The 119,039-nt window shown below is 51.1% G+C and overlaps 8 protein-coding genes across 17 annotated transcripts; 4 read left to right on the forward strand and 4 right to left on the reverse strand.

Annotated features, from left to right (window-relative positions):
- Positions 1 to 883: 883 nt before the first annotated feature.
- LCAT (lecithin-cholesterol acyltransferase) lies at positions 884 to 8,318 on the forward strand. Its single transcript, XM_065664072.1, has 6 exons — positions 884 to 1,116; positions 3,934 to 4,090; positions 4,922 to 5,037; positions 5,321 to 5,416; positions 5,657 to 5,881; positions 7,155 to 8,318. Exons 1-6 carry the CDS (start codon positions 969 to 971, stop codon positions 7,775 to 7,777), a joined length of 1,365 nt encoding a protein of 454 aa, XP_065520144.1. The 5' UTR covers positions 884 to 968; the 3' UTR covers positions 7,778 to 8,318.
- A 538-nt stretch (positions 8,319 to 8,856) lies between these two features.
- On the forward strand, positions 8,857 to 22,912 carry MATCAP1 (microtubule associated tyrosine carboxypeptidase 1). 3 transcript variants are annotated; one of them, XR_010608960.1, is made up of 6 exons: positions 8,857 to 9,322; positions 13,565 to 13,708; positions 19,819 to 19,951; positions 20,332 to 20,637; positions 20,832 to 20,953; positions 21,479 to 21,562. XR_010608960.1 is itself a non-coding variant. In XM_065664073.1 (6 exons), the coding sequence occupies exons 1-6, from the start codon at positions 8,891 to 8,893 to the stop codon at positions 22,156 to 22,158; spliced, it is 1,278 nt and encodes a 425-aa protein (XP_065520145.1). In that variant the 5' UTR covers positions 8,857 to 8,890; the 3' UTR covers positions 22,159 to 22,912. The 3 variants fall into 3 exon arrangements, 2 of the variants coding, with proteins under 2 accessions (XP_065520145.1, XP_065520146.1); XM_065664073.1 differs by lacking the exon at positions 20,832 to 20,953 and adding an exon at positions 21,994 to 22,912 and having other exon boundaries at positions 21,479 to 21,576; XM_065664074.1 differs by having other exon boundaries at positions 20,832 to 21,565.
- A 465-nt stretch (positions 22,913 to 23,377) lies between these two features.
- TMEM208 (transmembrane protein 208) lies at positions 23,378 to 29,354 on the reverse strand. Of its 3 annotated transcripts, XM_065664076.1 has the most exons (6): positions 29,257 to 29,353; positions 29,077 to 29,172; positions 28,939 to 28,998; positions 28,715 to 28,851; positions 25,077 to 25,161; positions 23,378 to 23,945 (listed from the first exon to the last, which is right to left on the reverse strand). In XM_065664076.1, the coding sequence occupies exons 1-6, from the start codon at positions 29,260 to 29,262 to the stop codon at positions 23,808 to 23,810; spliced, it is 522 nt and encodes a 173-aa protein (XP_065520148.1). In that variant the 5' UTR covers positions 29,263 to 29,353; the 3' UTR covers positions 23,378 to 23,807. The 3 variants fall into 3 exon arrangements, with proteins under 3 accessions (XP_065520148.1, XP_065520150.1, XP_065520147.1); XM_065664075.1 differs by lacking the exon at positions 23,378 to 23,945 and having other exon boundaries at positions 24,766 to 25,161; positions 29,257 to 29,354; XM_065664078.1 differs by lacking the exons at positions 29,077 to 29,172; positions 29,257 to 29,353 and having other exon boundaries at positions 28,715 to 28,847.
- Positions 29,355 to 30,599: 1,245 nt separating this feature from the next.
- Positions 30,600 to 39,141, reverse strand: ELMO3 (engulfment and cell motility 3). 5 transcript variants are annotated; one of them, XM_065663895.1, is made up of 21 exons: positions 38,930 to 39,141; positions 38,818 to 38,858; positions 38,661 to 38,733; positions 38,536 to 38,586; positions 37,987 to 38,156; positions 37,026 to 37,125; positions 36,770 to 36,921; positions 35,951 to 36,029; positions 35,469 to 35,519; positions 35,077 to 35,199; positions 34,767 to 34,898; positions 34,420 to 34,524; positions 33,830 to 33,938; positions 33,481 to 33,617; positions 33,219 to 33,382; positions 32,992 to 33,104; positions 32,652 to 32,756; positions 32,279 to 32,361; positions 31,950 to 32,030; positions 31,587 to 31,795; positions 30,600 to 30,777 (listed from the first exon to the last, which is right to left on the reverse strand). In XM_065663895.1, exons 1-21 carry the CDS (start codon positions 39,005 to 39,007, stop codon positions 30,618 to 30,620), a joined length of 2,316 nt encoding a protein of 771 aa, XP_065519967.1. In that variant the 5' UTR covers positions 39,008 to 39,141; the 3' UTR covers positions 30,600 to 30,617. The 5 variants fall into 5 exon arrangements, with proteins under 5 accessions (XP_065519967.1, XP_065519965.1, XP_065519968.1 ...); XM_065663893.1 differs by having other exon boundaries at positions 30,600 to 31,795; positions 38,930 to 39,109; XM_065663894.1 differs by lacking the exons at positions 30,600 to 30,777; positions 31,587 to 31,795; positions 31,950 to 32,030 and having other exon boundaries at positions 32,279 to 32,564; positions 38,930 to 39,110.
- A 330-nt stretch (positions 39,142 to 39,471) lies between these two features.
- On the reverse strand, positions 39,472 to 54,116 carry E2F4 (E2F transcription factor 4). 2 transcript variants are annotated; one of them, XM_065663898.1, is made up of 10 exons: positions 53,735 to 54,114; positions 52,275 to 52,384; positions 51,634 to 51,797; positions 51,070 to 51,111; positions 48,322 to 48,383; positions 47,376 to 47,661; positions 46,144 to 46,335; positions 44,557 to 44,604; positions 41,795 to 41,839; positions 39,472 to 41,486 (listed from the first exon to the last, which is right to left on the reverse strand). In XM_065663898.1, exons 1-10 carry the CDS (start codon positions 53,903 to 53,905, stop codon positions 41,371 to 41,373), a joined length of 1,236 nt encoding a protein of 411 aa, XP_065519970.1. In that variant the 5' UTR covers positions 53,906 to 54,114; the 3' UTR covers positions 39,472 to 41,370. The 2 variants fall into 2 exon arrangements, with proteins under 2 accessions (XP_065519970.1, XP_065519971.1); XM_065663899.1 differs by lacking the exon at positions 44,557 to 44,604 and having other exon boundaries at positions 53,735 to 54,116.
- Positions 53,964 to 62,368, forward strand: EXOC3L1 (exocyst complex component 3 like 1). The gene is made up of 13 exons (XM_065663892.1): positions 53,964 to 54,785; positions 55,653 to 55,813; positions 56,836 to 57,055; positions 57,360 to 58,020; positions 58,191 to 58,308; positions 58,500 to 58,625; positions 58,729 to 58,829; positions 59,262 to 59,372; positions 59,459 to 59,588; positions 60,572 to 60,694; positions 61,036 to 61,191; positions 61,561 to 61,685; positions 62,182 to 62,368. The coding sequence occupies exons 1-13, from the start codon at positions 54,743 to 54,745 to the stop codon at positions 62,366 to 62,368; spliced, it is 2,262 nt and encodes a 753-aa protein (XP_065519964.1). The 5' UTR covers positions 53,964 to 54,742.
- A 1,718-nt stretch (positions 62,369 to 64,086) lies between these two features.
- On the forward strand, positions 64,087 to 66,723 carry CTRL (chymotrypsin like). The gene is made up of 7 exons (XM_065662235.1): positions 64,087 to 64,202; positions 64,362 to 64,465; positions 64,587 to 64,666; positions 64,912 to 64,993; positions 65,382 to 65,562; positions 66,134 to 66,267; positions 66,453 to 66,723. Exons 1-7 carry the CDS (start codon positions 64,151 to 64,153, stop codon positions 66,609 to 66,611), a joined length of 792 nt encoding a protein of 263 aa, XP_065518307.1. The 5' UTR covers positions 64,087 to 64,150; the 3' UTR covers positions 66,612 to 66,723.
- A 1,845-nt stretch (positions 66,724 to 68,568) lies between these two features.
- PSKH1 (protein serine kinase H1) lies at positions 68,569 to 111,413 on the reverse strand. The gene is made up of 4 exons (XM_065662224.1): positions 111,363 to 111,413; positions 109,622 to 109,780; positions 107,632 to 108,654; positions 68,569 to 75,161 (listed from the first exon to the last, which is right to left on the reverse strand). Exons 3-4 carry the CDS (start codon positions 108,568 to 108,570, stop codon positions 74,844 to 74,846), a joined length of 1,257 nt encoding a protein of 418 aa, XP_065518296.1. The 5' UTR covers positions 108,571 to 108,654; positions 109,622 to 109,780; positions 111,363 to 111,413; the 3' UTR covers positions 68,569 to 74,843.
- Between the last annotated feature and the right edge of the window lie 7,626 nt (positions 111,414 to 119,039).

Here is a 119,039-nt window from a genome sequence, read left to right on the forward strand (position 1 = left end):
CCAAGGGTGATGCTGAGCCCTGAGATGGGATGAGGAGCCCCCATACCCTCTATATAACCTTCTCATCTCCACGGCCAGTTTGTTCAGCTTCATCTGTGAGATTAGTAAGGCTTTCCTTGGGCACACCAAGGCTTGGGAGCACCAGGAGACTGGCTGAGTGGGGGCGATGAAGTCTGCCAGTGGAGTAGGTGAGGGTTGTGTGGTCACATGGAGAACATTCCTGCATCCTCCCATGGATTCGTAACGCTTCCCGACGAAACATAGCACAGAGACACTTTCAGAGGAGGCACCATGGCTGCGAATTGCAGAAAAAACTGAAGCCGGGGTGTCACCCTCTTCTTCCTCCCCATGGGGCTGGACTGTGCTCCAGGGTCGCTAGGAACCTGCCAGCAGCTCCCATCAGTGCCCTAGTGGCAGCATCAGCCCCACATGCCAAGGGCAAGAGGAGCAGGAGGGAGCAGGCAGGGAGCGCTTAGGGAGCAGGAGGGTCAGGCAGGGAACAGGAGGAGCAGGCAGGAGAGCAGCAGCAGCAGAAGCAGGCAGAGAGCAGGCAGGGAGCAGGCAGGGAGCAGGCAGGGAGCAGGAGAAGCAGGAGGAGGGGGCAGGGAGCAGGAGGAGCAGGCAAGGAGCCGGCAGCCCCGTGGGGTCACCCGGGGAGCACCGTGCATGGGGAAGTGCACAACGCCAGCACACAGCAGAGGGACACCAAGGCACCAGGAAACTCCTAAATCCACATGCCCGCTCTGCCGGTACCCCCGAGCAGCACCCTCGGGTCACGAAGAGCCCCATGGCACCTCTGGACTTCATGGCATGTCCCCAAGGCCAGTCCTTCGTCCCTCCCCGTTCCTCCTCCCCTGTCTGCAAGGGCCAGCCTCCTGCAGTTCTCCCCTCCCCTGAAGCCCTTGACTGGACCTGCGTAAAAAATATCAAAGGCTGTTTTTCTTGGAGGCGTCCGGAGGATCCTGGCCATGGGGAGCAGCAGCACCAGGCTTGTGCTGCTGACGCTGTCGCTGCTCCTGCAGCCTGCGTCCCAGTTCTGGCTCTTCAACGTTCTCTTTCCACCCACCACCACCCCAGAAGCTCCCCCGACCAACAGCACGCCACCCGTGGTACTTGGTAAGGTCACACCGGCATGGGCACTATATGGGGTACGGGTGGGCATCCCCAGACCCAGCAGTGACACTGGTATGCCAGCGGCTCGGTGGCTCTTGGGTGAGGGGGCCCTTTGCAACGTGGAGCAGGAGCCATCAGGGAGAGGTGACACATGGCTCCCATGTCCCCTCCAGTCCACCGTGATGGGGATGCAGGGCTGGCTATGCTTGCTGAGAAGTAGGAGGACAAGCTGAGCACCTCAGAAAGCCAATGGGGCTCTAATATCTCAAAGCTGGCCCAGAATGTGTTTTAGGGCTTGCTTGGTTCTGGGGGGGGGCTCTGCTATCAGCGGGACGGGGGCTGCAGCACACCCGCATCTGCTGCCTCACTTGGCTGCTGCTGCCAGTGCATCCACCACCCCTTGCTCCCCAAATCTCACCACAGCCAGTGTTACCCACCACCCCTGGCAATGGTTAACTGAAGGGCATCCATCTTTCATCCCATCCACTGTCCACCCTGCCCAGGGGATGGTGTAGAGGAGGTTGAGCCAGGAGGTGAAAGGAGAGGCTGGGGCATCACCTCAAGGAGGTGGAAGCAGCAGCACCAGCTGGTCCCTCTGTCTTGCACAGCTCTGCCTTCGTTTGCCCTTTGTGCCATCAATAGAGACAGGAGCTGGGGTTTTGCCATGAAACCTCTGCTGAGCAGAGTAGGGTTTTTACTCTTTTTTTCTTTGAATCGAGCTGAGTTTCCCCTTTAAAAGGAGAAGAGAAAAAGCAGAACAGCCCTGCTGCAATGCTGAGGGCTGACCCTTCCGACTGCCCTCCAAGAGGCACCAGAGAGCCGGGGACAGGGTCTGGAGCCCTCATGTCCTGAGGCGGGTCCTGTTCAGCCACGGAGACCTGCGTGGCTGTCACCAGGGGCCTCTTCTCAGGGTGATCTGTGATGGTCGGAGCATCACCCCATGCACCCACTGCCTCCTTGAGCCGCTGTCCCTTGATCAGCTGTGTCTGGCTGCCCCACGTGCTGCTCAGCATCTGTACGTAGCCCATCCCCCTGGAGCGGGTGTCCCAGAAGCCCCCAGTGCCCTTGGGATCACCGATAACCCCTCTGCCCACACAGGAACTCCCTTAATAATTACCTAATGTCCTCTGGAAGGGGAGGCAGAGCTCAGGCTGTGTGCCAGGGCTGGGGGTGCTGGCTGTGCACCCTTGGGAGCCATCAGACCAGTTTGTCATCCCACTCTTCTCTCTGGCCAGGGAGATGCCCTCTTCCCACTCCCGGCCTGGGCTCTCCTATGCCAGGGTCCACTGGTCAGCCTGATCCCCAGCCACATGCTTTGAAGGCAGGATTAGACCCTCCCTGTATCCCTGAGGAGATGACACAGAGGTGAGGAAGCTGTGAAGCAGGTTGAGGGAAGCAACCTCTACATCTCCTTCCCCTCTCGCTTGGGACAAGGCTTTCAGAGCCTGCAGCCATGCCCCTGTACCCCTTGGCCATGAATGTGCCACACTGTGAGTGCCAGGGTGAGACTGGAGAAAAGCTCCAGGATGCCCTTGCACCCCAAAACACCAGCACCCATAGACCTCTGGGTGTAGGGACACTCAGAGCTGTTGGGGACCATCCTGCTCAGGTGAGGGATGCCGCTCACCTGCATCCTTCAGCCCCCAACACCAGGCAGCATTGCTCCCACCCCACCATGCTTCTGGGGTTTCAAAGCCACAGTAAAGCCTGAGTGTGGGTCCAAGAGCAGCACAGGGCAGGCATCTACAGGGATTTTAGGCCATGAAGCGGCTCATGGTGTCCTTGGGAGACGCATCTTACATGGGTCATCTGTCAGACAGTGCCTGCAGCAGCAATGAAGGTCCACAGCATTCCCAGCTATGTATTGCTGGCCAGTCCTCAGACCTGCTGGGGCCATGGGAGTCACCAAAGAGTGCTCCCAGCCCACCAGTCTCTTGCAGTCCTTTCACCTCATGTCCTTATCGTCAGGGTCAGCACTGGCATCAGGAGCCAGCTCTTGGTTCCTGCACATCAGCTGGGAATGCTTTCCATGGTGTCTGCCCCCGGCACAGGCACATATATCAGGGTGGCACTGGGATGCATGTTGCATCCCTGCTGGGAACCACACTGAAGCTCCCTGAGGCAGACCAAATACCCAGGTGATAGTCACCCTCCATTGAGAGAGCACAGGTTACACACATCAGGCTGTGAACTTGCTTGAAGCCACACTGTGTTTACCACACACTATTTGCACTAATTCCCACTGGATACGGTTCCACTCAGCACCAAACCATTTCAGAGACCTTGTGCAGCCTACATGGAGGGTTTAAAGTTCAGAAAAACAGTGCGTGGGCCTCAGGAGCCAGCACCAGGGTGACTTTCACCTCCCTGGGGACTCTGTTCACCTCGAGCTGTGCTGCCACCCCAGGACACAGTGCTGGAGGTGTGGTAGAGCTGGGCAACCCCACACAGCACTGACTCGTTCCCCAGGCTACAGCTGCGAGAGGAGATGGAAATCCAGCCAGGCAGGGGCAATAATCCACGATGCTCTGTGCTGGTGGCTATTGGCACATTTGGACCAAGCGTAGCAGCTGTGGGGGTCACACTGTGGGAAAGGCAGCTCAAGGGGTCCCTGAGGATGTGTTTTAGTGTCCATTCCATGCTCAGCTGCATCTTGGATCTGAACACCCTCACTCCTGCGCAGAGCAGGATGTTCTCTAGGGATGCTGTTCCAGCCCAGGTATCCCCAGGCAGGCATTCCCATGGAAGTCCTTCCTGGGGGCAGGGAGAAGTGGGATGGGGTCTGTAGCTGTCTCTGCTCTCCCCCTGTGGTGCCTCCAGTGCCCGGGTGTCTTGGGAACCAGCTGGAAGCGAAGCTGGACAAGCCGGATGTGGTGAACTGGATGTGCTACCGCAAAACTGAGGACTATTTCACCATCTGGCTCAACCTCAACACCTTCCTGCCAGTGGGAGTTGATTGCTGGATCGATAACACCAGGTAATGCTCACCCCCGTCCCAGGAGCTCCCAGGGAAATGACCTACCAGGGATCTCCCTTCCCTCTCCTCCCCTGCTGGCCATGACCTAGCACACATAGAAACCCATGGGAACACCAGGATTGTTTGGGAACAAGCTGGCTGGCTCCTGCTCCAAGTGCCCAGACCTTTCCCATGACATGTGCTCATGCCCAGTACAATGGAGATGCTGCCACCCTGCCTGGACACAGAGTGTGAGGTCTGCTGCAGTCTGCTCCGTCAGAGCCTCCTGTCCTGAGATGCCAGGCCATCAGCATGGATGCTGGTTTAGAAACAGTTGCCCAGGTCCAAGCTGCCACCAGTGATGTCCATCCCAGCCCCATGTCATAGAATCATAGAATGGTTGGGGTTGGAAACAACCCAAAACTCATCCAGTTCCAACCCCCTGCCATGGGCAGGGACACCTTCCACTAGAGCAGGTTGCTCCAAGCCCCGTCCAACCTGGCCTTGAACACTGCCAGGGATGGGGCAGCCACAGCTTCTCTGGGCAACCTGTGCCAGGGCCTCAGCACCCTCACAGGGAAGAACTTCTGCCTTGTATCTAACCTGAACTTCCCCTGTTCCTGTTTAAACCCATCACCCCTTGTCTTATCACTACAGTCCCTGATGGAAGAGTCTTTCCCCAGCATTCTAATAGGCCCCCGTCAGATGCTGGAAGGCTGCTATGAAGTCTCCACGCAGTTTCTCTTCTCCAGGCTGAACAGCCCCAGTGTTCTCAGTCTGTCTTCATATGGGAGGTGCTTTAGCCCCCCTGAGGATGTGACTCTTATACTACTTTCTGCCCTGTCCCCTCAGGGTGGTGTACAACCGAACCTCTCGGAAAATGTCCAATGCCCCGGGGGTGCACATCCGCGTGCCTGGCTTTGGCAAGACCTATTCCGTGGAATACTTGGATCAGAGCAAGCTGGCAGGTGAGAGGAGTGTCCTGTGGTGTCCAGGGATCTCACATGCTCCCTGCTGGTGTAGAGAGCCCAGTACACATGCAAGTGAGGGACACTTGCCTTGGGGACACACTCCCCTTGAGTGCTGGTGGGGACCATGTATCATTGACCCCAGTGCTTGTGGGGCCACCACCTCTGGCTGGAGCCACCAAGCTATAGGTCTTACCAGAGAACACTGTGGCCATGACCACAGCCAGAGTGGAGAAAATCAACAGAACACAGACCTCATTCCCACCTTTCTCTCTGCCCATAGGTTACCTGCACACCCTGGTGCAGAACCTGGTGAACAATGGCTATGTGAGGGACCAGACAGTTCGAGCAGCTCCTTATGACTGGAGGGTTGGGCCCCGTGAGTCTGGGTTTTGGGGAGGGGAGGAGGGTGGTTGTCATGGGCTGGGGGAGCCGCTGGTAGGGGAAACCCCTGGGCAGTGGTTGATGCCTATGATGGTGGGTGCTCTCATGTGAATGCATGGTGGCACGTATGGCCACTGCACCCACACCTCTGTCTGGTCAGGGTTCCTAGGGCCAGCCCTAGAACCCTGTGGCCATAAATGAGGTAGCCAAGAACTGGTGTCTCTCTTGTCCACAGAGGAGCAGCCTGAATACTTCCAGAACCTGAAAGCACTAATCGAGGAGATGCATGATGAGTACCAGCGCCGTGTCTTCCTCATCGCACACAGCATGGGCAACCTGAACATCCTCTACTTCCTGCTGCAGCAGACGCAAGCCTGGAAAGACCAGTACATTGGGGGCTTCATCTCCCTTGGTGCCCCATGGGGAGGGTCTGTCAAGCCCCTCCGTGTCCTGGCATCTGGTGGGTGACTGTTTGCAGCCACTTCTGGGTTTTCTTTCCCTCCTGCACAAACGGAAGGGTGGTGGTGGGGAGGGAAAGGACACAGGGGTGGAAAAGGTGAGGGATACATGGCTGAAGGGTCTGTGGAGGCAGTACTTGTGCTCTGGTACTGATGCTGCTGCATCCTGCAGTGAAGAAGGCACCATGGAGGTTCCTACCACAGCCCCAGCAGCAGGAGAGTGGCCCAGGGCACACTCTAGAGCTTGCTCTGGTTTCCATGGTTGGAGTTGGTGGGTTTGTGTATATGGAAAAATGCTGGGTCCACCTGCAGCCTGACCATATCCTTCCTTCTGCACAGTTCTAGCCAGACATCCTGCAGCACAGCCTCCACTATGCAGCATGGGCTAGGGGTGCCAAAGCACCTATCCACAAACCTTGGGGCTAGAGCAGCAGTGCAGGTCATGCTTGTCCCCATCCCACCCCACCCCTAGGCATCTGCACCATCTCCATCCATGCAGGACAGCAAGGTTGCTGGACTTTTGCTGCAAACCCTGCATCTCTTCTGTATTAGAGGACATGGAGGCCGTCCCCCATAGACTTTGCTATCTTCAGGCTTCAATCTCCCTTTGCCCAGTTCCTCTTTAGCCTGTTTGCAGCCCAGAAAGCCACAGCCACTTGCCTAGTGCTGACAACCCAGAATATCTCCAGGTCACAAGCTGACCCTCCAAAAATACATGGGGTTAAAAATCATGTGCTTGAAGACTTATCATCTGGCCCATTGCATCACCCTTAAGTTACCTCCTCATATTTTTCTCTGTTGGCACAAAATCCAGAGGTAACCTGGGATTGTTGTGTAGTTTTAGGACTCCAGACATACCAACAATGCCAAGGCTTGCAGGAGACATGCACATTGGCCACCTACTATTAGCACCCTCCTCGAGCTCAGCTCTCTCCTGTCCCTGCAGGCAGGTGTGGAGGTGCCGGGGTTGCAGGGAATGTCCAGGGCTGGGTTGGTCAGGGCCATCGCAAGTCCAGGTTTGTCCAAACTCAGCCCCACCAACAGCTACAGATGTGATGCCAGATAAGAGTTTGGAAGGTTGCTCTGGATATCTGCAGCCAGAGGGGTGAGGAGAGTGCTCAGTAGGGAAAGGCCTGAGATGGAGTCATACTCCAGACCAGGAGACAGATGTGAGACACAGCTGGATGGGCTAATCCCAGCACAAACCCACAAGGAGCCCCATTTGTGAGGGTACCTTTCAGTGCTATTGCTGACAAGCCCCTGTGTGTCCTGCAGGTGACAATCAGGGCATCCCACTCATGTCCAACATCAAGCTGCGTGAAGAGCAGCGCATGACCACCACCAGCCCCTGGATGTTCCCAACAAATTTGGCCTGGCCTGAGACCCATGTTTTCATCTCCACGCCCTCCTACAATTACACTTACCAAGACTACAAACGCTTCTTCACTGATGTCAACTTGGAGGATGGCTGGTACATGTGGGAGGACATGAAGGACTTGCTGAAGGACTTGCCCCCTCCTGGCGTGGACACATACTGCCTCTATGGCACAGGCTACCCCACTGTGGAGACTTACATATATGATGAGCATTTCCCTTATGAGGACCCTGTGGACATGATCTATGGTGATGGGGATGACACTGTCAACACACGCAGTTCAGAGTTGTGCAAGCGATGGCGTGACCAGCAAAAGCAGAAGGTGCACGTCAAGGAGCTGCAAGGTGTTGACCACCTCAACATGGTCTTCAGCAACTTGACGCTCAGCTCCATCAACGAAATCCTGCTGGGGAAAGCACAGAAGCAGGGGGAGCCAGTGCAGGTGAGATCCAGTCCAGAGGCCAGGAAGGTGGGGAAGATCCTACCTGGGCACAAGGTCCTTAAGGAACCAAAAAAAAACTGAAAGGAATGAGGGCCAGCTTCTCTCCATGCTGGTAGCCACCACAAGCTGTCATGCAGGGGGACAAAGGACTTGGAGCTGAATTTGGAAGGACAAGGAGCAAGACCTACAGCTCAGGTGGATGGGCTGGCACCCACTTCCACACTGAGTGGGTTTTTTTTGAGGGGGAATGACAATTAATTATACTACAGAGGCTTGTCACTTCCCACTAGTGGGTGGATAATTAACCGCACTGCCAGCTCATTAACATCCCACTTGTGAATTGCACCGTATGCAAAAGCCTTCATCGCTAGCAAGCCATGTTTAGGCATTTTGGAGGCTGTGGAGTGCACGGGGCTGTAGCCTCTGCTCACCTGGGACAGATCATCTTGCATAAGAGCAGGCTCTGCCTTACCAGGGTGGTCACGGAAGTGGCATGAGGGTGTTACAGCAGGTATGGCCTTCAAGAGCAGCTCTGCCAGCCACGGCATGCAGTCAGGCATCCTGGGCAAGACCGGCTCAGAATCAGCATATTGCCAAAATAATAAATATACTTTGCTTCTGAGCCTGCCTGGTCCTTGCCTGTTGGGTGGGTGATGCCAGCCAGCACCCAACACTGAGCACGCACTGTCACCCCAGGAGCCGGGGCTTTGGGAAAAGCCATGTGTTTGGCAATGAAGCTGGGATCGGTGGTGTGAGAGGACTGGCAGCATGTCTGGGGCGACAAATGATTGGGGTTGGTGACATGACCAGGGTGACGATGTGACTTGGGCTGGTGACACAAAGAGGGCTGGTGACACAGCAGAGTTTGGTGACACAACCAAGGCAGGGGACGCAGGCTGGGCTGGGGATGCAGCTAGGATTGGGATGCAGCTGGGATACACCCCGAGGCCCCCGTTACGGAGCGCAGCGCCCCATGTGGCTCGTGTCGCTCCTTGCCGTGCTCGGCTCTCCCCTGCTCCGTTCCGCTGCGCCCGGGGCGGGGCCGGGCGGGCCGCAGCGCGGCGCGAAGGGCGGGGCTCTCCGCAAACGCTGTGCTGCTATTGGCTCTTCCTCTCCGGGCGCGGCGCCGATTGGCGGGCGGTGGCGCTTGCCCGGGGCGGTGGCGCGGGTTGTGGCGGGGCCGCGCTGGAGGCCATGGTGCCGGACCCGGCGGCGACGGTGGGGCTGGGTGACAGTGCGGCACCCGTGCTGGCCGCCCGGCATGGCCCGCCGCTCTGCTCCTGCCAGTCCCCGCCGACACCGCCACCTGCGCTCCGTTGCCCGCGGGGAACCCGGCGTCTGTCGGAAACCGGGGCCGTGATGCGGCAGAGAGAGGGCGTGGGGATGCGCGGGGGTCTGCGCGCCGCCGCGTCCCTGCCCCATATTGCGCGGGGTCGCGGGGAGGAGGGCGGCGGGCGGCGGAGCCCCTGCCTGCTCGTAGCGCTGCGGCCGTGCAATGTGGAGGCGGAGCGGGAGCGGTTCTTCCGCGCCAGCTTCGCCTATGACCCGCAGTTCGAGTACGCCGAGCCCGTGCCCGCCGCTGTACTGGATAAGTACGCGTCCGCTTCCGATCGCTTCGTGGCTCAGGTAAGGCAGGGACGTCGCGGGGAGCTGCCCGCACCCGGTGCCCGCGAGGGACGAGGGACACGCTGCAGGGCGGGAGGGGAAGGAGGAGGAGAAGAGACCGGCCCCTGTTCCCCGCCTTCCTCCCGCCACGTGCTGTGAAGGTGTGGATACCCTTCTTGTTGGGTGATGTCATGGGGAAGGGTCACGTTGGGACCGCTCATGGCTGGTCCGTAACCCATGTGGAACCCGGCTGCCCGCCTTCCCTCTCGGCTCTCAACGCCTCTGACATCCTGCCTGCAGCGCCCTCACTCCGTGATTTATTAAACTCCAAATGACAAACCTGTCTGCAGGAACCGTGGTGAGCCTACATGGTGCCAGCACCAGCCTGGCTGGTGCTAATAGATGCACGGCGGTGGTTAGGAGCTGGTACTCCGTCAGGGGCTCCTCGCTGGTGTTTGATTTGTGTTTTTATTCAACACTTGTTGCTGTAGGCATAACAGCTGAGAAGCTGGAGCACGTGGGTGACCACGTGGGAAACAGTCCTTATACTGAAGGTTAAGTCTGGCTTGTTCTCTGGAAGTCCTCGAAGTTGATTTGTGGGGTGGCATCCTTCCAGGGTCATAGAATCATAGAATAGTTAGGGTTGGAAAGGGCCTCAAGATCATCTAGTTCCAACCCCCCTGCCATGGGCAGGCACACCTCACGCTAAACCATCCCACCCAAGGCTTCATCCAACCTGGCCCTGAATCACCAGATGTTGTCAGTAATGGTAACTAACAGTTGATGTAGACTCCACTTAAGGAGACTGTGTTATTTTGCTTAACTGTACCTGTTGCTTGTACACTACTGAAACAGTCCTGACAGGCTCTCTGCTACAGGTAGGTGGTAATGTGTGGATGTAGGGCACAAACAGCACTGGGAACGCACAGGCAGGAGCAATCTTGATGCTCTGCCTGCACACAAGCCTTTCATAGGTGCAGGCAGGGAATGGAACTGCTCCATCCCTTCACTCTGTGCTTGGAGTATACCCCAGAACCAATTTGCTCCTCGGACACAGCATCCCACCTCTGCAAGAGCATCCTTTCCACCACACATTTTAGCTGCATATTTGGGAGCAGGTATAAAACCTCTTACCCTGAGTTAATTTTTGCACCCCAGAAGTGTTTGTTTCCACCTTCAAGTTGGAGCTTACATCTGGTTTCAAATAACAACTGCTTCACCAATTTATTTATTGTGTTTTTTTTGAGTGTTTACTTATTTTTCCATTACTTCCCACATATCTGCTTGAATTATTATGCAGATGATTGAGGCTCTTCCTATAGCCAGGTTTCTAAGCACTTAGTATTTCCAGTGCATCTTCCCTGGGTAAACTGGTGCCAGTGGTGCTGTGGCAGGGGAGATGCTCTCACCCCCATCAAGACCTTGGTGGCTTTTCAGTGTTTTCTTCCTGTATTTAAGGGCTTTTCACTCTCTGAGTAATACAGTAAAATGAGTTGTTTAGAGCTATTTCCGCACTTGCTTTATCTTTTTGACTTACAATGTAGTAAAAGATGAAGTTAAATGTTCCTAACCAGTATGAACGGTCTTATCCTGGATCCTGAAACCCTTTGCAAGAGATGTAAAGTGTTGAATTTCTACCAGTGTTTTTCCAAGTTCCCCACTGACAGTGCAATGGGACAGTTCTCATGTCGCTTGTACCCTGCAGTGACCTCCTTCCAGTCTCTTTTATTTTGGGAAACCTTTTGCCTTGCCAGCTATTATCTATAAACTGCTTTTATTTTAAAAAAACTGCATTGATTATGGAGCTTAAATAAATGAGACATTTTGCTAAGCCAGCATCCTTGGACAAGAGCCGTGGGGACAACACAAGAGGGACGTGGAGTTGTTGAGCGAATCCAGAGGAGGCCACAGAGATGCTGCAAGGGCTGGAGCAGCTCTTCCTGGAGCCAGGCTGAGAGAGCTGGGCTGGTTCAGGCTGGAGAAGAGAAGGCTCCGTAAGGGGAGACCTTAGAGCAGCTCCAGTGCCTAAAGGGGCTACAAGAAACCCGGAGAGGGGCTTTGGACAAGGGCCTGTAGGGACAGGACAAGGGGGAATGGCTTTAACCTGACAGAGGGGAGATTGAGATGAGCTCTTAGGCAGAAGTTCTTCCCTGTGAGGGTGCTGAGGCCCTGGCACAGGGTGCCCAGAGAAGCTGTGGCTGCCCCATCCCTGGCAGTGCTCAAGGCCAGGTTGGACGGGGCTTGCAATAACCTGGTCTAGTGGAAGGTGTCCCTGCCCACAGCAGGGATTGGAACTGGGTGAGCTTTAAGGGCCCTTCCAACCCAAACCATTCTATGATTCTATGAAACCAACACCCTCTCCCCACTTCCAGCTTACTGCTCCACCACCTCCTTTACACATGCCTCGTGGCGGGGGGGGGAGGAATAAACCAGGAGGATTTTTCTAGCCCCATGGTGGGGGCTCATCACCCTAGAGATCACATCCCTGGTTTGTCATGGGATCATGAGCAGCATCAGCACAAAACTGGAGCTGGAGGATTTATGCCACTGCATATGGTGGGTGCATGATTTCAGGCTGCCCAGGGGGATGCTCTGTGCCTCTCAGAATGCTAAACTTGAGATCTTAGGAATTTTGCTTGTCAGGACAAGCTGGAGTTCTTTGGTCATCCTACTCCTGGGCACCAGCTGTACTGGGTTTCTCTTGGCTCGGTGCTTTAGGTCCCCCGGGAGGACAGAGCAACTGTCTGAGCAGAGGTGGGAGGAAAAAATTATCCTTTTTCTGCAGCTGTCAGCAGCAGGTACCTTGTGATGCTGCAAAAACCATCCTGAATATTCAGTGAATGAAAGAAAACACCCAGATCAACGCCCCCCCCCCCCCCCCCAACAAAACCAACCATAAAAACCTCAGTAACTCAAGAACCTGCACAACTTCTCACACAGTAAGTGACTGGAGAATAAAAACCAGCTGTGCAGAGAAGACTGTTCAGGGAAGGAAAATCAGGACCTTCTGGGGCGGAGGAGGCTGTTCACCAGGTGCAGACCATGAAGCGCCTCTAACAAGGCGCTGGATGGTTTGAGTGCTGGAGGTGGTGCTGAGCACCCATCTTCTGATCCTGGGTGATCTTAGAGATGAAGGAGGGGATGGGACCTCTTTTGCAGGGCTCCAGGTGCTGCCTGAAGCCCATATGAGAGCAAAGGGGGATCACAAACCATGTAGATGAGGCCCTTAGTGACATGGTTTAATAGTGGCTTTGGCAGTGCTGGGGAACGGTTGGACTTGATGATTTTAAAGATCTTTTCAAATCTGTTTGATTCTATGGCTTGATGATTCTATGCTCAGCAGGAGGAAGGTAAATAGGCACCATTCAGTAGCAGCAGCCTTGGCCTGGGAAGCTCAGCAGCAGCTCAGCCAGGTTTACAGATGCAATAAAACTGCTGGAAAAACTCCAGGAGTGGTTCAAAACCATCGTTGTTTGCTTTGGAATATGTATGAGTAGGATGGAGAAAGTCATTGCTTAAAAATGTCTACAATGAAAACTCCCTTTGGGGGAAGGAAATGTGCTGTTAAATGCTCTTATTTTATAGACGCTCCATAAATGTTAATGCTAATAAAATAGCACGTGCAGCTTCTAACCAAGGTGAGAAAGCTGTTGGTGTGCAGCAGGCTGGTTGTGCCCAGAACCCTGTCTGAAGAGGCAGAAGCAGTATTGCTGCTGGGCTTGCAGTCCAGCCCTGCAGTGAGAAATTATCTAATTGATTAACCTGATCTAGTTGAAGGTATCCCTCTTCATTGCATGAGATTGGACTAGATGAACTTTGAAGGTCTTTTCCAACCCAAACTGTTCTATGACTATGAAACTCTTAGAGTAAAAAGCAAGCTGATAAACTGGACCTCTTTGTGCAAGCACTAGGATTGGAAAGGAGAACTGAAAGCAGAAAAGTTGTAAATAATCCTGGCTTTAACCTCCCAAGGCAGCGTGCTGTGGCAATGCTCTTTCACGTCTGCTTTGCCCTGTTCCTACACCAGATGCATGCAAGGGTGATAAAAAGCAGCAAGCATATCCTGTGGGTCTTGCCGATTGCACTGAGTGTCCGTCTGTCCTGGTGGCCACCTACAACTGGCTCAGTCTCCTTGGGTCTTTAGATACTGCAGAACCACTTCACAGTGGGATTATGTCTGCTGGGTTTTATGGCATGTGGGATTCTAACGTGTTTATAAACAGGAGGGTGTTTGCACTGATGTTTCCTTTCTCTGTGCAACAGGCAATCAGGATCATTCGTGCTGTCCTGGAGAAGTATGGGACCTATGAGAGTTTTGAAGTCGCCACAGGCGGGAGGCTGTTGAGCAAGTGCCAGATCTGGTCTGTGATCCGGAAGTACATGCAGAAGGAAGGCTGTGTGGGAGAGGTAATCTGTGTCCCTGTTTCATTGCTTGTAAAATACAAATACTTAGTTTCTGGTGAAAAGGACTCATTAAGAAGAAATGTTTTGGGTACAAAGAGGAAATCTTTCTTCTGTCACGGTGGCCTTTCCATATGTGGTATCCTTTCCATGTTGGCTGTGTTTGTTCTGCCCTGGTGCTAGGACATGGGTGCTGGCTCCCCATCTATTTCCCATGATTTTTTCACTTTATCTCCCTTTTATGCTTGAGAGGTAGAGAGAGGAGCTGCTGTTTATCTGCGTGGCCATGCAAGGAGCCTTTTGCTGCTTGCATGAGATATCAATTGCCATCAGGAAGTCTTCTCCTGCTGTTAGCAGTGGTATGGCAAACAGCTGCCTTCATTGACATAGTCAAAAGCAAAGCCAGGGAATTTCCTGTGGGCTGTGCTGGATAGTGGCACTTTGAAACTCCACGCTTTAGTTTTAAGGCTGGGAAATACATGGGCTCGTTTGACAGCAGCAATGTGGGATGGAGCAAGGGGAGAAGTTCAGCATCTCTTCATCCGGTTTCTCAGTGACCCCAGCAGCATTCAGTATGGGATGTTCTGCAGCTTTGGTTAAGGGGCTTTTTTTCCCCCTTCTGCCAGCAAGGTGTGGGCAAAACGCTTCCACCATCTTGGATTCAAGTGCTGAGGCTTTCTGAGCCTGGCTTTGCTTTCTTTGGCTCCTGGCGCTCCCTTCAGCTGTTGGCCACAGGGCAGGAGGCCACACAGTGCTGGCTGGCATGGGGGTTTCCTCACCACTGCCTCGTGGCCAGGCTGTTCTTCCTAGCTCTGATTTTTCACCTCCATCTCCAAACAGGGTCATTCACAAGCATTTCCCTAAAGAACCAACTTGCTTGGTGCTACCCCGCATATTTCATGCAGTAGGGAACAGTTCCTGAGGTCCACCTGGCCAGGGGACATTCCTCTGCCAGCCTCCTTGGTTTGCCCTGATACCTCCTGGGGGTGGCCCTAGGATGTTGATTGGACACCTTGGTCCTCCTAAGCCTTTGCTTAGGACAGAAGGATTTCTGCAAATCTCTCCCTATAATGCCCCATCCCTGGCAATGCTCAAGGCCAGGTTGGATGGGGCTTGGAGCAACCTGCTCTAGTGGAAGGTGTCCCTGCCCATGGCAGGGGATGGAACTGGATGAGCTTTAAGGTCCCTTCCAACCCAAACCATTCTGTGATTCTGTGATTCTAATTCAGCTGCCTTTTAGTACCTGGAACCAGTTCCAGTACCCAGCCTAGCAGCGGGCCAGTCTTACAGATCTGCACTTATGACTTGCTTGTTGTGGTCTATCTCTTGATTTTATTGATTAAATTCAGCTATTCCTCTCTTCTCCATTAGTCTAACCCAAATTATGCTCTGGCTGGGCAGAAAGACAACTTTTTCCTTACATGTTGGTGTACAACTGGCTTCCAGCCCTGTGTAACTTTCCCTTTGCTCAAAGGAACGCAGTGTTCAGTAATTACATTTGCCCATCAACATGTGAGATCCATGGCTATTTTATCCAGAACTTTTGATAAGTGCTTTTAAAAACTTTAAAGCATTGATTTTATTTATTGTTACCCATTAGGAATTTTGCTGAGTTGCTTGGGGGCAGGGAATAGGGAAGGGTTTTATGTGCTTTTGGTACAGCAATGTTGGCCAAGCTCGTTTCTCGCACTGGACAAAAACTTGCTGCAATTTCTGCATCACTGATGACTTAACACCCTGCTGCGGAGCAGGGTGGTTTCAGATGTGTATTCCCCACTCCACACCTCTTTCTATGATTCTTGACTTCCACCTGCTGTGCCCCAGACTGTTCGCTTCCCTGATGTGTACTAATTGTGATGGCTTTCTTGAGATGAAGGAGAAACTCTAGCAGTGGTGGTTCTCTTAGTCCCAGACTGACCCACTGATGTGCCAGCCACCTGCAGGCAGTGTGGCTGCACCTATGACACTCACTCATTGCAGGCAGCTTGGCCACAATGGAGACACTCACAGCAGGCAGCATGGCCGTATTGGTGACATTCACTCAGTATAGGCGGCATGGTTTGTCTGATGACACTCTCTGGTGAACACACTCACTGCAGGCAGAGTGTACATACTGGTGACACTCACTGCAGGCATAGTGGAAGCAGTGTGACACTAAATCACTGCAGGCGGCATGGCTGCACTGGTAGCAGTCACTCACTGCATGCAGCCTGGCTCCACTGGTGACACTCACTGCAGGCAGTATGGCCACATTGGTGACACTCATTCAGTACAGGCAGCGTGGCCGTGCTGGTGACATTCATTAAGTTCAGGAAGCATGGCTGCACTGGTGACACTCACTCACTGCAGGCACTGTGGCTGCACTGATGACACTCATTGCAGGCAGCGTGGCCGCACTGGTGAGACTCACTCACTGCAGGCAGTGAGGCTGCAGTGTTGATACTCACTCAATGCAGGCAGTGTGGCTGCGCTGGTGACACTCACTGCAGGCAGTGTGGTTGTGCTGGTGACTACTGCAGGCAGAGTGGCTGCGCTCATGAGATTCACTCCTGGCAATTTAGCTGCACTGGTGACACACACTGCAGGTGGCGTGGCTGCACTAGTGACGCTCACTCATTGTGGGCAGCGTGGCTGCTCTGGTGACACTCTCTTACTGGAGGCAGTATGGTCAGGCTGGTGACACTTACTATAGGCAGTGTGCCTGCACTTGTGACATTCACTCACTTCGGCCACTGTGGCTGCACTGGTGATGCACACTCACTGCAGGCAACATGGCTACACTGGTGACAGTCACTGCATGCAGCAAGGCCGCACTGGTGATGCTCGCTCCCTGCAGGAAGCGTGGCTGCACTTGTGACATTCACTCACTTCTGGCACTGTGGCTGCAGTGGTGACAATCACTCAGTGCAGGCATTCTGGCTGCAGTGCTGACACTCAATGCAGGAAGTCTGGCTGCAGTGCTGACAGTCAGTCACTGTAGGCAAGTGTGGCTGCACTGGTTACACTCGTTTGCTGCCGGCATCATGGCAGGGCTGCTGGCACTCACTCACTGCAGGCAACAGGTCCGCACTGGTGACACTCACTCAGTGCGGGCAGTGTTCCCACACCGGGACATTCACTAAGTTCAGGCAGCGTGGCTGCACTGTTGACACTCACTGCAGGCAGCATGGTTGGGCTGGTGACACTCATTTCGGGCAGCTGCCTTTTGTCCCCAGCGTCCATCAGTGAAGGCAGGATCCCACTTACTAGCACTGCAGGCAGTGTGCTCCTGGGTAACTATTTGCACAACTATTAACTTGGCGCCTTCAAAAGCTTCTTTTTTGGGTCCAAGGTGCAGATCCTGAAGCTCTTCTGCTTTTCTCTGGCTCAGAACTGTTCTGGCGCTGCTGGAGCTCAGATGTCTCCATATGGATTTTGGGGAGCAAGCTCCCAGCTTGCAGCAGAGAAACCCCTGGCCCCATTGGTAAGTGCTGTGTGGCAATCTCTGGGGTTGTGAAGTGTTGATAGTTCCATAGTGGTAGCTGGCATCATCTTGGATCCCATCATGGGTGCCTCTCCGCCTCCAAGCTGCTCAGTGCTGGAGCTTTCCTGGCGTGCGAGTTCCTGAGCAGTTCCAGGGAGCTGGGGCGAGGCAGGAGCCTGTGCCCTGGTGCCATCAGCAGTCTTCCATCTGGGAACAAGCTCTTTCTCCACTGCATCCCCAAAACCTGAGCAGAAGCTTCGTGGACCATGAGGATGTCCTGGGGAACCTGCACAGCTCACAAGAGGTGACAAACACGGAGAGCTGCCATTTCTGCTCCAGGAACAGGACTTTGGCTGAAGTCACAGACCCTGTTGTAACAGCATCTGCAAATCTGGGGGGGGTCCCAAGATAAGGCAAGTGTTGTTGCTCAGTGAGCGGATGGGTGGCTGCAGCTGGAGAAGGGCTGTGGGATGTGTCATGGGAGTGTGCAAAGCTGTGGAGAGTCCCTTCCCATCACTTCTGATGGCTGGCTCTGCATGGGAGGACTGTTGGCACCTCTGTTTAGTGAGGAAAATGTATCACTTAATTGCCAAAAAAGGGGAAAAGATAAAAGAACACAAGCCAGTACCTCAAAATGTCACCGCAGAATCACAGAATGGTTTGGGTTGGAAAGGACCTTAAGATCATCCAATGCCATGGGCAGGGACACCTTCCACTAGACAAGGTTGCCCAAGGCCCCATCCAGCCTGGCCTTGAACATTGCCAGGGATGGGGCATTATAGAAAGAGATTTGCAGAAATCCCTTCTGTCCTAAGCAAAGGCTCAAGAGGACCAAAATGCCCAATCCACATTCAAGGCCAGGTTGGACAGGCCTTGGAGCACCCTGGTCTAATGGCAGGGGGTTGGAGCTGGATGATCCTTGAGGTTCCTTCCAACCCAAACCAGGCTGGGATTCCATGATTCTTTGTTTAAAGGTTTAAAGTCTGTCCCCTGGCTCTCCCCTCCTGCATCCCAGGATTTCAGCCTCCACTAGTTGGCAGTTGGGATGGCCATGTCAGATATCCAGGATTATACTACCGTCACATGGAGCTGACCTACGAGATGGGAATTGGTTAAAATCATACCAAAACCTGGCTCATTCCTGCCTCCTTAATTCTGCTTGTGGTGAAGCTATAACCTTTCCTGCCTGTCATTGCTGACAACAGAAGCTGCTGCTGCTTCCAGAAGTCTTCTCCCCACCAAAAACCCCCGTGAGAACTCATGAGGCTGGTCGTGATGATCTTGCTGGAAATGAACCTAGAGCATAAAACCAGTTTTACTCTGCATCAGTTCCCTGCCTCAGTTTATCTCAGGTCACCAAGGTCCATGGCGAAACATGGGAGAGGGCAGCAAAATTGCATCTTTACGTGTTTTGTCCTGCTTACTGGAGTAGAAACAGAGCTCAAGAGTGCACACAACTCAGAAGTGAACTGGCAAGTCTTTTCTCAGAGATGGAGGGATTCTACTTCATGCTGGTGTATTTTAATACAGCTAAGAAACTGCACTGTAAGCATCTGACACCAGTGTGTCTGCCTGGTGGTATGCTCTGTTCTGCTGCACTTCAGTTTTCATGAGCAGCTTGGCATAATAATAAATACGAGTTAAAGCAATCAATTCAGTCTCCTCGTTTTTGTTTTAAAATGCAAAGAATTGTTCTGTAGCAGTATGTGTGCAAGTTTTCATTTTGAAAGATGTCGGCTGTGCAATAATAGATGGCATTTAGAGTTAATGTGTATGTGGGGGATGAATTTTGAGATGAAATTGTTATGTCCTGAGCAAACCTTGAATGCGGGAGCTCCCAGGGCTGCTTCCTCTGCCGATGCTGGGGCTTTCAGTTGCTGCAGGTCTGAAGCTGGATGATGAGAAAGTGCTGCTTGGCTGCCACATTACCTCCTGTTAACACAGAGCAGCTGTCTTGGCTTCATCACTTTCCAAAATAGTTGGTATTTTCTTTATAAAGATACCAGTCTTTTGCATGCATTGCCTGTCCCTGCAGTGGGGACATGCGGATCCTTCTGCAAGGCTGGGCTGGTATGAATCTGTCCTCAGTGCTCCTGTCATGGAGCCTTGAAAGGGAGAATCCACAGGAGAGTCCATGAAAATGGAGCTGGAGCCTTGGTTCCCTCATGGGGTATTTATTGGGTGTCTAGAGGTTGGACCCACAACAAAGCAGGTGCTGTTGGTTGTTTTGGTGGCTGATTTTAATGCACCATCCCACAGCTAGTGGGAATGGAGGAGTGGGACCAGGCAGGTCTCAAGGATGGCCATCAATCTGGACATATAAAACTTTAGGGAGCCCGTAGGAATGAGCTTGGAGCGGGAGGGGGAATACTGGAGGCAGAGTTGCTGGAGGAGGCTGTAAAGAGATAAAGGGGTTATTTCATCCGTGTGTGGGATCATCTTTTTCCTCTCAGTGCCCTCCCTGCCTGCTCCTGCTGCCTGTGGTTTCTTTGAGGAGCTGCAGCACAAGCTGGTGATGATGTGGCAGTACTGGACACATTGACAGTGACTTTTTCTTATCATCTACCCCCATGAGCTTCTGCTTAAAGCCAAGACCCCACTGAGCATCTCCTCCTACAGCAGTGCTGATGGAGGTTGCCTCTTTCTTCTGCAGGTGGTGGTGCAGCTCACTGATGACCTCCTGTCCCAGGCAGTGATGATGGTGGAGGACAGCCGGCCGACGCTGGCCATCAACCTGGCTGGGGCCCGGCAGCACTGGCTGGAGGGGATGCTGCGCCACGAAATCGGTCAGCAGTACAGTGGCTGTGGGTGATGGGCAGAGCAGGGGCAATGTTGGTAGCATTCTCTGGCTGGTAACGGCCTGGGGGCTGTGGGGACTACGGACGTGGTGGTACCCCCTGGGTCCTTGCAGGAGGCATCCTGGAGGCAGGTTTCGGAAGGGTATGAGGCCACTGGGTCCTTCTCTACATGCGGGGCCAGTGGGTGTCAAGCACCCACCCGTGCACCCATGTGCCTGCCCAGGCTGCAGAGCAAGCAGATGTTCCATGGCAGCATCTCCAGCCAGGACTGGAGCCAGTACCCATGGATATGACTTGGCAAAGGGTGTTGGGAGTTGAGATTTTTGGAGGCTATGGCCATTGGTGCTCACTCCCACCCTCCTCCCCAGGAACCCACTACATCCGGGGGGTGAACAACACCCGCCAGCCTTGGCACAGCTCTGAGGGCCGCAAGCAGTACAGTCTGAAGCCTGCCAACCCCACGGAAGAAGGCTTGGCCAGCTTGCACAGTGTCCTCTTCCGCAAGCAGCCCTTCCTGTGGCGGGCAGCCCTACTCTACTACACCATTGAGCGCGCCAGCCGCCTCTCCTTCTCCGCCCTCTTCCAGGACCTGGAGCAGTATGTCCAGGATGCTGGCATCCGGTGGGAATACTGTGTGCGGGCAAAGCGGGGCCAGACCGACACCTCGCAGCCAGGTAATGCTCGGGGGGGCATTGGGGGTGGTGCAAAGCTTTTGGGTTTTGGAAGGGACTTTATATTCTTTTTAGAAGAAAAAACAGTGGTGGGTTTGTTTTGCACCTGGGTGGGTTGGGCATCGCTGGTCCTGTGGCCATGGCACCATTGGAAGGGGTGGCTCTGCCCAACCCACATCACTCCCCATTCCCATCAGGTGGTTCCAGTCTGATGGGAGCGACTCACACAAGGAGGCAGCAGCCAAAAGAGAGATAAAATGAGCATTTCTGGACACAATTTAGATTCTTCCAGTGGCTTACCATGAAAAAAATAGTAAAGGTAAAAAACTAGTGAAAATTGGAATGGTAAAAAATGGAAAAATATGGTAAGGAGGAAGATGTAATGACAGCTTTTAGCATTTAAAGTTATGACGTGCTTAAGATTATTAAGCTTTCTTGTTGATGTTTTGTTTTGATGGTGGGGGGGGGGGCAGAGCTTTAATGGCTGCTTTCTAGGGAATACAGATTGGATGTGACACAAAGCTGACCGGGGGTAAAGCAATAGGGCAGGCGGGCTGCAAAGAAAAATGACAAATAATTGGGAGGAAAGGTGAAAACATCCCAGGGAGAGGTCTGGGACCCTCACTGCTTCTGGCTGCCTCCATGGTCACCGGTGCTGCTCCCCAGTGCTCAGCCTTTACGACCAGCGGTCCTGGCCATGGACCAGCAACACCTGAGCTCTGGTGCACTCGTATCACCCCAGCCCAGTGTCACTGCTCTGGTTACAGTGGTCAGCAGGTACTGGGGGGAGTGGAAGGTGGTGGGAACCCAGGCTCCTGCTCCCTGGCCTCTCCCGCTTTTCCAGGCTGTTTCAGTAAGGACCAGGTCTACCTGGACGGGATTCTCCGCATCCTGCGCCATCGGCAGACCATTGACTTCCCGCTGCTGGCTGCACTTGGAAAGGTAACAGCCAGGGGGAAAGTGGGAAACACCAATCACAGAGCCCTGTCCCAGCCTATGGAGCCAGGCTGAGAGAGATGGGTGTGCTCAGCCTGGAGAAGAGAAGGCTCCTCAAGGGGAGACCTTAGAGCAGCTCCAGTGCCTAAAGAGGCTGCAAGAAACCTGGAGAGGGGCTTTGGACAAGGGCCTGTAGGGATAGGATGAGGGGGAAAACGCTTTAACCTGGCAGAGGGGAGACTGAGATGAGCTCTTAGGCTGAAGTTCTTCCCTGTGAGGATGCTGAGGCCCTGGCACAGGCTGCCCAGAGAAGCGGTGGCTGCCCCATCCCTAGTGGGCTGCGGGGCTGGGACAGACACCTTCCTTGGCATGGTTTGGGATGAGTTGTGGGAGGGCTGACCCTGCCTCCCTGCTTCCCATCAGGTCTCCTATGAAGATGTGAATCGGCTGAAGAAATATGGGGTCCTGGAGAAGGCCCGCATCCCTCATTTCATGCAGGACCTGGAGCGGTACATGAAGCAGCTGGACCACATTGTCACCACCAACTGCCTAAATGAGGAGGAGCTGGAGCAGCTTCTGCCTGACTGAGGAGCAGCAAACCCCCAAAGCCGGCACCCCAAGGGTGTAACTGCTGGGATTTATGTGATATGTATTGGGACTGGAGCCTGGAGGAGTGGGCAGAGCCTGGGCCTCCCCGTGTGCCCAGACAGCCACTGTGCATGTTCTGCTGTGTAGGGTAGCGCTGGTGTGGTTCATGTTGATGTGTCGTGTCCCCCACACTGTCCCCTCTGCACTTGCGGGGATGGCTGTGTGGTTCCACATGGCTCTGGGGATCTGCAGAAGAGGGTTCAGAGGGAGCAAGGGCAAAGCTGCAACATGTGCTGGCACCCCAGAGGAGGCTACGTGGGGCAATTGTAGTGGTGGGGGATGTCCTTAAGGTACATGGGGTGCTCCCAATAGAGTGGGGGGCACCTACTAAGAGCTTGGGTCTCTGGGCTGTGCTGGCAGGGAATAAGGGCTGGCCCACACCAACTGACCACCCTGTGCATGTGTTTCCCCTCCCTATTCCTTCCCTCATGCAGCAGGAAGGACTTTAACCTCTCCAAATCCCTGCTCTCCACCACAGGTATTTGCCCATCATTAACCATCGTCCTGCAGCCACTGCCTGGCTCTGAGGACTCGGGGTGGGCACTGGACTTGTTAGGAAAAAGCATGTAATAAAACTGATGTCATGAAAACACTGTGTGGACAAAAGGTCGTGGCAAAGCTGCATGGCCCCAAACTGCTGCGTCAGGAGCTGGATGGGTTCACCAGAGTGCATAAAACAAGTGGGCAGAGACATGAATAAACCACAGCAGGCAAAAGCAGAAGCTGCCCCTGCACTGCTCCTGATCTCTAACATATGATCTCTACTGCAGTTGTGCCACCCATAAGAGGGCCCTTTTTTTAGAAAACAAAAAAAACCCCACAGATTTGGTTTTAGCTTCTTGTCACCTTTCACCCCACTGAGCTCCTGCAAAGGGAGCCCAGGCTACTCTGTGGCTCCAGGAAGCCCAGGCTCAATCGCAAAAGCTCCAGGTTTGACTACAAGCCCAGCTCACAGCACCCCCAGTTGCCTTACACTTCAGGTCTGTCAGGGGAGCTGCAGCCCCTCTGCAAGGTGCAGATGCTGTGTCAGCACACAGCAAGCTTGGGAAGGGATAAGATCACTTGTACTGGAGGGGATTTTGCTTCCCTCTGGTCAGGTCTCCAGTATCACACTGGTGTTTCTAACAGCTCCCTCCTGTTTGAACACACTGCCAGCACGGTCAGTTAGACTCTGCTCTTTAATGTGCTATTTCTTTCAACGTTGCCATCCCCAACCTCAAACTCGACGCAGTGCTGCTTTAAGAAGGTCCTGCCACACAGCCCAGCACCACCCCCCTCGTTATCCTGAGGAGTAAGGCCTCAACTGGCAATAAGAACCAACCAAGGGAAGACTCTTGTGGCACTAAGAACCAACCAAGGGAAGACTCGTGGTGCTAAGAACCAACCAAGGGAAGACTTGTGGTGCTAAGAACCAACCAAGGGAAGACTCTTGCAGTGCTAAGAACCAAGGGAAGACTCTTGCGGCCTTCCTAGTGGAAATGGCAGCAATGACAGAGGGCAGCGTAGCTACTGCGGTGGTTTGGGTTGCATCCCTGATGAAATAACAGCATGGAGATGAGAGAAAGGGTTAATCTTTCTCCCCAGCAGGGCTAGAAGCGCTTCATCTGGCGGCGTTCTTGGCGGCGTTGCTTCTTCTCATTTTGTTCCTGACCGGCAGGTGAAGACTCAGCTGTAAACCAGGGCCCCAGGATGTTCACCCACAGCAGGTAGAGAGCACGCCCCGGAGCCTGCAACACACACGTGGCACAAACCTGGTCACACTGGGGCTGCTCCCACTGAGGAAGACAAAGGAGTTGGAGTATCTCTCCAGGGTGGATCACAGGATGCACGGAAATCAAAGGCAGGCATCCAGTATACATGGCCTGACTTCATATGGTTTAAGAACTTGCACACGTATCCGGGACTTAAGTTTCATATAGGGAAAGCCCAGCATCAGATCTGAATTAGCTCCATCTGCTCAAACATTCTGCCTCTCCGTCTTTCAGAAAACACACATTTCTCTGAATTAAACAAATGTTACCCAGATGGTCTCCAGGGGATAGTCAGGGTCTAGGCTGCCCTCTGCCAGACCAGTTAGAAAGAAACATGTGAGTATGGACTGAAAAGAGATGAGCTTTCTAAGATTCACTGGCACAGGTTGCCCAGAGAAGCTGTGGCTGCTCCATCCCTGGCGGTGTTCAAGGCCAAGCTGGACAGGGCTTGGAGTAACCTGCTCTAGTGGAAGGTGTTCCTGCCCATGGCAGGGGTTGGAACTGGATGAGCTTTAAGGTCACTTCCAACCCAAACCATCCTATGATTCTATGATAAGATTGCCTTATGTACTGTTGTGGGATATAGTCAAAGCAAATCTGGGATTTTTTAACTAACTGGAGATTTTCTGATCTTCCGCAAAAGCAGTTTTAGCTACAGGAACATGGCAAATGTGTCAGGAGTAGAAAGAGTCTGGTGTGTTAAGAGGAAATCAAAGCCTAGAGTGTTTTATCTACCAAGCAACCCGGTGTCCAGCAGTTCCCAGCCTCAGACTGTGCTGGTGAATGACTGAGAAAATCAAAGAAGAAACACAGTCTGTTAGTCACAGTCACAAGAAGGCTCTACACACAAAGATATCTTTGATCTGCCTGTTTCTTGTTGCCCTTTCACAGGACCAAAGAGGAAGGCCAGGGCCAGCAATATCCAGAAGGATCAGGACTTCTTTCCCTTGTATGGCCTCGTTTTTAACAAGATTTGACAGGGAGATTAAGACACTTATCAGAAAACAGTTTTGGCCTGAAACAGGACACTGAAATGAAATGGATAAATGTCCCCAGTCTTGAACGCACGGACAATGTAGAGTGAGAAGGACAACCACAGGGGCTTACCAAGAGCCAGAAGTACCAGAGGTAGAGAGAGAAGCAGCTCAGCACTTGGACTATGGCTGTCAGCAGGATCACATCCTTGAGGTGCCTAAGGGAAGAAAAGCAAAACATGAACCTTCCATTCCAGGCCCTGCTGCACACACAAGCTCCTCTGGCACCAGAGCCTGTCTGTGCTGTCTCCAGGGAGCAGCTCTGCCTGCCCACTGTGGCTCTGCTTGGCCGCACAGGGTAATCCAGAAGAATCAGAGCAGTAAACAACAAAAATAAATGGATCTGATGAGTTAAAGAGCCAGGCTTCCTATGAAAAGGGACATGGAGAAAGCTGAGGAATGCAGGGGGGTGGAAATCAGCAACAAAACCACTTCCCCCACAGTATGCAGCAGCAGACAGTGCCTGCTGATTTGACACTTATCATGGCATGAAGCTGAGCTGCTCACAGCTGGCTGCACTGAAGGGAAATATGCATCTTCCCCATGCCATTTCACAGACACTTGGAGTCACCAAAGGGCTAGGTGCTGCATGGACAAGCACACCATGGCCTGCGTGGGGAGCTACAGCAAGATGGCTCCCTCTCCCCTCCTGCTTATCTGACCCTGGGATCTTCCACACCAGCCTGAGGCAGAGCCAAGAGCAGATACGGAGGGGAACAAGCTGCCCACACTTAAACTACTGCTCTCAGGACACCTGACAGCCAGCAGAAGTGAGCAGGTATTAGTTTTTTCAACAGGAGTCATGGGACATATCATGGAGGGTTAGAAAACACCAACTCTTTCACTCCCATTAAATCATTATCTGCCAGAGCAAGGAACACTTGAGCCAAATCCAAGAATGGGGTCAAGAAGACAAAGGCAAAGTAATCAAATAGCTTGTCTCATTCTGGGCAGCACAGCAAAGTGACCACAAACAGCTGGTTAAGGCTGCGACACCATCATCAGCTCAAGACACTGCAGAATCCACCATCAACAGCTCCATGACCAGACACTGAGGTGCGGAAATCTTGCGCATCACCAGAGGACACAGGGGTGATGGCAGAGCTCCCACAGAAACAGCTCTCTCAGGGACCAGCAAGGTCTCCTTCCTTAATTCCAGAGGAACACAAAAATCTGCTTCAATTACAGACAGCAAGAGGCAACCACCACCAAATCCACAGCATTCCAGAAGCAGCTCCAAAAGAGGACAAGTTCATCTGCTACAGCACACTCAGCCGAGGGGCAGGAAAACATCCCCTGCATTTTGGAAGTAACCACTAGCCTGGAGTAGTTCCACCATCCCCAAAGTGGCAATTTAGAGCTGACAAACGGACACAGCCAACAGGAGGAGCACAGAGTGTTTGTTAACACTTTGTGCTGATGTACCAGCAGGGTTAAACTCTCAAGGCTAAGGGTTCTGCAGAGGTACAAAGGCACAGGGTAAGGATGGGAACTTGGGCTGTACAACTTTTGAGAGCTCAGCCTCCCCTGTGCTTTGCACAGCCTGTGCCTTGGACAAGCATCAATTCATTTTAATGTATTATAAAACTCACCCCAACAGTGTGTTGCTCAGGCAGAAAAACCTCAGCACTGCAGTACTTGTCACCTTTTTACAGCAGGTAACGGGATCCATTGTCAACTCCTGTCAGTCATTTCCCTTGGCACTACCATCACACATCTGCGTGGGGCAAGTATCATGGCATCCACCCTGCCTTGATGCCTTACACACCTCCCAAAGGCACCTCCCTCAACCAGGATACCCCAGATGACACCAAACTTCTGTATTTTCCTTATTCGACTGTCCCATGGTGCCATTCACAAAAAAGGTACCCAAAACACAGAATCCCAGACAGACAGTGTTGGAAGGGATCTTAAAGCTCATCCAGTTTCAACCCCCTGCCATGCGCAACAACACCTTCCACTAGACCAGGTTGAGCCAGAACAGTGTAAAATGGGAGAAAAATGCTCAGATGACCATCAGGAAAGAGAAATCACTATAGGATGCAGAGGGCATAAAGCACCCAGTTTACAAGTCACACTAGAAATAACTCCTTCTTCCTGGCCACCTCGTTCCTTGGCTCTTACACCAGGCATCCAAGTCTCTCTGGCTCCCTCTCCTGGCCACCTCGTTCCTTGGCGCTTACACCAGGCATCCAAGTCTCTCTGGCTCTCTCTCCTGGCCACCTCGTTCCTTGGCTTACACCAGGCATCCAAGTCTCTCTGGCTGCCAGGTAGCAGATCTACTATTCCACTAACAAAACCAGAGATGAGCTCATTCTGTGCAGACAGCAAATTCTGTGCTGCACAAGCTCTGCCTGCTGGTAACACCTGCTAGCTGCAGGAACAAGGCTCATGTTAAAAAAAAACCAGAAGTGTATTACTCAATAGATGGCCCTTCCAGCACTTGATGTGATGTACCAGGCTCAGCTGGAAGCACCCTCAAAAAAGCCTGCCAGCAACAAGATGGAGATAAACCTGAAATCATAAACCAGAGATGTGGGAGGGAAGGGGACAAGGACTCCAGGTACCTCGCTCAGCACACACTTAAGAACCCCAGCAGAAGATGGGCCAGCAGATGGAGGCTGAGGGCAAGGAGACAGAGAGCAAAGCCATGTGTCCACAACCGCTTGGCAGTTTCCTGTAACTAGTGTGAGGGTGGCTGTTAGGAAACACGTAAATCTAGAAGCTGTTTCTCCTGCTTCAGTACTGTTGTCTCCTTATTTTATGTAACAGAGCTCTTCAGGAATTGCCATTGTGTGTTGTTTGACCAAGCATTAGAGCACTGCGAAGAACACCGGACATGCAAACACTTGGTGCTGTCTGCAGACAGGCATGAAGCATTCACAAGCACAGGGAGAAGAAAAGGCTGAGGAGATGAGAGAAGCTGGTAAAGGCCATGTTGGATAGGGCTTGGAGCAACCTGCTCTAGTGGAGGGTGTCTCTGCCTGTGGCAGGGGGTTGAAACTGGGTGAGCTTTAAAGTCCCTTCCAAGCCAAACCACTCTGGTTCTATGATTCTAAGACACGGAGGAGGTCTGCTAGTGCGTAGAACAGTTCTAGGTGCAGCCAGGATGGGGTAACTAGCAGCCTTTCTGCTCTGTCGAGCACTACCTTCAGTGCTGGTTTAAAAAGGAATGTACGCACCTCTGTGTTGCAGAAACATGGACAGCATCAGCATTGTTTCTGCACTGAAAGATGGCTGTAAGCTGCTTCAGCTGAACCATTTGGGATCTCTTACCTGTGTGCCTCAGCCCTTCAGAGAGTGGCTGTTCTAGGCTGACATACCCACACAGCAGCTGGTGACTAGCGCAAGCCAGGCAAAGCATACAGATAATGAGGGAGAAGTTCTTTACTGTGAGGGTGGAGAGGCACTGGAACTGGCTGCCCAGAGAAGTGGTAAATGCTCCATCCCTGGCCGTGTTTAAGGCCAGGTTGGAGCAACCTGGTCTAGTGGAAGGTGTCTCTGTCTGTGGCAGGGGGCTAGAACTGGGTGATCTTTAGGGCCTTTCCAACACAAACCAGTCCCTGATTCTATGATTCGCAGATGAAACAACCTCAGCTCCCCTCACACCTGTGGGCAAGCTGAGGTAGGAGCAGAGGCCTGGGCTCTCCCGGCTCTGTGAACACGCTCAGGCAGCAGGTCCTGCTCACCTGGGCTCGGGTGGACACTCACTCTGCCATCCCCTGCTCCATATTCAGGTCAATTCCCCCGTCGGCAAGGCTGCCATCATCTGTGAAAGACGGCTTTGCCATGGAGCTCATGGACCGGTAGCTTGTGCCGTACACCACGCAGCTGAAGATGAAGGCTACCTGCAGCAAGGCAACAGCCGTCAGCCGCCAGACCCGCCACCCTCCCGCGGCACAGCCGGGAAAGGCAGCGGAGCCGCCGCAGCTCACCCATGTCCAAGCGGAGGCGGAGGGGTAGAAGATGACCAAGTTCACCACGGCGTAGAGAGCCTGCGAACAGAGTACGGCCCGCGTCAGCACGGCCCGGCCCGGCACGGCCCGGCCCTTCCCGCCCGCCCGGGCACTCACGGAGGCCGCCAGGATGATGCGGAGGTAGAAGCGCAGCGTCTCCCGGTTCTCCTCGAAGATCTGCTTCTTGCCTTTGGTGCCCGCCTTCCCCTTGGGCTGCGGAGCCAAGAGAGGCCAAGGTCAGCGGCTTCCCGGGGCCCCCGCGTCCCCGGAACCCCGCGCCCCGGCCCCGCCACTCACCGCCATTGCCGCACCGGCTCCGCGCTCCGCTTCCGGACCCGCCGGAAGGGACCCGCAAATGGCGGCCGGGGCTTCCGGCGGGACTCGCGTCAGGCGCTTTTGCAGCTGCCCCCCCCGGGGCGGGCGGTCTCCGCCTGCCAGCCCAGCGCATACCGCGGCTGCGCAGGCGCGGGGTAGGTGCCCCTCTTCCGTCCCCGCTCCGTGCCCGGCGCTGGCTCTCGGGAGCCGCAGCACCCACCCGCGTCAGGGCCCTGCTCCCTCCGGAGCTCCGCTGACTCCCAGAGGTGGTGGGGTGCATGGAGGGGCTGCAGGGCCCTGCGGGGCAGCGGCCTTCCGCACACTGCCCTCACCAGCCTCGGCTCCCCCGTAGCAGCCTCTGTATAGCAGGGATGCTGCTCTCCAAGCTTCAAACCTAGCACTGGCCTGTTCGCAGGAGCTGAGACTGGCCCAAGTTGATCCCTGCAGCACACCTAAGCCTTCTGTGATGGAACTGGCCTTACCAGCCGCCCCACTGCCACCTTCCTGGTAACAGTCCTTCCTTGGCAGGGCTGGGGTAAAAGTTGGCCTTGGCCTTAAAGGTCTTTTCCAACCTGGTTGATTCTATGATTCCTCAGGTGAGGAATGGTGACAGGACTCCATGCCTGCACCTCAGCACCAGGAACCTGCCAGCCCTCCAGCCTTCATGGCCAGTGCTGCAGCTCCCACCCCACCATCCTGTTCTTGCCTGCTTTGACCCTTTTCATAGGATCCCAGGTGGGATCCTGGTTTGGGCAGGAAGGGACCTTAAAGCTCACGCAGTTCCAACCGCCTGCCATGGGCAGGGACACCTTCCACTAGAGCAGGTTACTCCAAGCCCCGTCCAGCCTGGCCTTGAGCACTGCCAGGGATGGGGCAGCCACAGCTTCTCTGGGCAACCTGTGCCAGGGCCTCAGCACCCTCACAGGGAAGAACTTCTGCCTTGTATCTAACCTGAACTTCCCCTGTTTCTGTTTAAACCCATCACCCCTTGTCTTATCACTACAGTCCCTCCCCAGCATCCCTATAGGCCCCCTTCAGGTACTGGAAGGCTGCTATGAGGTCCCCACGCAGCCTTCTCTTCTCCAGGCTGAACAGCCCCAACTTTTTCAGCCTGTCTTCGTACAGGAGGTGCTCCAGTCCCCTGATCATCCTCGTGGACCTCCTCTGGACTTGCTCCAGCAGCTCCATGTCCTTCTTATGTGGGGACACCAGAACTGCACACCGTGCTCCAAGTGGAGTCTCACAAGGGTAGAGCAGAGAGGCAAGATCACCAAGATCACTTTTTGCGCAAGCCCTACCGCAAACCTTTGGCAAGAACACAGCTGTGAGTTCTCCACAAGTATTTATTGTCCCAGTACATGGGGAGCAGAGGCACGGCCAAGCCCTGGTGCCCGGCAGCAGCCACTGTAACCGCAGCACCCCTGGAGAAGCTGTAGGCACGAGAAGGTGTGGGGCACCATAGGGGGAGGTAGCTCATCATGGTGCAGTAGTGCAGCAGCATGCCTAAAGTGTGCAAGTATCTGCTCAGGGCAGGCAAAGGCACTAGGACTGGCACAACGCCACAGCACCGAGCAGCGAGTACAGACCAGAGTCTCCTCCTTGCACCAGGTATGGTGGCAGTGGGCCCCTGCCCAGCTGATGAGGTGCTGGGGAGAGGGAGATTGTACCCTAAAGACACCCCTTCCAGGACAGGGAACACACAGGGCTCAGTGAAAAACCATTTCAGTGCAGGAGGGGCCTAGCTGGGCAGGCACATGATGCTCTGGAGATGACATCTGCTCACCAAACCAAGGGGAAAGGGGCTTTTATCATTTTTCTAACCATGTTTTTTGTCAAGAGAGGATCCCCTGCACTCATGAGGAGAGTCAGGCAACATGGATTCGTACCTTTGTAGTGCTGACCCCCCTCCAGCTGTCCCAGAGCTGCCAGCACCTTTATTTCAGCCCTATCTTTGCCCTCTCTGCTCAAAGCCTGGCAGTGGTGGGGGGTCAGCACCGCCCCAGAGGTGTTCAGCTGCCTGCAAAGTATATAGTCTTGCCTGTGGCATGGGGGCAAAGCAGACGGGTCACCCCACCTTAAACAAGAGTCTGATGCTCGGTGGCTCATCCCTGTGCTTCCACAGGAGGGCAAGACACAGGTAGGGAAGGGCAGGCCGTTCACCCCGGGATGGGCAAGGTGCAGGCAGCATGTGCCCAAACCCCTAGCCAGTACCTGGGCATGTCCCTTTGGACTGGAGATGAGGGACAAAGAATAGGGGAATGGGGTTGATTTGGGGGGGCGTAAGAGAGAACTGGGCACAAGGAGGAACTCACTGCTCTGTGTGGCTGAAGTCATAGCAGAAATTTAAGTTGCTGGGGGCCTTTGGGATGGGAGGAGGGGAGTCGGGGATGCTGATGTTTTCCAGGTCCAGGAGCCGCAGCTTGAGCTCCATGGACAGCAGGACATCAAGGTCCGTCTGCGTTCGTTCACTCGTCATCTCCTTGCCGAGGAGCACGTTCAGCCCATCCGTCCAAAGGCAGAACTGGGGAAACAGCACAGCCACCTCTGCTAGCAGCTCAAGAAGCCACCTCTCCTCTCCTGTGGCTCCCATCCCAGGGCCACACATGTGCAAATCCCTTCCTTCCTTGCTGTCCCCTGGCAGGGACAACTGGCTGCAGTGGGCCCATGGAGCTCACCTCGTACCGGGTTGGGGCAATGAAGTTGAGGCAGTATTCCTCCATATCATACACAATGGAGAAGGCCAGCTCCAGTACATCCTGTACAGGGGTTACATAGCTTCTCAGCTGTGCTCTTTCCAACCGTGGTGGGGTTCAGGGCAGGAGCTGCCTCCCAGCCTCCTCCTCTGTGCCCCAGGAGACCCAAGAGGTCTCCAGTCTCAAGCCACTTCCTCCAGGAAACCACCCAACCTGACACCATCCACCCACCACCAAAACCCATCACCAGATGTGGAGGGCAGTGTGCCAAGTCCGCTGTGCAGAGCCAGGGTGTAGTGGGAGGTGCTGACCTTGTTCTGCTTCCCGGAGCTCTTCTCCTTTGTGTGCGGACACTCCTTCCCCACGAGCAGCATCTTCATGTCCGCAATAGGAACTGGGGCAAGCAGAGGAGCTGTCAGCACCCGCTCTCCTCTCCTTTTCTCCAGGTCCCCAGAGCCCAGCAGAGCCCAGGTATGGGGGCTCACAGCCATTCACAGCTCGGGGAAGGGAAGGAGGCTCCATAAAGCCCCACTGGAGAGCCAGCACACACCAGCGGGCACTGGGCCAGGAGGCAGCAGCCATGCAGAGGGACAATTCCTACGTTAAGGCATCCCCAGCATGTCACAACTGGGGTGGGCAGAGGGCTCCCTCCCTCCTTCCCACCCTCTCCTCTTCATCACCTACTTTTCTCCAGCAGGCTCTCAATGGGGGGAGAGTGCACCCCCTCCTCCACGTCCCCATAGTGCAGCACCTTGTGGTTGGGTGATAGGCGGCAGTACCAGAGCTTGTCTGCAGCAGAAAGGACGTCAGAAAGTGCTCAGCCTCTCCCACTGAGGGCCCCTTCCTGGGTGGACACCCCACTTGGTCCTACTCCGTAGGTTAGCCCACATCAGCCATCCAGGGAGCCAGGCACACTACTCCCCACAGATTAACTGTGCAGATTCATCCCCAGTGGCAGCGGACATGGGGACAAGCCTCTGTCCCCTCCCAGGACCCCCATCCAGGAGCAGAGTGCTGCACTCACCCTGCCTGCGGCGGCTGCTGATCTTGCGGAAGAGGGTGCCCTCGCAGAGGTGCAGCAGGCGCTGCTGTCGGACCAGCTCCAGCAGCTCCGGCTTCAGCCTCTCACGCAGCTCCCTGGGGTGAGAACCAGAGAAGAGGAGCATGGCAGCTTCACCAGGCGTTCACTGACCTCCTCAAACCCCCAGCATCTGTCCCTACAGTCCCCAGCCCCGCCTACAGCTCACTCACAGCACGGGCACAGCCAGCGTCTCCTCCTGGTGCAGTCGCTCTGTCTGCCGCAGCTTCAGGATCTCGCTGTAGTTCAGTGCATTCACTCGGGTCTTGAACAGCTCCAGGGAGGTGGGCTTGAGGGACAGGGTCCTGGTGATCTGCTCCCGCACAACCTGCAGCACCTACAGGGCCCAGGATGTCACCCCCAGTCTGGTGATGCTCCCCAGAGACCCTGAATTTGTGCACAGTTCCCATTCAGGACCCCAGTGTTCCCTCACACCTTATCAAAGTCCTCCTGGGTAGCACGCATCTCCTTCCAGGTCTTGTTCACCAGTTGGATGCAGATGCAGAAGAGCTCTTCAAAGAAATGATCCTGCCCGAAGAACATAGGGTAAAAGGCCTGAGCAGTCTCCGAGCCTGTGGTGAAAAGGACAGATGACGCCAGACTCCCCAGTTTATCCAGGGGACTTCAATGTCCAGGAGACCCTGGACATTTCCCAGACCCTTTCCCTGCTGTAGGCCACACCAGTGGCCTACTGGCCCTGTGCTCACAGTCCCCTGCCCTGGCAGCTTGTCCCCATTCCTGCCAGGCAGCAGGGCAGGGAAGAAAAGCCAGGGTGCACACATACATGGCTCTCCAATGTGCAGGATCTCGCAAAGGATCAGGGTGAGCTGGATGCTGCTTCGAGCAAAGGGGCACTCATGTTTGTCTTCCCGGCTGCTGTTTTCAAGGACAAACTGAAGGAGAAGGCAGTGGACTCAGAGGGCAGCCCCAACAGTGGGGCTCCTCCTGAACTTCCTAGTCAAGCTCTCCCCGCAGGTTAAGCCATTCCTAAGAGAAGTAGTTAGCTCTTCCCAAACACCAGCCCCAGCCTCCTCCTTTCCCTGCTGCTGTGCAGGAGCTGATGACAGGTAAAGTGGGTGGCAGCATGGCTAATGGCTAGTTTCATCCAAATCGTCCTAGACTGCTCAGGTATGAACAAGGCCTGGAAACCAAAATAACTTATGGTTATACAAAATAACTCAGTGCCACCAGCCTCAAATAGCTGCTCCTACTCACAAGGAGGACTCAGCTCAATCTGAAACAGGGCAGCAGTAGGACACTTGCCCAAAAGGTACATCCTTGCCTGGCTTTGGCCAGGGACAGGTCACAGGGAAAGGAAAAGAAGGAGATCCACCAGCATGTCTACACCAGAGTTCTTTAGGAGAGAGTACGCACCCTGCTATAGGCATTAGGGGTGTGCTTGGAGAAATACACCATGTTGTCAAGGGCAAGGAGACCTGGTGGGGCACGGCGGAGGTCCTCTGCTGGGTTGCTGTTGTTCTAGGAGGACATAGAAGGATGCAATTTAGCAGCTGCTTTGTTAGAGCAGCAGAGTCCTCCCAGCACAGCCATGGAGTTTGCCTTTGAGTCCTGGCAGCTAAACTTGCTGTTTAGGAGTATCACGGGAGCTGAGGGAGGTACCACATGGAGGCCCATCAGATCAGCAGGAACATGAGGCTTAGGGGAGCCATCAGAAGGTGCTCCAGAGCACAAGGCTGGGGAAGGGATGCAGGGGAACACACCACAAAGCCCAGTTTGCGGAACTCCTTGGCACACAGGGATCGTCGGCGCTCAGTGCTGAAGCTGCTGGCAGGCACCTCACTCTCTGACTCAAAGGCAGTTTGACGCAGCGACTGGAGAAGGTCCCGCTGTTCCTGGTGGGAGAGCGGAGAGGAGGGAATGCTGGGGAGCATCATGGGACCAGGTTCTCTCAGGACAAACCGACAATGAAATCACATGTGCTGGGTTCGCCAAAAGGCAAACCTTCACCCGCCTCTACTTGCACAGGTGGAGGAGCCCAAGGCCACACTCAAAAGGAGAACACTCCCAGACCTGGGAGTAGGGATCCATGGAGGTCCTCATACGGCGCTCACACAGGTTGAGGCTGACAGACTGCAGCACATACAGGTAATGGGCCATCTCGTCCCCCAGCGGCTCGGAGCTGTGTATGATGTTCTACAGGAGACCGTGAGTGAGAAGGGTCCCCCAGGCTGCTTCTCCCAGTTCTTCCAAGCCCAGGGCCCAACAGCCAAAGCCTGGCAGGTTCTGACAAGGGTGCAACTCTGGGCACACGGGTGCAAATGCAGCAGAACCCATCAAGGAAGGCATCAAGGAAGGGGTGTGAGGCACATAAGCAACCCAACCAGGCACTGTCACCAAAGGCTGGGGAGGAAGGATAGAGGATGAAGCACAGAGCAGACCCTTGCAGAACCCCAGCTCCTCACCTTGTGGATAAACTGCCTGATGTTCTTCCCCCTCAGGTACTCCATCATGTCCTACGAAGGGATGAGGCTGTGAGATGCTCCCCAGCTCAGCACACCATCATTTCCCCCCAGAAAAGCCACTGTTCCCTCTGCAGACTCACTTCCCTGCTATGCCTGGCTTTGGGCCACAGCCATGGTGATGACAGAAAGGAACCAGCATTCTCTGGAATGGCACTGGTGAGCAGGAGACCTGTCCCCAGCTCCCACTGCCCTGGAAGACAGGACTAGCCCACTTCAGTGGGGCTCAAAGAGATCCTGCCCCACCCAGCTGCCAGGGCAGGTTGTGTTGGTCAAGGACAAGAGGCAGAGCTGACTTTTAAACCTCTCACCATCCCAGACAGCACAAACACTGCTCCAGAGGACCCAGCTGCCTAAGAGCCCATCATGGGGCACTGTCACCAGCCCTGTCACCATCCGGTCCTGTCTCCTGCCTCATCCCTTACCCGCCGCTCGGCATTAGTCGCAGCCAGCAGTAGCGCAATGAGCAGGGCCATCGCCTTCAGCTGCAACTGGACGTTTGTCCTGCAGGAGGAGGAGGAGAGTCACCAGCTCTGAGCACGGTCTTTCCCTCCCCAAGGCAGAGTCCTCTCCCCACCTCACTGCCAGACCCCACTGCATGGAGCTGGGAGACCCAGAGAGGCCAGAGCCATGAGTGAGCAGCTGCTGACAACAGGGCCAAGGGTGAGATGGTGCCCACAGCTGATGCTGCAGAGCACCCATGGATGGGGCAGATACTGCTCTGCTTACACCCATGGGTGCAGCATTTTGGAGCAGCAGGAAAACCCAGGGTGAGCAGCAGACTCCTGCCTGGCAGGAGCTCTGGGCACAAGCCTCTCCATTTTCTAGCAGCAAACCAAACAACTCCATACTGAAGAGATGCAGAGATGCGAGGAGCATGAGGGAACAAAGGACCTGCCATAGCTGAGGGATTTAACAAACAGTACAGCACCACCACCCGAGTCACAGGGTGTTCACTCCTGCTCCTAAATACACCAGGGAAAGGGAAGGAAGAGCCAGCACCAGTACAACAGCAGGTCAGCTAAAGAACTGAAATATCTGAATGGAACAGGCCATGAATGAAGGAATCTACCCTGGAAAAAGGATGGTGTTAGGACAGTACATCCCTTCCCCACAAGTTGTTTGAGGAAGGGACAGTACAACATTGTGCCAGAGACAATCAGTGAGACCTGGAGAAAGCCCCTCTAGCTCCTCCCCACCAGCTTTGTGATGGGGACAAATGATGCTGCAGCCTCTCCACTTACACCTGCAGGTGGGTGAGAAGGCGATCCAACGTCACTTCTTTTTTGACTAGCTCAAAGAGAAGGCGACTGGTAGGCACCATGTTCTCCAAGATAGACAAGGAGAGCTGCTGGATGGATGCATCCACCACACTCATATTGACGTAACTCACTATCTATGAGATACAAAACCATTTGCCGACAGCAGGCCGAGCCTGGGTGATGAGGGTAACAAGGAATCCGAAGGGCATGGGCTGCGGAGACTGCAAAAGACACTTACCTTCTTGATGAAGGCTGCACTAAGAGTCTCCCAGGAAACAAAATCATGCTCCATCAGCTCCATGAAGGCCTTCAGGGTGTGAGCCAGCATCTCCCCTGTACTGGAGTGACAGGTGAGCAAATGCAGTGAGGACAGCTCCAGACAACCCACAGTCACCACCATAAGATGGGAGTGCAGTTTCACATTGGTGGGTATGTTAGAAACAGCTGGAGAAGCAGTGAGCAGGAGAAAAAAGCTAAGAGCCACTGTCGGGTAAGAAATGGAGCTCTCACTTAACCATGTCATGAAGGTGACCCAGGGGAAGTTCAACAGTTTCTGGAAAGCTGTGTTACCACCATACCGTAGACAAACCCTCGGGAAAACCAAACCACCCAAATCCCTCTCCCTGCTTCCACGAAACACGTGCTGCGCTGCCTGAGTTCAGAGGCCACATCTTCTGTGAGGCAGGAGCTCAGAGGAGATGCACTATCACTTCCTGGAAGAGTCAAGCAGACACCAGTATTTGGCAGCCAGGCGTTTCTTGAGCTGCCTGCAGATCTCTCACAGCTCAGACAGAGCCTCAGGACAGAGGAATTATTTGGTGTGGCAGGAATAACAGCAGTGGAACCTAGGATCATCACAAGAGGCTTCCTGGTAGAACAACCCATGAGGATGCAGATGACCCAGCCAGGGAATGGATAGGAGGTTCAAATTTGGTCACATTCACAAGGAGTGAGGACCACAGACTCGTGGGGATGTTCCACCAGCTGCCAGCGTGAAAGGACAGAGTCACATACCTGCAGGCAAGGAGCATGCAGAGCCAAGTGCCCTGCAACCACCCCTGCCTTTTATGCCAGAGCACCAGCAACAAGCCAGGAACATGAACAGAGTCCAGTCCAACACCCAGGTTAAAGCTCACTCGGCATTACCGAGGGAGAAAAAAAGTCAAGAACTGCAAGGGAAGTCCTCTCCTGATACTCACTCATTCCCTTCTTCCACTATATAGAAGATTTGTTTCAAGCCATTCCTGTTGATAAACTCCTGAGCAAAGGTCACGTCCTGGGAGAGGCTTGCAAGCTTCTTCAGTGAGTCAGTCTTCACATCTGAGTTGTTGCTCTGGATCCCACTGTACAAATGCTCTGCTTCTTGGTCCTACCAGGAAGGAAAGAATCAAGACAGCAAGGAGCTTGGAGAAGGCTGGAAGAGCTTAAGCACAAGTTTTAGAAAGAGGCTTAGGCTACAGCACCCTGGTGAGAATCTGGACCGAGAGAGAGCCACCAGAGCTGAGGAAGAGCTGAGGAAGGAGCTAATGCTAGGAACACTTGATGAGTTGTCCCACATGTCCAAAGCATCTCAAAATGATTTAGTTCCCCTTCAAACTCCCCCAAGCCCTGCTGAGGGAGAATGAAGGTTGAGAGAGGTCTTCTTCCCATGTTACTTCAGCTGGGTCTGGGGCACCATGAGAAGCCAGAAGTCACAGCAGAGAAGGAGACGGGGGTGGGGGGGAATATGGGGGAGCAGAGGGATGTACCGGGGAGGTGGTCAGCCGTAAAATGCTCCCGTTCTTGATGTCGCCTCGGTTCTGTGAGGAGAAAGGCAGCGGTGAGGCAGCGAGTGCCACGGCGGCGGCGCTGGGGCGGGCGGAGGGCGTCTCACCGACTCGGTGATGTAGGTCTGCCGCCCGTCCACGTACTGCAGCGCGTAGTGCTCGGCGTTGGGCAGGCTCCACCTGTGGCAACGGGCACCTAGTCACCGCACCGTGCAGGCAGGGCCGGTCCCCGCCGCGGTGGTGAGCGGCGGGTGCGATACTCACGCATCGCAGACGTCCTTGAGCACCGAGGCGAGGGGCTTGGTCTGCAAGCGACAGGGTTGCTGTGAGGCGGCGCTGGGGGCAGGGGGAGGGATCCGGGGGTGCCGGGTGGTACCTGGTGGAGCTCGATGAGCTGCGGGATGGCTCCCACCATTTGGATGGCTATCTTTACCACGTCCTTGGGCGGCGGCATGGCTCCTGTCTGCTCCCGACTCTCGCTGCGCCGCAGTTCCGGGTCACTGCAGCCGCCGCCACCGCCTCCCGTTGGGCCCTGAGGCCCTGCTGCCGCCACTTCCCAGCCCTGTTCCGTGCCCCGTTCCCCGCAGGCCCACCCCTCTCACCTGAGCTGACGCGGCCCGGTGAGACACACCTCCCAGGAGAATGCCCGGCCCCGCGGAAGGGCCGGCACCGCCTTGAGGGAGCAGAGAGAAAGGCAGGCCAGCACAGGAGTCTGGAAAGTGTTTTTGTTTATTCACCTCAGAGAAGAACACTGTACAAATATTACAGGCAACTTTCTTGCAAAAAGAAAAAAAAAAGTATAAAAATAATCTTTATATATGAAAAGTTCAGTACATTTTTTTCCCTAGGTATCCTTTTTCCAAGGGTCGTCTTAACACAAATGCTTGGAAAGGAGGGCAAGGGCCAAGCCAAGAGCTCGAGCTACACCAAAGCCACTGAGCCTAGCTAATGCGCACAGGACCAGGGCATCCCAGCCGGCTTCCATACGAAGGAGGGAAGGTTCAGCGACTGGCTACATGCTGGAATTTTACTGCCCGGGTCCCACACCACGGCCGCCTCACTGGCAGCTGCTGCCTGCTTCAAACTGGAGCATCCCCTTGTTCCTCCTGGATTCTTTATGCCTTTCCCAAATGGGATGGGGCTGCAGAGATGGTCCTGGAACACATCCTGTTCCCAGCTCTTCTGGCACAGACCCACATGGGTGGCCCAAGGAGCCACCTTAGGGATGCAGGTCCCAGGCATATATTCTTGTCACCTCTGTGGGCTCCAAGAATTGAAGACTTGACATCCCTTACTGGTGGTGCTCCAGCTGGCTGTGGTTCTGTTTAACAGGAGAAGTTAAACATCAGCGGGTTACATGGTCGGCTGCAAGCACCCTCTCTGCAAGGCCCATGCTCCTGGCCTGGAACTCTCTTCACAGTTTGTGGATGAGGAAAGGCAGGAAAGCTGCTACCACTGTGTTGGCAGGAAGATGTGCAAAACTGAATACACTCAAATGCAGAACCTGAACGAAACCCAGAAACTGGAGCTTTCAAAATACAGCTCAAATCCATCAGGGCATTTTACTCCAACTAAACTGCCCATGGTCCAAGACTAGTACCACCCAATCACCACAACAAACCCAACAGCAGACCTTCCATTACAAAACAAGGAAGAACATCTTGAGGAAAAATGATGCAGAGAAAGCATCATGCTAGGTAAAGATCCTGCCACAGGATCAGGAACTGGAAGTGTCGGTATGAACAGTAGAGGAGGAAATCAAATTTTGAGAAAGCTTGACCCTGAACAGATTCTGAGAGAGAAAAAGTGGGGAGGGGAAAGCACTATTATGACAACACCTATATAACTTGTCACAGCAAAGTACTACTGAACGGTTACTGCTTGGTCGTCTTTTAGACAGTTGAAGGCTCAAGTGCAATGGCTGGAGAAGACAACTATTTGGAAATATGAGCAGGCTCTGATGTACCTGGAGTACCTCACAGGCACCAGCTGGAACAGTCTTATCCTTTCCAACATCTCTTCAGTCATGCAAAACCAAATAAAATCTAAAATGAACCATACTGGCACTTCTTCTTTAGCCCTGTAAGAACAGCCCAGCTGTGTACAGGGAGCTGGAACCCTAGGCTCACGCCTCAGCAGACTGGGGAATGCAAAAGCAGCGTTCTTGCTGATGCACAAGCAGGGAAGGACTCAGCTCCTGGGTCTTCCCAGGAGTGCTCAACTCCCGAGTCCCACTAGGAGGCACAGCTGGCTAAAAAAAGTGCTTTTTCTTGTAAAACGTACTAGTTGGTCTGGAGTCACTGAAAGAAATGGACACTTTGGTGCCATTTTTTTTCCCCTCGTCATTCAGAAATGCAACCACGCCAATCTGACCTGCTCACATTGAGAAATGTAGCTAACTACCTCTGGGTTTGTTAACTGACCACGCTATTAGGGCTCCTTGTGGTACCCAGGAGGTGCAAAGTGCCTCTGGGAGTGCAGGAAAAAAAGGCATGCAGATCTGAGGAAGCTCGGAGAGGCAGGTGGGCAATCTCTACAGATGAACTAGGAACACTCAAAACACAGACCCCTTGAAGGGAGGCCCAGAATCCAATGGAGAGGGAGATGCGCAGGGCAAGTTGCACATGCAACAGAGGAAGAAGCTACAGGGAGGCTCCCAGCCTGCAAGTCCACATCTCTTGGTTCTGAGTCCATAAGAGAGCATATCTGAATCGCTCACTTATCGAGCTCTAGCACAAAAGGAATCCAAAAATAGACACTTTCCAAAAGAGTTACAAAAGGGTCTGTGTTTGTGAGGCTCACAGCTGCACTGAGGAGTCAGAGGTTCAGGACAGGCACATCAAAGAGGTCACAGACGCCTTCGCTCTCATCCAGGTTGTAGATGTAGTCGTGATCTCCAGGTGGAGGGGAGAGGCGGAGCAAGGGAGCAAACACTGGGGAAAGAGAAGCTCACAGTTGGTTACAAAGCCCAGCACTCCCACACCTAGCCAAAAGCTGCCAGTGGTCATGGAGCTGTGGAGCCACGAGGCCACCTCACTCTAAGTCGTTGAGGTTGCTTCAAATCAGCCTTGTGATATGGAAGAGACAGGCTTTCCTGGTTCTCACACTTCTGTCAGGGACTGGCAGGACAGTGAGAACAGAGGCTGTGTCCAGAGCCCAGAAAAGATGAGGGTAAGTCTGCAGCCACGAGTCTTCCTCCCCTGGAGAGGCCACACCATAAAGGCGAGGCCCAAAGACTCACCTTCAGATGACATCAGCTCTTCCAGCAGGTCAGAGTTCATACATTCTGGGAAAGAAACAAGCATGGTTAAGCCACACACTCTGCTATCATACTGTGCTGCTGTATAGTTCTCCCCACCCTTCCCAGTGTGCTCCTCACCCTTGTTGTCCCTTCCCTAAGGCACAGAGTGTGCAGCAGGCAGTAGTAAAGGCCATGGGCAAAGGTAAATTGGTGACAGTTCAACCTACATCAAAAAAAAAATCTGCAGGAGGTTTCTGCCTGTTTTAGCTCAACCATACATCAGTGTCCTTCAGGTGACAGGCTGTGCCCTGCCCCTGCACTGGCATGCTAGCTGGTGCCCCAAACTCCCCCATAGGCAACTTTTCAACAGGCATCTGAAATGGAGCTGATAGAGCCCATATTCACAGTCCTCAATTACACCCACCAACTTTGCTAAGCATGAGAAAAAAAAAATAACCATGAGATGAGATGAGATGAGATGAGATGAGATGAGATGAGATGAGATGAGATGAGATGAGATGAGATGAGATGAGATGAGATGAGATGAGATGTTCCAGGAGCAGGAAAACTAATAAGCCTCCTGTCTCCTCCACATTTTTGTTCTTTGGCCCCCTGATTTGCTCCCCTTGGCCCATGGCCTAATCCAGCCATATGCCCTGGCAGATTCACTGGCTGCCTGCTGCCAAACAGACTGCACAGCTGAACTCTGCATGGCCTTCCTGGATCACCAAGCTCTGGAGGCCCAACATGGGAGGGATGTGGAGCTGTTGGAGCAAGTCCAGAGGAGGCCACAGAGATGCTGCGAGGGCTGGAGCAGCTCTGCTCTGGAGCCAGGCTGAGAGAGCTGGGCTGGTTCAGCCTGGAGAAGAGAAGGCTCCTTAAGGGGAGACCTTAGAGCAGCTCCAGTGCCTAAAGGGGCTACAAGAAACCTGGAGAGGGGCTTTGGGCAAGAACCTGTAGGGACAGGACAAGGGGGAATGGCTTTAACCTGACAGAGGGGAGACTGAGATGAGCTCTTAGGCAGAAGTTCTTCTCTGTGAGGGTGGTGAGGTCCTGGTACAGGTTGCCCAGAGAACTTCCAGTTAAATCTAACTGAGTTGTTACCACCTGCACTTGAAATAAGCTTTCAAAAAAGAAACTCAGATGAGCCCGTTTTCAAGACACTAATCCACAGGAGCCCACTTACTAGAAGACAAGAACCCACTTGTCTAATTCTGTGCCATGCGATGAGAGAATTCCAACACCAAGTGACTAGACAGGACTAAACCCAGCTTCAATAAATAACAATTAAATGCAGAACCTACCTTCTTAGATTAGGTATGATAATACAGGAGGGTGTGTACCTGTGTGTGTTGCAATTCAGTTTTTTTCCAGGATATGAGTTTCAAACAAGCAGTTTTTAAGCACCCATTTAAAAGACAGAGAAAAGCATGCTAAAAAAGTAACTCCAATACAAAACACTAAAGAAGAACTCCAGGCTTTTGCAGCTTAAATTGCCTTAAAGCAGCCATCACTGCCTGGGTGACATTACTAGGATTACTGGGAGGAAAGAGGCTGCATGGAGCTTCCTGCAAGGCCCATTTCTCTGACCTCTGTAGTTTGGGTTTTTTTCCAGTCCTGAGCTTTGCCTCTGCAGCTACTGACTCTGTTCTGTCCTTTACTCCTGGATCTCTATCTTCCCCCTCCAAACTGGGAGGAGTACTCTATAAAACAACACAAATTACCATAGAGAGCAAGCAACTTTTTAGTAGTGTCAGCTGGAGTTAAGCTACATCTTCTACATCATGTGCGGCCTTGCAGCAGTTTATGTCTCACATTGCAAAGTCACACTCACTCTTCAGATGTACTCAGGCATTAGGAACCAAGAGTTCATCCACTCTGGGTGCTGGGCAAGGAGGAAAGGAGCCCTCCAGGCTGACTGTAGAACCCAGGGCTCCTCACACACGGGCTGCAGCCTTGCATTTGGGACTGAGGAGTTTTTACACAAAGGCAGCACTTTCACAAAGCACATGCTAGAGCACTGAATTAGGGTCTGTTGTACATATCCTGGGACCACCACTGAAGTGCTGGTATGTGCTTAGCATGGTATGCTTGCTTAGCAGCAAGGCTAGAAAGTATTCCACCAGCACTGAAAGGAAATAAATGTGCAGACAAAAAGAGTTTCACACTTTAGGCTTATGTCAGACCAAATTCCTTCACCTCTCCTGCCCTTAGCCATAAGTCCATCCCGCCATTAGGAAGAAACACCCAGGCATTCCTTGGGCAGAGGAAGAACTCCTAACACAAGCAGCAGTATCCCCTCCCCTACTGCTCCAAAACTACCACCACCACCAAAACCAGGGGTTTAGATGAGAGGCAGCTATCTCCCTAGAGTATCTGCTTGGATTAGCCTTGGGCAGGCTACAGCTGAAATGGGACTAACAGGGATTTTTAATTTTACGTGGTGCAGATGAGTTGGAGAAGGAGCATGAGCAGCCAGAGCCCAGATCAGTGTTGGCATGGCGACAGGAAAGCCCTCGTGTGCACACTGTTGGGCAAACTCTAGGAAAGGTTGCTGGCAACACAAAGACAGAAAAATACATACAGAAAACAGCAATTTTAAGAGTGCCTAACTACGAGTAGAGCCAGCAGCCACCAAAGGCCAGAAGCACCCTACAAAAAACACATCCCAAATAATCCAAAAGCAAGTGAATAAAACAAACTGTCCCACTTCTGCAGGTAGATGGGTGCAGAACAAAGCTGAGGTCAGGGAGTGAACATACCTCTTGTTGGATCAAACATCTCTAACAGCTCTTTGGGAAGTTCCAAGACTGCAAATACAATCAACCAAATTGTTTGCATCATTACATGAACAGTCTGAAGCTTTAAGGCATAATCACCTACTATCCTACTGCATCTTTACACATCCACATCATCCTATGCCATCCAGAGCTCTGCTCCCACACCCAGTGTTACATATTTCTGCTGCAATGATAAGCAATATAATACTAAAGCTTGACCACTTTAAAATAAACCTATAGCAGCCCCAGGACATGAGCATGTTATCACAGTCAGCATCTCCAGAGTAACTGCCTGGACATAAGCCTCACATGGTGTCAGCTTGTGTGCACGCTCTTGATTTATCTTGTGTAGGATGAGGACATGCCTTTAGAGAGGCAGCACAGGCCTGCTGGAATATGGTAAACTATATGCACATCAAAGGCCTAATTTCACAATTAAGATTACTCCAAGATAAAGACAGACAGTTCATGCTTCCTGGACATGCTAGCAGCAGAAGTGTGAAAAAAGCACCGGTAAGATTTCCTCTTCTAACCATAACCCTCAAACCTAGAGTGTTTCTGCAGTGAAGGTAGGCTTCAAAACATTACAGCAGTGCGTCTTAGCTAGAGAATCCTTTTCTCTCCTTGGGCCAGCCTGCCATTTCCTGGCATAAAGCAATAATGTTCCTTTTTTAAAGCCCATTTCACCTCACCAACCACACCAAGAAGCTCCCCAAATCTACACTGCAAGATCATTAAAACTGCAAGATTACTAAAGACAGAGGAAATATTCCCAAATAAAGGAGGAAAACAGAGATGAGAGCTCTACTACCGAAAATTGCCCAAGTGTTACAAAGGTGCTCTCAGTGATGCCTGCATGTTCTATAGCTTCACACAATCACAAAAATTGGAAATTGTGCACAGAAGGGACTGAAAAGGAATAATCCTACATGTAACAGCAGAGATGTGTATCATGTGAATGTCCCTTTCATATTTTCTAGTACTGACAGCCTGGAGAAGGTTCAGGAGAGATCTCAGAGCAGCTTCTAGTGCCTAAAGGGGCTACAGGAAACCTGGAGAGGGGCTTTGGACAAGGGCCTGTAGGGACAGGATGAGGGGGAAACGCATTAACCTGGCAGAGGGGAGATTGAGATGAGCTCTTAGGCAGAAGTTCTTCCCTGTAAGGGTGGTGAGGGCCTGGCACAGGGTGCCCAGAGAAGCTGTGGCTGCCCCATCCCTGGCAGTGTTCAAGGCCGGGTTGGATGGGGCTTGGAGCAACCTGCTCTAGTGGAAGGTGTCCTTGCCCGTGGCAGGCGGTTGGAACTGGATGAGCTTTAAGGTCCCTTCCAACACAAACCAGGCTGTGATTCTATGATCACAGAAAGTGGCTGAACAGTAGACACAATACAATCCCATTCTCACCAGGTTCCCCTGCGACTTCACAGGGAAGTGCCTACTCATCCCCTGCAGAGTGTGGCTGACAGCAAACGCAGAATGGAGTCCAGCTCCTTCCTCCAGGCCCAGCTGCCCTTCCCTCACTCCAAACAGGATGCTTTTGGAGCAACACATGAAACAAAGGTGCATACTCACTCTCTGTGGGGTCAGGCTTGATGGGCTCAAACACAGTGGAGGGGCTGGGTAGGATGGAGCTGCTGTCCAGTGAGGCAGAGGACTCGAGCGGCTGGGTGTCCAATCCAGCCGGCTGGCTGGGTGATACAGAGACATTCCCAATGGGATCAAAGTCGTCGCTGCTCTTGGACTCTGCTACTGAGACGCTGCATTCTGGGAAAAGCCACAGACACACACAGGAAGGTCATCTCCCACCAGCTCCAAAGCAAGCTGCAGCAGACTCAATCCTCACTGCAATGCTGGCCAAGCTACATAGGAAGAAGTCTTCTTGCTTTCACCCAGCAAAACCTCCCTGTTCCAGTTCTGCTGGAGAGCAGTCATGGTGATGTCAGGCTGCACATAAGCCAAAAGCATGCTCTCAGAGCAGTTAATACAAGCCAAACAGTAAGCTACACCAGGAGAAGTGTGGCCAACACACTGAGGGAAGTTACTATCCTGCTCAGTGCCGAGACTGCACTTGGGATCCAGCTTTGGCCATCCTCCGGTTCAAGAAAGATGTGGAGAAGATCCAGCTGAGGGCTACCAAGTTGGCCAGGGGTATAGGGCACATGGCCTACAAGGACGGGGTGGGAGCTGGGCTTGTTAAGTCAGGCAAAGAGAAGTCTAAGGGCAATGTAACAGAATCTTGCAGCTACCTGAAAGATAGGTACAAAAATTAAGAACTTCTCAGTGGTGCCGAATAACATTAACATGCACAACAGGCACAAGATGCAGCCCAAAGCATCCAGGTATCTGTAAAAAGGAATTTGCTGAGAGAGTGCTGCAGCTCTGGAAGAGCTCACCAAGGAAGTTGGGGATTTCCACTGCTGGAAGCTTTCAAAATTTAGCTGGACAAAGCCACAACAAACCTAACATAGTATTTTTGACAAAGTGTTTTTTCAAACTGAAAGGTGAACTTGAGACTCAAAAAGACCCTTTTACAAACTTCCGCCAATCTGTATGACCAGTCTCTCTCTACCACTGTTCCTTCAGCTTGGCACCAGCCCCATGAAGCCAAGTGTCTTTCTTCCATTACCACAGCCAGTTCCACTAATGAAGACAGAAGAGGCTCACTGCAGCAAATGCAGAGATGCCCCCTTTGCCAGGAGCTGACAGAGCTGCATGACCAGCAGTGCCAGCCCCAGCCAGGCTGAGGAATGTACTCTCCTTGTCAGCCCCCATCCTGTTTCTGCCTCTTGCAGCCTTCCTCTCACCTGTGCTTGTGGAATTCTGTGCAGGAGGGCTGTGCTCCTGACTGCTGGCAGATGCTGGTGTAGAGGGCTTGGTGCTGCTGGGAACAGATGTCTCCTGGAAGTGGGCAACTGGTGAGATCGGTGGTTTTGAGGCTGCAACTGCCTGGCACTGAATGAGATCTTCAGGTGGAGGGACGGGCAGTACAACGGGAGGAGAGCTCCAAGTATCTTTGTTTACTAAGAGAACATCAATGGGACCATTTGTGCTCTTCAGATGGATCTGGTATTTCTTCTGCCCATTTAGGCCCTGAGAAAAGTCAAAAGCAAAACAAAACCATACATGAAATGCCCTTCCCAAACAGAACAGGAATTTCACAGAGGCAAGGCATCTGAGAGGGACTTTTTACAAGGACATGTAGTGACAGGACAAGGGGAAATGGTTTTAAATTATAAGAGAGGGAGATTGAGATGAGCTCTTAGGCAGAATTTCTTCCCTGTGAGGGTGCTGAGGCCCTGGCACAGGGTGCCCAGAGAAGCTGTGGCTGCCCCATCCCTGGCAGTGCTCAAGGCCAGCTTGGATGGGGCTTGGAGCAACCTGCTCTAGTGGAAGGTGTCCCTGCCCATGGCAGGCGGTTGGAACTGGATGAGCTTTAAGGTCCCTTTCAACCCAAACCAGGCTGTGATTCCAAGACATGCTGTCCAGACAGTTTGGCACTGTTCCACACACAACTCCCCTAACTCTCAGGACTATCCTCTCCCGTGCTGCTTCTGCAAATACTCAGATACTTCCAAATAACAGTTTCCTGGCAATTATTTAGTATCTGGAGCTTTCTTTGGGTTGACGGTTTCTCTGACTCCATCAACATCCCTGACTTATGACTCTCAGCCTGGTCAATCCACCAACAATCCCTGCCCCAACACACACACAAGCACACTCCTGCACTTTGCCCATGCATTTCTTGCTCACCTCAGGGATGGGCACCTCCAAACGTGTGCCTGATGGGGCTCGAATCGCAAGGAGTGTGTCTCCTGTGGAAACAGACTGATGATCATTAAGCACTGACAAAGAGCTCCTCCTCAAAGCCCCCCATCTCGAGAGGATTGCCATTTACACCCACCTGACCTGATAAGCGTATCAAACAGCTCCCAACATGCCCAACTGCTCAGGGCCCAAAGAACATGCAAAACTTCTCCTAAAGCAATCCTAGTGTTTTAGTGGCATCCTTAACAGGACTAACCTTTCTTTTCCTCAGAAAGGCTGGCTTAAAGTCACTTCTGAGAAGACCTTAATATTGGAGGAAGGATCTTTCCTCCTACAGTCACAAGCTTTTAGATGTGAATTAGAACCAAAAGAGCACACAACTCCAAGAGCTGCACAGCCAGCAGAGAGATGGTGTTGAACTAGGCTGAGGAGCCAGGCTGCCAACAGCATAGCAACCTCATACTAGAGACCCAGTACCCAAAACCAATACTCTAGTCTCTACTGGCGAGACAGCTGCCTGGTGCTAGTTGTATTGGACCTTGCAGAGCCCAGCACATGCAGGACTGGTTCCCAGCTGACAACATCTTTTCTTTTCAAGTTCTGCAGCTCCTTAAGATCTGTCTCCCTAATAACACAATCACAGGTGAGCAGCTTCCAGTCTATATTCGGGTCTAGAGAAATGTGAACAGAGAAATACCAGCGCTGTGAACACTAGACACACTCAGACTAAGCAGTTAGCAGCTTTCACTTTGAATGTTTCAGCTTTAGTGTGGTTAGTATTTGCACTTCACTGGTAGTCTGCATTAAGCTTCACTTGTAATATGGAAGATCCTCAGAGCAATGGGAGAGAATGGAGAGCAGAGGAGCAATGCCTGTAATTTCAGGCAGGCAATCAAAGGTCAGATCCTCTAAGATTACAGGGATACAAAATAACACAGGACTTATCAGTAACATGGGATTCCTTTAACAAATATGCACTTAAGAAAAATGTTGTAAAGAAACATCAATGCATATTAAAGCTCAAAGACACAAGCTCAAGCTTTAAGACCTGTTAGCTTCAAATACAGGTGCTGTGTTTGTACCTCCCCTGATAGCTACATCCCAAATACTTTTACAAAACAGTGTACAGTGTGTTTCCATTTCCTCTTTGAGTCTGCAATAACAGTAACAGATGGGAAAACAACATTTCAATGTCACTATAAACTAATATATTCTTAATTATTTTCCTTTTAGTTAATCCAAGTAACAAACTCATTGACAAGAGTCCAAGCATGGAAATTCTCAAGCCCTAACTCACTTTGTGAGAGACAGTTCAATAGCAATTAATCAGAAAAAACAAGAGCTGAAATTCAAACTTGACCAAAGTTCAAGAACACAACTGGTCCGATAAGGAACCTCTGCAACGCTCATATGCTCAGGAGAGAAAACAAAAGTCACGTAAGGCACATTCCTACAAGAAAACTGAACAGACAATAGAAAAACCATGAACCAAACCTCCCTTCTGGAGGGAATTCAGATCTGCCTTCTAATCTCTGTGTGTTTTGGTGACGTCTAACTTCAAACACAAGCTGCTTTACAAAAACCAGGTGCAATAAAATGCAAAACACTCAATCAACCAAGCAACAAGCTGTCTGCTGGTCTCCAGCAAACTCAGAACAATCTGGAAGAATTATCTGGCCCCAAGCACTGTGAAACTGAAAACACAATCCCTGCCCCCAAAAGCACTAGCTTCAGTCAGAAGAAACAGTAAAGCAAAGAGGGTGGTTGCATATAGTACCAGCAGGAACTTGAGCAGTACAAAGCCCACTGGTGAACAAGGAAAGCACACAAAGGCAAAGAATGAAAACAGAAGAGCTGATGAAGTGTAGGGTGAGAAGACTGCCTGGAAAAGACAAGGATGAGATTACATGTGGGAGGTCAGGGTAAGCAGCTTCAATCCCTCCTTCAAGCAGATGCAGGCTGCCTGTGGTCAGGAAAGGCAAGGAGTCCACTGAAGCAGAAAGGTGACTCCACACTACTGTAGCAAGAACAGCTCGTGTCCTGCAGGCTGCTGAGCTGCACGCTGGCCACCAGGGAATTTTTTAATTAGTTTTGGTCCTATAGCTGTCATTAAAATTGGCAATAGAGAAGAGACACTCTTGTGGGTCTTCTTCACTTCTGCCCCATAGAGACACATACAGGGACCTCACAGCTTTATGAAGGCAGTACAGAAGGGAGTGAGGTCACAGCAGTGTATTCCCTTCCATCCCGCTCTTCACTACCTCCCTCTTGCATTCCTGTTGGCAGAGGTCACGATGCAGCTGGGGGACCATGTTTTATGCTGTCTTCCTGCTTACACCCAGATCTCTACCACGCAATAAAATCTGCTTTATTAGAAAACTGTCCACCCAAGCCCCTAAAACTTAGGGCCTTGGGTGGATAGTGTTCTAAAAAAACAGGCTTCTAACTCAACTCATGCACATCCACATAGTGACACCCAGCAAAAAGACTTCCTTAGGAATAGCAGCCATGTTCCAGTAACAGAAACCACCTGCCTGCTCTGATAGTGACAAGAAAGCTACAACTCAGTGCTACATAAACCCAGGATGGCAACAGAGCTCACACTACATTTAACCTGATACTGTTGGGCAGCCTGTGGTTCCCTGCCTCCTCTTCCCTGGAGAGAGGAAGCAGCTGGGACAGACTGCTAGGACTGCAGCATTACATCTTTGCGATGGAATGTCACTTCCTCACCTGTGAAGCACCTGCAGATATCTTCATGTGTTACATATGCTAATGTTTCCAATGTTAAGGAGAAAGCCTGCAACTTCCTGTGCAGTCAGAGAACTCAAACGGCACCTGGTGCTTCCTTCCTGAGCACAAAAAACACCATTCCCAGAAGGCTCCCTGTGCCACACTCTGAAATGGTCTGCAGGTGAGGTCTGCAAGCTACATGCTCGTCAGAGCTGACATCCTAATACAGGCAAGCCACAGGAGCAGCTCTGCACTCCAGGAAGTGGTAACTGCGACTCGGAGAGAAGCACTTTTCTCACTATGGTAAACATTACAGTGGTTTTTACTTTAAAAAGCCAGGCAAGGAGCCGTGCACCCCAAAGAAAGTTGGCTCCCAGGCTGGACAGATACCCCAATTCCAAAGCCAGGCACTGCCTTTTGACTCTTTCAGTGCAGATCCTCCAGCAGCAACAGGTCACCACCACTCCTCTGCTGTGAGCAAGGTAGCACCAACCCAGCCCTCAGGTCTCTGCTTTCCAGCCCCACAAGCAAAGGCAGAGACAGTAATAGGTTCACAGAAAGGATATTGACTGTTCTTCATGTCTTCTGTAACATTTTTGATGCTCTGCTGCACCCACATCTTCTGCTGCTCCAGCTCCTGCTCCCGCTGCTCCAGGTCCTCTATGTCTGCCTTCAGCTCGATCAGTTTGTGAGCTATTTCACGAGTATTGCAACCAGGACCCACCCCTCTGGGCAAGATAAAAAGAAGTGACATGCATCAGGCCCTGCAGGCATCCAGACCAGCCCCAACTTCTCAGACGCTGCCACCTCCCTTACTGTCACACGCCAAAGGCCAGATCACCCAGAAAGCCTCATCTGTACCTGCTCTAGATCCCCACCTCCCAGCACTGCAATGTCTGGTACATCTTCCTACATCCTGCAGACTGGCAGGACTCTTGCCCATCTCCAGTCCCATGACAGGCATCTTTTCTAGCCCAAAGTGCTTCAAACAGTTTCTGTCAAAATAACAGCTCTGCTATAAAAAAAAGACATAAGTACTTCAGCTTTCCTCATTACCACCATCACCATAGCCCAGCTGGGTGAAGTACCAGAACACACAGACCACTGAGAAACCCTGGTCTGAGCAGCACATTTTAACCCCAGTGTCACTCAGACCTGGCCTAGAAGGAACCTGCGAACAATTTAAAACTTCTCTTGTCACTCACTTCCACTGGATACTGTTCTTGGATTTCTTCTCGATCAACCCAATGCCTTCCAGGACATTCGTGATATCGTAGATCCGTCGTTTCTGTCGCACAGCCAAGGTATCTGCAGCCTGCAAAAAGGTTAGGCACTTAACTCCAAACTCTCAGTCACATTTCGCTCCTTTCTGCCTGTCAGGTTTATTCCTGGCCAAGCACTCTGCTCACCATCTTGTTCCTGTCTTGTTCCAGCACCTCAAATTACACAGCCATGTTCTCAATGTCATTATGACCATGAGAAAAGAAGCTGCTGACCCTTTGTCCCTTTTCTTACCTCGCAATCTCCTCACTAAACACAAACCAAATTCAGCCATCCAGCTCATGGTGGATCCACAAATTATCATTCCACAGCAGCAAAGCAGTGCTAGAATATACTAATTTGGCAGCCTGAAAATTCAGTGCTCCTTCAGGATGGAAGAGATGGGGATGGGAAGAAGAATGCAGAGCTGTCTCTGTAACTGACAGTGGTTTAGCAAAGTCAACACTCAAAGGCCTTTTCTAAATTGGAACTGATGCAGTTGACAGAACTTCCAACACCATTCAAGAGTCGGATTTCTCTGTTTGAAAGACAGAATGCCAGAAGGAGCATAAGCACGGCTGCAAGGCAGGAGCTCCAGAGCAGGCCTGCAACTTTCTGCCTTGCTCATGCAATATTACTCCCCTCAGGCTTCGGGACATGCCAGACTGCACCAATATGCCTTGTTTCCACTACCACATAGCAACCCAGCACCACAAGAGAGAATGTGTGCTGCACCAGCACAGTCAGGACCAATAGCAGCAGTGGCACCACACACAGAGCACAGGAATGATGTTCCCTCTCACCTGGCAGTAACAGACTAGGATTTTGGCAACCCTACACCCACACAACTGATCATAGAATGGTTTGGATTGGAAGGGACCTTAAAGCTCATGCAGTTCCAACCCCTGCCACGGGCAAGGACACCTTCCACTAGAGCAGGTTGCTCCTAGCCCTGTCCAACTTGGCCTTGAGCACTGCCAGGGCTGGAGCAGCCACAGCTTCTCTGGGCAACCTGTGCCAGGGCCTCAGCACCCTCACAGGGAAGAACTTCTGCCTAAGAGCTCATCTCAGTCTCCCCTCCGTCAGGTTAAAGCCATTCCCCCTTGTCCTGTCCCTACAGGCCCTTGTCCAAAGCCCCTCTCCAGGTTTCCTTCAGGCACTGGAGCTGCTCTAAGGTCTCCCCTTAAGGAGCCTTCTCCTCTCCAGGCTGAACCAGCCCAGCTCTCTCAGCCTGTCAGAGCAGAGGCGCTCCAGCCTTCACAGCATCACCTACCCAATCACACTCTAACCAACACCGACCCACTTAACGGACATTTTAACCACGAAAACACTGCCCGACACTGCCCCGAGTGCCGACCCCCCTCCAGCCAGGCCCGTCCCAAGTCCCCCCCGTGCAGCCCCGCACCAGCTTGAGGTCGAGCACGCCGTCCTTGGCCTCCTGCAGCAACGACACGAACTTGGTGGTGAGCAGCCCCAGGCTCTTCTCGTGCCGGCTCGGCGCCGCGCCGCTCCCGGACCCGCTCCCGGACCCGGACCCGCTCCCACCGCCGGAGGGCTGCGGCCCGCACTCCGCCATCTGCCCGCCGTCCGCCGGCTCCGGCACCGCCGCGCTTCCGCTTCCGGGCCGCGGGGCAATGGGGCAGCTTCCGGGACGGGAGAGGGGTCTGGGCTGCTTTTTGGAGGGTACCCTGCGGGGCCGCGGTGCTGGCCGCGGGCGCCGCCTGCCCCGGGCGCGTCGGGGAACAGTCCAGGGTAAAACTGGGGCGTCCTTCCCCTCGCTCCCAGTGGCACCGAGGCCACAGTCAGACCCTGCAGCACTCGGCTTGCTGCTGTGCCCATCATCGGTCCCAGCGCGGGGGCAAACGCTTTGTCCCGCTCCCCGGGAGGGCTGTGTCTGGCAGAGGGACGCCAGTGGGTTCATCCCCGGCCGGGAGGGCTCCGTCTCCAATCGGGAATGGTCCGTTCCCAGTGGGAATGGTCCGTTCCCAGTGAGAAAAGTCCGTCCCCGGTGGGGATGGTCCATCGCCGCTTCCCCCCGCTCTCTCTCCCCATCACCACTCCCCCCCCGCTCGGTTGGCTGTGCCAGGCGGAAATTTCCTGGCTGTGCTCCCGGAACGGACGCACAAGGTGCGCTGGAGGGGGCTGGCGCCCCTCGCTCCGTGCTCCCCGGGCAGAGCTGCGGGGCACAGCGAGGGGCTGCGGGGCCGCCCGGGGCACACGGGGAGTGATTTCGAGACCTGAGCCCTGCGGCAGCCGCGACGCCTTTTCCCTTGTGCCTCCCCTCCCCTCCGCCCCCCGTGCCTGACGTCCTGAGCTGCGGGAACACAATGGGGCTCCGAGGCTGAGGAAACGGCCGCCGCTTCCTCTGCGCAGCCCTGCCCTGGCTCTGCTAGCTCCGCACAGCCGGGACACCATGGGCTTGTCTGCGGAGGACGAGCGCGCTGCGAGCCCCAGAGGTAACGTGACGATGCGGCCAGCCCCGGGGCGGCGGTGGGCAGGGAGGGACGGCTTGCAGTACAATTTGGGGTCTCCCCTGCCCTCTGCCTCACCACCCCATGGACCTTTTCCCTGTGCTAGGGCTGGTCCTTGTGCTCTTGGTGAGGGTGAAGCCTGGCTCTGTTTCCTGATGGTGATAACTGTGCCCAAAGCAGCGCTGCTCATCACATGGCTCGTCCTCAAAGCCACCGGCCTCCTCTGAAGCCTCTAGTGCCGGTGCAGGCAGGCTCACAGCAGAGCAGAGCCTGATGGTGACATCCCCACAGGCTGCAGGGAGGTGCTGGGGATAGGGCAAGATGAAACAATGAAATCTGCTGCTGGGGCTGGCGTGTGATAACTGCACTGGTTCTCAGCTCTGCACTGCTCTGGCCAGGGGTCCTTGGCATGGCTTTGGACCCTGTGCCAAGGGGATACTGTGGCTGCCCACCTCACCTCGGCTTGGCTCTCCCTCATGCAAGAGCTGCCATCGCACCACCCCTCTTGCTGACTCACTGCTAAAGCCTCAGCCCTGCCGAGGGCTTCCTGGTGGCATCAGCCCCTCCTCAGACAGTCCAGCACTGTGCTGGAGGGTGGTGGGGTCGTGTGCTGGGCCTGCAGGGCAGCCCAAGCTGTGGGGCTGGGTGGCAGCCCCTCAGCACAGCCACTGTGACAACCCCAGCCCATGGTGGTGGTGTCTTGGGGCTCTCGCAGGTGAACCCACTTACAGTCTTTGTTTCACACATCTGGGTGCACTTGGAAGTCTGATGGCAGCTTCTTGCCACAGGGGCCCTTCCTGCCCTGCCAGGAGAGGCTTTGTTGTGCTTCTTAACCCCTGGCTTCATCCCTAGATGAGGAGTGGCCAGAAGCAGAGAAAGCCGAGAAGTTGGCGAGAGGAGCTGCTCTGAAATGGGCTTCTGGGGTGTTCTACCGCCCCGAGAAACTGGAGGGGCTGGGGCAGTACCGGAGCCGAGAGACACAGAGGAACAGCTCCATCCAGTCCAGGCTGAAGGTGGGTGTTCAGCACAGCTCACCCCAGGGACACCCACAGCTTCCCCAAGCAGAGACCCCAGCCAGCATTCCCTCTTGTGCATTGAATCATCTCTGTGTCCGCTTCTGTCAAAATCTTGTCCTAAAACAAGTCTCCCATGTCTCTACCCCTCCTTAAAGCAAACCACCAAGGGTGTTCAGCACATCGCACCATTCCATCCCAGCACCAAAGGCTCCTGTTCACCCTGGCCAGGAGGAGGCAAATAGCTCCAGCTTGCCCCTACCTGCAGATTCGCACAGGAGAAGCAACATTTCCACACATCCATAAGGGCTCCCCATACTCGCTGCTCAGGTCAACTCTTTTTGCATAACCCAAGGAATAATTAACCTCAGACCCTAAGAAGGTCTGAGCACCTCGAGCTTCTCCTGATAATTTTGGAGACTGTCCTACCTGGAATGTGGGTGCATTGTCCAGGAGGTGACACATTTTAAGCAATATGGCCTCAGAAAGCAACTTGCTTCTGGTGATGCTTGGTTAAAGCACTTATTGGCACCAGGAGCTGGGAGTTAAATGAGTAGACAGGGCATGAAGATGTGCCAGCACTGCTGCAGGGCTGGAAAAGATGGAAATCCATTTGGGAGGAGGGTTTGTATTGCCATTGAGGTGCTTCATGCCATTAATATGCCCCCTTTACGGGGGCACATGGGGATCCTGTGGCCTGTTACTGTTCTGCAGAAGCAAAGTAGTCTTTTAAAACAAAAATATCTGGTTACAGCTCACCTGCTGCCTTGGTCACTCAAAGTGATGCCCATCCCCCAACTGTGCATGCGCCATTCCTCCTGCTGGAGCTAGGTGTGATGGGGTCATCGCAGAAGGGTTCGGGATGTAATGGTATGATGGTGTGATGGCAGAAGCAGGTGTGGCCCTGTGAGGCTGTGAAACTGGATGCAAAAGGGACCTTGTAGGGATGGGGCACATGGTGTGTGAGTCCTCCAGCCTTTGGGAGCTGCTCCACTGCCACTTTGTCCTCTTCTGCTCCCCAGTCCACTGTCCAGTCCTACCTGGAGGGGGTAAGTGCAGGGCTGGAGCAGCTGCGGTCAGCAGCCCAAGAGGTGCAGAGCTTGTGCCAGGACCTGGGGGCTGCGCGATGGGCCCTACTCAACACTGCAGACCGCTTCCAGGGCCTCCAGCAGATGCGGGCGCTGATGGCAGAGCACGTGCAGTTGGCCTCAGTGGTCCAGGTGCTGCCCCAGCTCTTCTCAGGTAAGACACTGGCCTGGTCCTCGTAGCTTTGGACTGAAAGGCACTGGGGAGAGCTTCAGTCCAGCCCTGGGCTGGTGGCAAAGCTGGAGCAGGTTGCTTGGGCTTTGCTGGTTGGGTTTGGAAGGTCTCCGTGGATGGAGATGCCACTGCATCCCCAGGGCTTGATCCAGCATGGTGTTCCCAAAGTCCTGGATTTCAGGCCCTTCCCCTGACCATCTCCCTGCTACCCTGCACCCATGACCCTGGTGGCCACCCCTTGCACTCTCTGCACTCATTCCTGGCATTTCTCCTCCCTTTCCCACAGTCCAAGAGGTTTTCTCCCATACACTCCAGCTGCTCCATGGGCAGCAGCTTCTGGAGGCCCACGCAGAGCTCATGATGATGGAAAACCTCCGGGATGACATCCTCTCCCAGCTGCACCTCCGCGGATTCTCCAGTGCGCAGACAACTGTGCTATCCTACTTCAGTGGCCTCCAGGAGCTCAATGAGACCCTGGCCAAGCAGCTGTGGGACATCGTGGGCAGCAGCCTGCATCTGGTGCATGAGGACCCAGTTCTCTTTGTCAGCGCCATAAGGATCATTGAGCGGGAGGAGAAAATAGATGATACTCTGCTCCTGGAGGCCACCTTCCTGCCCCCCGGCCGTCCAAAGGGTTGGAGGCAGAAGTTCTACCACATTCTCCAGGAGACCATCACAGGATCTCGTTTTCAAGCCCCCCGCATGGACATGGAGGGGTCAGGGCTGGCCAGGCACTTGGCAGCGCTGCAGAAAGGCATCGTGTCCGAGCTGCGTGTGGTGAAGGACCTGATGGTCCAGTGTGTCCCAGCTCACTACAAGATCCTCAGTGTCTGCACTGCCACCTTCCACCAGGCCCTCAGCAGCCACCTCCAGGACATCCTCCGAGAGGACCTGGACAAACAGGCGCTCTTCCTCCTCCTGGAGTGGGCACTTTGTGTGTACCACAGGTCAGCACCTACCCAGCAGGGGAGGTTGTGGAGAGCCAGGCTGTCCACCAGCACATGGGTGGGTTGGGAGAGTGGCTCTGGTTGCCTGGGGATCATAGTGGGTAGAGGGAGAGGTGGGAACTCCTGTAAAACACAGGTCTTCCCAGCCCTGTCCCACCTCTGCCCTCCAGCCCAGAGATGATGGGTCACCCCGACCTTCTCCCAGAAGTGGATGTTTCTGCTCTGGGTCCCTTGATGTCCCCTGAGCTCATGGATCAGACAGAGAGGAAATACGTGATGAAAGTCAAGGTGAGTGAGCTGGACGGTCAATGGGTATGAGGACCCAGTGGCCACCACTGAGCTGGCATCTGCTCTAACAGCAGCAGAAAACTGTGAGCCTGTGGGACGAGGCCCAGAACTTGCTGCTGAGCTGTGTTGGGTCTCAAAGGGAGTCAGTACCTGACTTCTTGGGCAGACAGTGGTGGGCACCCATCCCACAGGCCAGTGTGCTCGAGTGGATGCAGAGGACCCTGGAGGTGGAGTTCAAGGAATGGTTCAGGGAAGAGGAACCTGAGACAGACCATCAGGGCTTCTTCCAGTCAGCCCTGCCCATCATTGTCATGCAGGTGGGTCTGCAGCACCGTGGGTGCAGGACCATGATGAGAACCCCCAGGACGGGGGTCATGGCCTGCAGCCTCTCACTGACTCCACTTGCCTCTCCCTCTGCAGATGCTGAAAGAGAATATCCAGGTAGCCTCCTTGATTACTGAGTCTCTGCAGCAGAAGGTCTACAACATGGCCTTAGAGGAGCTTGAGGCATTTCTGGGCCGGTCAGTGGAGCCACTCGCACCCCTGCTCGTCCTCACAAACCCGGGGTGCCATGGCCAAGCATCATAGGCTGATGGAGGAGATCTGCTGCAGAGCACCCAGTGCTCATCCAGGGCACAGAAGGCTCAGCAGCCTGTTTACCCATGGAACTACTGTCCCAGCCCTTACGGGGCATTAGCTCTCTGGGCGTGCTGCCCTAGGGGCTTCTGTGGTAGCACCAGGCTCTGCTCTTTCAAGGGGGTCCAGAATGGGTACAATTTCCCACCCTGCCCAATAACCCGTCACTTTCCAACCTGTTGGCTGGAGCTGGAAAGAGCCATGTGAGCTGGGAGGGTTGTGGAGGTCCACATGCCCCCAGGAGCACCCCAACTCCAGGTCTTTGTGGCGAGACATCCAGAGCTCTGCCCATCCATGTTTGACTCACTGTGTTGCAGGCTGCGGGAAGCCATAGTGCAGTGCGGGAAGGAGCACCAGAAGGACCGTTCCGTACCCAAGTACTATATGTCCTACCTACTGGCCACACTCAACAACAACCTGGCTCTCAGGTAACGTGCCCCAGCACTTTGTAGCTCTTATAGTGATCCCACCACCCAAAAGGAAGCTGTATCCTCCCTTTTGCTCTCTCTTCCAGCTCCTCTGTCTCCTCCCTGCACCCTGACACTGCCTGCAGAGAAGTCCCCTTGTCTCTCCGTGCTGCTTTTGACAGGACACAGAAGAAGGCCTGCCAGCTGCTGCTGGAGGAGCTGCTCCTGGACCTGCAGGTACATTTGTCCACAGCCACTGAGGCTGGCAGGGCTGCAACAAACCTGTCCCCAGCAAGAACAGCCCTACAGCTACAACCCCAGGTGGGGTTCATACCTGCCAAGCATCACCACCACTACCCCCTGCCCTGCTATCATCCTGCGGACATCTCCACCAGCCTGGCTCTCAGACCTTGATAACCACACACAGCTCACCCCATGTGTCACCAGACATCACTGCATCACTGGGGCAAATGTCTCGTGATCCCCACATCACATTCCAACAAAGACTAGGAGCTACAACCCCCCTGGCTGCCCAGTGCTCCTTTTGATGTCTATTCCATGGCAGAGAACCAGCAGGAGAGAGGCGATGCCCTGTGGAGGATATGAGCCCATGTACTGCCCGAGTCATTTCCTGCCACCATAGTCACATTTAGCTTTCCTGGACTGAAAATCTGGAATGATGAATGGCATTGCTATTTAGGGCTAGAATGCCATGAAAACAAAGAAGCAGCTAAAGGGTGAAACGCTCACAGGCAGTGTGGACTGCTCTGGCCCCAGCAGACACAGAGGAAATGTCTGCCTGCAGGCAGGAAGAGAGGCAAGGACAGCGGGGCAGGAGTAGGAGATCAAAGACCATAAACATGTTACATACACACAAGGGAAGTGGAGTGGGGATTAAGAAGAAAATTGCAGCAGGTCAGGCCTAAAGCTCCCAAAGGAGTAACTTGCAGCCCAGATATTGGGTGCTGCTCACGATGGGGCATTGGGACCTAGATAAACCCCTAACCAGTGGCTCTCTGGGTGTGAGAGAGGGGAAGACCCTGTATGTTTTCATCATTTCCTAATCTGGAGCACTCCTCTGGTTTGATGGTGACTTTTGGATGGCAGCAGGGGGGACACTGCAGACAGAGCAGGCAGCAATGGTAGGATGTCAAGGTGCCCCGTGGCTGCGAGGGTGAGTGGACACAGGGCACCACAGGCTGCTCCTCTGCTCCTTCCAGCCCCTCTGCGTGCAGCTGCATTCCCGCAAGTGGCTCTTGGGGTCCCAGCTTGTCAGCAGCATGTGTGAAGTGATTGACAAGTACGCAAAGGACTTCTCCCACGTCAGGAGACCCGTCTTCATGGTACGGTTGCTGCGGGGTGTCTTTCAAATGGCTCTTGTCTGTAGGGTGAGGAGGGTGGTTGGGTGCCACACTGGGGTGCAGGATCCCCAGAGGATGCAGTCGCTGCTGGGTTTGCTGGAGAGCCTGTATCCTCTGGAGCAGCCCGGAGGACACTACCATACAGAGGTCTTCAGGGTTTCCTCCAAATTCAGCTCCTTTCTCTGTCCCTCCAGCCAGGGGTCTTCCCAGCAGGTTGTCCTCACGACTTGGTGTTGTATGCAATCCCTTTTCCTCTGCCTTTCCCTGGGCCATTGGGATTGACACCCAGTCAGTGCCCAGTGCTAACAGCTCTCCCTGCCCAGCTCCTGCTGATGGAGACTGAGCTGCTGGTGGCCAGCCAGTACCTGCGGGCGCTCATGCAGAAGAAGGTGGTGTGCAAGAGTGAGGAGGAGCGGGGCCAGCTCTGTGCCCGCCTGCTGCTGGATGCTACGCAGCTCCGTGAGCTCTTCTGTGGGCTGGTGAGAGGTGCTGTGGTGTGCTGGGGAGCTGGGGCTGGCCACACAGTGAGGTCGGTGCAGGGAGCTTACAGCTCCACTCCATCACCCTCCTGCTGCCCTCTAGGATGGAGCTGGGTACATCAGCCAATGAACAAGATATGTCTGTTACACTTGGGCCGTTGGGAGGCCAGGAAGGGAGGAACTGGCTGGATCAGGGACTCAGGGAACCATCGACCTTGTCCAGTGGTGGTCACTGAGGCTGCACAGTGGGACATGCTGAATGGGGAGGTGGAAGGGGCAGGTCCTCATGTGGGTACTGAGGACTGGGCTGCATCTCACCAGCCACTGTGGTGGCCTCGTGGTCCCACATGTGGCTGCTCTCCCTCCCAGGGTCTGGACCAGAGTCAGCAGAGCCTGGAGGCTGTCTTTGCCCTGCAGGAGCTGATCTGCCTCAAAGACCCAGCACTGCTCAGCCTGGAGGTGCTGGGCTTCATCACCAAGTACCCTGACGTCAGGTAAAAGCCCGGCTCTGGCCTCCTGTGAGAAGGGGAAGGTGTGAGTCTGCCCAGGGCAGGTGCTTGGGATGGACCCTGGGAGGTTACGCTGCAGAGCAGGCACCAACCTGAGCTTTTTCCCCTTGTCCCTGAGGTTTCCCTTTCACATGCTCCAGATTTGAGGGGTTCTTGCAAAATCTGATGGGCAAAGATGTAAAGGAAAAAGCAGTTCTGCTTGTGGCACTCACCCACCTGTATTTGGTGGCCAAACCAAGTGTGAGCAATCACAAACCACCAAATTGGAAATGTCAGAATCAGCTGAAACCCATGAAATGGCAAAACCAAATCTATAAGGTTTGTGGGGTTATTTTCAAGTAAACTTTAAAGTTTGGCTGGTGCAGGGCCTCAGCTCTCCACTGGGCTCAGCTCAGCTTCTCTGGATCATGGGAGGTTTTTGGGATACTGTGGACAGTGCCACGAGACGGCAGCACCCAACTCACCTTTTGCTCTCTACCAGCGACGAGCACATCTCCACCTTGCTGGATATCCGGGGTGATGTCTCCAAGGAGGTGCGGCACATGGTGCTGGACATGATGGCTCAGCATCCCCAGGTCGTGCCGGAGAGCTACCGGCCCATCTTCAGCACCATCCTGGTCCCCATGCCGGAGTTGCCCTTCTGCCTTCGCAAGGGCAAGTGTGCCTGACGCTGTGCCCACAGCCTGCTCCCACTACCCCGCGGACATATGGACCATGCAGGCCACTGCTAAGACTGCATGAGGGGAGAGTGGAGATGGCATACGGCATCCCCTATGCAGCACCTTGTCCTGTGTTGGAGACAGTCTGGATATGTGCCATCCTCCTCTGCTCTTGCCTTGCTGGGCTGATTGTTCCCTGCTGCAAGCACCAGTCCCAGGAGATCCAGGTCAGGAGAAAACCAGCCTGTAGCTGCCATGCTGAACTGCTGGGGCAGTAGTTCAGGGTTGGCCTGTTGCCTGCAGAAAAGAGAGGAGACACAGAGCACAGGACAGGAGTCTGCAGCTGGGGTTAGTCCATGTCTCTGTGGGGCTAGAGATATTTGGGTTTCCCCAAGTCTCTGAGCCAGCACATCCCACCATGGAGTCTGTTACCACCTCAGCTCTGAGGCAGGCTGGAGCCTTGCTAGATCCAAGCTTGCAGGAGGGTTTTAGCCATTGGATGACTTGCTCTGTTTTGGCTCAACCCAGAAGTCTGCTGTTGCTGCTCCACCAGGCTGTGCCCTGCATGGACAGTGGAGAGCAGCTTAGCCGGCTCATCGTGGCTCATGGACACAGAGGAGAAGGGCACAAGTGGGGTCCCAGCACCTGGGGTAGTGCCGTCAACCCTGTCCCTGCTGGTGTGAAGGTACAGCTCTGAGTTCCTCTGACCTGCCCAGCTCCTGGCCCGGCTCTTTTGCCAACATCCAGGACAGGACTCGAGTCCAAGACTGTTGTGTTGGTGTTCAGCATCCACCTGTCACAAGCTTCCTCCGTGACAGGCAGCACTGCCCTGGGCACTGGCTCTTCTGTCTTCCACTGCTGTCCAGCCATCAGTTATGTCCTCCCCAGGTGCCATGTGGAGAGCAGGAGTGAAGCCTTGTCTCTCTTCCTGCATCCTGCCTCTGCAGCACCCTGTAGGATCTCCATGTTTCCTGCCTTGTGGCGGGCCAGATCCTGCTCTCCTTGCATGGCACCACTGCCAGAAATAAAGGCCTGAGCTCAGCAATCACTCACCAGCATCCAGGCTCTGCTCCCCAGTGCGCTAGGGCAGGGGACAGGGCATATGGGTGGCACAGAGGGGAGAGGAGGATTCATCCCTGTGCTCAGCATCACCCCGGGGACGGTTCCCTGCTCCGGGTACCACGACAGGAGCATCACCCAGGGGTGATGAGACACTGTGTACCCCAGTGACCAGCGTAGGTGCCCCTATCCTCCCTGGGGGTTGCAGTGTCTTTACAGCTCTGGCCACATCTCCTGCCTGCCTGGGAAGGTGTCTGCACACCCCACCTGCCCCACTGGCTCTGGGACATGCTCACCTGCATCCAGCCATGGCTCATGGTCTGTCCTTGTGCCCTGGGAACATCCAGCTGGGACTGGCGCTATCCCAGGCCAGGGCTTGCATGGAAAAGAGCTCTAGTGCCAGCAGACGTGAACAGGGCAGGGGATGGGGTGACCTCCCCCAGCCTGGGCACTAGCATCTGTCCCAGCACACCCAGCCTCACTGCCCCCCCAGCTGTGTGCCCCCGGCACTGCCCTGCAGTCCTCTACAGAACAAACACAGCTATCACAGCCCAAGCTCCCCAGAGTGTTTTTGACAGCTTGTTCCCACATCCGCACTTGCACGGGACAGGATAGGTGCCAGGTCTGGCCAGGTCCCCACAGCAGGGACTTTACCCTGCCCAGTTACAAGCCACGCAGCTCCTGGCTGCTATAAAGCTGGTGGCCTCAGTGGCACAGCCAAGTCCTCCCAGGATGGCGTTTCTGTGGGTAGTTGCCTGCCTGGCCCTTGCCAACACCGTCTCAGGTAAGTGCTTTGACAGGTGTGGGGAGGTCCTTGGGGTGCAGCAGGACTGAGGCACCCCGGGGACGGTGACACAGAGCCACTTGCACCTGCACAGGCGGCCCCTAGGTGTGAGCCCTGAGCTTTTGGGGTAACCCCTGTGCCCGTCTGCCTCTCCCACAGGCTGTGGGGAGCCCAGCATCAGCCCCTTGCTCCACCACACTGAGAGGATCATCAACGGGCAGAATGCAGTGCCTGGATCATGGCCCTGGCAGGTCTCCCTGCAGGTACTGCACTGACTCCTTCTCCAGGCACCAAGGGGACCTGTGACACCCTCTGCCTGTCCCCCACTTCAGGAGGGAACTCAGCCTGCCCAGTCCCAGCTCTTCCTCCTTCTTTCCTCCCCAGAGCCGCTTCGGATCCCACTTCTGTGGTGGCTCCTTAATCAATGAGAACTGGGTTGTCACCGCTGCCCACTGTGAATTCAAGTGAGGAGCAATGTCCAGCCAGCCCATGCTGGTGCCACCGGGGGCTTGGGGTGTGCTGGGCATGACCTAGCTGCACTTGGGACAGCCCTTAAGGCCAGCACCCAAGGAACTGAGCAGTCAGGGGCTTCCCCCTAGGCTGTCCCCACAATGGCTTCCCTTGGGCACTCAGTACGGCAGGTTCCCAGCTCTGCTCCCACCCCAGGTGCTGCTGCCATGTGTCCCACTGACCCTCTTACCTCTCGCAGGCCGCTCTTCGATGTCGTCGTCCTCGGGGGATATGACCGCACCTCCAGGGCTGACCCTGTTCAAGTGAAGAATGTGGTCAGGGTGAGCTGGGCGGCTCTGGTGCTGGGATGGGGCTGCAGTTCTGCAAAATAGCTGCTCTTGGAGGGCAGGGATGACTCAGAATCCCAGACTGGTCTGGGTTGGAAGGGACCTCAAAGCTCACCCAGTTCCAGCCCCTGCCACAGGCAGGGACACCTTCCACTAGACCAGGTTGCTCCAAGCCCCGTCCAACCTGGCCTTGAACACTGCCAGGGATGGGGCAGCCACAGCTCCTCTGGGCACCCTGTGCCAGGGCCTCAGCACCCTCACAGGAAAACTTCCTAAGATCTCATCTCAGTCTCCCCTCTGCCAGGTTAAAGCCATTCCTCCTTGTCCTGTCCCTACAGACCCTTGTCCAAAGCCCCTCTCACATTCTGGTATTTCTTGGCAGGTCGTCACGAACCCCAACTGGAACACCTACACCCTGAACAATGACATTGCCCTGCTGAAGCTCGCCTCACCCGCCAAGCTGGGACCCCGCGTGTCCCCTGTCTGCCTGCCCCCTGCTGACCTGCATCTGCCCGACAACCTCCAGTGTGTCACCACCGGCTGGGGACGCACCAGTGTCAACTGTAAATAACTGCAGCTTTGGGGAGGGCCCTGTATGGTCTGAGTGTGCTTGGTGGCACCTTTGGGGTGTGACACCATGTCTGCCCGTGGGATAGGAGAGCTGGGCAGTGTATAACCCTGTCTTGGCACGTACAAGTGTTGCATATGTGTGCGGTGGTGAAAGCACGGGTTTAGGTGTGTGCTCAGGACATGGATGGGTGCAAACTGTGAATGGGCACAAGCCTGCCCTTGCTCAGGGCTCTCTGGGCAAGGTGATCTCCCTTGGGGAATCATGGAATCACAGAACGGCCTGAGGGTGAAGGGACCTTACAGCTCATGCAGTTCCAACCCCTTGCCATGGGCAGGGACACCTTGCACTAGAGCAGGTTGCTCCAAGCCCCATCAGCCTGGCCTTGAACACTGCCGGGGATGGGACATTTTCTTGGGAAGAAGGAATACATTGGCATGGACGGAAAGGCGCTTTGCATGGCAGCACCTGTGTGTTCAGGAGCTGCCCAGGGTGCCTTGTACACTCCCAAAGGTCCCAGAAGAACTGCTGACACCAGGGTGTTTTATGGTGCTTCCTTCCCCTAGCCTACGCATCGGCAGAGAGCCTGCAGCAGGTATCCCTGCCCTTGATCTCCTCCACCAAGTGTGCTGAGTACTGGGGAAGCAAGATCACCAGCTCCATGGTCTGTGCTGGCGGCATCGGTGCCTCATCCTGCCAGGTAAGGAGCTGTTCCTGCTGCAGCACAGGGAGGCCAGAGGAAGAGGACACATGGGCTCCTCCTCCTCATCCCCATCCCCATCCTCATCCTCACCCCCATGTCCAGGGAACCAGGTGCCTGGGGGTGGCAAGGACCAATTTGGAGCATGTGGTGGGACCACTAAGCAGGAGGTGTCTTCTCTGCAGGGTGATTCTGGTGGACCTCTGGTATACCAGGATGGGGGCCTCTGGACCTTGATGGGCATTGTCTCCTGGGGTAGCAGGAACTGCAATGTCAACACACCAGCTGCCTACACCCGTGTAAGCCACTTCCGAAACTGGATCGACAGCGTTATTCAAGCTTAGAGCCAGTGGTGAATGGATCACAGAATCACAGAATCCCAAGGGTTGGAAGGGACCTCAAAAGATCATCTAGTCCAACCCCCCTGCAAGAGCAGGGTAACCTACAGTACATCACACAGGAACTTGTCCAGGCGGACCTTGAATATCTCCAGTGTAGGAGACTCCACAACCCCCCTGGGCAACCTGTTCCAGTGCTCTGTCACTCTTACAGTAAAAAAGTTCTTCCTGATGTTAATGTGGAACTTCCTATGCTCCAGTTTACACCCATTGCCCCTTGTCCTATCACTGGATGGCTGCTCCCAGCACAGGGAGCTCAGCAGAGCTGGGAGCAAGGCAATCCGCTTTGGAATAAAGCGTCAGCATTCTCCAGCACTGCCTCTGGCTCCTTTCCTCTCACGACGCAGACCACAGGGAGCCTGGGGTACCCTCTGCTCCTCTCCTGAAGCCCAGCACTTCTCAGAGCTGGAGCTTGGTGCCCACCTGCTGGAATAGGGGGGAAGCCAGGACACGATGCCCAGGCAGAGGGGGAGCAGGGCTGGATGCAGCTCAAGGGCGGCTCATGCAGCACCAGCCCAAAGACCACCCCAGCACTGAGGGTGGGTGAAGTGCTTGTGATAGTTCTTCACTGATCCAGGCACAAGATCTCCAGCACCAGACAGTCCTACCAGGGAAGGGCCTGTGGAGCTGCAGCTCCTCTTGCCTCGGGGGGTGGGTGTTGATGTGTGCACAGGGTCTTAAAAGTTCCCTGCTTGCTATTTAGACCCATAACTTACATGGGAACACACACCAAGGGAAACCTGGTTCCTGGCAGCTCAAAATAGAGCTGGTCCAGAGGAGCAGGATCAGACTGTCCCAGAGTGAGGCAGATGGTGGTTTTTTCTTTTAAGTGATGTGAATGTGATATAAAACCTCTGCCAGTGTCACCCCTCCTGCCACTGCTGGGATGGGGTCCCTTGCTCCTGAGAACTCACCTTTCCAGGAGGGGATGGTTAAAAGGGGTGTGCATTTTTCACTGGTGTGGCAGGTTTCCCTGATGGTCCCCAGAAGCTGCTCAGAGTGGAACTGGAGAGATGACAAGTTGCTGATGGTGAACCAGGGTATTCCACTGGCCCAGTTTGCCACCTTGCAAGCCAAAGGGGAGGAATTGTCCCCAGGTGCCTGATCAGCCTCCAAACCCTGCCTTCCAGCAAGAGGCTGAGAACCCGATTCCCCCAGAGCATCTCTGTAGACATCCCAGCCCTGTACCAGGTCTCCCTTAGGCACCTTCTGAGGCTGCTGCATTTAAGACCCCAGCAAACTCTTATGGCCACTCTGGTACCCCCTTGCCGTGCAACATACTAGAGGGCTGAGCAGCTCTTTCCTGCCTTTCCAGACCATCATTCACAGCCCAGAAAGTGGCTCCTTGCAGCAAATCAGCCTGTGGTAACCCACGAATACTTGAATCCTGTGTTCAGTTCTGGGCCTCTCACTACAAGAGAGACATTGAGGTGCTGGAGCGGGTCCAGAGAAGAGCAACAGAGCTGGTGAAGGGTCTGGAGCACAAGTGTGATGGGGAGCAGCTGAGGGAACTGAGGGATTTAGCCTGGAGAAGAAGAGGCTCAGGGAGACTTTATCGCTCCCTACAACTGCCTGACAGGAAGATGGAGCCAGGAGGTGGCTGGTCTCTGCTCCCAAGGAACAAGGGATAGGACAAGCCTCAAGCTGCATCAGGGGTAGTTTAGATTGGGTATTAGGAACAATTTCTTCCCCAAGGGGTGTTCAGGCATTGGAACAGGCTGCCCAGGGCAGTGGTGGAGTCACTGTCCCTGGAAGTGTTCACAGACCATGCAGATGATGAGGTCCTTGGTGACATGGTTCAGCGGTGGCCTTGGCAGTGCTGGGAACAGTTGGACTTGATGATCTTAAAGGTCTTTTCCAACCTAGTTTCTGATTCTATAAGGCAGATGTAATGACAGCAGGGTGATGGGGTACGCAGATACACTTCCATGTTTAGCAGACCGAGTACACAAAATAAATAATTCTGTACACACTAATTGTAACGTTACAGATTAATTACAAAGGTTCAGACTTCATCCTAACAAGACAGTTTTCAAGGTAAAGATTCAAAAGGCAAGTCACAGAACTGGATGCTTCTCGAAACAGCCCTGTAAGGAGATGAACAGGATGCGACCAGAATTACTTCCAAATCATTCCAAGCCAGTACCGGAAATTCAGCGACCAAAAATAACAGTGAGTGCTGGCAGATCTCCAGCCCAACATCGTCCTGGGAGGTGTCTTTCCGTAGTGAAAGGCAACAGGAAAACTCATGGCATCTGGGCATCCACACAGGAGCTCCTTATTCCCAACCCACCTGGCCAGGGCCACAGATCTCTTCCACATTCAGCAGACACTGTACAACAGTCACGTCACACACGAGGAACCCATGGAATCACCACACAGGGGAGGACAGTGGGAGAAGAAAGAACTGCCATCATGCAGGCAGAGCTCCCTCCACCGAAGGGACACCAAGGGTGGAAGGTACCAAGCTCCATGATGCCATTGCCACCATGCATCCTTCTGCTTCACATTTCTTTTTGTGGCAAATACACTGCACAGTAAAGCACAAGTGACATGCAAGCACCTGCCTCTGGAGCACCCAGGAGCTGTGTGGTCTTTGTCCAGGCTCAAATAGGAGACTGAGCAGTCAAAAAAAGCACCAGAAACCTCCCCAGAGTGATGTAGGCAACTTGGCATCTGGCACTAAGTGGCACAGGCCCTTTGTGGTATTTTCCAGGATAAAGTCAAGCTGGTGAGAGGCAGAACAGAACCACCCTTCCTGCAAGTCCCAGGGCTCCCACTGCTGCCAGACAACAGGCTGCCAACTCCTCCAGAGGGTGTGATCCCCCAAAAAAGCCAATCTCTGTGTTTCATTTAGAAAACTGAATTAAGTCAAACATTTGAGATTTCAATTTAGCCCACCTCAAACCCTCCAAATCTTTGGTATCATCACTTGAAATAAGAATACGGTCCCATGCAGCCTAATAAGAGGCTTATTAACAGCCACACACTAGTTGTCCTGGGTTGTACAAGACCATCTTTTGCTAAGCCTGCACAGTAGGGCCCCCAAAGAGAGCCTTCCCACACCTGCAGGACACTGTACAGCTGCTTTTATCTCGCTCCAGGACTCACCATGGCTCCTGCAGAGCCAAATCCAGAGCTGCTGCCAAGTGGTCACATTGCCCATGCCTCCTACTCCAGTTTGTGCATTGCATCAAAGTTGACCGTATTAGTACTTCAGCCAAACACCCACGTAGAAAACAGGATTGAGAAACTGAGCAGTAAATTACCAAAGTAGAAAAGACTACAAGAAGAAAATAACCAAATTCCAAAGAAGTTAAGAGTTTGAGGGTTTATCATTTTCAACATAAATCTGTAACACAGTCCCCACCCTGCAGCTGGTTTCCACAACACTACTAAAGCCAGGTCAGAGTCCTTTTGTCTGTGCTTGCACTCCAGTCATGGTTATAAAGCCTTCACATACAGTTGTGCATTTCCAAGAACAATGCAGTCCAGGGACTGGCAGGAGCCTCTGGATGCTCACAAGCTCAGTGTCAAACAGCACAGACTTCCCCTGGGTTGAAGGAACAGAAGTTTCTACCACCACTTGGTTGACATGTTAGGTTTTTAGAAGCCTGAGAAGGGTGAGAAGTAAATCAAACATGGACAAGTAACTGCTGTTTTAGCAAAATGCATAGAAAAATACATGATGTATTCAAAATCAGAATGTAAGTCTGCAGACCACCTAATTTTATTTCTGGGAGACCTTTCCACATTCCTTTCCAATAACCCTTAAAAAAAGTATATAAAAAACGTGGATCTGACAGGCCACATGCTTTGAAGTCATAAATCTCTCCCCCAAGAAAGCAGCCAAACTCCCAGGGCAAAACGATAGGGATGTCTTACACAGTACTGCTAAGTTCCAAAAGACAACCAGTCATCATTCCCTCTACTTACAACCACATTCCCCTGAAACAGAATATGCTGGAAAGCAACACCCTGAGCTACACCATAGCATCTCATGATGGGAGAAAGTCCCAAACCTAGTGATTCCAGCCTTGGTGTCTTTAGGTTTTTCTTTCTCTTAGTGTCCCTCAAGATGCCTCCCCATGGCAGGGTGCTGGTGAGCACCTCCTTGAGACCCTGGGGGGTTGATAGGTTCCAGTGGGTGCACATGCTCACCCCTATGCTGTCTAACTGCTCTTCAGGATCACTGTATCACTTCAGGATAAAATGGTGCCATGCTGAGAAGGTTGCTGAACATGAGGACTGCAGGTGTGGTCCATGACCATCAGTCAGCACACCAAACCCAGAGTCCTCTTTGTAAGAGTATGTCACCCAGGAACGGAGGGAAGGAAACCAGGAGAGGGCTGTACATTGACACACTACAATTCGCCACTAGGTGTCATTCCAGCTTCATTTTCATTGCACGAACAAAAGCAGCCAGGAGATCTGCACCCCAGCTAATACGAAGCCGCAACTCAGCAAGGGGCTGGAACATGTGTTTGTTACCTGACTCCTCACAGCTAAGTCAGCAGCAGAGGAAGTCTTCCCCAAAACCCTGCCAGTCAAATCAGAACCACCATTAAGAGCCAAACAAGGAGATTTAAAAATTCACAGAAGAGCAGGAAAAAACAAAAAATCACATCAGAGAGATTTAGCTTCTAAAATCCCCAAACAAGGCACTCCTGAAAAGCGTAAACTCCTGAGACTTGAGATAAACCGAGCGCTGAGATGCTCCTGTGGAATATATATGGAAGACAGATGACCAAGGTAATTCACAGTGAAGAGCTTCTTAGAAGATGATTGAAGGCACTTGAACTATGGCTCAAAATCACAGCACTTTGCCTGTGTGCGCCCCCTCCGATCCAGCAGCAAATGTGCCACAACTGCAAGGGTAAAAGCACCAGAAAAATTGCTCTTAAGCTGGATCATGCAACACAGCATTTGGACCACCCCAGCTTTCCAGATAGAGTGAAAACAGAAAGATCACCAAGGACTCCAAGGGTCAGTTGGATGGAGCTCTGCTAGTGCCCCTCTGCCCACACATATCATTGTCTGGGTACAAGAGGTCCTGAAAATGCTGAATGTAGAAAAAGAAGAGGGATTGAGCCAGGAGTGTTATAATAAAATGATCTAAGGAAAGCCCATACAGATTTTCCCCATGTTTATATTGATTTTTCCATGCAAATAAGAATACATTGCATTTGTGAAGAGAATTAGAGTTATCTTTATATAAAAGTCAAAGCCCCCTATGGGATGGACTTGGTCCTCTTTGGTGCAATTCTCTAGCAGCGGGATGCCTGAGGACCACAAACATCTCCACATCTCAAGGAGATGGGTTGCAGCTCTCCAGTATTGCTCCTGTCAGTGAAGGATCCTCCCTTCTGCCAATTCACTTCCCAGTCCTAGACCATCATCACAGGAACTTGACACTGTCAGGAATCTACATAGCAATATCGTGCTTCCCAAAACATATTCCACCCCAAAATCACCTCAAGTGACACCACCATGAACTCCTTCCACCAACTGCTGAAAACAGCAACAAAGCAAAAACTGACACAGATGAAATTCTTGTTCTGTTTTGTGAAGGTGCAGAAACAAGCCTGGTCAAAACGGAGCTCAACATCCTGACCTCATCTCTGTCTTCATGGATCCCATCCCACAAGAGAACACACGAAGAAGCAGTATGGGTATACACCTGTACAATGCCTGTGTGTTTTCATAGCCTAATGGTTAAAGGGAAGGCTCTCAGGTTCTAGAGGTCTTGGCTCAGTTCATCACTTTGACCTCTTCACACAGGCAAAACACCTCTTTTAAGGCTACACATGGTGCAAGATAATCTGGGGATGGCCATGAGAGCACCCAGGAGGCAAAAGGGAGCACAGTGCCTGCATGATGCTCTAAGACTCCTATAAGCTCAAAGCCAGAAGCCCTCTGAGAGCATCCTGTCATATCTCAACAGACAGGGAAAGAATTTTCCAGTTGCAACTTGTCATAGCATGGTTACTGCTTTTGGAGAATCATCTGAGGGGCACTGAATTGTTTATGAACCGAGACAAGGCAAGCTGCCTGTTTAGTCAGGTATCACAAATCACATCCAGCTTACAGTTCATAATAATGAACCAGGGAAAAACTATGTGAGAAGGTAAAAGAAGCTGAAGATTTTTTTTTTTTTTTTCAATCCACAGAGCTGAAAAAAACTGCCCAATTTTAGGTAAATCTGTGGTTATCTGCTAAAGCTAATGGAAGAAAGACCATGTGTAGGATAGCTCCTCAGAGAAAGGGCAGCCTGCAAAGGATGTACAGTTCTAAGAATAATACGCAAAACCATGCAAAGGATTTGGAATTCACCAGTGCTACACACACCTCCTGTCCTCAGGTGTCCTCTGCTGTATTCCCCATCACATGCCTAGGCTCACAGGCTGTGCTCACAGTGGTTATAGCCCATCTTAGCACAGCAAACTCAATTTTCCCCCAGAGGTTGAGCTGCTTTTGAAGCTCCCTGGAGATGTGACTGACCACTTAAAACCTTGCTGACAGTAAAATATGGTGGCACAGACATCAGTCTTGGGTGGAGAGGCCATGCTCACCAGCCCTTGAGCTCACATAGCCTGCATCCCCAGCTCAGAGCCAAGCAAGCACTTCCAAGTGCACAGTATAAAGCAAACCGTAGGGTTTCATAGGAAAAGTTTCCAAGCCGAACATTCTCCTTCACTGCAGGTGTTGTCTCTGCTACCACAAGAGGCCAAATCTACCCTGACACTGTGCCATCAGCCCCAGTGTACTGCTTTAACTACTTGGGGAGGTAACTCAGCAGGCTTGCACAAAGCTCAGTTCTAAAGCTCCCACCTCCCCTGCAAGGTCCTTCACAAGAGGCCCCCACAGCACCCATCCAGCCCAAGAAAACTGAAAGGCAGCTTTTTCCTGTTGAATTTAAGTCACTCCCAGCAGCTCTAAAGTGTTCACGCAGTGTCTCCAGGATATTGTCACTGCTGACCCTCCAAGACTGGGCCTCCACTACTCAAACCCCTACCCTGATGCTATGGAGCCATCTGTGGCTATCCCAGCATCTCCCACCACCATTTCACTGTCCCAGAGCAGGGATAGTAGTACCAGGACAGAGTAGGCATGCAAGCAGGGGAGCCCTGTAAAACCTGCAGACAGAGAGCAAGACCTGGAACCACTAAAGCTTTGGTAAAGTGACACAGTTGGTAATGCTGGTCTGAAGGGCAAAAAACACACGTGACAGGGGCAGGTCACAGCAAGAACAAACCCTGCCTGGGAGGCACTGGTCCAGATGCAAATATGGGAGGGATAATTCAAGAGGGACAGCAAGGAACCCCCCAAAATCCTGCCTTGCCAAAGACATCTCTCCGTATACCATTAAGTTCCTGCAGGACAATGATCATCTTCCCACCCTTCCACCAGAAGCACCCCTTGTCCAGATCCAAGGAGCCAGACTCTAAGCTCTGAGCTCTCAGCACTTCAGCCATGTTCCCAAATTGCCCAGCAGCTCTGGTGCAGCTCCAATAATCCCTCAATGCTGTGAGGTGGATGGCAGCCCTTGGGGAAACCTGAGAGCTTCCCAGACATCCCAAAAAACTGGCATCACTTCAGCGAGGAGCTGGTGGGCAGCACACCAGTGAATCAGAGCTATCCTACTTCTGATGCTATGATTCATACCAGCCTCACTACCAAGACATCACAGATCTGACTAAACCCACTCCAACTCTGTGCATGTATCATTTTCAAACCAGATACACACCCACACACGTCTGTGCACACACTTAAGGTGTGTGTGCATCCACTTAAAGTGATTCCTTCTTTTTTTATATGCAAGTGAGAGAAACTTAATGCTCTGGAATTAATAAATAACTATGAACAACCAAGCTCCTGGACTACAAAAAGAGCTTTTCTCCCCACGTGGCTCCTTAATTTGTGTATTACTTGAGACTCTTGAGTTGTGCTCTGAGCCACAAGGGCTCCCCCGTTTCAGACACGAGACCCCTGTGGCACAGCTTGCAGGGTAACAGCCATGACGAGGTTCCTCATGGTAAAGATACCTCCTCACGGCAGGGGACACCTGGAGGGAGAGAAGGAGGAACCTAGATGTTCCTCATTGAGTGTGTGGATGCTGCACACCTATACTGCAGAGAAGATAAGTGTGAAGATGCCTGGCAGGTTCCAGTCCAGTGCTCAGCCAGTGTATTGCTGCTGGTAGCGCAGGTTGAGCTCGCGCAGCTCCCGTTCCCGAACCCGCCGTGACTTGTTGGATTTGGTGGAGCGGCTGGAGCGGGTGGACTGGGCAGATTTGGTGCTCTGGCAGCGGGAAGACGCCCTCTTGAGAAGGTTCTGCGAGATGGAACGGTGTAGGTTCTTCATGGAGGAAGAGGCTGCCATGCTGACCACCCATGGGTGCTTCAGCGCCTGAAGGGCTGTCATCCTGTCACTGGGGTCCACTGTGAGTAGGCGATCAATGAAATCCTTGGCCAGGTTGGAAACACTGGGCCAGGGCTGAAACACAAAAGAGATTATTACAGTGAAACATCCCGGCATAGCTTTGCTGATTAATTCTTTCCATGCCCAAAAGGTGCTTTTGTTGTCTTTTACCCTCAAATCTTCCAAGTTGTGACCAACACTATCTGTCCAAGGAGAATCCCAAACTGGTTTGGGTTAGAAGGGACATTAAAGCTCATCCAGTTCCAACCGCCTGCCACGGGCAGGGACACCTTCCACTAGAGCAGGTTGCTCCAAGCCCCGTCCAGCCTGGCCTTGAACACTGCCAGGGATGGGGCAGCCACAGCTTCTCTGGGCAACCTATGCCAGGGCCTCAGCACCCTCACAGGGAAGAACTTCTTCCTTATACCTAACCTGAACTTTCCCTGTTTAAGTTTTAACTCATCATGCCTTGTCCTATCACTACAGTCCCTGACAAGAAGTCACATGAATGACTTCAGGATGAGAAGAATGAGTTGTGTCTTCAGAATGAGACACACTAACTTCAAGAGACTGTGATGGGGAGAGGCTGAGCTAGGGGGAATGTCTACACTTGCATAGGTGGAGAATGGATGCCTCCAGCAGCTGGGTTTGAGCACTCAGATGACCCTGGATCTCAGAGGTCTTCCCAGGTGCCTCAAGCCTACATACACATGGATGTGCACAGACACACAGCTAGTCTTGGTCAACCCCAGATTCGAACATCTCTCCAGCAGCTGGCTGGGACTTCCCTGGTCCCTCTAGTCACCAGATCCTCATGTGGTCTCATCCTTGCCAATATACACATATATAGACATCCCCAGTTTCCAGGTCCCTTCACCCCCTTGTGCAGCTCCATCTTCTCCAGCAGTCACACGATGGTCACACACACATATTGCTCCAGTTGCTGTACTATTAACACACACGGGCTTCCAGACCTACATTGTGCTCCCACCACATCTTCTCAAGTAATTTTCCAAAATCACACAACAAAAAGGAGCAGTAGCTATACCCCATGAAGACCCTCAGTCCAAATACTTTGCATCCAATGAAGCCATTACTGCTTGAATGCAAGATGCACTGCTCACAGAGGATGGATCACTGACCTCTGCATCAATCCTGAAGTGAGAACACTACCTTTAGCATGAGGTGAAGGTTGGGCTGTGGACAAAGCTAGGAAGAAAATGGTGGCAAAGTCCAGTGTACAAGTGGAGAAGGCAATATGGCCAATGTGAAAACCCAAGTGATGATTTGACCCTGGCTAGAGCAGGTTTCTGCAGTCACTGGCTGTTGTGGGGGTCTCACACCTCCTGAAACCATGGATACTGGATTTTTCAAGTACATGAAAACAAAAAGCCTGAGCAAATCCATCAATGAAGATTCCGATACAATCATTAAGGTGATATCTAAACACGAGTGCAAATGGCATGTGTGGTTAAAAAAGGAAAAGACTACTACTCTCTTTCACTCTTCATTTAGTGAGGAGGAACCCAGCTAGTTTAAAACTGGGAGTTCACCAACTGTACAGTCAGATGCAATGCCCTTTCCATGTGCAAAAGGTCTAAAAAAGGCATGTTCTGATTTTTTTGAGGTCCATTTATTGCTACCAAAAGCAAATTTCTCTTTGAAAAGACCCAAAGGCACCAGGAAGAGAGTTGCCGTATACATGGGAGGATTTTATATGAAAGACAGGACGCTCTGAGAGTTCCAGCCCTGCTCCTGGGACACAGGTAGTCCATCACATAGGCATGGAAGATGAACTCAAGCAACCTGGTCTAGTGGAAGGTGTCCCTGCCCATGGCAGGGGGTTGGAGCTGGATGAGCTTTTTTGAGTCCCTTCAAAACCCAAACCAGTCTGGGATTCTGTGATTCTAGCCAAGTAACCACCTGCTAGGATAATCAGGTTGCAGGAAGTGCTTCTTCTAAAGCAACGACTAAATCAGCCTGTCATGCTCAGCTAAAACGGGATGTAACTATGCAAGAGAAGAGAGTGAAGATGATATGAACTGATAATATGAATTGAAAGAAAATCCTGGTATATGAATAAAAACTTGTAAATGTTCCTTGAATGCATTCAGGGTAGAGATGGAAATACTTTGAGCCAGGGTGCTCAGGAGAGGAAGCACAACCTTCTACGGATCAGACACCAGTTCTGCTCTGTGAAACCACATCCAAAATCCACTTCCTTCTCTCTGTCAAGAATAAAAGCACCTAACACAAAGATTTCTTAAAATTCTAGCTTTTCTGTCTACTGCTTTCACATATAGTTTGTCATGACCAGCCTTAAATCAGTTTTTCTTAGCTGATGAAACGCATCTTGACATGAATGATAAGAAAAAAACAGGCGCTTGTTAGAATAGAACCAGGAAAATCTTTGATCAGAGACTCATTAAAGTGTTTGTTTATACAAAGGATAAATGAAATAACAAAACCCCTTTCGAAATGTAGCAAAAAACACAATAATGTTTAAATTTTTCAATGAACACACTGGTGTGTGTTACAAATGGTGTAACTGAGCTCTTTGGTTATGCTATTGATAACAACACATCCAAAAAAAACCAAAATATGCTTCTGCCAGAGGGAGAAAAAAATCCCATTTCAAGCTACTGACTTCCTACCAGACTTCTGGGTAATGCTTCTTTGTTAAATAACACTGAAGGGCATCAACTTGTAGGGCTTAGTCTTCACTGGCATAATCTGAGATAATACCAGAGTCATTCCATATGTCCATTGGCAGGTCAACACATCATGTTCCTTTTAAACTCTGGATCTCTAGTTACAGATGACCTTTGGATTCTCTCTTCCACAGACAGACAGATCCAAATGAAATCCAGCTACAAGAGGTTTTCCCTCTGCTTTCACCAGGCTTGCCTTCAAATACTTTAAAAACACAATTTTCTGTAGCCTTTTTTGAGACTCATTTAAGTTATCAGCTATTCACACAGTTAAACTCATTAAAGTCATCATGACCTGCCTACACCCCATTAACTTCCAATCACTCCTTTCCTCGCCCTCCTCTTTGCAGACAAAGCTCACCCCACTCCATTTACTTCATAGAGGACTCATTTTCTGCTCTAGAAATAACACTAATGAGATGTCCAAGCTAATGTCTACCCAATTTACCAACTTTAATTCAAAGTGATAATAAAAGCTGGTGACAATTCTACTCTCCTTTAGTAGCTTTTCAAGAACTCTTGACTTCTTCATCTTCATTACTGCTACCAGTAATTGAGATGACTGTGACACCTTGAGACAGCTTTTGTCCCACTCAAATGGAAAAAACAGATTCACATGACTCCAACTGTACTGTTTTTTCCTGTGCATTTTTTCCCTTCTATCTAAACTCTTTTACCTTTCTGAATATTGTCCCTCATGGAGATACAATCATGGCAGGATCTCCATCCTCTCTTTGTTACCTAAATCCAAGGAGATGTAAGAGATGCACACAGGTGAGAAACACTTGAGGACTGACACAATCCTTTTCCTGGAAGCTTATCTTCAGAACATGCAAGGAAGCATTGTTTCCTCTTGCAGATGTTAGTAACTGCACAGATTTGGAACCTGGGGCAACCTCAGAGGTATTTTTGATGTTCGGATGCATTCAAACTTCAGTCAACTAATGGCTGCCCAACACAGAGCACGAGATTCTGGAAGGTGGAATAAGCTTCTAAACACCAGGAACAGTATTACTTCAATCATTTTAACTCATATTAAAAAATGCCAAATGAGATAATTTAGAAATCTGAAGAAATCCATGAAGAGTTTACCAGTCTGAAGATGTAGAAACCCTGAATACGTAACCAGCCCAGGCCTTGGGAGGGCTGTGCATTGCACCACCAGTTTAATGAAACCTAAAGAATAAACTCCAAACAAAAGCAAACTGGATTTCTGATTATTGCAATTACTCTAGTTTCCCCACAAACATTGACTATGGAGTACCTGCAATTAGATTCTTCTTCTGGTCAGCAAACACAAATCAGTTTATTGATCTGTTTATGCAGCTGGAGGTTTCATTTGCTGCACCATGCACATCTTTGCGTTTATTTCACTGAAGCCTTTTATCAAAAACAGTTAGGGCTACATTGTACTGAAACACTCAGTGGCATGAATTTCACAGTTTTCAATCCCAGATCCTAAAGAAATATGTCCATTCACCAGAAACCTTGCATCAGTTGGCAAAACAGCAGCTTTTAACTCAGCAAAATTCCAGAAGCCCTCCGGAGTAGTAACACAAGGCAGCAAGACGAGTTTGTGAGAGCTGATAATGGTCAACACTGGTTGGAGGACATGAGCACCAGACAGGAGGTGCACACACACAACAGGACTGAAGCGATCTAGAGGAGGTTCTGCCCCTCTCTTTCTCTGAACAGAAACAGAATGGCTGGGAAGGAGAATGCTCCCCCAGTGGCCATATAACTTTGCATCAAATAAATGCCATCATAGCATCCTAGACTGCTATGGGCAGGAAGGGACATTAAAGCTCATCCAGTTCCAACCCCCTGCCATGGGCAGGGACACCTTCCACTAGAGCAGGTTGCTTCAAGCCCCGTCCAACCTGGCCTTGAACACTGCCAGGGATGGGGCAGCCACAGCTTCTCTGGGCAACCTGTGCCAGGGCCTCAGCACCCTTACAGTGAAGATTTTTTTCAGATAGCTTTGCCTTTGATCTCACTGTTGCAATATTCCTCTCTTCTGTGAAACAAAAATACCACAAAAAATGAAGATAAGTCACCAATACTTGTTCACCTTGCACTCCTGCTCCCCTGTGAACTGATTTCAAAGCTAATGCAGTCTGAGTGTAACTTCTGTGCCATTCTCTCTGTTAGACTGCATTTCTCCAGAAGGGAAACGTACTACTATAGATCTGTTGTCTTTCTACATGCCTTAAAAAAACAGGTAAATAGCCATATTGTGAGCAGAACCTCAGCAGTACTTGCTGAATGCTAACACACTTCCTACAGGTGACCAGCTTTTCCAACAACTGCAAGTCCTCTGTCTGCCATAGGTGGTGCAGCATCCACTTCACAAACCTCCTTTCTCACGAGACAAACGCCAGATATGGACTAGTTTAACACTGGAGATTCTGGCCCTCATATTGGAGAGCTGAACATCCTCTGAAAAGTACTGCATCTAACTCCAGAATTTAGCAGAATGGCTAAAACCATGATGCAGCAGAACTAAACTAAAAAAAGGAAGGAGGGGAGCAGAAGAGCTGCAGTAAGTAAATCTGAATAGCTCATCCTAATGCAGAATTAACAAGAGCCCTTGCAACCACTAAACAAAACGACAGTACATATTTACTCTCATCTGCAGGCTCAGCAGAGTGTGAAGAAGGATGTCATGCCACCATTTTGTTATCCTTTATCTAACCATCAGAAAACACTAGTGAAGACTTGCCAGCTCGTGCTTACAGGACAACAGCCCTAAGGTGCTCTCCCCAGTGTTCACCAGGCTTCTGAGTCCAGAATAGATGTGATACAGTAGAGCTTAGTATTACTGTAAGCTGTAAATGACCCTTAAACTACAACAAAACACTCACAAAAAACCCTGACAAACCCATGCCCTACGTACTAACCACCACAAACCTTCAGATATGTGGAGATCCATAGCAGGCAAGAAAATTTCTCTAGAGACTAAATATGAAAACCAACTCTTAGTAACTCCTGATCTTTGAGATAAGCTGTGCACTCATGCATTCCTCACTTCCATCTTTCGTGCAGTTATCCTACCCAACAACTGAATCCAAGAGGTTAAGAGGCCACCAAGAAGAGGGGAAGGAAGACAGGCTTTAAAGATGTATATGGCCACTGTATATTCAAGAACTGCAGTTACCGGCAAAACTCGCTTGTCGTCAGAGTGCCTGTCCCCTTGCATCCCTCCAGGCCCAGGAGGCACCTTTCATCAGCCTGCACCTTCACAGACAACCTAGAGGAGGATGACAGGGTCACTCTGATGCTCAAATCCTGAAGCCTCATTGTGCTTTCATTGCCTGGTGGTGAAATCATGAACAAAGTTTGAAATGGCAACCTGGCAAACTTCAGAGACCCATTTCTTACGGGTGACCTGCTTGAGCTTGGCTACAGCATTCCCCAAGTTAAGAGCACCTTCCCCATGACCATCTGAGAAGTTTCCTTGACTCCATAGACTCAGCACAAGCCTACACTCCCCTCCTCCAAAGCTCACTGACGTTTTCACTAGAGACACAAAGCCTCAGAGGGGTTAAACCTGTGCAAACAAACCAGTCATATGACTGCCAAGCTTTGCTTTTAGTCTTGACAACACCCCTAAAGGAAAAATACATGCTTATTTCCCAATACCTACCCAAGTTAATGTGTGGTTTTCAGGAGAACTGACATGAGCTCTAAGACCATGTTAAGAGGAAGGTAAGGGACACCCAGAGGCTGACTGTCCTTCCCCAGTCAGTCTTTACAAAAACATGAAGCACAAAGCATGTTACCACAGCTGCAAAAGATTGCTTTTAGGTCAAAAATACTGTATCCCAGTCCCACTTATTACTAGGATGAGTGTTGGAAAGCCTCAAAGCACCAGGGAGGCTGCCTACAGCAGCCTGCACGTTCACCTACAGGAAACGATCAGATGGCTACTTGAAGTTTTACAAGACAAAAAACATTTATTGGGAATAAGCTTGCCCCAACAGATAGACTGGTTGAATATGTTCACTTGGTCAAAGGAACTGCCTTCATACCATGCTCTTATTCCTGCCAACAGCAATGTTGCATGCCACAGAAGATGAGCATGCCATTCAATAATTGTTCATTCCCATTTTGATGCTACACTCCTCATTATACTGGCAGATGCTTTGGTCTGTGCAACCAAAGTGAGCCAAAGCAGGGAGCTCGTATCAGTGTTTTTGCTGGGGTTTTCAGCCACTGTTCCTTGTCATGAGTCATCAAGCAGCTGCAGAAACAGCTACATCAGTTCAAGTGAGCAACTGGCAGAGTCCAGAATTAGCAGCGCTTCAACCAAGAACAAAACCTGTGCCACAGTCTGCCTTACAGCTTTAATGACAAGGGGAGAAACTCCTGTGGTGGAGATTTGTAGCTCTGACTCCTCAGGAATGACAGCTACTGCTTCTGAGGTGCACCGGCATTTCCTTCAACAGCATATCCTCAACTTTTGAGCCCTATAGAGCATAGGACACATTGCCAATCTGCAACTCCAGCCCTGCTAAGTAACATATTCAGGGGAAAGAAGCCTCACTGATGATGCGTTAAAGAGCTCTCAAGTACCCTATGTTTTATTCAGACTCAGGCTCTTAGTCTGGAGGAAAAGCAGGAGATAGATACTCTTATGTGTGTCACTTAGGCTAGGGAATTGCATGGCCCTCTGTGATTAAACCTCATTCCCACCCCTGCCATTTATTCACATCAGCAGAAAGGCTACTGAGGTGCCATCCACAGCCTTGTGTGGGGAACAAACAACTTGTTTTCTGGTTTGAGCCACCAACCCACCTCTTGCACTTCCAGATGAAGTGAGCACAGACCTGGTGTACGCCTCAGAGAGCTCCCAGCTCATTTTGAACCTCTGACATAAAAGAGTGGCCTGTGTTATGAACGTGAGCCTTCTCATCTCACTAAACCCAGGTGAGGGTCGGAGCTGGCACTTGGTTGGCAGAGCAGCTTTCAGGGGTGATTTCAGATATCAGAGCAGAGGCCCTGAATTTCATTCTGCCTGTGATGGGAGCACATACTGCTGTCAAGCCATCACCAAAACGTGCACTGTGAACAAGCCAACAAGACAACTGGTTTATGCTTTTTACTTGTTTTTACCTTAAAATACATGGCAAAGATGGTTTTGATCTGTTTTCCTGTTGGACACTAGTTCTTTGAAATATTTCTATTATATTCAGGTTTCCAAGTTACTTCCCCCAAGTAATTTTTTCTTTCCAATCAGCTTTCAGAAGAGTCTAGATTTCAGCAGTGCATCTTCCCCCACATGCACACTCCTACCCCTAACAAGGACAAGCCATGCAGACACCAGAAGCTGAAAGGACCAACCCTGCCCGGGGCAGCCAGAATTTTTAATATAAAGGATTAATAAGGATATAAAGGATATTCTAAAGGATATAAAAGTTCAGCATGTTAATTACATGCATCAGGACAAGCCCTTCTTGTAGAGCCTATGAGGGATGCAAGGCTCACAACAGTTGCTTTCTATTCTATAAACACACTTGGCCATACCACTGCTTGGAATTGTCTGTGTGTCCCTATACACGTCTCAAATCAGACTGCAGCTGTTCACAGTCCCATTAAAGACATGGAGCTGTTGGAGTGAGTCCAGAGGAGGCCACAGAGATGCTGCGAGGGCTGGAGCAGCTCTGCTCTGGAGACAGGCTGAGAGAGCTGGGCTGGTTCAGCCTGGAGAAGAGAAGGCTCCTTCAGGGGAGACCTTAGAGCAGCTCCAGTGCCTGAAGGGGCTACAAGAAACCTGGACAAGGGCTTTGGACAAGGGCCTGTAGGGACAGGACAAGGGGGAATGCTCTAACCTGACAGAGGGGAGATTGGGATTAGACAGTAGGAAGTTCTTCCCTGTGAGGGTGCTGAGGCCCTGGCACAGGTTGCCCAGAGAAGCTGTGGCTGCCCCATCCCTGGCAGTGTTCAAGGCCAGGTTTGAGGGGGATTGGAGCAACCTGGTCTAGTGGAAGGTGTCCCTGCCTGTGACAGGAAGCTGGAACTGGATGAGCTTTAAGGTCCCTTCCAGCCCAAACCAGTCAGTGATCCAGACCATTAAAAACCATTAAGAAGGAAGTCAGTCAAGATAAGAATGACCCCCTGGTATCACAAATATAAATAGCAAAGGCTTTGTTTGCCCCCACTAATATTACTTAGTCTAACACATCTGCACAGTGCTGGAGGCAGGGTGCATCTCTCCATCTTCCGTAATTTTTCAGAGTAGCTGCATTTCTAAATTCAGATGTTTCTTGTGGTACACAAGTGACACACTGTTACCTTTCAAACGAAACTAACTGTAGGTCCTCAAGTATTCTTTGCATTGCATCTTTCACACATGCACGTTGAGGCAAGGAGGCACAAAATGAAATACAAACCTTTGTAAATAAGTAGAGTAAGTTCTAAGTAACATCACGTTTGATGGCTTTGTAACAGTAGCAATGGAAAATAACTGAGGTACACGTTTCAGAGAAGAAAAAAAAATAGAGTGCAGCTAGAGAACATACTGAGAATCCTTGTATAATATAAACTGTTGTAGCTGTTGTAGTTTAAGGTCCTTACGACCTTAGTACAAAAATAAGTGTAAGGAAATCAGGATAGAAGAGCAGTTAAGTGCAGATACAGAGTATCTGAAATGAGGAGATGTCCAGGATGGTCTGCAGTTAAGCTAACAGGTAAGTAGGACAGGATGATTATGTCTGCAGTGTTATCGAACTCATTAGGCTGCTGTAAGCTTTATCTACTGCGCGTGCTTCAGAGACTGCCAGAAGTGATGAAGATTGTTGGAAGGAGTAAACGACACTCAGAGACCACCACCACGTTTTTGTACGCATGTGAGGAAACCTTCTAGAACAATGATGTAATACATAAGTAGCGCCATGAATATGCATGTATGTACGTAATGAATATGCATGCTTAGTGACTATATAAGGACGGTTTGTTTAGCAATGTGGAGAGACACGCTAGGAGGAGCTATACCCCGCGTCTCCCGACGTCGCAGTAAAGAATTCCTGCTTGTCAACTGCAGATTTATTGGTGAGTTCCTGGAGAGTTCTCTGAATCAATGTTAACGTAGCAGTTCTGTCTAATTTAGGAGCTTCCCACATGACTTCAGATAGAAAGTGTCAGCTCCAAAGGAGCAGGTTGGGGACAGCAGCTCCAAGCTGTTGTGTGGTAAACCAGCCTAGGACCACGCTGCAGCTCAGGAATGTCCCAGGCATTGTTCAGCCCACAAGCAGTTGCAAAGAAGTGATCAAACTCAACCAGTTCAAAAGAGCTAGAACAGAAAGTTTCCAATGAAAAGATGTCATATACTAAAGACTGCACAGGACAGACTCCCAAGCATTCAGCATTAATTTGTTGATGTGGGGAGGAGGAATAGAGGAAGGATGAAAGAGGAAAATACAACAGCCCTTTAATAATCCACAGCATTATAAGTATGCGCAGCCATCTGGTACTGTGAACTTCTATAACCCAGCTTTTCGAATGGAAATAGCCAGCCCATTTTCCCTGTACAAACACTGAGTATTCAATTAGGATCATGCAGTAAGATTACAGCAGCTACAAAACCAATAAAACACAAAGCTTTTCTCTTGAGTCAGGACTGGCTCTTCTAACTGTAATGCCAAGAGAAATAACTGGTACGTTAAAATGGGGTGATACCACATTTTAGCTTGGATTGCTTCACCTCCAACTCTTAAAAACGTGTCATAGAATTTTGGAATGGTTTGGGTATGAAGGGACATTAAAGCTCATACAGTTCCAACCCTGTGCCATGTGCAGGGACAAGCAACTTACAGTTAGACATAAGGGACTTTAACCGCTGGTTTGACTGATGAATTATATATTGGGAAAGTCAGGGTCAAGAGACCTGCACTTGGAAGAACACAGGTGAGAAGATGAGCTCAGGCATTGGAACAGGCTGCCCAGGGCAGTGGTGGAGTCCCCATTCCTGGAAGTGTTCCCAAACTGTGTAGACAAGGCCCTTAGCGACATGGTTTAGTGGTGGCCTTGGCAGGGCTGGGGAACGGTTGAACTCGATGATCTTACAGGTCTTTTCCAACACAGTTGACACTGTGATTCTACACAGACACTGGAGACTACCACCAAAAAGGTGAGCAGGGAAAAGAGCCAGAACTTTCCAAAGTGAATCTCTACTGCACTAGTTCACACCGCTATCTGCAGTAACTAAACTAGGAAATACCTTTCCCAATCCATTCATAACATCTGGGTGTCCTGACACCTTTATTGCCTTTAGTCTCAAATGGAAAACTCAACTATGATCTGAACAATGTTCTCTCATACTGAACTATTACTTTAAGAGATGTATTGGCTGAGAACTGGAACTGGAGCTAGCACAGTATGTAATTCTATATGCCAATCCACAGTAGTAGTTCAACTAAGAAATGGTGGTCCTTGACAGGAAGGAAAAATCTTCCCCAGGGAGGAAGAGTATCTTGTACCACACCAATTAGTGCAGCAGAGGAAGGGGAAGAACAGATAATCTTACAACCTTCCACATATATATATATACACACACTTTCCCTCCTGTGGGCTTCAAGCTGTTGAGGCACAAGAGAATGAGTGACTGGGAGTAAATCCGAAAACAGCCCTAGTTCCTAGTCCATCCTAGAGGGCATGAGCTCTTCTCTGCTGCTTGGGACAGCATGGGGGATCCAGTAACCTCCTGGAGCCCAAGCAGGCCTTGCAGTATGCAGGCGAGATGTGTTGTGAGAATCAGATGTGCCACGGCCCCAGCAGAAGGGCAGCACCTGCCCCCCTGCTTACCCTGACTTTCCTTTCTTCCTCACAGTCACTCCTTCAACTGAAATCAGAATCCAACCCAGGCATGGGTCAGTGTAGGTAAATAACCCTTCTTCATACAAGCATTGCCCGAAAGCCCAGATTTAGGTATCTAAGTGTTTCCCAAGTTCAGCCAGCATGGCCCACTCTAATGACACTCCTGTTTCTCCCCAAGCAAGCACCAAAGGAAAGTAGCCAAGGATAAAATCTATTGCCACTTTGAAAATTTTAAAGGCATAAAACATCAGGAGACACTAAAAGTAGATTTGCTTGGTTTATACCACAGTTCAGTCCTGGGTTACTGGTTTATAGCTGTCTTTCCTGGCACTATTTGGGATGTTTTTGTTACAATCTAGAGCAGGACAACTGTTCTGGAACTCACTTCACTGTGTTTCTCCATATTACCTTTTCAGTCTCTTTTCAGCATCCAAACTATTCGGTGAAGGAGACAGAGATTCTGCTGAACAAAGTATGTCACTGAAACTGCAGCCAACTACATACACAAGAAGGAAAAATTAAAGCAGCAAGGACAACTCAAACACCCCTCTTTACACTTACCTAATTTCATACGTATAATCTTATCCCAGTGTGACATTTGCCCTTGTTATATCCTACACTGTCATACCCTACATTGTTTGTTTGTGCTTTTGGCAGTGGGGAGGGGTGTTTTGTGTTTGTTTTCAAAAAGATGCCCACAAGTTTTCAGTTTGCTATGTGGAACCATATACTAGCTACTTCCAAATTTGGCAACCCCCAAGTTTAAGGCAGCTGTGGAGAAGAGCTGCATGAGGGCTGCCAAAATGGCCAGAGATTGCACAGGGCCTTCAAGGAGGGGTGGAAGGAGCTGGGTTTGTTCAGTCTGGCAAAGAGAAGTCTAAAGGCAATCTAACAGCAGATTGTGTGTATCTGGAAGTAGTTACTCTTCCCTGTGAGGGGTGCTGAGGCCCTGGCACAGGTTGTCCAGAGAAGCTGTGGCTGCCCCGTCCCTGGCAGTGTTCAAGGCCAGGTTGGACGGGGCTTGGAGCACCCTGCTCTAGTGGAAGGTGTCCCTGCCTGTGGCAGGAGTTGGAGCTGGATGAGCTTTAAGGTCCCTTCATAACCAAACCATACCATGATTCTATGATAACAGAGCCACACAGCAGCTCTAAATAATACAAGGGGCAACAGGGAGAAGATGTGCCTTGGAAGGTTCATACTAGGAAACACCAGGAAAAATACCATCCCTGGAAAAGATCACCAGGGAGGTGGGGATCTCCATTCTTGAAATCTTTGAAGACTGAGGAAGACAAAGTCACAGCCAGCATGACCTAGTATTGGCAACATTCTTGTCTCAAGTTGAATGGGATTAGAGACTGCCAGAGGTCTCTTGTAACCTGGTTTCTACGATTCTAGTGCTTCTCCTCCTTGTCCCTAACCAGTACCATCATCTCCATGGCAGCAGCACATCCCTCCTGCCTACACACAGCACTGCCCAGGCTCCATCCCACACCCTTAATAGGGTCAAATGTGCCACGAATGGTTCAGAAACAAATATGTGCTCATCAGCTCTCTGGATAAATTTGGACTGATATTTAATTACCTTTCCTGCAGTGAGAATGGAAATTTAGTTCTCTCTCCTACAGAGAGCAAGCCACAGGCTTAGAAAATTCCCAGAAACTCCAGGCCTTCGAATCCTCTACATTGCTCAAATTCGGCTTAGGAGTTACATAGTTAATTGTGGGAGACTGAAAGACAGGTAGCACAGTTCCATAAACTTTGCTTCCCTGCGAAATCAGGATAAAAACAGGGCTGCGACAGACATCCAGGGATCATCCAATCCATCCCACAGTCCCCAAAGGGTCCACCACAGATGCATCATTCCTGACAGATGACTGCGTAACTTGTCTTCAAGACAGCTTCAGTAATCGTCTGGGTAAATTTTTTTTCAGGAGCAGGCACCACTAGTGTTGTAAAAGGCCTAACATGAATCTAAGTGCAATTTAAGGCTCTTGTTTGACATCACCTGGAAAAGTGATTATTCCTTTTCCTCTTGGAAGCAGCCTTCTGCAACTTTGCAAACTACCATGACAACACCTTCTTTTAGCCTCAGAGCCAAAACCATTTCAGTCTTCTGCAAACTGTGGTTTGTTACTCTTCTCTCAAGTCCCCACACTTGCCCTGCAGCATTTTTGAAGTCCACCGCCCAGAAGCGTTGGAGCTTCAGCTTGGCATGTAGCACCAGCCACTAAAAACACCACATGCTGCCTGTATTTCTGCTCATACACATCATGTTCATATTTGCCACGAGTAGCATATCGCTGTCCCTCATAATAGTTTGTGATTCACAGACAGATCCTCTTCTGAGAAGCCAACACCTGCTAACCTTCTGCTCTTCACCTAGTTTTGTGCACTAGATTACTTTTATTTTTCAAATCCTTGCACCAGATACTAAATTGCCCAAATTTATTAGGGCATTCTGGAATTCAATGCACTTTGCAGCCCTTCCAATTTAAAGTTATCTGCAAACATAATGAACATTCTTCCCCTTCCCTCAGCTGGGTTGTTGTTCTGCTCCTGGAAAAGGACCTGTGGGTGCCAGCTGACAGCTGAAACGAGCAGCTTGTGCCCAGGCAGCTAAGAAGGCCAATGGCATCCTGGCCTGTATCAGCATTTGTGTGGGCAGCAGGACTGGGGCAGTGATTGTCCCCCTGGTGAGGGTGCACCTCAAATCCGGTGTTCAGCTCTGAGCCCCTCACTACATGAGAGACATTGAGGTGCTGGAGCAGGTCCAGAGAAGGGCAACAGAGCTGGTGAAGGGCCTGGAGCACAAGTGTGATGGGGAACGGCTGAGGGACATGAAGGGGGTTTAGTCTGGAGAAAAGAAGGCTCAGGGGGAACCTTATTGCTCTCTACAACTACTTGAAAGGAGGACGGAGGCAGGAGGTAGCTGGTCCCTGCTCCCAAGGAACAAGGGATAGGACAACAGGAAACAGCCTCAAGCTGCACCAGGGGTGGTTTAGACTGGATGTTAGGAACAATCTCTTCCCCAAAGGGTGTTCAGGCATTGGAACAGGCTGCCCAGGGCAGTGGTGGAACCGCCATCCCTGGAAGTGTTCACAAACCTCGTAGACAAGGCCATTAGTGACATGGTTTAGTGGTGGCCTTGGCAGTGCTGGGGAATGGTTGGACTTGAAGATCTTAACAGGTCTTCTTCAACACAGTTGATTCTATGATTCTATGATTCTATTTTATAAAACCCCAAACACCACTTGCAATTTCTAGAGAACCACAGTCACTAATTAGCCTACTTTGTTGATAAACCACTGCTAAGTAAACACCAAGTTTAACACAACAGGTTTTGGGAGATGTGGGGGATGCTGCACAAGAAGATGTGCCAGCAGACCCAAACCAGAGCACGAACATCCTGACCCTCATCAGCTGCAAACCATGGGAGTCAAGAGGAGTTGAAGTTAGAACACCAAGATAATCTCAGAGAACTGTAGATATTGAAACAAAGACGTTACTGAAGACAAAGATGTAATAATGTACCTGGCACTTTCCCAGGATCTAATGAAAGTCTCCAATGTGGACTTAGGGGACAAAAGAATTTGTGTTCTAGGAAAATGGAAAGTAATAATGTAGCAGAAAGTGGTAACAGAGAAATGTGCTTATATATCTGAGAACAAGTTAAGTTCTTCAAGCAAAGGTGTTTGAATAATAATGTGACTGGTTGAGAAAAGCTTATGATGTTGCAAAAGAAACTAACCAATACTAACAATTACTAACCGCTAGGTAGGAGTCTATAAAAAGCCTGTAAGCTTGCTCAACAAATTATTTTGGTTGCACCACAACTGGAGTCCATGCCTCAGCTGCCATAGGGAAATAAAAGATTTGGTCTCCATGCTCTCCCTGCTTCACCTGTGGCGCAACCTAAAAGTGCATACAGCAAAATCTGCCTGCTGGCTTCTGCCCCCAGAAAGACTGGAGAGCTTTACTGTCCTAGTTTCTAGGCCAAAAAAAAAAAAAGGCCCCTCTCCAGGTTTCTTGTGGCCCCTTTAGGCACTGGAGCTGCTCTAAGGTCTCCCCTTAAGGAGCCTTCTCTTCTCCAGGCTGAACCAGCCCAGCTCTCTCAGCCCAGCTCCAGAGCAGAGCTGCTCCAGCCCTCACAGCATCTCCATGGCCTCCTCTGCCCTCTTTTTTGCCGGCAGATGTGGGTAATTCACTATCTCTGTCTGTTAACAACAGCTACCACACTAACTCATTGGATTTGCCCATACTGCCTGTTGGGGAGCTCCATGTGCATGGTGCACATTCAGTGCACACAGGTTTCCAATGCAAGTCTGTCCAGTGCTTCAGCTCGTTTCCAACCAGGGATTTTTTCACAGACCATGGAGCAGTTTCATGAAATAGCTAAAGATACCACCAATGTCAGATCCATCCCTGCCAAGCCCCATGACAAACACTGGAAGTACAGGAACTCCCATGAATTTTGAGAGATGAGCATGCCATGAAATGGTTTTACACTCTCATCCTAGAGCCAAGCGAGTTTTCCTTAATTTTGCAATACCAGCCTCTTGAGCAAAATGGTAACTTAATGCCACCAACAATTTCTGAAGCTTGTAAGGCTAAAAGCACAAGAAAAAAATATGAACGACTAAGTGGAAAGATATAAGAAACTTTAACTTTGGCACTCCTATCAGCATCTGATATAACAGAACATCCCAGCTATAATGAGAAACCTTTATGTCTGGGCTACACATCCATCCTTCAAATGATCAGACTGCAAAAGAATCCCTTAAAAATCCTTCTTCAGACATGGACAAAGGTAGGAAACATGCACATACTTTCCTCCTCAGACAGCTCAATTCTACCTTTTGTTAGATACAAAATCAAACTCCTCAGTTCATTGCTCCAAGAGCCTGAAATGCAGGGTGCAGTCGATGCCTAGGGTATACCATGCTGATGAAAGTTTCCAAGTCACAGACGCACAGCCAGGCATACATCCACACCAGCAGTTAGGTGGACACTCCATTAACAGGACCACAAGAACATTCTGCCTCTCCTCAACTCATCCACACATCTTCCATTTCACCGATCAACACTAATTTGCTGTATTAGTAGAAGCTCAGTTTTCAGGAAAATCCATAAAAGCATCCACTTAAAATAACAAATGTACTGGAAAACATGCCTGGGATTTCTATCTTAGCACACACTCGGGCAGCAGGAGGGCGAGGCAGGAAGGTGGTGAGAGGGGTAGAAGAGGCAGCCCTGAAGCTCACACTCCAAACCAGGGAACTTGTATGCCTTTGATCCATCCCTTCAAACTCAAAACAACTAACACAGTTATCTTGTGTCTACCAGCCTGAAAGCTTCAGTCGCAACCTTCTGAAGTTTAGGGATTTCAGGGATCTGGTAAAGGTTCTACCAAGAAAAACTCCAAGCTTAGGAAGCACCTTTTTAGGCTTCCTCACCAACGGAAGCTCCCCAAAACAGTTTATGCAGCTGAAAAGAGATCTTAACTACCTAAAATCAAGACCTTGACTTCCTACCCGTGTCACATATGCTGGGTAACTCCTCTGTTGTCTCATCCCAGGGCACAAGAATGATGCAACTGCTAAAGAGATCCCAAATTCTGGTTCTGAAGAAACTGAGGACATCTTTTAACTACAGATTGTTCCAAATATGTCAGGTTCAACTGCCTCTCTCCAAGGGTCAACTACAGGCCGGCCACAAAATCATTTGCAATAGGGTGTGTGTTAACAGCCCTGCTCTGGAGAACTCAGTTTTCGTTCAATAAAACTAGATTTTAACCTGCTGCAGGGACAGCAGCAGGAACAGCAGCCCAGACAGCCAAACATCCCCAGAGCATGAGCAGGAGGTAGAGGGAGGGGATTCTGCCCCTCTGCCCCTCTGCTCCTCTCTGGGGAGACCCCCCCTGCAGTCCCGTGTCCAGCTCTGGGGCAACAACACAAGAGGGAGGTTGAGCTGCTGGAGGGAGTCCAGAGGAGGCCATGGAGATGTTGCAAGGGCTGGAGCAGCTCTGCTCTGGAGCCAGGCTGAGAGAGCTGGGCTGGTTCAGCCTGGAGAAGAGAAGGCTCCTTAAGGGGAGACTTCAGAGCAGCTCCCAGTGCCTACAGGGGGCACCAGGGGCTACCTACAGGTAACCCAGGGGCTAAAAGAAACCTGGAGAGAGGCTCTGAACAAGGGCCTGTAGGGACAGGACATGGGGAAACGATTCAACCTGACAGAGAGGAGATTGAGATGAGCTCTTAGGCAGAAGTTCTTCCCTGTGAGGGTGCTGAGGCCCTGGCACAGGGTGCCCAGAGAAGCTGTGGCTGCCCCATCCTTGGCAGTGTTCAAGGCCAGGTTGGACAGGGCTTGGAGGAACCTGCTCTAGTGGAAGGTGTTCTGCCTGTGGCAGGGGTTGGAACTGGATGACCTTTAAGGTCCCCTTCCAGCCCAAACCAGTCTGGGATTCTGTGTAACAGCACATTCTGCCACTCAAAACGTACCTCCACTAAGGTATTAATAAAAACACACAGATGAGGCACAAGTAGAAAGCAAGGGATTAAATCAGCCAAAGTTAAAAGAGAAAACTGCCCTGTCTATTTTTACGGAACTGTAAAGGAATCAAAGACACCAAAGGTAGTCAATAGTTCAAATCCTTTATGTTAATAATGTATATTCTGCACAGAGGCAGCTTAATATTCTTTCTCTACCTTACCAATGCCCCTTTACCCCTCCATCCCTAATCCTGCAGAAATACTATTCTGCCATTAACAGGATTTTATAGGTGCAGGGACGCAGGAATGAAAAGATAAATCATCAAATCACAGTATTATTGCAAGTCCTTTTCCCACAGATGTGGCTCCTGCCTTCCTCCATCCTTATAACAGGTTCCACGCCATATGCTGTGCAATACTCTCCAAAGCCCATACACCCAAAATTCTTAACCAAAACGCTCTGCTGCTGCTCTTCACCCTGCCTTGAACCTGCAGGTACTACTGGTGTGGAAAGCAGCCTGAGGGATAAGGGGCTGTGAATGATATTACTGGGAAAAAAAACACATTTCTCTTCTCTATGGAGCTTCACTCCCTGCTTTCTTTGTTTCTAGGAGCTTCGAGGCTTAGACAGTTTCCACCTTGGGCTCTTTCCCTGGACACACCAGAATAAATCCGAGCATTGCAGTGCAATCAAGGCACCTGGTCAAGTAGAAGGTGTCCCTGCCTGAGGCAAAGGCTTTGAACTCAACGATCTTTAAAGTCCCTTCCAACACAAACTATTCTGTGACTCTATGTGGTGTCTCCACCTCATTGTTTCAACAGCTGCTTCCAGCCACAGAAACCACAAAGCCAAACCAAAAGAAGGCCCAACTAACTCACCTGCCACTAGTCACTGACTCAGAAAAGCCCCTGACCTAATGACATGCATGAGTCTATGAAATAAAAACTCTTCCTGGGTTCCAGGCTGTGGTGGTATGGAAACGAGAGATGTATGCAGAGAAAGACCACCCCTCTCCTTGCTTACCCTGCCCTAGGATCTGGAGTTACCTTCACAGCTGAGTTACAACATAAGCTGAAGTACATCGTAAAAAAGCAAAAAGAATGATTTTGAGAAAGGTCCTTGTGACACACCAATTCCATCTGAGGAAACAACCTCAAGAAAAACTCCAGCAGCAGCCAAAGTGAAGGGGAATTGACTTTTAAATGCACACCTTAACTGGAAAAGGTGTTTCTATACCTGTAAATAAAGTGTTTCTCCACACTACAGTGCAGTAATTTCTCGCAGGAGCACGGTCACTGATCCATTCAGGAGGTTGGAGGATTTTCCAGGTTTTAATTGAGCTTATAATATTTCAGAGAGTCCAAGATGTCTGCTCCAGCAGCAGGAAAGATCTGGACAAACACTTCAGCTCTCAGACACACACGGGGCAACACAACCCCACCTCTACTTCCAGACATTGAGCCACTACATTAGAAGAAAAAGAAAGAGCAGAAGCTAAGAGAAATGCATTTATGGCTGGCCTTGGTGTTTGTGCCAGGCTAGGAGAGGCACACTTTCATCCTCTTCAAGTGTTTCAGCTCTTCAAAGCAGAGCAGAGTGCCCTTTTCAACAGACAGTCATCTGACTACATCTCGACAACACTCTTGTTACTCTACTTACAAATCACTGCCTTCTCACAGCTGTATGAAATGCAAAAGCACATTCCTCTGTAAATTAAGATTTCTTTTTTCTCTTTTCCAGGCAAAGGGCTCAGCAATTTATATAGAGAACAATTCTTCCTTACATGGAGAAAAATATCTCTAATTTTTAGGATAAAATGCATGGATTTATCTAACAGCAAGACTCTTACAAATCACTTTTACCACCTAACGTGGCTCACAGAAAAAAACAAAAAACAAAAAAGCAAAGCAGCTGCTGTAAGTAAAAAAGTCTTTCTTCACCCAAGAAGGCTAAAACATGGTCCCAGAGACTTGCATGATCATGCAAATAAGCTCCACAAATGTGGTTTAAAACCTTGCCTTCAGCTGCCCTGTGCTTGTTTCCTTGTTATGCTGAACTCCAACAGCTTGGGGACACTCAGACTCCAGGGAGGAGACTGAACCATTGGTTTGAGATCTCTCCTCTCTCCTGGCATGAAGATCAGAAGCCAAGGTGAAGACTGTGTCTTGCAAGAGCCTCTAATGGGCCTGCAGACCGACTGGCACAGCCAGGGAGGGCAACGCCACTGGTTAGTGCCACCAGCTAGGGTCCCCACGAGCAAGGGGTACGGCTGCATCCGTACCTTCCCAGGCACTGAGCCCACAGAGAACGTCCAGGAGAATCACATGGCTTTGCAGGGTGCTCCTGGTACAGGAACAGGCAGCACAGGACACCCTGCAAAGGTAAAGCTTCAATAACTGAGGACACATAGTAGCTTTCCTGGCCTCTTGTAGATACATCACTTTACCTCCTGTATTAAAACACATATATACAGGACCAACAGGAACATTACAGGGCAGTGGTGCTTCTCTGATCCTGGCAAATTTTTAACTCTGCTTTGAATGTTTTCCAGAAGACATACTCCAGTCCAAACTGGAGTAAGCCTTCTGGAAAACCTGTCTGGGCTGCCCCACTGCCCATCTTAACCAGGAGACCTACTAGGAGGACATCACCAGAGCGAGCGATCTCCCCCCTTTCAAGGCAGTTGCTACCAACAACCCACTGCACAAAGCTTTATGATCTATAACAAAACTATGGGTATGAAAAACACCCTGGACAAATCTCTGGGGGTAACAAAGTATAAAACAGAAAATAAAGCTAAAACATGAAACACACAATTTATTCTAAGTTGGAATCTTTTCCTGAAGCAGTTATACTTTTTGTCATTAAACCAACAAAAGGAAGATTTATTTTTCAATTACAGAGGCACATGTAAGTAGTTCTAAGTTACCAGAAGCACTAATATGCAGGAGCCATTCCAGGACTGGCAGCCAGACACTAAGCATCAGACCTGCAGCAGCATTAATGCAAAACTCACTGTTTTTTAAAAACCTTTGAGAAGGTTTGTCCTATACCCACTGAACTCCACAAAGCAATGGAGATTGTGGAGAGCTTGTTTTCTGTGACATGAAAGTACAATTTTCTTCCTCTCCTACAGAAAATTCATTTCTACACTAAACAACAGGTATGTCAAAAATAGTAAGTTATGTTGCTTGGGTTTGTTGTTTGGTTTTTTTTTTCCCTGTGGATCTCTGCTACTACACATTTCCATCTGCAACTTTTAGGGGAAGAAGGTTATCAAGAATAACTGCTGCTTCTTTTTAATGCTTGTGCCTTTTTTACAGTCTGTCATTTGATAGAAAATCCAGCCACAGTCCTCCTAACACAATTACTGACCAGTCCCTTTGGAGAGGGATGGGCAGCTCAGTAACCAGTTCCCAATGGAGTCAGAAGCAGCCTGGGCTCAAGCTCTATGCCATTCTCTCTCAGAAAGTTGAATAAATGTAGAAAATTAGTATTAAAAGTTGACAAGACTGTCATCTGTCTCCTCCATTACATGTGAGGGATTTGAGGGGTCACAACTCCTCCACAGTATCTAACCAGCCTCCACAACAAGGATGATGGAAAAACACTTTGGAAATGCTCTGCAGAAGTACTGCTGGGGTAAGGACTCATTCCGTAACCATGCATCAGCTGCTTTGAAATTTCTTTTCACGTTTTCATCTTCCTGTCTGACATTTAGCACAGGCATACAGTTGGTTTGATAGTGCACTTCCAGCATGCTGCAATTTCCCTGCCTCTGGTATCATGCACATGCAGGGAAAACTCTTTGGGCAGAAAGTGTTACAGTTTTTCACTTTCTGTCCTATTATGGGAACACCATTCACACTACTCCACTCACCTATGAGGGTAACTTGTTTCTTATGTAATTAAGGCCATTCTTCAAGCCCGAATCTCTCCATAGCAGTATCTGCAATTTACTCAGTATCTGCATTTTAACTTAGTGTTTTCAACTCCAAGCTAGGATAAACGATCAATAAGATGCTGAATGCTCGAGAAAAAATAGAAATGCTACGCACATACAATCTGCACATAAAGCCTCTCTCTTTCCCATTAAATTTTTTAGTACTTGCTTCTTGGTTGCCTTTGACCAAGATTTAATATGCAGGAGAGCAGCACTGCCATGCAGAAGGATCTCAACTAGCTGGAGAAATGGGACAGGATCTAACTGCATCTGTCAGTACTGTCGGGGCAGTTACACAGAGGACAACACCACACCAGATATCTCAGAGATGCTCAGGGAAAAGGCAAGCAGTGACTACCAAGGTGCAACCATGTAAATTCTGTCAGGATGTAAAGAAAACACATGGTTCAGATAAGACTGGGGTTGCCAGAGGACAGGGCCTAGTGCGGTCATGACATCTCCATTCTTCTACACCTTCAAATCTTGAGTGAACAACATGCTTCAGGGAGAACAGCGATGGGAGACATTACTGTGGAGATCTGTTACAGACCGCCTGATCAAGAGGAACCTGTGGATGAAGCACCCTACAGACAGATAGAAAAAGGCTCGTGCTCACAGGCCCTTGTTCTCACGGGGGACTTCAACCACCCTGACATCTGCTGGAGCGACGGTATGGCCTGGCACAAGCAATCCAGGAGGTTCCTCGATTGTGTGGAAGACAACTTCCTCCTGCAAGTAATAGAGGAGCTGACAAGAAGTGCCATGCTTGACCTTGTGCTCACCAACAGGGAAGGGATCATTGGAAATGTGATGCTCCAGAGCAGCCTTGGTTGTAGTGATCATGAGATGGTTGAGTTCGAGATCCTCAGGACAGTGAGAAGAGCGTGCAGCAAGCTCACTGCTCTGGACTTCAGGAGAGCAGACTCTGGCCTCTTCAGGAACCTGCTTAGTAAGGCTCCATGGGATATAGCCCTAGAGGGCAGGGGGGCCCAAGACTGTTGGTTGATATTCAAGGATCACCTGCTACAAGCTCAGGAGTGTTGCATCCCAACTAGAAGGAAGTGTGGCAGAAGGGCCAGGAGACCTCCTTGGATGGATAAGGAGCTGCTGCGGAAAATTCAAAGGAAAAAAAGAGGCTTATGAAAGGTGGAAGCAAGGACAGGCAGCCTGGGAAGAATACAGGGATGTTGTCCGGGAAGCTGGGGACCAGGTCAGGAAGGCTAAGGCCCAGTTAGAAATAACTTGGCTAGGGATGTTAAGGATAACAGGAAGGGATTCTATAGGTATGTCATGAATAAAAAACAGACTAGGGACAACGTAGGCCCCCTGAGGAAGCTTTCGGGAGAACTGGCTACCCTGGATTTGGAGAAGGCTGAGGTTCTGAATGACTTCTTTGCCTCAGTCTTCACTGGCAAACGCTCTGACCACACCACCCAAGACTTGGAAGGCAGACGCAGGGACTGTGAGAATGAAGACCCTAGGCCCACTGTAGGAGAGGATCTGGTTCGAGACCATCTTAAACACCTGAACGTACACAAGCCCATGGGACCTAACAAAATCCATCCACAGGGCCTGAAGGAGCTGGCAAATGAAGTTGCTAAGCCACTGGCCATCATATTTAAAAAATCGTGGCAGTCAGGTGAAGCTCCCGACGACTGGAAAAAGGGAAATGTAAGCCCCATTTTCAAGAAGGGGAAAATGGATGACCCAAGGAATTACAGACCAGTCAGTCTCACCTCTGTGCCTGGCAACATCTTGGAGCAGATTCTCCTGGAAGGCATGCTAAGGCACATGAAAAACAACAAGGTGCTTGGTGACAGCCAGCATGGCTTCACTAAGGGGAAATCCTGCCTGATCAGTTTGGTGGCCTTCTATGATGGGGCTACGGAGCTGATGGACAGGGGTAGAGCAGATGACGTCATCTACTTGGACTTGTGCAAAGAGTTTGACACTGTCCCACATGACATCCTTCTCTCTAAATTGAAGAGGCATCAGTTTGATAGGTGGACCATGCGGTGGATAAAGAACTGGCTGGACGGCTGCATGCAAAGAGCTGTGGTCAATGGCTCAATGTCCGGCTGGAAACCAGTGACGAGTGGTGTCTCTCAGGGATCGGTGTTGGGACCGGTCTTGTTCAACATCTTCATCGCTGACATAGACAGTGGGATTGGGTGCACCTCAGCAAGTTTGCCGATGACACCAAGCTGTGTGGTCCGGTTGATATGCTGGAGGGAAGGGATGCCATCCAGAGGGACCTTGACACGCTTGTAAGGTGGGCTGGTGCCAACCTTATGAAGTTCAACCATGACAAGTGCAAGGTCCTACACCTGGGTTGGAGCAATCCCAGGCACAGCTACAGGTTGGGCAAAGAAGAGATTCAGAGCGGCCCTGCAGAGAAGGACTTGGGGGTGCCGGTCAATGAGAAACTTAACGTGAACTGGCAGCATGCGCTCGCAGCCCAGAAACCCAGCCACATCCTGGGCTGCATCAAAAGGAGCGTGACAGCAGGTCAAAGGCGGTGATCCTGCCCCTCTATTCTGCTCTCATGAGACCTCACCTGGAGTACTGTGTGCAGTTCTGGTGTCCTCAACATAAAAAGGACATGGAACTGCTGGAACAAGTCCCGAGAAAGGCCACGAGAATCATCAGGGGACTGGAGCGCCTCCCGCATAAAGACAGGCTGAGAAAGTTGGGGCTGTTCAGCGTGGAGAAGAGAAGGCTGCGTGGGGACCTAATAGCAGCCTTCCAGTACCTGAAGGGGGGCCTATAGGGATGCTGGAAAGGGACTCATCATTAGGGACTGTAGTGACAGGACAAGGGGTAACGGGTTCAAACTTGAACAGGAGAGGTTTAGATTGGATTTAAGGAGGAAATTCTTTCCTGTTAGGGTGGTGAGACACTGGAATCGGTTGCCCAGGGAGGTTGTGAATGCTCCATCCCTGGCAGTGTTCAAGGCCAGGCTGGACGAGGCCTTGGGTGGCATGGGTTAGTGTGAGGTGTCCCTGCCCATGACAGGGGGGTTGGACCTAGATGATCTTGAGGTCCTTTCCAACCCTAACTATTCTATGATTCTATGATTCTATGCTAAGCAACCTCATTCATTTTTACATTTAGCCCTCCCCTAGACAGGGATGTGGACCAGAGACTTCCTGTGGTCCCCTTGTGCCTAAATCTTCCAAACCAATTGCTTGTTGATGCTGCATAATGAAAAATGAATTCACGAATGCTATCAATTTCTTCATAAAGTTATCCCAAATAATGGCATACAGATTTAGAGACAGATACTCTTTATTTGACTTAACTTCTAAAGATGACATTCCTACAAAAATATTACAAAATTGCTAGTAACAGTATTTTTATGTGCATCTCAGATCTTTTGCCATATTACAAGCACTTGGAGCCCACGTGTATGAACAGATCTTCAGGCTCGGCTACTCTAGCAAGCTGCCGTCTATGTCAGGGACAGTCTATCAAACCACAGCACTCCCTTTCAGCAGTACCATATTTGCTATCAAGCTGCCACAGATCAGGTGAACTTAGGCTGAAAGCATAGGTAACCCAGGTAAAGAGACGGAGAAGACCAAATCTGGGTGGACGTGGCCAAGGAAACAAGCAATAGAAAACTGTGAAGCAGAGATCTGGATGTGTGAACATAGAGCAAGAATGTACTTGTCAAGTCAGGAGAATAACAATAGCCTAGCTGAAGAGTTTGCTGTTGGATAAAGAGAAAAAGACAGTTTTTAAATGAACAACGAGCAAGACATAAAAATGAGACTTCGGTGACGACCCACAAGAATCCTTCAGCTTGAAGGGGATATTTCTAAACATGCCTCATGTGAAAGGCACTTCTGTTTCTGAAACTACAGAGGGCTACAGATTCCACGTGAAGTCAGTGGGGAAAGGCACTGGGATCAGAAAGAAACACTTCAACACTTAGACACATGGCTTTGGCAACCATCCCCAGCTGCTGTCACCCTTGCACATCTGACAGCAGAAGCAACAGGGCAGACAGCATCTTGGGATGTTGCTAGGAGTATGAAAGTAACTCTTAAACAGCAACACTAACTAGCAAGGGGAATCATCAAAGAATGAAGCCATCATCTTAAGGGCACCAGGGAGGAAGGCAGCCAGGCAGGATGACTAGATGGATTCTGCCTTCATGCTTCAAATCTGAGTCACTGAACAGAGAAAGGCAAAGTCACAAGCAGAATGCAATTCACACCACATTTTCCTTTACAGATGTAGAATGTCAAGACAGACTCATTTCTTCTGAGGAAGAAAAACAAAAGTCTGCAGGAGAAGGGGAAGTTCAACTAATTTTATCATCTGCAAAATACACTTTTTATTACCACTCAGTCTGCATACATTGCCTGCTTTTCCACCTACCTACAGAAGAACTCAGCACCAGGGAGTAATTAAAGACTTGAACAGCATTTCAATTGAATAGATGTTTACCCTCCTCACTTCTTACACGTCTAGCCTTCCCAAAACAGTATTATATAGCAAGCAAAATCAGCACGTGGGAGTTGATAAGCACTGGGATTGATTTCCCATTCTCAAACTCAGCTGAAAAAATTCTGCCTCCAAACCTCAAATCAAAACCACATGAGACATGTGATATCTGCTCCATCTATGTCCAGCATGGGACCGCTGAACAGCCCTAACATGCAGACAGGTGTCCCAAATGCTGCACACACAACCTTGAAGCACTTCCTGCTCTGCAGGCTGCATATTGCTCAGCTCAATAACTCTTGGGAGCGGATGAAGATGCCTACTGAGAGATGAAATGGGAGAAGGAAAGACTAGAACCTCTTATTGGACTGAAAGCGACTGGATCAAACATTCAGTGTTGGAAGAGGACAGAGTAGGGGTTTTGGATGATGGTAAGTTCCTGAGGACCCAGCTTTAGCGCACGCTTGAGCCCAAAACTCCCCCACATGCTGGGCTGCGTCCCTAGAGGGTTAGCAGGAGGTTGAGGGAGGGGACTCTGCCCCTCTGCTCCTCTCTCTGGAGACCCCCCCTTTAATCCTGCATCCAGCTCTGGGGCAACAACACAAGAGGGACTTGGAGCTGCTGGAGTGAGTCCAGAGGAGGCCACAGAGATGCTGCAAAGGCTGGAGCAGCTCTGCTCTGGAGCCAGGCTGAGAGAGCTGGGCTGGTTCAGCCGGGAGAAGAGCAGCTCCCAGTGCCTAAAGGGGCTACAAGAAGCCTGGAGAGGGGCTTTGGACAAGCGCCTGTAGGTACAAGGAGAAGGGGGAATGGCTTTAACCTGACAGAGGGGAGACTGAGATGAGATCTTAGGCAGAAGTTCTTCCCTGTGAGGGTGCTGAGGCCCTGGCACAGGTTGCCCAGAGAAGCTGTGGCTGCCCCATCCCTGGCACTCTTCAAGGCCAGGCTGGATGGGGCTTGGAGCAACCTGGTCTAGTGGAAGGTGTCCCTGCCCATGGCAGGGGGTTGGAACTGGATGACCTTTAAGGTCCCTTCCAGCCCAAACCAGTCTGGGATTCTATTATCCAGCCAGTCCAGTGTGGCGTCTCCACCATCAGCCAGCAGCAGATATGGAGTGAAAGCCCAAGAAAACAACCCACATACTGCAATTACAATTCTCCAACCATATTCTCAAGTCACAAAAATTTGTGGCTTAGACACCTCTTTATCCATTCTTTGGACTTTTTAGTGTCATTCTCTCCACTGATTTATCTCCCATGAATTGGTCCAGCTGCTCTTCAAACTCAGGCAAACTTCTAAGGTCCACAGCTCTTCCTTTCCCCATTTGAAGATCTCTGTCATCAATGACTGTACCCCTTTTAGCAAACTCTCCTTAAAGTTTTAGGCAAAACGGAACAGATTCTTCAAACTTTACTGTTTATTTCTCCCTTCCCTGTGGACTGACCACATATTTCAGCTTTGTGCTTATCTCCAGCAAACTGCTGGTCCATGCAAAGGCTGCTATTGTGTTACAGATGCAAAATTCCATCAAGAGTCTTTGGTGAGGAACTTTATTAAACACCACTGGAAAACCTAAGCAAGCCACATAAGCCAAATCATCTGTCTGCATAGCAGAGATCCCACAGACTTGAAACACCCAGCTTCCTTCATGTATCAAACATGCCTCACCTTACATCCCATTTATCTACATCTCCACTAGCACCAATATTTAGAATAAGCTTTTCTGGTTGTTTGATTAAGAGATGTTCCCACACCATCACACACCAACCTCACTGACAGTGAACATACCACAGAGAGGTGATTCTGGTTTACGAATACCAAAAGACCACAAGTGGAAAATATCTGCCCAGTTAACATATTAAAACCAGAACAATCCATGCACTCCAGCTCAGTTTCCCAATTTAACCATAACATGTATTACCTTCCACTTCTTCAGCAAGTTTCCCAAGTGTGTAAAGCAACATAAAAGCATCCACTATTCAAAAGAAGGACAAGCTTTGAAACAGAACCAGAGTAAGCCTGTCAGGATAATGGTGGTCCAATGCTCATCTTTGCACTTTCAAATTCAAAGTGAACTGTGAATGGAATTCCAGCCTTATTCCTCAGACAATTTCTTAAGCTACAAAGAGATCCCAGAAATCAGTTTTATCCCCAAGATTTCAATTAAAATATTGCCAAATGGTCTTTTTGGTGAGTTCTAACAAAACAAGTGACTTTGTAGCAGGCTACATCAAACGCAGTCTCGATACCCCACATAACCCTCACTCAGGAATGCTCAGGAAAAAAACATGCCAAGTTACAAAGCCAACCTTTCCTTCACTCCTCACCCTCCCCATTACTTGAGGCAGCTCAGAATGTACAGAAGGAGATACAAGAGAATCAGAACACTGATGTCAGCAGTACCTGAATAACCTATTATGGGAGATCTCTCCTATTGATCTGCTAATAGCCTCTTCAAACAGACTTCACACTCCAGGAACAGGAGAGTGGTGGTAAGAGGGTCCCAGTCAGAAAGCAATTACATTAGCTGGCCATGAGCTCACTTGTTTTTCAAGAACATGGAGCTACTTCTCAGGTCAGCATGCACCTCGGCTTTTGTTCCTCTCTCAATACAGCTTTGTCCTCTCTGAGCAGGTATTGATGCCAGACCTTTCAAGAAGTGGGGCTTGGAGTTGATTCTTGGCAACCTCAGGGCATTGCTGCTGTGTGACAGAGTATAGCAGAACTGCTGCAAAGACAGCTCCCTTCTTCCCTACTGAAACTGGTCTGAGCCTTACAACTCAGGCTGTCAGCTCTGGGCACTTAGCAGACTGCTTTTAACATTTCCTCTTCCATTTCACATCTTTAAAGTTCACATTACAGAGAAGAAAAGCAGTCGTTCCCATGAAATCTCTGCTTCTGCAATGCAGTCAGTTATTCTGCCCATTCTTATTCCAAATAAACCAGGACTTACAGCTCCTGCCATTTCCATTACTGTGATGAATTTATTAATAGCCTCATTTCTGACATCTTTCCACTTCTTACAGTGGAATACGCTCAAAAAAAAAAAAAAAAAAAAAAAAAAAAAAGGAGCAGCAATTTTCTGTAAACTTCAAGAATTTGGAAGCATTTATAACTCCAGAAGATGGCCTTAAGATGCCATGGGAAACATGCCAGGCTCCTCTAAATCTCTGGCTCACTCTGTTTTCACCCAAAATTGATCCACAAAGTGGGCAGCCTGCTACTGCATCTCCTGCCAACACCTGGCTAGAGTCGAACATGCCTGCAATTTACAGACACACATTTAATTACACTGGAAAATTAAAGCATCCATTTCCCTGGCTCTAGAAGAATAGAAAGCATCTGGGCAAAAGATACTGCCTACTGGCTGACACGTATTTGCTTTCCAAGCAGTAAAACATCTACAGCTTTCCAAAACAACTACTCATGTCATACACAGTATCTGTAACAGCTTCCTGAAGTATGTAATTTGTGGTGGGATAACAAGTAAAATGCTTCAGGCTTGTGCACAGGCACTTTCTAAACATATAATGTTTTTGCTGTGGCACGTGTTGTCCTTGTACATACACAATATATATACACTATATATACACATATATTTTGTATCTATACAGCAATGTACTTAGCCTACAAGCATCAAGTTGCAATGATGAAGTCATTAAATTTCTCAAGGTAATTTCAGTTCTGGCACAAGGACCAGAGAACATCAAATGAAGTTACCCCAGGGAACACTCAAAACAGTTGCTTCTCTGTTCACTCTCCCTGTTCCACCAGAGGCTGTACTGAGTTTGGTCAGAGTGTCCCCTCACTGATTCTTTTGAAGGAAAAGCCCTTGTCTGTTCACTCTTTCTTCAAATGAAAGCCAGCCCATACCTTTGATTATTTACACTACCATTCCTTGTGTGCTTTTCAATCCTGTATTTTATTTTCCAGAGGAAGCAGAACTGCACTCCATGGCATAGCAAAGATACCTGCAACAATAACACTAACTCCTAACATGAGATGGCTTTCGATCATGAATATCAAGATGATATTTGGAAGTGCTTAATCTCAGATTGTTTATTCTGAAGAGCAAGAAGCATCTTCAAGGCCCACCATCATTTACAGAAAATGCAAACTGTCCCAGTCTTCCCATGGGACCAGTCCAAGTTTGTCCACACCAAACATCAGCCAATTTATCACACAGTCTCTCACTACTTCCTCAGCTTTGTTTTTAACCTCAGCAGCTCAGTATCATCAGCATAACTTACTAGGTGCCAAACCTGTATACCACCGCTTGCTTGTAAGACTCCAGAATTACCAAATTTTGCAATAACAGGCAGAACATGCCCTGGAATCATGGAATCACAGAGTGGTCTGTGCTAGAAGGGACCTTAGAGCTCATCCAGTTCCTACCCTCTGCCACAGGCAGGGATACCTTCCACTAGACCAGGTTGCTCAAGACAGATTTGCCACCACTGGTTATACAGTAAACAAGACTTTGCCTTTCAGTGTGACCCTGCAGATATTACGTGTAGCTGGTAATTCATCTGTCCCTGCATTAGGACAACCCAACTGCATCCATAAACCTCTCCAACTGGTTAACAAATCCTATTAATCAAATTAATCAAGCAGCAAAGGCTGCCAAAGTCAGCAGAAGCTTGGAGTTCAAGGAAGCAAGTAAGCAGTTCCTGGGAGTTCAAGGAAGCAGCTGATAGAATACTTTTGGCAAGAAATGAATCAAGTACTGCAGTTCCTGAACGAAGCAATGCACTTGGTCCAGAAAGAAACAAATTCGGGGTTTTATGACTCCTCAGTTTTGTGCCTTTTCTGCACACACAGGTACTTTCTGAGGAGGGCTCACGGGAAGAAATAACAAAATTCACACAGGTGTCAAATCTCAGCTTTCCTCAGCGGCTTCCTATGCTAATGCCAATATTCCTCAGTTTCATGTAACTGAATATTCCACCTATTAACACAAGCTGGCATGACAGCTTTGAAGCAGAAAAGACTTTGTGACACCTCTGAAAACCCTGCAGAGAGTGATTCATTTTTTTAAAAAACACAATCCTAAAGCAGCTTAATATGTTTAAGCCTTAACATGTTAGAGTCCTTCCATCCATCAGTAAAATGCCAATATACCTGTCAGAACTAAGCACATGAGAACAATCATTAATTTATTCTGGGTTTTTGACAATTGTCTTACTGTCACTTCAGAATCACAAACTTAGACACTCATTAACACCTTCCCACAGTGGGCTTCCCCCTCACAAGGTCATGATATTCAGGAACCCAAGCACCTTCCCCTCTTACTAGAGCTTATAAAAGTTAAATTTTTAAATCTTGCCAGTGAGGGATATAGGCAGAAGCACAGCTTGCAATTCTGGATGCCTCCACCTTCTAGTGTGATTTTCAGTGAGGTTATGCCTATACTTGGCAATCGCGCTGGTAAACGAGGTGGCTGACAGCTGAGAACTCCCATCATGACCAGGAGCAAGTTTGCAGGAGCTGTGGCAATGGTGGAGTAACAGGACTCTAGTATGGTAGAGGCATGTAGCTTCTGCCTAAAATCTATCTCCCAAGGTTCCTCCTTTCATAGTTATTTAAGAAAACTACCCTTTAATCCTCCGGTTTGTCACACACTCAGATCAGGACACAATGCAGACTGATTTCAGAAATGCTTGTGTCTCCAGATGTAGAAGCAAGTGACACTTTGTCTGCCATAACCCTGTCTTTCAGCAAAGGTGTTTTTCAGACTATACTTGGATTTGCAACAGGAATCAGACAAGGTATGTACACACTACACTGCAAACACTCACCCTGGCACGAGTTTCAACAGCAAAGTATCAAGCAGCAGCTTACCACAGCTGAGGTCTCCCCAGCTAGAAACCCACAAGGATCCCTATTCTGTTCTACAGGAAGAGACCTCTTCTTTCTTTACACACACATTTTTAAAAGGAGCTCTCTATGCTGCACTGGAAACAGTTTTGGAAAGCAGAGAGAAAACAGAAAAGGATTTTAAAAGCCAGAATCACAGATTTTTTTTCAGCCCTGGTGATGTTACCACCTTGCACACAACAGCCAGGTTCTGGTCATCACAAAGAAACATCTATGGAGATCTTCTTGCTTGCCTTCCCCTCACCATAACCCCTGGCACACTCACCTCGCCTGAGTAACTGTATTTTCCTTTCAGGATCTGCCGATACAAGCGGGTGCGGTTGTCATCTTCAAAGGGCATAGTGCCACTGAGGAGAATGTAGGAGATGACACCCAGCGCCCACATGTCCACAGAGTTCGTGTATGGCTTCCTGACCAGGATCTCTGGAGCAATGTACTCCGGGGTCCCACACGTGGTTTTCATCAGGCAGTCATCTCCCTTCTTCCGAGCACTCGCCAGCCCAAAGTCCGTAATCATGATTTTGGAATCTGTTCCTGGATGGTAATACAGCAGATTCTCTGGCTTTAAGTCCCGGTGCGTGATACCCAGTGTATGCAGATACTTCACACCATCCAACACCATCTGCAGCACGCGTGTAGCATCTCTCTCAGTGAAGGAGCCCTTAGCAATGATTCGATCAAACAGTTCTCCTCCAGTTGCCAATTCCATCACCATGTACACACGGTCCTGGGTCTCAAACACCTCAATCAGCTGGATGATGTTGGTGTGGCGAACCCGGCGTAGCACACTAAGCTCCGACTCACACACTTCCCTCCCCTCCCGGTATTTGGTCTCTATCATCTTGATGGCATAGGGCTGCTTGGTGGCCTTGTGTTCCACCCGTACAACACGGCTAAAACTCCCTCTCCCAATCAGGGCTTTAATATCATACTTCGCTGTCACTCTGGGGTCAAACTTGGCACGGTATTTAGCCACTTTGTTCTTGTGGGGCTCAGGCTGGTCCAAGTGGGCAGGCAAGTGGTTCCCAGGGTACGGGTTAGCGTGCTGTGGAGGTGAGGGAGAGCCAGCTTTGATCCCGCAGTCATCCTTGATGAAATGCTTGTATATCTCATTGTGGCCTGTGTAAGGTTCAACTTTTTTCACCAGATCTAACTGCACATCTCTGGGGGGCTCGGGAAGCACTTTGCTTGTCCCACAGCCCATCACTGAATGGTGTTAATTTCCTATCAAGGCATTTTCCCAGAGCAGCAGCAGCAACCACATCCAGGGCAATTTCCACATTTGAACCTTAGGAAAAGAATGAGACAAACCAAATAAATACCACAAACAAGGAGTCTGGAGTGTTCTCTGTACTTTACTGCAGAGCACGTAAAGCACTCTGCAGTACTTACGTACACTGACGAAAGCTTTACTGCTTTCATCATAACCTACTGGTAATAGTGCCTGTAAATCCAGAGTCATGGTCAAAACAGATAGTCCTGGAAATCACACAGTATCTCTTTTTATAAAGCACAGCTTGTTTACTGCTCCCAACTGAGCACTGAAGCATGGAGTTACAGCCTGGCTGAGCTACAAAGAGACCTCTGGAGGTCCTCTTGTCCAGGCACAACTTCTTAATAATAATTAAATTCTGGAGAGGGGCTTTTCACAAGAGCATTTAGTCGCAAGACAAGGGGAAATGGTTTTAAACTGAAATACAGTAGCATTAGATGAGATCTTATGAAGTTCTTCCCTGTGAAGATGCTGAGGCCCTGGCAGAGGCTGCCCAGAGAAGCTGTGGCTGCCCCATCCCTGGCAGCGTTCAAGGACAGGTTGGACGGGGCTTGGAGCAACCTGCTCTAGTGGAAGGTGTCCCTGCCTGCAGCAGTGGGTTAGAACTGAATGAGCTTTAAGGTCCCTTCCAACCCAAACCATTCTATGATTCTAGACTTAGTTTTGCTTCACTTCTGGTTTTCCATATGGGGCTGCATGTAGGAAATGCAAGTGGAATTTCTACTAGCTGTTCCAGACTAGGAGGAGGTCTTGCTCACCACACTGTATTCCAACAGAACCAAATCAGACGCACTTCAGCAAGCCTGGGTTAAAACAATATGACTGGTTTAGGAGATGGAGAAACTGCCTGTCTGTGCTGTGGCAGTTAGCCAGGCAGAGTTAAATTCTCCTCTTTGGCTTAGATCCCATCAATATGGTGCCTGAGCATTCACAGAAGGCTATGGAGATGTCATTAGACTTGAAATGTAATTGTAGGACTTGCCATCACTGAGAATATGTCCGCCATTCACCACCTCTCCAATCAGCTGGTCAGTTTAAACAGCAGGAAGGAAATCCCGGCTGGTCATCCATCAGGAGGATTACACGGAGAAATACATGTTTTAGAGAGACACCTGGAAGAAGTTTAGTCTCTACATCCAGTCTGGAAGGAAAACAAGGCTTTGTTAAGACTCAGTTTTAAAATCAGACATCATCAAAGTAACTCCTCATGGAAGCTGAGCATGCACAAACAGTGCAGCAGAAATAAAAACCAACTTGATAGAAAGCTCAACTGACTTACACCAAACGCCATCCTGTAACTGGGTGCTCATTCAGATTCAAGTACCATGACAATAAAGAAATCAAGAACTACAGCTAGCCCTGAATAATGCCTCCCACTGAGAGCTCTTCCCAGCATTGCTGTACCTTAAAATGGACAAAGTTAACAGAGAAATCAAATGAGAGCATTCAGAAACAGATTATTACAGAGTAATTCCACATGTAGAGAAACATTCATGTAAAATGTCCAATTCGTAAATAAAACCAAGAAGAAGGATCAAATGCTGAACTTGAAAACATGATATATAAATCCAGTAATAACATTAACTGAGATCAGGCAGCAACTACCAGTATGTCTGTGGCTCTTCCCTGTATGTGTAAGCATCTCGGTGAAGCCAAAAGAATCACACCACAGCCAGCAACAAAATGCTTAAGTCCATGTCAGTGCTGGTAGAAATGCTCCTGTGTAATAATCACCAGCAGTCTGGAGGAAGGAACAAAAACACTGGAGAAACGGAACATCCCGAGCCCTATCCAAGCAGGACATCAAATACTTGGCAGGTGCCAAGATATGTGAGAGGACACCATGGCCAAGCTGCAGATGCGAGAAGGAATATGGGGTTTATGCTTCAATGCCCACCCACTCCTCTCCTTAGCGCCACAAGCACATCGCATCCCACAGCTCAGCAGGGCAGCACCTCAGCTCTTACTGATCCAGAAGCTGCCTTCAGCTCTGAATTCCTGGGGGTAGCCCTGTGGTAAGGGGTGTCAGGCACTCACTAACCCACCCTAGGCTGAGTGGGCCTTCCACCACTAATTAGGTTATCTCACAACTTGAAGTGATTTAACCTGGCTTTTCTATGAGCTGCCACAAAGGAAATTTTAAGACACCAACTCTTAACTGCATTACGAGATGCTCACACACAGCATCTTACCTTTACTGTTACTAATAAACCTTAAACGTGCCTCTTACTGCCTGACATGAGCCTGGTGTGAGCAGCCGCCCGGCTGACAGGGAAATCCGGGGCTGGGGCTGCTGCAGCAGTGCAGGCTGCGATGCTGGAGCCGGGGCAGGCCAGATCACCCACGATTATTCCATGACTATTGTTCGTAACTCACCCCGAACAACGCCGGTTTTCCCCACCCCTTCCAGCGAGGGGACCCAGGGCCGGGCCGGTAGCTCGTCCCGAGGCAGACTCGGCTCCAGGCCTGGGAGCACCGCTCCCGCTCCGGCCCGGCCCAGTGGTCAGGGCCCCCTCCGTGACCCGCCCGTACCCGCCGCCCAGCACTCCAGGCAGCGGCAGGGCTGAGCCCCCGAGGCCCGGCGCGCCCGCGCCTCCCGGGCCGCACAGCTGCTGCATCGCGGGGCCGAGCCGCCAGCACCCCTGCAGCGAGGGAGGAGAAGGCAGCGGCGGACGGGGCCGGGGCTGCCCCCCGGGCTGGGGCGGCGGCCGCCCCGCACTCACCTCGGCCCGCTTCGGCCCGCGGCTCCGCACCGCCTCCTCACGTCATCCCCGAGCGCCGAGGACGCCCGAAGCGGGAGGGGAAGCCGGCCGCGCAGAGCCGGGGAGGTGGGCAGGGGGCACTCTAGCGCCCCCTGCCGGGGCCGCCGGAAAACCCGCCCCGGACAGCGCTCCGACTCGCGGCTTGGAGCTCGGGAGCGCCAGGGGTGGACGTGGAAGCACATGGAGCTGTTGGAGCAAGTCCGGAGGAGGCCACGGGGATGATCAGGGACTGGAGCGCCTCCCGTATGAAGACAGGCTGAGCAAGCTGGCGCTGTTCAGCCTGGAGAAGGCTGCGTGGGGGGGACCTAATAACAGCCTTCCAGTACCTGAAGGGGGCCTATAGGGATGCTGGGGAGTGACTCTTCGTCAGGGACTGTAGTGACAGCACAAGGGGTAAGGGGTTAAAACTTAAACAGGGAAGATTAAGGTTAGATCTAAGGCAGAAGCTCTTCCCTGTGAGGGTGCTGAGGCCCTGGCACAGGTTGCCCAGAGAAGCTGTGGCTGCCCCATCCCTGGCAGTGTTCAAGGCCAGGTTGGACAGGGCTTGGAGCAACCTGCCCTAGTGGAAGGTGTCCCTGCCCCTGGCAGGGGTAGGAACTGGATGAGTTTTAAGGTCCCTTCCAACACAAACCAGCCTGGAATTATATGATTTTATGGATCATTCACAAGTTCCTTGGACTCTGACCCCCTCAGTGCTTCAGGACCCACCTCACTCCCCCCTGGGACCTGGGATTCTCTCAACCCCAGAAGTGCCAGGACCCCTTCAGCCCTCCAGGCTGAGCAGGAGTCCCCTCTGACAGGGCTAGCACACACTCAGTTCCCCACACTCCTGCCTCAGAAAGGCTGCCTGAGGAAAAACAACTCCTTGCCTCCTTGCAGCCAAACTCAGCCCAAGCAGATATCCAGCAGTGCCTGGGATTGCTGCTCCCACGGGGGGCTTCCTGCTGGGCTGCAGGGCTCTGAGAAAACACTCCCTTTGGAAGGAAATCACCAGGAAGCATCAGCATTTTCCTTGGCAGGTAAAACCCAGTCCCTGAGGGCTAGCTCTTGTGCATAAGAGAATAACAAGGCATGTTGCTTTCCTTTTTTTTTTTTTTTTTTTTCCCCAGCTACTAAATGCCACAAAACCCACAGAGCTTGCTTGGTATCTGCTGGTGGACTTTCTTCCTCACACCTTTTCCCCATCCTTTAACAAGGCACTCCACACTTCAGCCCTGGATGACCTGAAAGCAGCAGGACAGGGGAAGGATGACACTTCATTCTCTCAGGAAGACACAAACACAACACCACTGGGTTTGTTTTCCAGCCCAGCTGTTGCGTCATTCCCAACACAGTTCAGCTGGAGAGGGGCTATTTCACACTCCTGCCATGGCTTTCAAAATAGCTGGTTTTATTTTAACATTCCTGGGCTCTTTGGCTGTTTAAAATGCTCAGGAAGTCATACTGTATCAAACATTATACTTCTGATGCATGCTGTTGTCATCAGTTGGTACATTTCCAACCTTATAACCCCTCCATGTTCTATCTGGAGATAATTTCACAGCCAGTCATCCCCACACTGTCCCTGGGAGGTGGCTTAGCCCATGCCCAACATGTAGAACTTTGCACATGTCTCTATTAAAGTTGTCTCTCAAGGTCATACCAGCTTGGTGCCACCAGCAAATTAAAAAGCATGTGCCTCTCCTTGCCAGCCCAGCTGCTACAGATGGGTGTCCAGCAGCAGGCAGCCTCACCTTGCCCACAGCTGCTTGGACACAGGCAACTCCTCTGCAAGTATGGGTTTCCCTCAGGGCTCTGCATCTTCTATTAGTTGCTTCCTCTCAACTTTGCTTCCTGACCAACTCCTGATAACACCAAATGAAGCAGTCACTAATTGTCAGTGCAATGTCAGAGACAACACCTACTGAATTCTTGGGCCAGAACCATGGACTTCTGAGAATTGCAATCAGAGCAGCTCTTCCTTATGTTGTTCACAATGTGGTAGTGCTTCGGGAGCCACTGAAGCCAAGAGAGTGTCACACCAGGCATCTGCACAAAGCCAACACGTCCACACAGCAAACTACACAGGGATGAGGCCAGGAAGGGCTGGTAGCTTGCTGCAGGAGGTCTGGGAGGACTGTGAAACCTGTGACAGAGCTGGAGAGCAGGCAGAGATCTTAGTGAACCATCCTTTCATCTATGGTACAGTGCCCACTGGTTTGAGCACTCATCTTGAGTTCTGGGTCAGTGTCAGTTAACCCCTGAAGCCTTTTACTTTTACTTTACTTAGGTCCTTCCTTCAGCTATAGCATGAAGTTTTGTCAGCAGAGTATGCGTTTATCACTGTGAACAGGCTTTGAAGCCCCAAGTCCTCTGGGATGCTCTTCAGCCCCTTGTCCCACCAGCGTTGATTTGGCCAAACTGCAATGACTTTAACTCCCTTCTGATAATTTTTGGTATGCTTATTCAGTGGTGCTGTATTTGAGCATGGTCTAACAGCTTGTTTTGCTGCCAGAGAGAATGTCATCTGCTTGTTTTTTCTTGACTGATTTTCACCTTATTCTGTCTTCTGCCTTCCAAGATATGGCTCTCCCAAGAGGGGAGCCTCACCTTGCTCCTCCTTGCTTGCCCCTTTAGAAATCCTATGCCAGCTCTTACCCTCCCCAGACCTGAAGCCTGCCTCTGGAGCCATGCAAAGGATCCAGGCCATCAAGACAGGGATCTCTAGGAAGAAGCAGCAGCAGAGCTGGCCCCACAGCCTGGGTCCTCCCTCCTGGGAATCACCATCCCTCTGCAAGGATGGGTTCCTCTTAGGGTTTTACATCTCCTGACTGCAGCTTCCTCGTGGCTTCTCCTGTGGAAGCTGCTAAATGCAGGCTGGGACCACCAGGGCAATACCAGGTACCCGGAGAGTTAGAGAATCTTCCTTCTTTGGAGAGGCACAGCTCCCTGGAGTCAGCCTTGAGCAGCCAGTTTCAGTGCCAAGGTAAATCCTGCCCGGATCAGGAGCTGCAGTAATAAACCTCCAGAGCTCCCTTTGCATCCATCACCTGCCTGCAGCACTGCCATTTGAATTCAGTCTCCCTGCTTTGTAACGAGCTGTGATTTCCTCTGGAGGGATGGAAATGGCCAGAACCACCTCCAGCATCCCCCAGCACCCCCAAGCTGCTGGGGGGTGGCTGTATGTCAAGGGCACGAGGCAATCTGGGGAGCCTGTGGCTTCCTGCTGTGTTAGGCCATAGGAAGCCAGACACGGAAAACAGAGTCCCTCATCTGCTGTCGAGCAGATGCAAAGGGAAGCAGGAAACACGGATTTCCTCCAAGCCACGTCCCAGCCCTACACAGCAGTTAGCCCGTGGCTCAGTGGCCATGCTGATCTAGAGCTCAAGGTTGTCCCAGCAAGGCTGAGCAGAGGTCGGAGCCCGGGGATGTTCAATTAAAGCTGCTTAAAAAAGAAATCCAACTTCCCATATGTCTCTCTGGAGACAAAACAGCCCCAAAGCTGCGTGCAGATGGGGTGCCAGGTTGGGGGCTGAGCACTATAGACAAAGGTGACTCCGGCTCAGCCGTTACAGCTGTGTCTGATGCACAGGGATTGAGGTTGCCTTTGATGTTTCCTTATGGAAAGTTGGACATTTGGCTCAGCAGAAATCCCCACAGGAACTCAGAGAGCAGCCAGCCCTGCAACACAGTGTCGTCCAGGCTATGCACAGTCCCCAGGGCTCCCTCTGACCCCGGCATCTTGAGGAGCCAGCCATGCTGGCGGCAGCTCTGGGATGCCTTGGGTGTGCATCTCCATGGGGACACCAGACCTGGACAGCGGCACTGGGTAAGGAGCCACCCCATCTCCACTGGTGGCCCTAGCACAGCTTCAGCCCATCCTGTTGGAGATACCCACGTGCATTCCCACAGACAAGGAGCTGTTCCCCAGCCAGCAGCTTTGCCAGGAGGAATTTCCCTGGTCAAAGGAACAGAGGATTCAACCATTCCATGGTGAAAGTGTTGGACAGGAGGCTGGCCTTTGTATTTATGTGCCACATGTGCCATCTCATTCACAGAGCTGCCCAGAATAGTGCCACTATCTGGTTCCAGCTGCCCAGCCCCTTTCGCGATTACAAAGAGTAAATTTGAACATCAGCCCAACCTAACTCGGCCTTCCTTTATCCCACTCCCTTTTCTTTCCTATAATTCAGGTTTGTCTCTTAGAAAAGAGAGGGAGATAATGTCTGCAGAGCATTTAATCTTCTGCCCAAAGAATAGCAGAGAGCAAATTAGGATCTACTCCAATTAATTTGTCTTGATGGGCAAAATCTGGAGAGCGGCCATATCTGAGAATTAAGAACAAAAGCAGGGAGTGTAAAGTAGGTCGCAGGAGTTTCATAACCGGAATGATGGGTTTTCCCAGCACGCCGCGTGCTCAAGAGGCTCCTGGTGCTGAGGGCCATGGGTCCCTTCCCCCCCGCCCCCATCCAGCGACTGCGGGTTTAAGCCTGGGCAGTTGATTTAAGATGCTGGCCAGCATGTGAGGAGCCAGGAATGAGGACCTTGACCCTTTCCATGGCAGGATACGACTGCAGGACTGGCTCAAACCCTTGCCACAGGCCCTGAACCCAATGGGAGGACAGACACTTGTCCCAGTTTTGGAGCACCCAGATTGCTTTCCTGGCAGTTGGCGTGCCTGTCTTGCTGCCACCCTCAGCCTTGCAGGCACCCTCTTGAAGGATGATTAGGGGTGACACAGAGATAGTGAGTTCAGGGCAATGCTTTGCTATGAGCCCTTGTACCATGGGGCTACCAAGCAGTGGTGACCTGTAGGGCCATCCTAGCCCAGAATTCCCAAATCCCAGCCCTGGCTCCCTGAAACAGTCAGTGTCTGCAGGCTGTGCAATGACATATTCTGGTGTCACACGTGGCAACACCTACCATGCGTATACCTTCCAGGATGCACATGGTAGCATAACCAAGGGTGCAGGCCACGTGTGGTGATATGTGCTGGTGTGCAGGACACTGATGACATAGGCAGGGGTGTAGGATACATGCAGTGACATATGCCAGCAACCCTGAGGGGAAGGACTTGGAGGTGTTGGGTGATGAGAAGCTCCTCATGAACCAGCTTCAGTGTGTACTTGAGCCCAGAACCACGCTGGGTGCTGGGCTGCAGCCCCAGAGTGTGAGCAGCAGGTTAGGGAGGGGATTCTCCCACTCTGCCCCTCTCTGGGGAAAACCCCCCTGCAGTCCTGTGTCCAGCCCTGGGGCAACAACACAAGAGGGACTTGGAGCTGTCGGAGTGAGTCCAGAGGAGGCCATGGAGATGCTGCGAGGGCTGGAGCAGCTCTGCTCTGGAGCCAGGCTGAGAGAGCTGGGCTGGTTCAGCCTGGAGAAGAGAAGGCTCCTTAAGGGGAGACCTTAGAGCAGCTCCAGTGCCTAAGGGTGCTACAAGAAACCTGGAGAGGGGCTTTGGGCAAGGACCTGTAGGGACAGGACAAGGGGGAATGGCTTTAACCTGACAAGAGGGGAGACTGAGATGAGCTCTTAGGCAGAAGTTCTTCTCTGTGAGGGTGCTGAGGCCCTGGCACAGGGTGCCCAGAGAAGCTGTGGCTGCCCCATCCCTGGCAGTGTTCAAGGCCAGGTTGGACACAGGGGCTTGGAGCAACCTGCTCTAGTGGAAGGTGTCCCTGCCCATGGCAGGGGTTGGAACTGGGTGAGCTTTAAGGTCCCTTCCCACTTAAATCAGTATTTGATTCCATGACTCTGTGCAGCCCATCTTTCTGCCTGCAGGACCAAACACACTGAGCATTTGGTGGGCGTCTGTGGGTCTTCCAAGGCACCCACAACCTCCCAGCTGGATCAGAGTGGCACAGTTTGGTGCACACTGGTGTCAGCATCACTTCGGTGTCTCTCCAGCTCCCTGGCCACCTCCTGCCACCCCACAGCAGGATGACAGGGAGCATCAGGACAAAGGGGAGCAGCAGGACAATGGGGAGCAGCAGGATGATGGGGAGCAGTGATCCCCTACTCTTGGCCCTGTGGAGCTGCCAGCAGGGTGCCAGGCGCTGTGTGTGCGTGGCCGGTGCCCGTCTGGGTTTATCCTCTTTAGCCATCCTGCAGGGATCTGGCACTAATTCACCCTTAAACACAGGATTGTCAGGAACTGGGAAGGAAAGACTTGGAGGATTATCCATCCTCCTGGTGCCGGCATTAAACATGGGGAGCAGCAGCTGCTGGATGAGAGGAGCTGGGGTGGGGGTTTGCCCTGTCCCATGGGGCACCAGCCCCCAGGCTCTCTCTGACATCCTTCCCACAGCAAAGACTGCCAGCAGCATGGCCCCACTCCTCCCCCTGCAATGTTTTGTGACACTCCCCCCAGCCAGCTCAAGGCTGGTTAATGAAATAAATAACGTGAAATAAATACAGGGTCCCTCCTTAAAGCTGAGGGAGCAGCAGCAACCGCTCAGCCCCTCAGGATGTACCATGACACAACAATCCAGGCAGCGTTTCCCAGACTCAGAGCCTGTCAGGGGACCAGGCTTGAGGATCCCAGAGGTAAGCGACCCGACCTCTCAGGAAGAGGTTCTGCAATGAAACAAGCAGCAGTTTTCACTGGATCAAGGAGGACAGCGATAATTGAGCTTCTCACTCGCACGCTGACAGCTTTTAGACACAAACCAGTGTACAAAGGCTTTCCCGGAACAACACCTCAACCGTGTCCCATGACTGGGCATGGGGATGTTTTTGGAACAGCCTTGATGTCACCCCGGGAATCAAAGGAACCGCAGCAATTTGCTACTCACAGCACGTTGCTGCCTTCCTCATTGCTCCTGCTAGCAGCTGAGCCTCACGCGGGCCATGGCACGGTGGGCTCGTGTTGGCTGGAGGATTTTGGTAGTCAGGGTGCTGTTGCCTCTGCCAAGCAGGGTGGTTTTCCCACATGCTGACCAGAAATGCCACCACCACTGACAGGAGCTGTTGATCTCTGCACTGGATGGGGTGGCCACTGGCAATTTTAGTGTTGCTTTATGTGGCAGGCAGGGGCAGATGGCTGTGCCCTGGAATGGGGTCACTTCACCAATCCCAGTCCAGGGGAACTGGTTTGCCATGATGGGTTTTAGTACGGTAGGGAAAAAAAAATATCTGAAGTATGCCAATACCAGGGGTGGGAATAACAGCACCTGCCACTGAGAGACACAAGTTAAACTGCAGCACATCCTCTTGGTTTAACTTCAGCAAGTTCTCATAGCAGCCTTCCAGTGTCTGGAAGGACCTACAGGGATGCTGGAGAGGGACTCTTCATCAGGGGTTGTAGCAATCGGACAAGGGGGAATGGGTTTAAACTTAAACAGGAGAGATTCATGTTGGATATCAGGAAGAAGTTCTTCCCTGTGAGGGTGCTGAGGCCCTGGCACAGGGTGCCCAGAAAAGCTGTGGCTGCCCCATCCCTGGCAGTGTTCAAGGCCAGGTTGGATGGGGCTTGGAGCAACCTGCTCTAGTGGAAGGTGTCCCTGTCTGTGGCAGGGGGCTGGAACTGGATGACCTTTAAGGATCCTTCCAACCCAAACGAGTCTGTGATTCTGTGATTCTACGATTCTAAGTCCCACTTGGACTTGGACATGAGCTTCAGTTCCCTCGTTTTTTTTCACCTGTATCATCTTGGCTTAAAAG

This window comes from Lathamus discolor, chromosome Z (assembly GCF_037157495.1).
Source record: "Lathamus discolor isolate bLatDis1 chromosome Z, bLatDis1.hap1, whole genome shotgun sequence".
NCBI lineage: Eukaryota > Metazoa > Chordata > Aves > Psittaciformes > Psittacidae > Lathamus > Lathamus discolor.

Coding starts and splice junctions, on each gene's coding strand:
- ELMO3 (XM_065663895.1), bottom strand. CDS start 39,007: ATGCCGCCGCCCAAGGACGTGGTAAAGATAGCCATCCAAATGGTGGGA. Junction 36,922..37,025: donor GTGCAGCCTTCATCAAGAAG/GTAAGTGTCTTT, acceptor TGTATCTCATAG/ATAGTGAGTTACGTCAATAT. Junction 34,525..34,766: donor TCCGCAAACTGGGCTTTGTG/GTGTGTTCCCCT, acceptor ATGTCCTCCTAG/AACAACAGCAACCCAGCAGA.
- EXOC3L1 (XM_065663892.1), top strand. CDS start 54,743: ATGGGCTTGTCTGCGGAGGACGAGCGCGCTGCGAGCCCCAGAG. Junction 54,786..55,652: donor GCGCGCTGCGAGCCCCAGAG/GTAACGTGACGA, acceptor CTTCATCCCTAG/ATGAGGAGTGGCCAGAAGCA. Junction 59,373..59,458: donor AACAACAACCTGGCTCTCAG/GTAACGTGCCCC, acceptor TCTCTCTTCCAG/CTCCTCTGTCTCCTCCCTGC.
- TMEM208 (XM_065664075.1), bottom strand. Junction 28,999..29,076: donor GCATCATCCTGGCGGCCTCC/GTGAGTGCCCGG, acceptor CTCTGTTCGCAG/GCTCTCTACGCCGTGGTGAA. Junction 25,162..28,714: donor ATGGAGCAGGGGATGGCAGA/GTGAGTGTCCAC, acceptor TTCTTCCCTTAG/GCACCTCAAGGATGTGATCC.
- E2F4 (XM_065663898.1), bottom strand. CDS start 53,905: ATGGCGGAGTGCGGGCCGCAGCCCTCCGGCGGTGGGAGCGGGTCCGGG. Junction 51,798..52,274: donor AAGAACAGTATCCAGTGGAA/GTGAGTGACAAG, acceptor TATCTTGCCCAG/AGGGGTGGGTCCTGGTTGCA. Junction 51,112..51,633: donor AGACATGAAGAACAGTCAAT/ATCCTTTCTGTG, acceptor CATTGGAAACAT/TAGCATATGTAACACATGAA.
- CTRL (XM_065662235.1), top strand. CDS start 64,151: ATGGCGTTTCTGTGGGTAGTTGCCTGCCTGGCCCTTGCCAACACCGTC. Junction 64,466..64,586: donor CCTGGCAGGTCTCCCTGCAG/GTACTGCACTGA, acceptor TTTCCTCCCCAG/AGCCGCTTCGGATCCCACTT. Junction 64,667..64,911: donor GCTGCCCACTGTGAATTCAA/GTGAGGAGCAAT, acceptor TACCTCTCGCAG/GCCGCTCTTCGATGTCGTCG.
- LCAT (XM_065664072.1), top strand. CDS start 969: ATGGGGAGCAGCAGCACCAGGCTTGTGCTGCTGACGCTGTCGCTGCTC. Junction 1,117..3,933: donor CACGCCACCCGTGGTACTTG/GTAAGGTCACAC, acceptor TGGTGCCTCCAG/TGCCCGGGTGTCTTGGGAAC. Junction 5,882..7,154: donor CCTCCGTGTCCTGGCATCTG/GTGGGTGACTGT, acceptor TGTGTCCTGCAG/GTGACAATCAGGGCATCCCA.
- PSKH1 (XM_065662224.1), bottom strand. CDS start 108,570: ATGGGCTGTGGGACAAGCAAAGTGCTTCCCGAGCCCCCCAGAGATGTG. Junction 75,162..107,631: donor AATACAGTTACTCAGGCGAG/GTGAGTGTGCCA, acceptor TTTGTGTTTCAG/CCCTGGCCCAGTGTTTCCAA.
- MATCAP1 (XM_065664073.1), top strand. CDS start 8,891: ATGGTGCCGGACCCGGCGGCGACGGTGGGGCTGGGTGACAGTGCGGCA. Junction 19,952..20,331: donor GATGCTGCGCCACGAAATCG/GTCAGCAGTACA, acceptor CCTCCTCCCCAG/GAACCCACTACATCCGGGGG. Junction 21,577..21,993: donor TGCTGGCTGCACTTGGAAAG/GTAACAGCCAGG, acceptor GCTTCCCATCAG/GTCTCCTATGAAGATGTGAA.